Source organism: Phoca vitulina, unplaced genomic scaffold, assembly GCF_004348235.1.
Source record: "Phoca vitulina isolate PV1807 unplaced genomic scaffold, GSC_HSeal_1.0 scaffold8, whole genome shotgun sequence".
Classification (NCBI taxonomy): domain Eukaryota; kingdom Metazoa; phylum Chordata; class Mammalia; order Carnivora; family Phocidae; genus Phoca; species Phoca vitulina.
Window position 1 is genome coordinate 78,832,138 of NW_022589711.1, and position 144,179 is coordinate 78,976,316.

The 144,179-nt window shown below is 37.8% G+C and overlaps 1 protein-coding gene and 1 non-coding gene across 6 annotated transcripts; both read right to left on the minus strand.

Moving 5' to 3' along the window:
- Positions 1–14,289: 14,289 nt before the first annotated feature.
- NMD3 (NMD3 ribosome export adaptor) lies at positions 14,290–82,999 on the minus strand. 5 transcript variants are annotated; one of them, XM_032407294.1, is made up of 16 exons: positions 82,859–82,999; positions 47,685–47,741; positions 46,641–46,775; positions 44,347–44,443; positions 37,753–37,833; positions 36,857–36,985; positions 36,494–36,584; positions 27,850–27,928; positions 27,064–27,160; positions 24,864–24,981; positions 23,115–23,260; positions 20,391–20,503; positions 19,520–19,592; positions 17,306–17,412; positions 16,282–16,352; positions 14,290–15,845 (listed from the first exon to the last, which is right to left on the minus strand). In XM_032407294.1, the coding sequence occupies exons 2-16, from the start codon at positions 47,726–47,728 to the stop codon at positions 15,712–15,714; spliced, it is 1,515 nt and encodes a 504-aa protein (XP_032263185.1). In that variant the 5' UTR covers positions 47,729–47,741; positions 82,859–82,999; the 3' UTR covers positions 14,290–15,711. The 5 variants fall into 5 exon arrangements, with proteins under 5 accessions (XP_032263185.1, XP_032263182.1, XP_032263183.1 ...); XM_032407291.1 differs by lacking the exon at positions 82,859–82,999 and adding an exon at positions 48,359–48,408; XM_032407292.1 differs by lacking the exon at positions 82,859–82,999 and adding an exon at positions 48,121–48,254.
- A 27,585-nt stretch (positions 83,000–110,584) lies between these two features.
- On the minus strand, positions 110,585–110,690 carry LOC116634151. The gene has a single exon (XR_004299865.1). It is a non-coding gene; the product is annotated as a U6 spliceosomal RNA (small nuclear RNA).
- Positions 110,691–144,179: the final 33,489 nt, after the last annotated feature.

Here is a 144,179-nt window from a genome sequence, read left to right on the forward strand (position 1 = left end):
TTAACAAATAATAAAATGAGTGAAGGTATTTGTAATGTCTGAAACCAACAAGGGCTATTTACACAAGACATTTCTTCAAATCAACACAAGAAAGAGGAAAGAAATAAGCACTGACCAAAAAAAGAAATGAAATACAGTATACATAAAATAAATATAATTAAAATGAGGTATCACTTTACACCTATCAGGTTTGCAAAATATAAAGGATATTAGCAAGTGCTAGTGAAAATGTGAGGAAACAAGCTCTCAAGTATTTCTGTTGGAAAGAAATCTGGCAGTACTTAAGTATGCATATATTCTATAACCCTACAGTCTTGTGCCTGGATATATTAGTTACTTATTGCTGTGTAACAAATTACTCCAAGATTTAGAGGCTTAAAATGACAAACACTTATTATCTCAAAGCTTCTGTGGGTCAGGAATCCAGATGTTTGGCTAGGCACCTGTGAGTTTGAGTTTCTCAAAAGACTGCAGTCAAGGGTTACCTGCGTTACAATTACCTCGAGAGTAAGTGGGGAAGTAACTGCTTCCAAGTTTTCTCACATAGCTGTTGGCCGGAGATGTAAGTTCCCTACCACACAGACCTCTCCATAGGGCAGTTCACAACATAGCAGCTTGTTTCCCCCAGAGAAGAATGAGAAATGGCAAGCAAGACAGAAGTCACAGGTCTTTGGTAAACTATTCAGAAGTGACATCTCATCACACTTGCCCTATTTTATTCATTAGAAAAGAATCACTTGGTCCAGCCCGCATTAAAGGGTAGGAATTTAAACAAGGGCATGAATATCAGGAGGCAAGAACCACTGGGAACCATTTTAAAGGCTGCCTACCACACTGGGTATATATCCCAGAAACTCTCAACAGATGAATAATAAAACAGGGATAAAGCTGTTCATTGCAGTATTGTGTGAAAGATAGTTGCAGGCAACTTAAATGCCCATCAATGGGAAAATAGATGAGAAGAGAAAATGTGATATAAACATATGGAAAAATACTATGCGATGAGAAATGGTGAACCAAATTTATATGTAGCAACATGGATCTACTTTAAAAACATAAGGCTGAGTGTAATAGAGTAACGTACAACAGCCTTTATTTAAATTTAACCCATGAATAACATTACATATCTTTCAGGAATTTCAATGTATCTACATAAAAGTATGGAAGGTAGACATATGTGACAAGGGTGACAAAGGGAGAAAAAAAATGGGCATGATGATTTCCATGGACAACATGCCACAAAATGAGCATAAACAATTCAATTCTGTGGTTCTAAAGGCGTGAAAACCAAGGCCCAAGAGACAGGAGTATAACTAATGCATCCCTCTGTGGCGGTGCTCAGGCCTCCGAGTTCTTCCTAGAGAGAGCCAGTTACTGATGATAAAGTCACTTTACCCTTCTATGTGCTATTCTGAACATCTTGGGGCTGGGAGACGTCAAACTGTATTTCTACTCTCTTGCCAGGTGGCTTCCTGTTAGGCAGGGAAGGGAATGGAGGAAGCTGAAGAAAAAGAAAGGCTGGGGCTCCCCGTGTGTGGCAGCTGCTGGCAGGCACCTGTGCTGCTACGACAACGGGTGATTCCAGACGAGCGGCCGGGCAGCTCTGGTTAGCCAAACGCCCTTCGGTTAAGGGACATCTCTGCAGTAGATCAGAGCTGCCTCTGAGTACAGCCACAGTCACCACACAGGGCTTCAGCGTCTGCAGCTCCTCATCTTTTTATTACTCCAGGCCCACTTGCCGTCTTCCTTTTTTGCACTTCTGGCCCCTTTATGTCAGTACACACTACAAACCATCTGGAAAATACTGCTTTTCTGGGGTGCCTGGGTGGCTTAGTCGTTAAGCCTCTGCCTTCAGCTCAGGTCATGATCCCAGGGTCCTGGGATCGAGCCCCGCATCGGGCTCCCTGCTCCACTGGAAGCCTGCTTCTCCCTCTCCCACTCCCCTGCTTGTGTTCCCTCTCTCGCTGTGTCTCTCTCTGTCAAATAAATAAATAAAATCTTTAAGAAAAAAAAAAGAAAAAAATGGGCTCTTTTGTGAGACTCTTCTAAATAAATTCCATTAGATAGAACTGAATAAACACACATACACACTCTTTAGTCACTTTCACTTTTCTCTAAGGAACATCTCAGATTATCAAAGATGAATAAATTGCACAATAAAATGTCAATATTCACTCATTTCTTTCAAATAAATCACTTGATAACAGCAAAGAATTCTTTCTTTTCCTCTAATATTAGCTCTGATACATGGCACTGCTTTTGATCTTTAACTTTTAATTCTGAAATAATTATATACTCACAGGAAGTAGCCAAAAAAAAAAAAAAGTACAGGGAGATCCTGTGCACTTTTCATCCAGCTTCCTACCACGGTAATCTTATGTAATTATAGTATAGGATCAAAACTGGGAAACTGATACTGACACAAACCCACAGAACTTATTATTCAGATTTTATAAGTTTTATAAGCATTTGTAGGTGTGTGGGTGTGTGTATGTGTGCGCACGCATTCACATGTGTGCACAATTTTATCACCTGGATAGTTTCATGTGATCATCACCACAATCAAGAACTATTTCATCACTGGGGCATCTGGGTGGCTCAGTCGGTTAAGTGTCCAACTCTCGATTTCAGCTCAGGTCATGATTTCAGGATCAGGAGATCGAGCCCCAGGTCAGGCTCTGTGCTCAGCATGGTGTTTGCTTGAGAGCCCCCTCCCTCTCCTTTTGCCCCTCCCCTGGCTCATGCTCTCTCTCTCTCAAATAAATAAAATCTTTTTTTTTTTTTTTAAGATTTTATTTATTTGACAGAGAGAGACACAGCGAGAGAGAGCACACAAGCAGGGGGAGAGGCAGAGGGAGAGGGAGAAGCAGGCTCCCCACTGAGCAGGGAGCCCGATGCAGGGCTCGATCCCAGGACCCTGGGACCATGACCTGAGCCGAAGGCAGACGCTTAACGACTGAGCCACCCAGGCGCCCCTCAAATAAATAAAATCTTTAAAAAAAACAAAAACAAAAACCTGTTCCATCACCAAGAGGCTCTCTCATGCTACCCCATTAGAGCCACACACAACCTCCACATACACCCCCATCCCTAAACCCTGGCCGTCACTAAGCTGTTCTACATCTCTGTAAGTTTGTTGTTTCAAAAATATTACCTAAATAGAACCATACAGTATGTAACCTTTTGAGATTAGTTTTTTTCACTCAGCATAATTCCCCTGAGATCCATCCAGGTTGTTGTATCAATAGTTCATTCCTTTATATTGATGAATATTATTCCATGGTACAAATGTACAAGTGTGTTTATAGCAACAGTATTCAATTTCCTAAAAAAAAAAAATACTTTTCCTAACAAAATCTTACACGAAAATCAAATATCTACATAAAAATGAAGCTGCTCAGCCTGACAGAGAGTCAGGAAAAATTGGAGTTAGGTCATCTTAACCTTCCCCACTTGCCCAGGGCACCTTCCAGAGCACTAGCTAAACCATTAGAACCTATAATACAGAAAGGAGAATATATGGGAATGAAACCAAAATAATTTTTGTGCCTACTCAGAATAACAGCGAAAGTAGGAGTGAACGTCAGGCTGCTCTAAGGGAATCTATAGGAGTACATCGACTGTCACCTGAACTTTAACCCTAATTAAAATTGCAAGTAGGAAAAAGGAGGTTGCCTATTTCTATAATAAGAAAAAGTATTATCCATTAACTGCTTAATGAAACAAATTTTAAAGATGCAAAGACTATCAGTTATTGCCAATAATGCTGCATAAGAAACCACCCCAAAACTCAATAGCTTAACAATAATCACTTATTCTCACACTCACGGATTTATCAGCTGTTTAGGATGACACTACTTTAAATGTTCCATTCTGAGCCAAGCTGGGGAGGGCAGTGACTACTACCCAGCGATATTCTTCTTACAGTGATGACAGGACAAGAGCACCAAGTGCAAATAAGCAGAAGCATTTTAATCCTACCCTCTTACCATATCTGCTAACATCCCATTGCCAAAGCAAGTCACACAGCCAAATCCAAAGTTAAGGGGCGAAGAAATACATTCCACCACCATGAAGATGGGGCAAATATAAAGCTATAATATGTTACTACAGAGAAATTAAGAATTGTGACCAACAATTCAATCTATCAGACACAAAAGACTTGCTATTTCCCCAAATATTTCCTCCATCTGAATATGCCTTTGCTTAAGCCTTTGGTCCCTGACAAAAATGAAAATACTGTCAGGGGTAACATTTTACTCCATAACTTTATTTATCCCTTAGTATCAAAGTATTTCCTATGAAAAGAGAGAAAGGGCAAATGTGACTAGGGAAGGCAAAGAGTAAGAGACTGAGGGAACCACCCCAAACAAACTTTTTGCTATCTTACAAATTTACCTAGGATCAGAGACTATCTATTCTCACAAAATAAAAGACAAAATACCACAATGGAACCCTATAATCAAAATACAAATTTTTAAAAGATCCTCTTTGAAGACAGAATTCCACATCCCAGACCATTCAGAGTTATTACCACCCCAGAAATCTGTCTGGTAACATTCCACGGAGACTTGTACAGCACTTAACACTGTCACTCTTGAATCCAGATGAACACTGATTTATCTCAGCCTTTCTCAAGTAGTCAGCCCCTCGACATTATTCTGATCCAAATGTATAAATACAGGAAAACACAGAAAACGTATTTTGTACTTGTGGAATACCACCCAATAAATTCCTTTCTGATTAGAGAACAGCTTCTCTGTACAGGTCCTCTGTCCATGTGGTTATTTATAAATAGCATTTGTGCCGTTATATACAGTAAAGTACCCTGGAGGAAGACAACAATTTACTGTATTAAGCTGAACAGTGTGTGTTACACTACAACATCAAACCTCTGTGGTTAACTAATTAGCGCTACTCACATAAAATTTACCGAAGTTTAGAATTAGAGGCAGATTCTATTTCTATAAATAAAATGAAGTCTTGAACATCATGAACAACTCTCCCTATAAATCCCATTACCATCTCTCCAATGCCATTAAGATCTGCTTGGTTTCTTATTTTATGGATAGACTTGTAAGGAATTAGTTAAAGCCAAACTATACCCAACAAAAATTTCTACCCATTTTTCAAATTATTCACATAAATCAGATAGTACCATTAACTACTTATTTGAGGACCTGTGCATTGTGCTATATCTGCACTGCCCTAAAGAAATGTATAGTCTAGTTAGAGACAAAGACAAATACATATAAAAATAGTAATAATAACTCAGGAGCATATAAAAACTACCAAAGTAGGACAGATAGTAACTGCTATAGAAGTTAGATCAGTGTGGACTGGACCTCACCTGAGTTAAACTAGAAAACATTAAATGTAGAGAGAGAACATGTCAAACATCAAGAATAGTACAAAATAAAAGAGACACTCGCATAAACCGTACCACATGGTAGTTATCTATCTAGAAAGGATTTTGTAATGTCCTGAGATTCTTATATACTCTCTGACAGTTATTTCCTTCCTAAGAAAATAATGAGCAAAATGGCCAGATTTCTTACAGGGTGGGGGGTGGGGGGGGATGGAAACCAACCTGGAAATGCTCAACTTCAGAGACTAGCTAATAAGATACTGGTATATCAGTCTATCAATTGCCTAATGCCACAACAACGCTGTACAATGACCACAAACCCACAGTGGTATTCAAGTTTATTGCCCATATGTCTGCAGTCAGTTGGGGGATTGGCTCGAAGGTTCTGCTGATCTTAGCTAGGCTTACTCACACATCTGAGGGTTAGCTGGCTTCATCTAGAGCAACTGGGGCCATCTGGTCTGTGTGATCTGTATCTCTTCTTCCAACATGCAACCAGGCAAGTTCTCACAGCTATAATGAGGCCCAAGCCATCTGGAGACCTAAGCTCAGAATTTCTACCTCCTTCTAATCATCAAAGCCCAGAGTAAGAGTAAAAGGGCTCTACAAAGTTACATCAGGGGTCAGCAAACAACAGGCCTCAGGGAAAATCTGGCCCACTGCCTTTTTTTTTTTTTTAAGTTTTATTAGAATATAGCCTCTCCCTTTCATTTACATATGGGCTATGGCTCATTCATGCTACAATAGCAGAGTAGTTATGACAGAGACCATATGACCTGCCAAGTCTTAAATGTTTATTATTTGGTTGTAGGCTGTAGGATAAAGGGAATGAAACACAAGGAAAAGGGAAGAATTAGGGCTATTTCTGCAATCTACCAGTGGAGTGTTGGTTTATTAATTATATATATTTAGATTTTTATTTTTTATTTCTTTTTTGACAGAGAGAGAGATAGCGAGAGAGGGAACACAAGCAGGGGGAGTGGGAGAGGGAGAAGCAGGCTTCCCGAGGAGCAGGGAGCCCGATGTGGGGCTCGATCCCAGGACCCTGGGATCATGACCCGAGCCAAAGGCAGATGCCTAACGACTGAGCCCCCCAGGTGCCCCTATTTAAGACTTTTAATGGCTTAGAAAAGACTTATAAAATAATGCTAAGAAGTAAAAGAAGGTAAAAAAAAAATTATATAGGCAGTACGATCTCAACTCTACATAATCATGTAGAAGTACGTGTATTACATATAAATAATTCATATACATATATTATTTTCATATATATTTTTAAAGGCAAGCCACAGACTAGGAGAAAATATTTGCAAGATACATATCTGATAAAAAGGACTTGTTTCCAAAATATACAAAGTACTCTTAAAACTCAACAATAAGAAAACAAACAACCCAGTTTAAAAATGGCCCAAAGGTCTGAATAGATACTTCATCAAAGAAGATATACAGATGGCAAATAAGCATATAAAAAGATGCTCATGACATTGGTCATCAGGGAACTATAAGTTAAAATAACAATGAGATACCACTACCCACCTATTAGAATAGCTGAAATCCAAAAAACTGACAATGCCAAATGCTGATATGGATGCAGAGAAACAAGAACTCTTATACACTGTTGGTGTGAATGCAGAATAGACAGCCACTATGGAAGACATTTGGCAGCCTCTTCCAAAACCGAACATACTGTTACCACAAGATCAGCAATCATGCTCCTAGGTATTATCCAACTGATTTGAAAACCTATGTTCACACAAAAACCTGCACAAGGAAGTTTCCTGCAGCTTTATTCATGATCACCAAAAGCTGGAAGTAACCAAGATGAATGAATAGGTGGATAAACAAAGCATGGGATATTATTCAGCAGTAAAAAGAAACAAGCTAGCAAGCCACAAAAAGACAGAAGAACATTAAAGGCATATTGCTAAGTGAAAGAAGCCAGTATGAAAGGCTACATATTATAGGATTCCAATTATATGACCCTCTGGAAAAGGAAAAACTAATGAGATGGTAAAATGATCAATGGTTGCCAAGGGTTTGGGGTTCAGGATGAATTGGTGAAGTACAGGGCATTTTTAGGACAGTGTTAAAACTATTCGATATGATTACCATAATGGTGGCTGCAAAACATCAATTTGTCAAAGCCCATAATACTTCATTGTACAAATAATGAACCTTCATGTATGCAAATTAAAAAAAACACTTAGGTCAGGGGATTGAATTCAGACTGTGACAAGAGATTCTAACTGCATTATAAATATATAAAACAAGGTCACTGAAGGGGATCTGATCACCCTGAAGGTGCTGATCTAAGTAACTCTAGAAATGAGTGCAGTCTGTAAGACTAAGGCAAAAGGAACCGCACATAAGCATAAGTTGTTTTTCATGGGATACAGGTTAACAATTCTGTATACTAGAATTGAACAATTAAATAAATGGATGGTAGAAGATGAGAACAATGGCTAAAGTTAGAACAATTCAAACAAAATTAGGTAACATTAGATAATCACCAAAAATATAAAATAAATATTCATGAATCCATATTGCTATAAATAAATGAACAAATTAGTACATGGGAGAAAAGAAACAAATCTTCCATAAAGAAAAATTCCAAATAATTTATAGAGATATCCCACCCTCAAGGAGTGACAGTATGACTCACCACTTCTTAGGTACAGTCTGTGCATGACGACTTCCTTCTAAAGCGTACATTATGGAAAGAGGGGAAAGAAGAGTAACTTTACAGTGGAGAAACCAGACAAATACTACCTCAGTCAGGTGATCAAGCCCAACATCAACAGTGATAAATCATGTTGATAGTATGTGCCTTGATATAATGTCATGAAAATAGCACTTTGCCTGTGGTCTTTCTCCCAATAACCTATAACCTATAACCCCAGTTCCTTGAGAAAAACATCAAATTCCAGTAGTGGGGTATCCTACAAAATATTTGACAAGCACTCCTTAAAACTGTGAAGGCCATCGAGAACAAGGGAAGTCAGAAAAACTGCCACTGCCAAGGGGAGACTAAGGAAACATGACAACTAAATTTAACATGGTAACCTGAATGGGATCTTGGGGGGGGGGGACCTACATTAAATAAGAACTAAAGAAATCTAAATAAACTACTAAACTAAAAAAACTTGAGTTAATAATAATGTAACAACACTGACTCATTAAGTAACAAAAGGAGAAGCTGGGTGTGGCATATATGGAAAGTCTTTGTACCTTCCCAATTTTTCTGAAGATCTAAAACTATAAAAAATAAAGCCTATTAAAAAAAAATCCAAAACCTTAACAGTGATAATCTCCTTATATTGGAAATATGGGTAATTTATGCTTTTGTCCTTATAGTTCTCTGTACCACACAGATTTTCTAGGATAAGCTCTATGTTGCTCTAAAAAGTGTAAACTTGTAAACTAGTGTTCAACTTGTTTAAATAGTAAGCACTAGAACTGTGATTATAAATTTTAAAAGCAGACACTATTTATTGAATAATTACGATATGCTATGAATTGTAGGCTAAGAATTTTAGCAATACTCTGTGTAGTGAACAGTATTATTCCTTTTTAAAATGTGAGGAAATAGAACATTAGAAAGGTTAAGTCCTACAGCTAATAGGTGCAGGTAAACTGACCCCAACATATCTTTTTATTTCTATATAATACAGCTTCCCCAGAATTACTTGTTCAGCACTTCATAAACTAATGCTAGTACATATATTATCTTAAATTACTTCACAACAGTGCTATGAAGTGAATTATAAAAAGCCGTATTTATGTGAAACTGTGTCACAAGAAAAATGTGTGGCAGGCACCACTGCAGGGCTAACTCCACCAAAAAAGAAAACAAAATCTCCATCAGATAACAATACAAGCTGCACGGCTATAGGAGAAACACAGTGGCTGCCAAACCTACACCTAAGAAGTTTTAAGTATTACAGAGAACTTGTTTTACCAGAAGGTATTATGAATCATACCTTTTCCCTAAGTAATAAAGCAGTTCTTTCAAAATGTGTCAAGTCAAAGAACTAAAATTGAATGTTCTCCTCACACTACTTTGAAGTTCAAAGAGATATTGAGACTGACTTCTTACCTTCATCAAGGCTTACCACCCCACCACTGCTCAAGTTATTTCAACATGTGACAGAATTCATAAACAGAATGAATAGCCTCTATCTGTGTTTTTTATGATGCCATTTCATGATTCCTTAACTCACAGGGTGACTCGACTGAGGCTCCTCTATTTTTAGGTAAATTGGTCTGTATCATGAAAATAAGCCAAGAGCAGAGTGGGGCCTGAGCAAGGGAAACCCAAAACCTGCCCAAAGAGTTACGTTAAAACATCAGTATCCATGAACAAGATCAAATACATGGATAATAATGTGGAGAACAGAGACAAAAGAAAAAAAATAAATTCCCTTACAACTTACAGCATTGACAAGTCCTTGAGACAGGCAGAGTGACCTTCCTCTAAGAACTCAAATGCCTCAATGTTTATACTTTGCTAAGGGTGAAAGGCAATCTTAGCTTGACATTAACCTGGCCTCCATAGATCTCCTTTAACATATAATTGGAGGGGCGCCTGGGTGGCTCAGTCATTAAGCGTCTGCCTTTGGCTCAGGTCATGATCCCAGGGCCCTAGTATCACTCCCTGCTCTGCGGGAAGCCTGCTTCTCCCTCCCCCACTCCCCCTGCTTGTGTTCCCTCTCTCACTGTCTCTCTGTCAAATAAATAAATAAAATCTTTAAAAAAAAAAACATATAATTGTAAACTTCTTTTATCTCTACCCCCACCCCCAAACATCCTCCAAGCATATGGCCCATTGATATACATCTGAAGGATTTCATGACTAAGGTTTTACTAGACAGTAGTAAATTACACTTTTCCTAATAACAGCTAGCCCCTCAAGGTCCTGGAAGCCTTGCTTCCAAAATTCCTTAGAGACTTAGGCTATCCCTAACCACCTCCCAATTTGAAAGTATATATAATCATTCACTCCTCACAACCCTGGTACAGCTTTTTCTGCCCACAAGTCCTGTCCCCGTGCTTTAATAAAACCACCCTGTTTGCACTGAAGATGCCTCAAGAATTCTTTCTTGACCGGTCACTCCTGAACCCCAACATTTCCACATCAGATAAGAGCCTATCAAAATGACATAGAAGCCAGATTGATGGGGTACCCACTGGCTAATTCTGGGACAACAAGAGCATCAAAATAAAAAATTCAGGGGTGCCTGGGTGGCTCAGTCGGTTAAACCTCTGCCTTCAGCTCAGGTCACGATCCCGGAATACCAGGATCAAGCCCTGTATCAGGCTCCCTGCTCAGGGGGGAGCCTACTTCTCTTCTCCTTCTCCCTCTGCCCCTCCTCCTGCTTGTGCTCTCTCTCACTCTATCAAATAAATAATATCTTTTAAAAAAATTAAAAATTCGGGGCACCTGTTTGGCTCAGTCATTAAGCGTCTGCCTTCGGCTCAGGTCATGACCCCAGGGTCCTGGGATTGAGCCCCGCATCGGGCTCCCTGCTCAGCGGGAAGCCTGCTTCTCCCTCTCCCACACCCCCTGCTTGGTGTTCCCTCTCTCGCTGTGTCTCTCTCTGTCAAATAAATAAATAAATAAAATCTTTAAAAAAATAAAACAAAATAAAAATAAAAAAAATTTTAAAAATTTAAAAATTCAACCTATAAGGAAACAAACAACCCAATTTCCAAGTAAAGACAAAAGATGTGAACAGCCATTCTACCAATGAAGTTATATGAGTAACAAATAAGCACATGAAAAGATGCTCAACATAATTAACCATTAGGGAGATGCAAATTAAAACTACAAGAAGATTGCAACGACGTGGATGGACCTAGAAGGTGTTATGCTAAGCGCAATAAGTCAATCAGAGAAAGACAAGTATCATATGATCTCACTGATACGAGGAATTTAAGAAACAAGACAGAGGACCATAGGGGAAGGGAGGAAAAAATGAAACAAGATAAAACCAGAGAGGGAGACAAACCATAAGAGACTCTTAATCTCAGGAAACAAACTAAGGGTTGCTGGAGTGGTGGGGGATGGGAGGGATGGGGGACTGGGTGATGGACACTGGGGAGGGTATGTGCTATGGTGAGCGCTGTGAATTGTGTAAGACTGATGAATCACAGACCTGTACCTCTGAAATAATACATTATATGTTTAAAAAAAAAAAAAAGAAGAGAGTAGGAAAGGAAAAATGAAGTGGGGAAAATCAGAGGGGGAGACAAACCATGAGACTATGGACTCTGAGAAACAGAGGGTTCTAGAGGGAAGGGGTGGGGGGATGTGTTAGCCTGGTGATGGGTATTGAGGGCACGTTCTACATGGAGCACTGGGTGTTATACGCAAACAATGAATCATGGAACACTACATCAAAAACTAATGATGTAATGTATGGTGATTAACATAACATCATAATAAAAAAAACTAATGATGTAATGTATGGTGACTAATATAACATAATAAAAGAAAAAAAAACTACAAGAAGACATCACCAGCCACCTATTAGGATGGCTTTAAAAAAACCTGGCAACACCAAGTAGTGGTGAGGATGCAGAGTCACTGAAATGTTCACATACTGCCAGTGGAAAAGTAAAATGGCACAAACCATTTCAGAAAAACAGTCTGGCAAACTTTTATAAGTTAAATATACATTTACAATAGGATCCAACAATCCCATCCCTACTTTTTTACCTAAGTAGAATGAAAACTTGTACAGAAATATTCACAGCAGCTTTACTCCTAATCATCAAAACCTAGAAATTCAAATGTCAACAGGGGAATGGATAACTGGAACACCGTATTACTCAAAATAAAAAGAAACAAACTCTTGATATATACAACACCTTGGATGAATCTCAAGTGCACCATGTTGTGAAAACAAACAGACTCAAAGGCCACATACTGTATGATTTCATTCACATATTTTGGAAAAAACAAACCATGAGGTCAGAGAACATCTCAGAAGTTGCAGGGTGGGTGGTGTGTGGTTAAGGATGAGGAAAGGGCTTGAAAACAAAGAGGTAGCAAAGGGAATTTGTGGAGGGTTAGGGGAATGATAAAATTGTTCTATTTTGATTGTGGTGCTAACTGTGTGAATCTACATGTGTTGAAAGTTATGGAACTGTACATCACAAGACTGAATTTCACTGTAAGTTAAAAATAAATTTAAAAAGAAAAATCAAGCAAAAATAATGATTATAAAGGAATAAATCCTCTAATTCCTTAAAACAGAAAACCAACTAATAACCAAGGAAGCTTAAGGACATCTGGACTAATCAACAGCACGAATCTCCTGATACAAATGCACTGAGAATTTGGTATTACTTCTGGGAATTTGGTATCACTTTCAGTCCTGCTAAAAGGGTTTACCCTAAATCTAATCATGAGAAAATATCAAAGAAGCCCAAATTGATATCATTCTACAAAATAACTGGCTTGGACTCTTCAAAAATGCCAATTACATAAAATGTAAAAACTCAAGAACTGGGCCAGATGAAAGAAGTCTGAAGAAATATGAGAACCCAGTGCAATGCACAATCCTAGATTTATTTTTTCTATAATAGACTTTGTAGTTGGGACAAACTGACAAAATTCCAATATGGACCACTGATTAAATATCAGTACTGTGCCAATGTTAATTTTATGATTTTGATCATTGCACTATGGTTATATAAGAAAATTCCTTGTTCTTGGGTGGTGGGGGGAGACACTGAAATATTTGGGGGGTTACTTTAAATGGTTCAGGAAAAATTAATTACAAAGAAAGCAAAATGAAGTGAGCGTTTGCATTTGGCATATCTGAGTGAAGGGTATCCAGGAATTCTTTGTAATAAACTTAGTCTGAAATTATATCAAAATTAAATTATTATTTTTTAAGATTTTATTTATTTATTTCAGACAGAGAGAGAGAGAGAATGAGCAGGGGAGAAGGGCAGAGAGAGAAGCAGGCTTCCTGCTGAGCAAGGAGCCCGACGCGGGGCTCGATCCCAGGACCCTGGGATCATGACCTGAGCCGAAGGCAGACGCTTAACCGACTGAGCCACCCAGGCGCCCCTCAAAATTAAATTATTAAGAAAAAGTAATAACACCCTTGGGCTAAAAATAACAGATCAAGTAATCTAAAGGACAGAATCAATATGAACACATTTACTAAAATAGTCCAGGGAAAACTTGGCACTTACTCAGTATTGACTACAGGAGTAGTGTCTAGTCCTGGCACTCAGCCTGGAGTTCTAGATTCTACTGTGGCAGATTAGCTTGATGCTGTTAAATATCTGAATTATACAAGTAACTCTCTCCCTCAACTGTTTGCTTGCTCATAAAATGACTTTCGACTACAAAACAACACCTTCAAGTGAAGATCTGACTACAAAAGAAGCTAACTGATCATACTGGCTTAGAAATCACTCCTGTATTATAAATCAGCTTTTTGAGAATTTGATTAATACCAGCCTTCCCAAACTGTATCAACTCTGGGACAGCAACAAGAGTATTTGGGAAACCACAGCCTGGGAACTTTAGAGTAACTATACTCTAAAATGGTAGGTTTATCAAGGTGTGTAACTCTGAGAACTCGGCTTATTAGTTTTTCTATTACCTACATTCCTTCACCTTGTCACAGCCTTCTTTCAACCAACAGGTTTCATTACTCATAAAGACAACATCAAAAAGAGTAAGACTAGGGGCGCCTGGGAGGCTCAGTCATTAAGCGTCTGCCTTCGGCTCAGGTCACGGTCCCCGGGTCCTGGGATCGAGCCCCGCATCGGGCTCCGTGCTCCGCGGAAAGCCTGCTTCTCCTTCTCCCATTCCCCCTGCTTGTGTTCCCTCTTTCGCTGTGTCTCTCTCTGTCAAATAAATAAATAAAATCTTTAAAAAAAAAAAAAGACTAAGACTAAATAAGTTTAGTGGGAAATTACACTTCTCAGGGAGAAAATCATATGACAAGTACTTAAATAATTCCACCTAGGAATACTGCATAAGATACTCTTGTCATTTAAATACAACACTAATACAATCACTTCAAGGACACACAAAAAAAGGGGAGAATGTTTTTATTTTCATGCTTTTTCAAGTCTTGACATAGAAGAGGTAAACACAAACCACAAGTGAAAATTTTAACTAAATATGCAGACAGAACAGGAACGACTATATAAAGTTCAGGCGCTTACCCATAACTTCAGAATTGGGGAGTCTAATCTTAAAAAAAGGAAATGCTCCATTCATCACTTACTCAATTTCCTTATGTAGTGGTATAGCTAGAGTTTATGAATTAGCTTTTGGTTCTGGCATACTTATTAAGTCTAATCTTGCTTATAGAAATAGGATCTTAAAATTTCATTCTCAAAACACTTTAAAACTCAAGCCAATGCTTTTCATTCAAGGATGTAGAAGGCATTCCTTTTTCAAGTCTGACTCATGGTTTTATAAAGCATAAAGATCATTTTTATTATTTCATCATCTATGTGCTGGATCTTAATATTCTTTTTGATGGTGATATATTCAATGACAGAAACTTATATAAAGAAAATTCCTTCTCAATTTGTAAACCAAAATTTCAAAAGCAAAAATGCTTGAAGTGATAGGAAGACATTTTTATGACACAAGCAAGCTACTGGTCTAAGCTGCTGGCATGAGCAAAAATAACGAAAGTACAAACTGTTAGTTAACCCTTAAATAATCTCTGTTTGCTACAAATCCACAAATACTTTAAATATATTTTCTTCTGCAATAAAAATTAAGATAACCCCAATTTAAGCTTTTGAAGATGTTAATATTATGCATAAAATAGATTAACTTCCCCCTGAATGTCCAGTAATAAACTGAACCCCGACTTACCTATCCCAATGACATAAAAATGATCTAAAGTGGATCAAAGTGCATTAACAAGTTCATATAAAAATGATTCTTCATATGCTCTTTTACTAAAGCCATCAATGCAAAAAGAAATGTAAAAGCTTGTTTCATACTTGAAGATTTAGGTAACCTCCAAGGCATCACAACTTTTGAGATTTCAAATCTGGCACTACAGTATGCAAAAATACTAGGGTATCCTAAAAAGGCAAACTTAAAAAATTCCACACATGAATTGGCCTAAATATCATTAATAATTACATTCTTCATAATCTTTTATCCAAAAACTTCAAAGCTATCAATCTCGTTCAGTGCTTTGAATGAGCAATCAAAATAGTCCTATTTATTCAAGTTTAAAACTAAATTTCTCCTTTCTCAATATGGAAGCATAGGCGGAATAGACAATGAAAGTTATTTCATCCAACATCCTGAGTCTACAGACATGGAAATCATCTACAACACAATCTCACTGTGTCATCATCGATTCAGCTTCTTCACCAGTAGCATCTTGGGAAATGTGGAGGTCTTCAAGCATCTCAGCCAGACTAATTCGAGGGGCTCCTTCATCATCTGTGTCACTTTCCACAGGAATGGTTGAATCTAAAAAAAAAAAAAATACAAGGAGGATTTCAAATAAATACAAATATGGAAATATGCAAAATGCCTCCCCCCCCATCATTACTATTATTTAACCATATTATATCTGCAGTTCTTGTATCCTATCTAGAGCAGGCATTTATAGTCACTAAATGAATGAACTACATAAACGTATGAATAAATATCCATTAGTATAAGAATCAGGAACTTGAGGGATTATAGCAGGATACAAATAATATCAAATGTGGTAAAACAACATTTTAATAAGTCTTACTGTTCTGCAAGTATTTTTATTTTTTGTAAATGTTTAGTCAAGTTTTAAAAACAAACACAGAAGTCATTAATGGAATGAAAGTTTAAGATACCAAAATACTTATACTGGGGTAATATATCTATACAGAAGCAAAAGATACAACTTAAACACTCCTAAAACACTAACCTCTATAAATGTTTACATTTTTCCTAATTGCCTCATCTTCTTCAAGATCTTCAAGGAAATCTTGGTATTGCCTACAAAAAGAGAAAGAAACATTTAACTATTTGATCTTTACCAACAAAGTATGAAGTTATGCTTTCTTCATTTTCAGCACTATAAGATAAATGTGTTCCAAGTATTAAAATCTTTAAAAATAATATCTGAAGGTCAAATATGGATGTTAAATACTGTGACAAGTTAAAAAAAATCTTTTCTTTCAAAATTACATGATTAAAAAAATACATACTTGAATATAAGGTAATATTAAATATAAGACGAGAAAACGTCCTCCTACTTTACCATCCCCCCCCCAAAGTCTTATGGCCAAGTTAAAATACATACACTTTTAAGACTATAGTTGAAATAAATATGTATGTACACTATCTAATTAATTTAACATTATATATTTGTAAATACTTATTTTAAATTACCTTATGAGATTGTATTTTGGAAGTATTAACTATTTCCCACTCACATTTCATGACATAATTTTATTTAAACTCTTCATTTTTTTAGATATCAGTGTCTTCACCAACATTAAGGCCACTTCTGAATTGTCCAATATACTTTTCTAGAACACAACATCTTCATTTCTCCTTAAGTTGTTTGAAAAATAGCATATTTGATATCAACGGGCTCTTTTCTTTTTATCCTAAGTCATAAGTACTCACTTGCTATTTGTGATATCCACAAAGTACTTATTTTAGCTTTTCAAATGCACTGTTTACAAAAATGCTGCAATTCTCAGGCCAAAACCCAGGAAATAATAATATTAATATATATATATTATATATACATACATATATAATATTATATCCCCTTATACTGATTTAATTAACACAACAGCCTCTTACACTGATACAATTAACACAATAAGAATACAAAACTAATACTGAATGCAACAATCGTGTGATAACTATATATAAAACCTATACAGATTTATTATAAGGATTTCCTTTGAGACAATATATAAGGTTTAAAGTAGGACCTTTCATCATCTGTATCCATGTTTTCTTTATCTCTTGCAAGCTCTTTCAGTTTCCAGTTTCTACGACGCTGACGTTTGGTACGGTCATAATTCTTCTTGATTAATACCTAAAAGTAACAGCAATATTTGCAAAGTTACAGAAAAATGGGAATGAAGTAAAGAGGCCTCAAAGTCCAACAAAGTTAAAAAATGAAAGACTGAGAAAGCCAGAAAGTCAGCAGACTGATGACAGTGGTTACATCTTAGGAGACAAAAGCAGGGACCAAGGGGCAGTGTCAAGAGAACTTGCAATATTTTTCTACGTCCTTAGTATTTTACAAAAATGCATTCTGCCATTATTTTCGTAACTGTTAAAATTTAATAATTGAAATTTTCCAGTGATTCAAAATTAAATTGCTTTTTTATACCAAAAACTTCACATTTCTAGTGTCTTTTTTTTTTTAAGATTTTATTTATTTGAGCGAGCAAGAGAGAGAGAGGGAGAGGGAGAGAGAGTGCGAGCAAGTGAGCTCTAGTGGGGAGGAGTGGCAGAGGGGGAGGGAGTAACAGACTCCCCACTGAGTGCAGAGCCCGATGTGGGGCTCAATCCTAGGACCCCAAGATCATGACCTGAGCCAAAGGCAGCTGCTTAACCGACTGAGCCACCCAGGTGCCCCTCTGTTATCTCTTTCTTTAGACACAGCAGAGAGGGAACACAAGCAGGGGGAGTGGGAGAGGGAGAACCAGGCTTCCCGCGGAGCAGGGAGCCCGATGTGGGGCTCGATCCCAGGACCCTGGGATCATGACCTGAGCAGAAGGCAGACGCTTAACCAACTGAGCCACCCAGGCGCCCCTGGTGTCTTTCTTTATACCAAAGTTCAGTTCTCAGCTACCATTCACATAATCATCCTGAAATATTACCACAGGCAGACATTTTCCCTCCTTTTATTACTACTAATAAACAGTTATAGATAGAACTATATTTATCTTTTACAAATATATGTCCTAGGACAGTTTAAAAAATTGAGTAATAAAAATAATTTTACACAATACAAAATCTTGTATGACTGTCTTGATGGCCTCTTATGACTCTGTTAGGCTTTTATCTAAACTATGCTTCTATTTCCTAATTTACTGATTAATAAAAGCACAACTGGGGGCGCCTGGGTGGCTCAGTCGTTAAGCGTCTGCCTTCGGCTCAGGTCATGATCCCAGGGTCCTGGGATCAAGTCCCACATCGGGCTCCCTGCTCAGCGGGAAGCCTGCTTCTCCCTCTCCCACTCCCCTGCTTGTGCTCCTGCTCTCGCTATCTCTCTCTCTGTCAAATAAAAAAAAATAAATAAATAAATAAAATAAAATAAAAGCACAACTGGGTGGTGAGAGGGGGAGTCCTTCTTATACCATGACTTCATTTTTGCCCACATCTAAAGAGATTAGTGAAGATTAAGCAAGCAGGAATTAGGGTCTTTCACATTCACTCTTGCTTATGATTCTAATAAACTCATGTTAGAATTTAACAGGCTTACAGGCTTTTTTCAGAAGAAACATTCTTTCTCTAAAACTCAACATTGTAAAGATTATTTTCAATTGCAATTACATGCAAACCTGAAAAATCGGAATAATGGTTTTAATTCTAAACGCTTTAACTGAACAATATATGAAATAAGCTGAGCCAAGAAGAATGAACCTAAATTAAGTTCTAATGGTCATCATTTTTAGCTGCAAATTTATTTTTGCTCTACAGATGGTATCAAGCATTTTGACAGAGAATGAAAATTCAATTAGAAGAGCAATGAAAAACTCAATAAATCTTGGATTTTCCCCAAAGACACATGATTAAATATGAAGACTTTTGCCATTATACCTTAGCTGCAATTTTTTTTTTTACTTTTTTTTTTTTAAGATTTTATTTATTCATTTGAGACACAGAGATACAGAAAGAGAGAGCGAGCATGAGCAAGGGGAGAGGCAGAGGGAGAGGGAGAAGCAGGCTCCCTGCTGAGCCAGGAGCCCAATGTGGGCCTCGATCCCAGGACTCTGGGATCATGACCTGAGCAGAAGGCAGACGCTTAACCATCTGAGCCACCTAGGCGCCCCCTCTTAGCTGTAATTTCAAAAGAACCTCTAAATTGATTTGTTATTTTCATAAATGTGAACTCAACGCATCTTACCCATAAGTGTTATTATATCAATCCTCTTTAACACAGGAAAAAAGGAAAAAATCTAAAGCCTTACCACATCTGGGACTCTATCGGAGTTCATTTTGTTGACATACTCATCATTTAAGTTACAGTTGGCCAAATCAAACCTGAAATAAAAATAATTAAACACTTAACGACAAAACATTTATTCTTTCCACATTCCTTCTTATTTAATGGATGTTCACCTGAAAGTTCTAGAATTAACATTTAATATGCTTTCCCACATTAAAAGTTTTGCAGTTTACTATACAATGAACATGCCTCTACAGATCGGGGTAAAGATAACAACACATTCTGATCTCTAGGTTTCACATATTACCCATCACTGTCCATCTTACTATGTACTTGTAAAAGAGTCGGAACAGACATATATCAGTATAACATTAGAATTCAGTTAGATGGTTCCATTTAATTAAAAAAAAAAAAAACCCTCATTCTCTAGTAAAAAAAAAAAAACAAAAACCCACAAGAGCAAAAGTAATGCCTATGGCATGCTGGTAAGCTCTGTATTAGAATAGACTGTCCTATGCCTGTGAAGGATTCTTACATATATGGCTTCCATATTTTGAAAGTGAAATATTTGAGCAACAGCATATTCATAATAAAAAACTATCCACTCCCCAAAAAAGCTACAAATATGATCTAACCATACAACTTCAGGGTTCAATTACTCAAAATCTTGGATTAAATGATTCTTTAAGATGATGGCCAAAATGGAGTAACTATGGGCTTTTGTCCCATCTAGTTTAATTTAGTTATCAATAAAGTGAACTGTAAAGCTCCTGAGAACTCTTAAATTCTTTTTGGAAACACATCTTTGGTAGTATTTTAGATAGCTTTGCTGGCTCCCAAAGAAAATTTGCAATGCTAATTGCCAGTTTAAAATACTGTAAAATAATACAAACCCCAACACCAGGTCTCCAGGATTTAGAAGATGTCCCAAATGAGTACGACAAAAATACTGTTTATCTGTATTCATTTCAGAAGTTTTCTGTACCCAGACTTCCCCAAGGGTATGCTTGACAGGAAAGAAAATGCACACTTCAATAATCCAAGCATAACTCAAAATGCATCTCATAGAAACTAATACAATGTTGATTTTGGTTTTCTAATTTTCATTTTAAAGACAGCAATTGTTTTATTTTTCACATCTCTGAAACACTGTCAAAATTAACAAATTACTGTACTGAGTACAGAAAAAGACTCAATAAGGAATATATAAAATAAATATCTTTATTAAGATTTTGAGACTTTATAAAACATTAACAATATCACCTAAATACAGACATATATAGAATTTTCAAAACAAATGTTTTCACAGGGAGATACATAATACAGACTGAGCAAAAAGAATAACTGAAAAATCTTAACTCCAGAAAATATCCTAACAAGCCCCTGTTTTACACACAGTGTTCAAAAAACCAAGGTTCAGACAAAGCAATCTAGCAATCCCAGTGGCACTACTACTACTAGAGAACCCAAATCTTTATGAAATCAATATTTTGGATGTGGGCTATTTGAAGTATAATCCTTTTTGTCCTGTTGCAGAAACAACATCCCAACTTTGATTTTTTTTTTTTTTTTTTAAGTAGGCTCCATGCACAGCATGGAGCCCAACACAGGGCTTGAACTCATGACGCTGAGATCAAAACCTGAGTTGAGATCAAGAGTTGGACGCTTAACCAACTGAGCCACCCAGGTGCCCCCCAAGTTTGAAATTTTAAATTAGAAAACCATTAAAGTCCCTTTCCAACATAGGATTTTATAAGCAATTGTAACCGACATTTCAAATTTCCAGGCTGAATTAAATATAGCACTTGCCAATACTTTTTACTAACAAAAAGAGATGTAAGTAAATGGGATCAAGAGCAAAATACTAAGAGTTATAGACTGGGGAATTAAGGAATCGCAAAGAGATAGAGGGAGAAACTGAAATAAATGACAGTTTCCAGATTTAGGAAAGAACGGAAAAAAAAAAAAAAGTGAATTACCAGTTTCTTCAAAATTAAACATACCTCACCAAATGATACCACAAACATGCTCCTTGGTATTTACTTGCCAAAGGAGTTGAAAGCTTATGTCTCTACAAAAACTGCAAACACAAGGATGTTTATAGCAACTTTATTCATAATTGCCAAAACTTGGAAGCAACCAAGATGTCCTTCACTAGGTGAATGGGCAAACTGTGGTAAATCCACACAGTGAAATGTTATTTGGCACTTATAGATTATATGATTCTAACTATATAACATTCTGCAAAACTATAGACAGTAAAAAGATCAGTGATTGACAGGGGTTAGGAGACAGGAAGGAATGAATACGCAGAGCACAGAGGATTTTTAGAGCAGTGAAAATACCCTGTATGATACTATAATGAAAGACATGTCCTTATACATTTGACCAAACTCAAAGAATGTACAACACTAAGAGTGAAACATAATGTAAACTGTGGACTTTGGGTGATTATCAGGTATCCATGTAGATTCATCAATTTTAACAAATGTACCACTCTGATGGGTGGGTACTGATAATGGAGGAAGCTATGGCATGTGTGGAGGCAGGAGGTATATGGGAAATCTCTTACCTCCTCTTAATTTTGCTATTAACCAAAAACTGTTCTAAAAAAGTACAAGTTGTTAAAAAAAAAAAAATTTTTTTTAAGGCATGGGAGCTCCCACTGATTAAATCTGGGACAATATGAATGTCCCAAAGGAAAGAAGGAAGACAGGCAAGCTAATAACAAAGGGAAAAAAAATCATAATATTACAATGAAGAGATCTGGCTATCAGTGAAATAGCCAACCATTACTATCACTTGACATATCATAAAAAGCACAAAGTGACAATTCTGAAATGTTCTGGCCAAACATAACCAAAGTTTAAGCAAGTCTTTTAGATCCACTTTTCATTTAAAAAAAAAAATACAAGAAATTAAGTAGATAAATAACATCATGAGAAAACAATTAGAGATCTCTAAGATTAATGCCCTAATTGCCTTAGGAAGTTGGTATCATAAAGGAAAAAAAAAAGAGTGAAGGGGGCCATTATTAAGTAAAAGATTTAAGAGGTATAACATTCACATTCAACATATGGTCCCCAACTGGATACTAGTTTGAATAAACCATAAAAGGCATTTTGGGACAAACGAGGAAATCTGAATATAAACTAAGTTTATACGAATGATAATACTTTGATTATGTAGAAAAACGTTCCTACGTTTTAGAGATGCATACTGAAGTATTCAGTAATTAGTGATAATATAACATAAACTTAAATTCAAAATGTCTGAAAATTTTTAAAGTAAAAAAAGGTTTGTTTGTCATTTGGTCCTCCTATACAAAAGTAACGCTAAGAAATCTTTTTCACAATAAACATTTTTAAAAATGTTTCTAACATTAAAGAGAAAAATGAACTTACCAGGTAGTGTAAGTCTAATAAATTTCACCACAATGACCACGTGTTAAAAACAAATAACATACAAATATGGAATGCATTTGTAACCTAATGAGGTGTTAGCTTTATGTGGAATCACATTTTGGAATTACTAACAAACTAAAAAACATAAAAATACAAGAGAGGGACCAGAACAGTTAAGTTGGGGGGAAAAAAGATGGGGAGGATGGAACTTACCTTTTTTGATATCATTCCAGCACCTGCATTGCGTTTTGGATCTCGGACTATGCTGCATTCCATCACAATAAACTCCTCTAGCTGTTTGGGATGGCATAAACTATTGAAAGGGTGACTCCAGAAAGTGCTTCCATCAATATCTGCAACTAAGTATAAACATAGAATATCAAGAATGAAGTATTTCAAAAGCCACCAAATGTATTAGGAAGAAGTTGATATATATGAACTGGGAAGCATGAGGTCAAGAGACCACAGTGGCAACTCTCTAGAATCATCATTTATTCCTATAAATCAGCCCCAAACTTCTCATAGCACAAGAAAAATTTCAGGTGTCAATGTCTTAAGTAGTTACTATCATCAGGACCCCACATAGCTAAGTGCCTTTAGAATAAGATCAGGGCGCCTGGGTGGCTCAGTGGGTTAAGCGCCCGACTCTTGATCTCAGCTCAGGTCTTGATCTCAAGGTCATGAGTTCAAGTCCTGCGTTGGACTCCTTAAAAAAGCCTACTTAAAAAAAAAATAAAGTAAATAAGATCAGATCCACTCAGTTATATAGTTGTTTCATGTGCTGGCACTTTAGAAACCTTATCAGTCATCTTAGCTGCTTAATAAGAAATAAAGTTCTACCTGACAGATATTCATCCCAATACTGCAAAAAGACCTTTGACTTATGAATTCTAATTGACAAGAATAAGTGACTTTCTAAAAAATGTAAACTTGATTTTTTATAACAGAAAACTTACATTAATGAACCATGAGAGACTATGGACCTGAGAAACAAACAGGGTTTTAAAGGGGAGGGGGGGGGCGCCTGGGTGGCTCAGTTGGTTAAGCGACTGCCTTCGGCTCAGGTCATGATCCTGGAGTCCCGGGATCGAGTCCCGCATCGGGCTCCCTGTTCAGCAGGGAGTCTGCTTCTCCCTCTGACCCTCCCCCCTCTCATGCTCTCTCTATCTCATTCTCTCTCTCAAATAAATAAATAAAATCTTTAAAATAAATAAATAAATAAATAAATAAATAAATAAATAAATAAAGGGGAGGGGGGGAGGGGGGATTGGTTAGCCGGGTGATGGGTATTAAGGAGGGCATGTACTGCATGGAGTACTGGGTGTTATACGAAAACAATGGATCGTGGATCACTACATCAAAAACTAATGATGTATTCTTTGGTGACTAACATAACATAATAAAATTTAAAAATAAATAAATAAATAAAATAAAATAAAATCAAAAAAAAAAGAAAACTTACATTACAGGAAATACATAAAAAAGATCAAGAAGTAGATGCTCCTATCAATATGAGATCTTCTTTAAAAAATAGTTTTACAAAGGGAATGTTAAAAATTATGTGTAATATGATAAAATGAATTAAAATTCATATTTAAACTAAATGTTTTACTGCATTATAAGTGAAATGTTCTAAACTTTAGTTGCTATACACTAAACTTAGCAATGAACTTAATTATTCACAAAAATTAAATGAGGTAAATAAGTCAATTTCAGTAAAAATAAACGGACTAACCTAGTAAATTTTTTAAAATTCACAGACTTGTTTCTTCAAATAAAAAATTCAGGGGTAACTTATCAAAAGCTTTAAAAATTCCAGTGTTTTTTAAGAATTAAACAGCAGTAAAAATCTTAACTAGTTTTTCATAACAATATTACTGAGAATATTTGATGAAATTAGCAATATAAATTATTACAGCTTGCTGGACAAAACTGTCAAGGCAAATATTTCCTAAAACTTACCTTGTAGGGTATTTGGATCTATGAGATGAATGGCACTGGTCACTCGAATACACACACAAATCTGGTTCATATTTCCCAGGCTTTGTGCCAGTTTTGGAGACAGACAAACAACATTATCCTAGGCATAAGAACTAACATTTAGAGTGAAGCAAATCCTAAATAACTGTCTCCAATAAACACTCATCAATATAAACCTGATCCAAAGTATATGTGCCCAAACCAAAATGTTATTGTTAATTCTATTTATTAACAAAGGGCCTAAAGAAAAGAATCAAATCTTGGAGAAACAGAAAATAAGCTATTCCTTCTAACGATGGGAATATCTGTCTTAATAAAAATGTTTTAAAAGTATTTTTCCAGATCTTATTCACTAAAGTATTAAGTTTATTTCAATTTTATTGAAGTGTGAATGCTTATTGCTCTATGGTAATACAGTGTACATTCTAAACAAAGTATTGTAAGCATCTGAAGGAGAGTGATTTTCTATATCTACCTGTGACTTCTTTCAATTTCCATAAAAAATAAATTTCAGAGGAGCCACATGTTTCTCTTTCAGGGCTACATGCACCAATAGATAATCAAAAATTTAATGCCCAAAAGCACGTATGTCCATGTGTACATTAGAGGAGATATTACCAGCAATGTAGTTACCTGTTTTTAAACTGTATTAAAATACAAAAAAATCTGGCTTATATTTTAAGCTGTATCAATTCACAATCATAGACTCCTCCACTGAAGGGGCGTTCTGTGCATCTCTAATAGCACCTAGTCCAGTACTTTGTTTTTCACTTCGGAAGAGTCTCAACAGATTAAATGAAAATACTCTTACATTGTGCATTTATTCAGTTACTTTCATGAATCACTCAAAGCACTTAACCCATGGCCTAAAGATGACATCACACCTATATTCACCCTTCATACAGGCTTTGTACCAGGAAAATGTTCACTGTTTTAAACCAGGGGTCTGCAAAATATGACCCTCAGGCTAAATTTGGCCCACACTATTTATGTAAATAGTTTTGCTGGAACATAGCCTTGGCTATTCATTTACCTATTATCTATGGCTACTTATGTAAAATAAGAGCAGAGCTGAATAGTTACAAAATAGACTACTGGGCCTGAAAGCAAAAACATTCACTATCTGGCCCTTTACAGAAAAAGTTTGCTGACACTGCTTTTTTTTAAAGTAGGCTCCATGCCCAACGTGGGGCTTGAACTCATGACCCTGAGATCAGGAGTCACATGTTCTACCAATTGAGCCAGTCAGGTGTCGCTGCTGACCCTGTTTTATGCTATCATTTCATCCCTGTTACTATACACTGCACCATAAATTAGTATAGTATTTTTAAAGCTTTAGAGTCACAGTCCTAGGCACGAATCCTAGCTTCATTTTGTAGTTATGTAACTCTGGGCAAGTCATCTAACCTCCCCAAGCTTCAGTTTCCTCACGTTCAAAATGATGAAATGATTTACCCCAGGTATAATGAGACATGAAGAAGTGAAATATACTCAAATACCTAGATACTAACTTTATATGGAATGCTCACAATAAATTATGGCACTTATCGTTATTAGTAGATATTGACATTTAAGTTCCTATATGGTAGAGACCTCTAAATAATAATCCTTAATACACTGCCTTCTCTGTAGTAGATCCTCAGGAACTATGTGTTGCATTTTAATTCATTTATATTTTTGAAGCAGGGTTTTACCTTAATACAATGAAATGAAATGATAATCTACATTTTAGGTTTTATTCAGACTGTTTTTAAATCACAAAAATGATTCTACAATTTCATTTCCACAATACTGTTTAATTTTATCCTGCCAAAATCCATTTTATACATATTCTACAAAGTGGTTCACTGATATTTATTTTAATGTCATTTCCTGTATTCAAACTTTTTATGTGTCCACCAGGATCACAAATTTTAAGGAATATGAACATTAAAAAACTGCAACCAGGCCTTTAATTAGTATACCAAAGTGAAAGGTATGCCAATTTATAATTTTAAGCATGATTATTTTTTAACATCTTTTTAATATGGCTGAATATGTCAGACAGGAATCCTTTAAGAAGGAAGTTATTCTAAATTTTTAACCAATCCCAGAAGGAAATCAGGAGCTAATAATTACATATAAACCAATTAATTACCTGTAGCCTTTTATAGACATGGATTAATTAAATGAGAAAAAGTACCTTGCATATTGGAACAATTTCCACAGAAAAAGTGCTTTTGTAATTGTATGTGTTACTATGGATATCCTGAGAGATCAATCTCTGTGAGGCTTTGTGTCTGTTAAGAAAAAAAGTTTATAGTAATAAAAAGACATAAAGGTTCCTACTTATTGTAGTCTAGGGAATATCAATTTTTATCAAATCAAAGAATTACTGTCCAAGGTCTGACACAGCATTCTGATGCCTGCTATGGCAAAGCCTAATTTCATCCACTTACATTTCAAAACCTTCACCAACCCAACTGCACGCTACCTCTTTTCAATTTTATCTACTCAAAACCTCTAAAACATGCACTTGGCTCAGACCAATGTAGTCTATATATAGCATCCATTAAAAGCCACACATTGTCCACCACAAGTCTTTGTTCACACTAATCTCTCCTTTCACTATAAACTCTACCTTTGAAAATTTCCCATTTTAGGAAATTTCTTCTTCTTCCATGAAGCTTGTCCCCAAAGCCCTCTACCCCCATCTTTCTTTTGTATTACTTAAATACGTTCAAAGGTTTAGCACTATAGTACTTATCACAGTGTGAGGTCTAGCTCCCTGAAGAGATTCTTACATACTCTTTGGCTAATAATTCCTGTAAAGTGGCTAATCCAATAGATGCTTACTAATCATGTAAATATTCCTATTACAATTTTAAACTTTTTAACATAAGAGATGTAGTCTAAGCCTGAAGAAAGGGTAAGATTTACATTCATTCCCAGCTCTTTGGGTTTAATCATATTTAGGTTCAGAACATACCTACAGGGAACTGTACACTGAAGAAATTCTACCATTTTCTGAGCATGCTGTTTTGAGGAATAATAGAAATCCAGACCATCTTTAAAAAGAATAAGAAAAGCCACATGAAAATAATTCTGCAAAATAAGACTTTCCTCTAACATGACTATATCACAAATTAAATGTGTAGTAAACAAATTATTAGAAAACATAAAAAATGTATCAAGACTTAACAAAAAGATAAGACAAATCAGACAAATAATAACAAAAGAAAACAAGATTCACAATTTTAATTTCAGACAAAATAAAATTCAAGATCAAAGGGGGAGAGAAATGGGGCGCCTGGGTGGCTCAGTCGGTTAAACATCTGACTCTTGATCTCAGCTCAGGTCTTGATTTTGGGTTGTGGGGGGGGGGAGCTACACAGAAGAAGTGCATTTTATATAATAATCTCCCAAGAAGATAATAGGAATGCATCTAATAACATAGCACTGAGATGCAGAAAACAAAAACTATTAAAAAGAAAAAAGAAATTAATAAATGTTAACACATGCGAATCACTGTGGGAGGCTAGTCTGAGACTATCAAAAATAAAATGACCAAGAGGGTATTATGCTAAGCAAAATAAGTCAATTAGAGAAAGACAATTACATGATTTCAATCATATGTGGAATTTAAGAAACAAAACAGGATCATAGGGGAAGGAAGGGAAAAATAAAATAAGACGAAATCAGAGAGGAAGACAAACCGTAAGAGACTCTTAACTGTAGGAAACAAAATGAGGGCTGCTGGAGGGGAGGTCAGTGGGGGGATGGGGAAACGGTGATGGGCATTAAGGAGGGCACTTGAAGTAATGAGCACTGGGTGTTATATGCAACTGATGAATCACTGAACTCTACCACTGAAACTAATGATACACTATATGTTAATTAAATTTAAATAAAATAAAATAACAAAGAAAACAAAAACAAAATGACCAAACTGACTAAAAATTGGAAGGATACATAGAACTTGAATAACTCTCAAGGTTGATTTAACTGAGATTATAGAACACGGTCCCAAGAACACATATTATTTTTAAAAACTCATAGAATATTCATAAAACAATCATGTACAAAGATTTTTTAATTTCAATAAATTCTAAACAGTATGAATTATTAGACAGTATTATCTGATCACAATGCAGTACCATTAAAAATCAGCAACAAATGGATAATTAAAAACACACCTACCTGCTAGGAAATGCTTATAGAAATACTCTTCCAAACAACTCAGCTAACTAGGAAACTAAATAACTCAGAACAGCCGAAAGAATTCCGAAGATGAACAAAGTGGTTGGGAACTTAAACTTCCCAATTTCAAAACCTGATAACTTTAGTCAAGACAGTATGGTACTAGCATAGGATAGATACACGGATCTATGGAACAAACTTGAGAATCCAGAACTAAACTCTGACATTTAGTGTCAACAGATCTTTGACAGAGGATTCAAAGAATTCATTGAGGAAAGGATAGCCTTTTCATTGGGCAAACAGGATATCCACATGGAAAAAGATGAATTTAGACTCTTACCTCACACCATGCACAAAAAACAACACAAAAAGGGTTAGACCCAAATTTAAGAGCTAAAACTATAAAACACAGAAGAAAATCTTTATAACACTGATTAAACAAGAGTTCTTAAACATGACAACAAAAGCATAATGGACAAAAGAAAAAAATTTACATACTGGACTTCAAAATTTTAAACTTTTGCAACTCAAATGACATCACACTTCCTGACTTCAAAATATAAAGCTACTGTAAACAAAACAGTTTGGTAATGACATAAAGACAGTCCTAATAACCAGTGGAACAGAACAGAGAACCCAGAAACCAATCCACATATCTAGGGTCAACTGATGTCCAAATGCTAAGAATTACACCCTTGGAAAAAGATAGTCTCTTCAACAAATGGTATTGAGAAAACTGAATATCCACATACAAAAGAATGAAGCTGGACCTGTTTTACACCATTCACAGAAATCAACTCAAAATGGATTAAAGAATCAAATGAAAGACCTGAAACTATAAAACCTCCAGAAGAAAACAGAGGGAGAAAAGCTTCGTGACACTGGTCTTGGCAATGATTTCATGAATATGACACCAAAAGCACAGGCAACAAAAACAAACTGGTACTACATCAAACTAAAAAGCTTCTGCACAGCAAAAGAAACATCAACGCAGTGAAAAGAAAACCTACAAAAAGGGAGAAAACGTTTGCGAACCATATATATCTGACAAGGAGTTAATCTCCAAAATATATTAGGAACTCCTACAACTCAACAAGAAAAAAACTAAACCTGATTAGTTAAAATGTTTAAATTTTAAAAATGGGCAGAGGAACTATATAGACATTTCTCCAAATAAGACATATAAATGGCCAACAAGTACATGAAAAATGCTCAAGGTCAAAATTATCAGGCAAATGCAAATCAAAACTACGAGATATCACTTCATACTCATCAGGATGGCCATTATTAAAACAACAACAACAACAGAAAACAAGTATTGATGAGGACACAGGAAAACTGGAACTCTTGCACACCAGTGGAAATGTGAAACAGTGCAGCCACTATGAAAAATAGCATGGAGGTTCTTCAAAAAATTAAAAATAGAACTACCATATGTTCCATTAATCCCACTTCTAAGTATTTATCCAGAAGAACTGAAATCAGAACCTCAAAGATATATCAGCACTCTCATGTTTATTGCAGCACTGCTCACAGTAGCCGAGATGATGGGCACTTGGGTTGTTTCCACAACAGAGGAATAGATAAAATGTGGTGTGTACATACAATGGAATTCTATTCAGCCTTAAAAAGGGAGGAAATTCTGCATTATGCAACAGCATGGGTGAACCTTGAGGACATTATACTAAGTGAAATAAGCCAGTCACAGAAAGACCAATACTAGATGACTCCACTTATATGAGGCCTCTAAAATACTCAAATTCAGAGAATCAAAGAGTGGAATGATGGCTGCCAGGGGCTGAGAGGAGGGGGAAATATGGAGTTACCAATTAATGAGCATAAAGTTTCAGTTAAGCAAGATGAACAGGCTCTAGAGATCTGCTGTACATTGTACTTATAGTCAACAATAATGTATAATACACTTAAAATTTTGTTAAGAGGGAAGATCTCATGTTAAGTGTTCATATCACAATAAAAAAAAGACAACATTAAGACAATGAAAAGACAGGCTATGGGCTATGAGAAAATACCTGCAAATCATATATATGATGAGGAACTAGTATCCAGAATATATTTTAAAAAACTTAAAATTTAGTAAGACAAACAATCCAATTAAAAAATGGGCAAAAGATCTGAATAGTCATGTACCCCAAAAAGATACAGGAATGGCTAATAACCTCACGATAAGATGATCAACATCATTAGTCATTAGGAAATGCAAAGTAAAACCAGAAAATGAGATATCACTTCACACCACCCTCTAGAATGGCTATGAACAAAACGAGACAATAACGTTGGTGAGGAGATGTAGAAATTGGAACCCTCAAACATTGCTGATGGGAACATAAAATGGTACGGCCACTCTGAAAACAGTCTGCCAGTTTCTTAAAAAGATAAACATAAAAAAAGATGAAAAACATAAATTTACCATATGACTCAGCAAGTCTACACATAGGTATATACCCAAGAGAACAAAATAGCTGAGATGCTGAAAATAAAAGAAATATGCAATGTATAGTGGAAAAAGGTAGCTATAAATACCAGCTACAAAACCAACATGTACTCATGAAAATTTATAAACTTCAGTACATTTATTAGAAACTAAAAATAAAGTAAGCTTTCAATTAATTCAAACAAAATAAAACTTTAAAAAGTAGAAGGAAAAAAATTTTGTAATATATACGGTGATGGATGTTAATTTTAAAGCAAAAATTAAGAAAAAAGAAAAGACTTGATTAAAGCTAGTTCTCTGAAAAAAACTAACAGACAAAACTGGCAAATCTGATAGATGTAAAGAAGTGAGGGGAGATGAGAAAAGACAAACAACATTAGGAAGAATAAAGAAGACACAACCATAGTTTATGGATGAGATCTAACGTTATAATATATATTCTAAGTTCGATTTTATGCCAAGAATGTGAAAAGCTAGATGAAATTATTTCCTTGGAAAATGCTATTAAAATTAATTCAAGAAGCAATAGAATACCTTACAAAGACTAATACCCTAACAAAAGAAACTGAAAAGCCTTTACCCCCTCCCCCATATCAAACTGAATGTCTCAATGGGCAGGGTTTTTCTTAAGATTTTATTTATTTATTTGAAAGAGAGAGAGCGCGCATGTGCACACGAGCAGGGGGGGAGGGATAGAAGGAGAGGAATAAGCAGACTCCCCGCTAAACAAGGAGCCCAATGCAGGACTCGATCCCAGGACCCTGGGATCATGACCTGAGCCAAAGTCAGATGCTTAACTGACTGAGGCACGCAGGCTCAATGGGCAGGTTCTTACAAAACTTCAAGAGGTTGATAAACACTAGGTAGAAAGAGGGCAAACTTTCCAATTCTTCCAATGTCACTAACATAACTGATGACAAGACTGGATTGAACAGCTTATATATGTATATAACTATGAATGCATATGTATCAAATAGAAATCTCAACATATTAATATTACACTTAGGGATGAAATACAGAAAGATAATGCCTGACATATGACCATGTTACCATACCATGTAACTCTCCATTCCTAGCCAAAGGGAAAAAGAAAGGAAAAAGAAGAGGAAAAATACTGCAAAAGATGAAATAAAAATACCATTACAGATAATGGTTTACCTAGAAAATCAAGAGTATCAGCTATAAACTATCAGTGATATTAAGAAATTTCAAGAAGATCAATATATAAAATCAATAGCTTTCCAATATATTAGCAATAATCAATTTAAAAATGCATGGGGTGCCTGCGTGGCTTAGTCGGTTGGGTGTCTGCCTTCAGTTCAGGTCCTGATCTCAGGGTCTGGGGATCAGGCCCTGCATCAGGCTCCCTGCTCAGTGGGGAGTCTGCTTTTCCCTTTCCCTCTGAACCTCCTCCTCCACCCCACTCATGCTCTTTCTCAAATAAATAAAATTTAAAAAAATAAAAATGTAATGAAATTGCCATCCACAATGACAAATAGTGTAAAAGAGCCAAAAAAAATAACAAGAAACATTTAAAAATCTTTATAAGGAAACTACAAAATGTTTCACTGAAGTACAGAAAAGAACTAAACAAACATGATTATGCACCAGGCAGGGTTCTAAGTGTTCTGCACAGATTATTTAATCTTAAAATAATCCTACGAGGTAAATGCTATAACCATCCTTTCTGTTTTATTGATGGGAGAACTGAGGCTCAGAGAAGTTAAATAACTTGCCTAAGATCACACAGCAAAAAAAAACTGGAGGGACAGAGTTCAAACCCACAAAATCAGTTTCGGAATCCATGTTCTTATTTACTATCAATCAAATCTTGCAAAAAAATTAATAAGGGCATACATATTATAAAGTATAATTCACATACTGTGGTAGAAGCAGTGAGACAAAACAAACCAGAAGTGAGTCATGCATATAAAGGAATTTAGTGTATGTAAGAAAGGCGATCTTTCAAATCAGTGGGAAAGGATAGAGTAACCTAGGAAAAACTCCAACGGTTAAGATTAAAAATCTAAACGTAATTTACTTTTAATAAAAATATAATGATGGGAGTATAGAAAGCTTTCCTATGTAAGACACAAAAGTTATAAGCCATAGCCATATAACTAAAGAATAAAAAATTTAAATGATAAAAGGCATGTGACAATGCAAGAAGTTATCTGCTCCCTTAGGCTCACACTCAAATGCATGCTAGCTCTCTAAACATACATACATAATACACACACACACACACACACACACGTAATGAGACTGATGTCCAGAATAAGACAAAATAAATGAGGAAGAAACAGACATATGAAAAACAGACAATTCACATCAGACATAAACATAAATGGCTAATAATATATAAAAATGTTAACCCTCGGGCGCCTGGGTGGCTCAGTTGGTTAAGCGACTGCCTTCGGCTCAGGTCATGATCCTGGAGTCCCAGGATGGAGTCCCGCATCAGGCTCCCTGCTCGGCAGGGAGTCTGCTTCTCCCTCTGACCCTAACCCCTCTCATGTGCTCTCTCTCATTCTCTCTCTCTCAAATAAATAAATAAAATCTTTAAAAAAAAAAATGTTAACCCTCATTAGTAATCAAGGAAATGCAAATTAAAACAAGATACCATTATTTTCTCTAATAGAACAGCAAAAATCATAAACAGTGTTGGCAAGTGTTTGGGAAAAAATGAAAATTCTTACAAGTGTTGGGACAGTACACTGGCACTATTTTGAAAGACAATCTAACAGTACATATAAAAATTTAACAATTGCATACTCCGGTCTAGTCATTGCAATTCTTAAACTCAATCCCAAAGAAAAACCACCAAATATACATAAACATAAGGATAAGTTAATATAGTGCCATTTGTAGCAGCAAAAAATGGAATATCTTATAAGCCAGTCAACAGGCTACAACTAAATAATTAAATATACATTGATTAATGAATACATACACACACACACACACACACGGTGGTTAAAAATAATGGAATAGGACCACATTAAATGACATGACAAGGTTTCCAAATACAGTAAGATGGCAGGTCACAGAATATTACAGAATGATCAAACATACGAGGGGAAACCAATGCCATCACAATTTACATACAGAGTATATATTATAGGGGCACCTGAGTGGCTCAGTCAGTTAGGCGTCCGACTCTTGATTTTGGCTCAGGTCATGATCTCAGGGTTGTGAGACTGAGCCCCACATCGGGCTCCACACTGGACATGGAGCCTGCTTAAGCTTCTCTCTCTCCCTCTCTCCTCACCCCCCCTCAAAAAGAGTACATATTATACTATCTTGTTTTAAGGGGCTACCTCTGGAGATAATAAATGGATAAAAGGGATGTAGAGGTCTTTAATTCACATATACATCTATGTGTGAATTTTTACTACTACTACGATTTTATAAAAAACAAAGTTAGGAATAAACCACAAACAAAAAATTCATTTAAATCAAACCAAGATCTAGCATGCGGAAAAAAAACAGATTAACTCCTCTGGATGAAAAAAGGGCCTTTAAACTTGCAATATTTTTGGTTTTGAATATGATTGCAAAAGGATGTCCCAGGATGTATCCAAGTCTTTCGCTACAAAAAAATTCTTTGAGTATATTCCTGCCATGGTGATAATAATAGCGGTTTGCTTTCTTAGCTATAATATTTGGATCTACCTATCCCCAAAAGAGTTACTTAAAAGAGAGTTACTCAGAACAAAGGTGTATTTTTGCCTGGTGGCTGGCCACAAGTAGCCAGGCACCATGTTAAATAGACACCTTACCCACAGTAAATATTAAATTGTGTTTCACCGACTTAGGAGCGCCTGGTCAGTTGAGCGTCTGCCTTTGGTTCAGGTCATGTTCTCAGGGTCCTGGGATGGAGCACCATCAGGCTCCCCGCTCAGCGGGGAATCTGCTTCTCCCACTCCCTCTGTTCCTCCCTGCCCCCACCCCCACCCCCAGCTCGTGCTTGCTTGCTCTCTCTCAAATAAATTTAAAAAAAAAATTTTTTTTAATAAATAAAATAAATTGTGTTTCATGGATTTAGACTATTAACCTTCTGTCTACCGGTAAGGCATTCAGGTCAGATACAAAGCTTAAAAGATTTTCTCCTGGTGACATCACTACATACATCTCCCCCCATTTAAGGACCCAAGACCACACTTCTCTAAGTACTTTCCCAAGACATACAAGATATGAGTAACAGATCAATTAGTAACAGCGGAACTCCCAGTTTTAAAATGAGGAGTATGATGTAAGAATTTGGTCATTCCTTCAAGAACAGATATCTCTAAACCTATACTTTAGAGACTAGGAAAACAATGTGTATAGATGTTCACCAGTATCAGGCACCATCTAAAAATATTAACCTTTAAGTCTGCTTAAAAACATTTATATTTTCTACTATCAATTAGAGAAATATCCATCCGCCATCTAGTACGTATACTATACCAACAGTAAGTGCTAAGACAGAACACACTCTAAGGAACCATTATGAAATCATGCAAAAAATTTTGAATTCTACCTTTTAAGAAATCTAACTATATCATTTGTATATCAAAACCAAAAATATTACAAAAGAACTTACAGATCTCAAAAATAATTTTCTTCCAATCAGAAACTGATCTCTGCATGAAACAAGTTTTCAATGAGTTTTCCATCACAGCACTTTACACTGTATTAATGCAGTTACTGGTTTACTCATCTGGTAGGTACTTAGTGTAAATTTAAATTAAAACAAAAAAAAATTAAGAATTCAGCTCCTCAGTTGCACTAGACACATTTCAAGTATTCAATAGCCATATACGGCTAGTGGCTACCACATTGGACAGTGCAGATAAAAAACCAAGATTTTTTTCGTCCTAACAGAAGAAACTGTTCTTTTGGACAGTATTATTCTAGATATTATCAATAAGGATAAGACTTATGTTAGTTGAAATAATTCTGACATCAATTCAAATGCTTTTAAATTTTAACTCACCATGAATCTCTTTGATACGAAGTGTATTCTGATGCATTCCATATTTTAAAATCAACTGTTCCAGATAGTAGAAAGTTTTTTTGTGCAAAGTCTAAGTATAAATGCATTATTTGATTAGTAGAGGAAATGAAAAAAAAGCCACCTATAGGTATAGCACCCTGATTTTTAAAACAAAAATAATCTTTAAAGATTATCTAAAACGTGATAGTGACCTATTTTTAAAAGTGAATGTTTCAGAAACCTAGACTATCGCTGGTGCCTAAAGGATTTGAAAAGGGAAAGGAGGAGGTTTTACTAACTGCTTGTAACTGACAAAAATGAAACACAAGATGAAGGATTCACTCATCATCTTTCTCTCAATACCTTTTGCCTCACTTGAACCACAGCCTTCCAGAAATCCTTAGCTTCTACTCTGTGGCAATCTCCACACATCTGAGGCTGAACAACATAATCCACCACAAACACTTGCTGAAGGATAGCACCATTCATCACCTGATTGGGGGGGAGAAAAAAAAAAAATCACACTCCTTCCTTCTTTCCTTTCTGTTTAATAACAAATGTTTTTCTTAAAAGAAAATAATATTTAGTAACTTTAATACTTAAAGTTAATAACTTAAAGTCTTTTTCCATGAATGCTTTGAGGACATCCACAATAAATCAATTAAATTAAAAGTCATAAAAATAAGTAATCCTATTTCAAGAAAAAGACAGGTTTAATTTGTAGGATTAAATTAACATTTCATATTTACCTTTAGTTAAAGTGGTTGTGAAGACAGTCTCTGAAGAATTTATATACCTATATATGTGTGTGTATATGTATAAAAAAATAAGACAAAGAAAACTCCCAAAAAAGAAGACATCCCTTAATTTAATTGTTCCCAAACATAGCCAATCATCAGAAATAACCTGGGCAGCTTTTAAACACAGATTCCTGAGTGTCACATCCAGATGGATCCAGTTTGATTCACTTACTGTGAATTATAATGATGATCAGCCAAGTTTGAGAAACACTGTCTTAGCTCATGCTTTTACCTCAATCTTTTTTTCTAATAAAAATAACTTTGAAAAGATGAGCTATGGCTGCTCTTACTAATGACCTGATCATCTGGCAGATGACCCCAAGAAAAAAAACCCAGAAAGGTTAAAATTAAGAGTGTAATCTTTTCCTTTTAAGCTATTCAAATTAGGTAACTTACCAATATCCCTTCATTTTCACTACCTACACTCCAGACATGTTGAGAAAACTATATACAGCTTACCTCTTTCTGAATAGTCAGTTTAACTTTAAGTCTCTTAGAATGGGGCTCAGTCCAAACAAAACCTGCATCTACAAGCCGTACCTTCAAAATAACACAAACAAAAAGAAACGTAAGTTCCCACCCGAGAAAAAAGATGAAAGAACAAGTCATTAACAAATAGATTTCATAAGTTTAAGGAATCTATGATTAGCATGACTACTCAACATCACCAGTAAAAAAAAAATTATCATCAGAGGTCTGGCAACAAAAAGTGCAATGAAAGGACCATCTAAGGACTACATTAATGCAACTGGTGTAATTCAAACAAAAATTAAAGTATTTGCATAGAAAAAAATTATTTTCCCTTAAAAAGTATACTTTATTTTTTTTTTTAAGTTTTTTTTTTTTTTTTTCTGAAAGAGAGACACAGCGAGAAAGAGAACACAAGCAGGGGAGTGGGAGAGGAAGAAGCAGGCTTTCCGTGGAGCAGGGAGCCCAATGCAGGGATCGATCCAGGACCCTGGGATCATGACCTGAGCCAAAGGCAGACGCTTAATGACTGAGCCACCCAGGTGCCCCAGTATACTTTTTTAAAAATGGAAATTATACTTTTTAGAAGAAAGCAAAGATCTGTTGATTCATCATCTACTAGAAATCTCATAAACAAAAATTTCTACTTGGATTATTCTATCTACATTAAGTATGTGGCTTTAAAAAAAAAAAAAGTTCAGGGGCGCCTGGGTGGTTCAGTGGGAAAGTGGCTGCCTTCGGCTCAGGTCATGATCCCAGGGTTCTGGGATCGAGCCCCGCATCGGGCTCCCTGCTCAGTGGGGAGTCTGCTTCTCCCTCTCCCTCTGCCTGCTGCTCTGCCTACTTGTTCTCTCTCTGTGTCAAATAAATAAATAAAATCTTTAAAAAAATAAATAAATAAAAAAGTTCATTAGAGGGCATCTCATGCTGAATACTGAATCCACAATGGTAACTCACTGCTATATCAGCAGAGGCCAAAAAAGTTTGCTACATGTGAGGAACTCAACGTAGCTCAATATAGCTAAAATGGGTGTTTTGAGAAAGAGAGAAGAACAAAAAAGGGAGGTTGTTTCAATAATCTGGGCAGGAGTTGTAGGTGATCTGAACTGAGAGGTGCTGGAAATAAAAGAAGCAGAAAGACATAAGAGTTATTTAGGAAATAAGATCTACAGAACTGAGTGACAACTGGATATGGCAAGGAGGAAAAGAACAGAATCTAGGATGAGGTTCAAGTATCCAGCTTGGGCATCTAGGAAATAACTATTTTTCTGAAATAAATAAAGGACAGATTTGATGGAGAGAAGATGCTGCATTTGGTTTCAGACATTTGAGTTTAAGAGGATTTATCTATGATATACCTATATGAAGTTGTTAAGTGGATGTTAAGATACACATTTGGTTTGGAGTTCTATGGAGAAATCAGAGCTGTAGGTAACAGATTTGGAAGACATCAGTGGGCAGATGATAATTTTATCAACTCCTGTCTGGTGAAAACTAGACTAGTTGTAGATGCAGGACTCCAGGGTAAAACCCTCCTCATATAACTGGTTCCACTAAAGCAAAACCTACTAGTCAATAAGCCACACCAGGTACAGAGGGTAACAGGCAGCTTCTTATTCCCTCAGCCACCATCCATCCGCAAGGGTCAAGAAGACCCAAGGGCTCTAGGACTGCCCTTCTCTCAGTTTCCAACCTCATCTACAGGTATGGAGAGAAGACCCTTGACATCTACTTCAACATTCACCAACACAGCCTCACCACACTATCTGTCCTCAGACAATCAGAACTGATCGACTTTACTGGACCCTGTATCCTTCTTTACAACAGTCCCAGACACTTCAGTCACCCCTCATCCCCCACACTCTAATCTCTATATGGTTGGTTCCACATAGTCCCTATTCTGTCCCATCTAACACTCCTCCCAAAATTCTGAAACGCTTTCATTGTTCCCTCTGGAACGCAACATTCACTTAACAACAAAACCTCCTAAACTCTCAATCTCTTTGCTGAACATTCCATTCATCTTCTAATCTCCTGATTATATATATTGCTCCCCTGCAGCTGATTAAAGTAATGACTAATTTTTTTCTCATTCTTATCACTGGACCAAGAGCCAGACAGGTGTCCTCCTTGCTCTTAATTGCTAATTCCAAACCACTCTCCTGCCTCCTCCTTAAATACATCCAGTTTTGAATCTTAAGGATATGCTACCCATTCTTTGTGATAGTCATCTGTTAACCTTTGCAAGGTCACCTTCTCAAAGACTTTAGCTCCTGGCTCACTGTTACTCTTTCCAACAATATTAATACTTGGTGATTTCAATATCCTCATATTTATCACAATACCCTAGCATTTCCATTTGAGTTCCTCTTTCCCCAAGAACTTGTCCTCCTCCTATCTCTGCTACTCATACCCTTTTACCAGTAATTGAAACCCCTCCAAAATCTCAACTCCAAATACCCCACTTCCTGACTCCCATCTCTTATCCTTCCAGCTCATTCATTCTAGTTCCTGAGCACCAAAAATCCTTCAACCTACTGCAACCTACAATTTATTCATCCTACCACCTTTTCACTATCCCTCATACCTCTTTATCTACTCACTTCCATCATATCCTAGCTTAATTTCAAGATCAATCATCAAAATCATTCCCATGCCAAAATCATTCCCATGCATACACTCAATTCCCTTGGTCCCTCTCTCACTTCACCTTGGTCATTTGGCTAAATCACAATCTTTTGTTAAATCCAGCGCCCTGCCAGTTCTATGCCTTACCTATGCAGCTGATAGGGCTAGAGAAATAAATACACAACATGCAAGTCTTTAAATTTGTAACAGTAACCTTTGCAACCATACAACATCATTCTAGTATATTCCCTCTCCCACTCTCTAGAGGACTATTTTATACCTTCCCCTCTCTCCTCAAACATCTTAATAATTTTTCCTTCATAACTACTCCCCAGGCTTTTGTTTTCTCAATTATAAAAAGTAATCAGAAGAGTTTCCAGAAGCTCCCACTTACCAGCACGTTCTCTCCTGTTACCACAGATGAACTGTCCTTGCCCCATCAAGACCAACCTTAAGAATGCCCCATTAGTGAGCAAAGATCTTTGTTTTGTTGCACAAAATATTCCAGGCTCCGAAATTAGTGCCTGGGAGAGAGTAAATGCCAAATACTTGTTGATATTCTTCCACTAATAGGCTATATTCTCTCTTTTCCACTCCTCAAGGTCATCCCCCAGTCAACTAGTCTGTCTCTGTGCAGTTTCACAAATTTTTCCCTCTGTTCCCACAACTCCCAGATAGCTTATAAATATAGAATAACATCTCACGTCTTGAGAAATGGGTCCCTTCCCCTTATTTCCCTCTACCCACTACCCCATTCGTTTCCCTTTACAGCAAAACTCAGAAAAATTATCTATACTTGCTATCTCCAATTCCTGTCCTCCTATTCTCTCATTTCAATTCCAATCAGGTCTTTATTTCCACCACTAAACAGAAACTGCTCATCAAAGTCACTAATGGTCTTCACATTACTAAATCTACAGAATTCATTACTTGACCCATCAGCTGCAATTACATAGCCAGTGACTTCCTTTGTAAAATACTTCCCTTGTGTTCCAAGACACTACACTCACCTAATTTTTCATCTACCTCACTAGCAACTCCTTTTCAGTCTCCTTTGATTTATCATCTTTCCAAGCTTTTATCAGTAAAAGACCCCAGGATTCAGTCCTCAAATTTCTTCCCTTCTCTAACTAAACTCCCTAGGAAATCTCATTCAATTTCACAGCTTTAAATACCATCTATATCCCAAATTCATTATCCCCAGTCTGGACCACTCCATTGCTTATTTATACAGCTGCCTACTACGTCTACTTCCATGTTTAATGGACACCTAAGTACCACTATGAGATGGCTCATCTCTCCCACCCTGACCTGCTCCTCTTGAAGCCTTCCCTACCTCACTAACAGCAACTCCCTCCTTCTGGTTAATCAAGTCAAGAATCATAGAAGTCAAATAATCCTTATACTCATCCGTCACATACACACATCCAGCTTCATCAGTAAATACTACTATCTTCAAAGTAGATCCAGCCTGTCCACTTCTCACCACCACCACTACTGATCCAAATACCACCATTACTCATGATTACTACAATCACTTCCTAAAGGTCCCCACTTCTATCCTCACCCCCATTTCCCTCATATGTATTCTAAACACAGCAGCGAGGGATCCTGATAAATCATAAATCATTCATCTTACTACCCTACCCTATACCCTCTACCCATTACACTGAGAGTAAAAACCTGACCTTCTGGGACTTTCCATGATTGTTGTTTTCATCCCCCACTAGTTTTCCCCTTCCCCCTACTTCATGCTAACCACACAGCTATGCCCTTGCCTCTAGCCTAACACTTGTTTTCTCTACCCATAATTCTTCTCCAGATTTCTGCACAGCTCCCTTCCCTACTGCCTTTAATGTTTACTCAAATGTCACCTTATCAGAGAGGCCTTACCCAACCACTCTATTTCAATTATTTATTTTGTTTGAGTATAGCTGACATATAATGCTAACCACTCTATTTTAAATTGCAACTCTTCCCTATGCAATTCTTATCCCCTTCCTGGTTTTTCCTTCCACAGAATTTAGACCCTTTTAACATACCGTATAATACACCTACTCCACACCCTCCCCTCCAACTAGAATAAAAGTTACCTAAGACAGACATTTTTGTTTCTGTCATTCACTGCTATATCCCCAACACCAAAAGCAGACTGACACAGAGTTGCTACTTAATCAACATTACTGAATGAACTAATGAATTATTAAGACTCACCAGGCATTTGACAAAAGCCTGAAAGCCAGAGTATGAAAGTGAAAGTTACACAAAAAACTGACTCCAGAGACAAATTAGGGAACAGAAGGAAATTTTTTAAAAACCTATTATCAAACCTTCAGAAAAATTCAAAAGAAAGCACTGCTGTTGGTAGGGATGTAAACTGGTACAGCCACTGTGGAAAACAGTATGGAGGTTCCTCAAAAAGTTAGAAATAGAAATACCGTATGATCTAAAAATGCCATTACTAGATATTTACCCACAGAAAACAAAAACACTAACTTGAAAAGATATATGCACTCATATGTTCACTGCAGCATGATTTACCATAGCCAAGATATGGAAACAACCTAAGTGTTAATCGATAGATGAATGGATAAAGAAGATGTGGTATATAGAGAGAATGGAATATTACACAGCCATAAAAAGGATGAGAGCTTGCCATTTGCAACAACATGGATGGACCTAGAGGACATTAAGCTAAATGAAATAAGTCAGACTGAGAAAGACAAATACCATATGATATCACTCATATGTGGAATCTAAAAAACAAATGAATAAACAAAAGGCAGAGTAAGACCTATAAATACAGAGAACAAACTAATGATTGCCAGAGGGAAGGGGGCTATGGAGACAGACAAAATGGGAAAGGGAGTGGGAAACGAGCTTCCGGTTATGGAATGAGTAAGTCACAAGGATAAAAGGTATAGCACAGGTAATATAGTCAATGATATTGTAATAGCGTTGTATGGTAAAATATGGTAGCTACACTTATATGCACAGCATAATGTATAAAGATGTCAAATCACTATGTTGTATGCCTGAAACTAATGTGATACTGTTTGTCAACTATACTCAAATAAAGAAAAAATTTTAAAGAAAAATTAAAAAAAAATTTTTTTTAAAAAGAACAGAATGCATCAAAACATTGAGACTATGGTAAAGACTCTGGAACATAAAAATATCACTGCTGGAACAAAAAATCAATACAGAAACCAGAACATAAAGTAATTCACCAAGAACACAGAAAAAAAGACAAAAAGATTAAAAACAGTAAGGGGAAAAAGACAAAGTTTTAAGCCAGTAGGGCCAACACAGACTAACAGAAATTCCAAGGAGAAAAAAAGAAAATAAAGGAAAAAATTTCAAAGAACTATTACATGAAATTTTATCAGAGCTTAAAAGAGAATCTGAAGACTTTCAAACCAAGAGTCCATTTCAGTTAAAAACATATCTGGTGGAAGTGAGTCAGTCATAAAGTTTAACACAAAGACAACTGAAAGTGTTATGCAGAGAGGTAAACTGGGCTAAAATTCTATTTGTTTTTTGGAGATATTAATGCAATGACTTTAAGTAACAGGCACAAATATTTTCTTTCTAGAGTAATACTGAAAATAAAAAGAGACTGAATACCATAGCCCTAATACTATAACCTTCTAAATTATGTTTAGCGATGGTTTTATATATTTTCAGAAAAAAATCTATTGCACATAAGAGGTTCTCAACAAATAGTGAAAAAAATGATTCTACATTAAATCTTTTAAAGCAAAAAGATTTTCATTTCCATAAAATATATATATGTATATATATAACTTTAAAAATGAACATAGTTTTGTAGTAGGATGCTTACCAACATTTAAGTTATTTTGGGGAAACCTAATCATATAGGATCTTCTGAAAATAAGAGATTAAAATATAAAAACAAAAACACCTACAAAAACTGATTTTAACTGACTGACCTACCTTACTCAAAGGAGCTTTGATTTTTTTCAAACACAAAGCAAGAAGCTCCCTGGATTCTAATGCACACTGTATCCAAGTTCCAGGTGGCTGGAAATATCTGAGGAAAAAAAAAAATACTGAAACCCAGCATCTCTCAGGAAAAACAAAAATTTCAATGTGAATCTGCAGATATAACACTGATTACTAATCAGACAATAATTCCCAAGGTGGATATGAAGCATTTAACCCAAATATATTTAATAGTTTCAGAAAACTTTTAATTAGATCAGTAGCTTTAGTTTAAAAAGTGAAATCCTAAGTATATTTGAGAAAGCCAATCTGATATAATCTATTAAAGAGGTCTTATTACTTCAAACACCAGCAAAGAATTCCAGTGAGGTCTGACAAAATGCCTAAGAGTTCCATGAAGCTATACTTTGAAAAACAGATAAGAAATCATCTTAAAATGGCATTAAAATGGTTAAAATAAACACCTAAAATGCTTAAAAACTGCAGATTTCTCACACACAAAAAAGGTAAATTAGTACCTCATACTATGTATCAACAGTAGTTCAGACTATTCATCTATTTCAAGTCCCTTCCCAACTTTTAAATTGTAAAACTTGTTTTTAAATTTTACATAAAACCTAATTAAATTAAAATTTCAAACCCTGGGCACATGCGGCTCAGTCGGTTAAGCATCTGCCTTCGGCTCAGGTCATGATCCCAGGACCATGCCCCACATTGGGCTCCCTGCTTAGCGGGCAACTTGCTTCTCCCTCTCCCTCTGCCACTCCCCCTGCTTGTGCTTTCTCTCTCTCTCTCTCTCAAATAAATAAAATCTTTATTTTTTTATATTTATTTATTTGACAGAGAGAGAGGGAGTGAGCACAAGTGGGGTGGGCACACACGTAGAGGGAGAAGCAGGCTCCCCACTGAGCAGGGAGCCAGACACGGGGCTCGATCCCAGAACCCTGGGATCATGATCTGAGCTGAAGGCAAACACTTAACCGACTGAGCCACCCAGGTGCCCCTAAATAAAATCCTAAAAAAAAAAAAAAAAAAAAAAAAAAAAATTAGGGAGTGGCAAACACATAGAAAGTGCTTAAAAAAAGTTTGTTAAATACATAACACTTCTAAATATGTTATATGAGTGCTTGTTTTTGCTATATTTGTTAAGTGAATGTTCTGATTTTCAGTTTTATTTATTTTTAAGATTTTAAGTAATATCTACACTCAGTGTGGGGCTTGAACCCACAACCCCAAGATCCAGAGTCACAAGCTCTACCTACTGAGCCAGCCAGGCACCTGATTTTCACTTTTAAAGGTTCATTCAAAAACCTTATACAGGTTCCTTTATTACAAGCATGCTTTTGGAGTCAGAAAGGGCTTCATCTATCACCTAATAAAGCCCTTTCATTCTGATGAGGAAATTAAGGCTTAGAGAGGTTAACTGGCAGAGTTTCAAAAAGCTAGTCTGTGAGAAATCCAAGACAAACCAGGTCTCCTGATTCTTTGTCCTGTGCTTTTTTCACTCCACCATCCTTTTAAGAATAGCAAATATCTGTAATTGATCAAGCCTCATACTTGCCAAACTTGCAAACTGTAAACTCCTTGAAACAGTACAGAAAACTTTCATGTGTTGCTCAATATGTACATTTTAAGCATTTTTCTGGAAAGATAGTTTTCAAATTCCCAAAGGGATTCATGAGCCAACCCTCTCACCCCCCCCAAAAAAGTTAAGAACCACTAGAGTCCTAACCCACTTAGGAAATCACAGGCAATTAACTTTATCTGGGCAGTGTCACTAGGCAGTTTTGTGTTACTCAAAGCTAACCATAATCATTTTGTTACACTGGCATTTTAATAGATTTTTAAAACATCTTGCTAATCACTTAAAACATTAAAACTTAAGAGGTTTTTTTTTATCATACATAGCTTCTCCTGACTAAAATGAAAAAAAAAACCCTCATGATAATAACAATATTATGTCCTTAGTTATCTGCTTTCACTTACCCTTACAAACACTAACTCATACCTATTAACTGTATACATCAAACCTATTAAACCCTTACAAGAGAAAAGGCAGATTCAAATACCTTTACACTAACTTACCAGCTTACGAGGGCAAACTAGAAAAGTACACTACAAAACTGCAAATCCTAAAATCTTTGGCGACACCAACATAAATAACAATTATATCTCAATTACTTGTGCTTTATTCTATGTACCTTGGTATCATCTCAGCATATCCCACTGGCTCTCCTATATATAAATCTCAACTTCAAGTAGAATAAAATAGTACTGCACCATACCTTTGACATTGCTTGCAGAAAGATACAGAGACCTGTTTCGGAATGCCTTGGCTGATGTCTACTTTACTTCGCAAACAGGCCACACAAATATTGGCAGGATTTGGACTAATTGGGACACCACACTCACAGCACAAGCTTAAATAAATAAAACATAAATTTTTCAAATTAGGTTTCACAAATGCACTGGTTATCAAACAAACAAACAGAAGCCTTCAAGGTTAGGCCATAATATCTCTGCTTTAAAACAACAACAACAACCTGGCAAAGACATCTTCAAAGATGCTGTAGATAAAGTGTCACCTTGGAATACTAAGGCAAGAAAAACAAGGATGGCTATAATTCCAAAAATCTTCAAAGTATGGTGTTGTCCAAAGAGTCTAGAGAGTCTAACAGATTTCTAAGAGTAATTAATCAGACAGCTTTATAGTCCAAAGACATTTTTTTAAGGTGCCAGTATAAGACTGCCAAAATGCAAACATTTAACCAGAGTAGAAAATTTTTCAAAGGATGAAAAGAATATCACATCTAGTGATTCAGTATAATGGACTGGTGTCATAACTCTATGTGCACTGGGGACAAGAAATTTTTAGCAATCACTGATGTTGTCCCAAAGAAATATTCTCTAATCTATGATGTTCAATAAGGTAGCCACCAGGCACATGTGGCTACTGAGGACCTGAAACGTGGCTAGTATGATTGAAGAACTTAGTATTTAGTTTTATTTCATTTTAATTTCTTTAAATTTAAATAGCCACATATGGCTAATGGCTATCACATGGACAATGCCAATCGAGAGGATATAGGGAATATTTTAACACTCTTAAAGCAAGTATTTACTACAACAAACTTTCCAACTAAAAATGAATTTGATGGTCTCAGGAAATAAAGCTTTCCACTTTTCCCACTTAAGAGAAAGAATTCCCCTCCAAAAAAAAAAAAAAAAAAAAAAAAAAAAAAAAGCTTTCCCCACAGGCAGTTAAGTTTCAAAGACTCACTTTAATATCTTTAAATTTAAAGGGAATGGGGGAAAGAGATACGACTCACATGTGTCCAGGGGTGCGGTCGGTGGATTCTGTCATATACTCCATTTTCCTGTATGTCCTGATTTAAGAGAGAGAATGAATTGTGGGATTTAAGTCATTTGTCTATTCAGCTCTATACAAATCTTCCTTCTCCTCTTAATAAGGCAGCCAAGCCTCGTAAAGCAGTAAATAACAACCAATTCCACGTGGCAACTCCAAGAAATAACTTCCTTTAATATCAGAACCCAGGGAATTCCGGAGTTTCCCATAAGTAAGACCCTCGGGCCCTTAAACTCGGCCGCTGACCGCTGGCATCACCTCGGCGCCAACCCCTACCGGCCCAAGTAGGGGTCTGAAAGGCTGGGGCCGCCACCCTCACCCTCACGCCGGCAGCGACCGGGCCTCGGACCCGCGCTGCAGGAATCGCCGGCGGTGTCACGGCGCTGCGGGCCACCTACCCCGACCCCACACCCAGTGGGTGGGACCTCACGCAGACTCCTGGACGGCGGAGCACACGCGGCACGCACGCGGCCTGAGGCCTGCCCCAACTGGGGGAATCCGCCCTACTCTCTTCAGGGACCCCGCGCGACAACAGGCCGGATCTCCGCCCCACAACCTACTTTGCTAGTCTGGAACAGACCCAGACTTGCGGGGAAACAGCACCAGAACAGCCCCTATTGCCCCCTCAGTGCCGACCTCAGCCTGCTACAATACAGCGAAGATCTCGCGAGAGAAGAGCTCGAAATCCCGCAGACGGGGAGAAGGGAGTTAAAGGGGCGGCTCGGGGGCGGAGGAGGGGAAGGCTTAGGCGAGCAGTGGGGGTGGGGATGGAGCTTAGAGGCGGGGCAAGTGGGGAGGCGTGGGGAGAGAAGGCGTGGCCTCCCTCGTGCAACGGTGCCCAGACTCGCACAGACTTTCCAACTCTTCTCTTGGGTTATCGTCCTTTCCGATTTTCCCTGGCCAGAATTCACTCCAGGCTAACCTCGCACATCAGATACCCTGATGGGGAGCTTGCTTGCTTCTTGTTAAGTGATTATATAAAAGTTATCTGTAAACAGTACCACACACAATACACAAACAAATTAAACTTCATCAAGGGCAGTGTCTTTGTCTCTTTTGTTCCCATCCTGTGCCTAATGCCTGTTACATCCTAACTACTCAAATGCATATTTGTTGAAGAGATGAAAGAAAGAAAGGTAAGACCCAATTATTTGTGAAGTCTGTTATTTTTAGTCCACTAATTGTTAGAATGTGCTTCCCTTAGTGCATTTAATATTTCCTTATGACTTTATACCTTCATCTTAGAACAGCACAGACCATGCCTAACCACTTCTTCTCATGACAGAATTTCAAATATTTAAAGAACACAATCATTTTTTCTGTCTTCTCACCCCAAATTTCAAGGAATAAGCAAAGTCATCTTATAGAAGGTGACCAAAGTAGGCCTCTCATTTCTTGCCTAGGGTACTTAAGTAATCTTCCATTCCTTCTCCTTACTTCCAGACTCCCATCTATCCTTCTAAGTGCAAATCTGATTTTGTCACATTCTCCTGCTTTTAATCCTTCAGTGGTCTCTGACAACTTTCAGATTCTTTCCAATTTCTCTGCATGGAAAGAAGACCCTTCAGGATCTAATCCTGACATACCCTGTCACATTCCCAAGCATGCAGCCATACAGACCAGTTGGCGGGTCCTACAGGAACTAGTCCACCTTTGCTTATGCCTGGGAAGTCTGCCTTAAAGATTAAGCTATAGTATCATATATTAGTTTCCTATTGCTGCTGCAATAGAATAACACAAATTTATTATCTTACACTTCTGGAGGTGGTAAGTCTAAAAAGATGTTCTTCCTTTGTGTGTGGTCCTACAACATCTTTATAGAATGGTGCCAACAACATTAAACTGGATCATAAATTTTCTACTCTGCATGTTCCACAGGTTCAGCTGCTGGAGAGAAGTCTGAGTCTCGTTCTTCTCCATCTTCCCTGCACCTAGCACAGTGCCTGGTGCAAAACAGACCCTCAATGTATTTTGGTGAATTAATTATTCATTTGATACAACAACTCTGAAGAAAGAGCTTATCTTCCCACTTTTTCCATTCATATTGTCATTTCCCTTAAGCCAAATACCACTAGGAACACAACTGTAGTTAAACAGATTGTGTTTATTATTCACTGAAGTGAATGCAAACATATTATGAGGAATCATGGAGTGTCTCATTAAGAGGGTGTTACAAAAAACCCATCATAGGAGCGCCTGGGTGGCTCAGTTGGTTAAGCATCTGACTCTGATTTTGGCTCAGGTCATGATCTCAGGGTCATGAGATCAAGCCCAGCGCTGGGCTCTGTGCTCAGCGGGAAGTCTGCTTGAGATTCTCTCCCTCTCCCTCTACCCCTCCCCCAACTCATGCTTGTGCGCACGTGCGAACGCGCTCTCTCCCCCCTCAATAAATAAATAGGGGCACCTGGGTGGCTCAGTTGGTTAAGCATGTACTTTCGGCTCAGGTCATGATCCTAGGGTCCTCCCATGGAGTACCCCCTATCCCCATCAGGCTCCCTGCTCAGCAGGGAGGTCTGTTTTTCCCTCTGCCCCCCCCACCCCCTTTCTACTTGTGCTCTCTCTTGCTCGCTCGCTCTCTCAAATAAATAAATAAAATCTTTAAAATAAAAAAGAAATAAAATCTTAAAAAAAAAAGAAAACGAGCATAGAATTTGGACTTTCTTGGGTAATTTGAGAGAGTCTCTAAGAAAGCAGGGGTCTGCTCTAGATTGGATGCTGTCAGAAAGTAGGGGTAATTCTATGAATGGATATCTCGACAAATCCTATGTATAGGAAGAGAGGCAAAAGATAAAACTGCAGTTGGTAAAGAAGTAGCCATTACTCATTTTGGCCAAGAGAGGGAGTATTTGGTATTTTGTGGGTGGCACAGTGACCTTGTATTTATCTATGGTTATACAAAATTATGCAGTGGCCTTGCTTTATCTCATTTTAGTATGGTGTCAGAGTAACCTTGTCAGAGGTGGATGTTCCGTGAAATTGTTTTTGTCTAACAGGAGAATAATGTGGGCTACCTGTGAGTACAGGGCAGCTTCTGAATGTCAGGGGCAGTTCTTTTCTTTCCCAGTATAGTCCCTTAATAGCCTATTTGATTTGACACCAAGTGCCACAGTGCCAGGCTTGTTAGGCACCGGATATACAACGGCAAACAACACAGACATCCCTTGTGGAGCTTACACTTTACAGACAAGGTGATATTCCAGAAGCTTAGGCAACTTGCTGAGAATTCTATAGCAACTTAAGCGGTAGAACTGGGACCTGAACTACAGTTAATCTAACTGTACCCATGCCCTCACCACCACACCAGGCTGCATGCCTTTCTGAGGCTCAGGACATCTATTATTCACAGACTTTTTTCTTTTCTTTCTTTTTTAAGAGACTGTTTATTTTCCATTAACCTTATTTCCTTTTCAGGAGAGATCCACTTTCTGTTTAAGAGTCTATGGAAGAGGGGTACCTGGGTGGCTCAGTTGGTTAAGCATCGGACTCTTGATTTTGGCTCATATCATGATCTCTGGGTCATGAGATCCAGCCCCACATTGGGCTCCGTCCTTAATGTGGAGTCTGCTTAAGACTTTCTCCCTCTCCCTGTGCCCCTCCCCCAACTTGCACACATGAACACACTCACTCTCACGCGCGTTCTCTCTCTCTCTCTCAAATAAATAAATAAATAAAATCTTAAAAAAAAAATAAAAGAGTCTGTGGAAGAGCAGCTTAGGATCAAGCAGGGGTTGTTCCTCCCCACCGAGTGGCCTGAGCAGTGGGAGCTGCAGAGCAGTCCTGAGCCGTGGCTGGGAGCTCCAGTCTTCCGTAGGGAACTGCAGGACACGTGCACACCATCTGAGACCTCAGGCTGAGTAGGAGTAAATTCGGGATCTGGGGCAGCCCATTCACCCGGAAATTCCTCCTTGGTCACGGTCTTTTCAGGAGAGATCAGGCCTGGCCTCCCCTGGGGGTTCACGGGAGACGGTGCCACACGTGTGCAGAACTTCCCAGGCCAGCATCCCCCGCCCCCGACCCACTGCGTGAGCTCCCGCGCTGTTGTGTGGGTGGCCGTGTCCACACAGCACAGAGGAGAGTCTGATAACACAGAGCGATAGCAGGCGGGTTAACAGAAGACATCTCTGTGAGAGGCTGGTGGTCAGCCCGGGGATCCGTGACCACCGGGAGACACAGCCCCCTGCAGGCCGCCAGCACCTGGTTAGCGAAGGTTCCGGGAGCGAAGCGGCCACAATCAGAGTGGCTCCTGCGGCAGCAGCTGACATGAGCACAGCCCCCGGGCCACTGTGCCTGGACGATGACACTGACATCAGCCGGGTTTTTGATGGCAACAACGGCACGAGCTGCCGGCAGAAACTTCTCATAAGATCTCTCCAGATTTGAAATATGCCATCGCTTTCCCTTTTGTATATGTGCTGTTTCATTTGGAAGTCAGGGTTGGTGCCACCTAAGTGGGCTCCTGCTGCAAGGAATTACAGGACATCCTCCTCCCATCGCAGGAGGATGCCAAGGGCTCTGAACATTGTGAAAGTTTCCCTTTAAGTTCCATGGGGACCCAGAACAATATGGACCCGCATATGGACCCCTCTCTTGTTAGTACAGAAAGGCCACAGGCTTTTGACAAATGAAATACTTATGTGGCAGAAAGTACCTATATCTCTCCTCACACTTCTCTCCCTCCAGATAAGATCTCCAGATGTCAGAAGTAAGTGTTTGGTCTCAAATGTCTCAGCCACAAGCCTAAGATGAGCTTGCTAAGATTGGCCTCGGAATGAAATAATACAGGCAAATTACACCAGAGAGAAATTTGTTTTGCACTTATTTAATTCTCAAATATCATCTTGGAAAAATGGGTCATGATTCCAGGGTCTGGGATCCTGGGATGGAGCCCCACATCAGGCTCCTTGCTCAATAGGGAGCCTGCTTCTCCCTCTACCTGCCGCTCCTCCTGCTTGTGCTCTCTCTCTCTCTCTCTCTCTCTCTGTCAAATAAATAAATAAAGTCTTTAAAAAAAAAAGAAATGTAATCACCGAATGACCTCTAGCTTCAAGATGTTAATGATGGAAGAGAACTACTACTACAGTAGTAGATGAAGAAATATTTTATAATGATATATTTTATAGGCTTCATAAAAGAGAAGATGAACAAAGAAAAAGCCAGAAATGAACAACTTTAGAAACACCAAAATAAATTTCAACAAAAAAACTTTGTATGTGCTGGGTCCAAAAGAACTAAGAATCTGGAGATATGAAACTGACATTTTTGCTGTAATCCTTCTTTTCAGTAATTGCTACCATGTCATTGCCCCATGATGAAATCCTCCTCACCTCTTTCTCTCAGGTGATCTCAAAGATTACTGGTGCTGTTTTCTCATTGCACTCCGATAGCAAGAATGGAGAAGACATCAAACTGTACTTGCAGTGGCCAGCCAGTCTGGAGATGATGGGGAAAATGTGCCTTTCTAAACTGTATAGAAATGAACTTACTTTTATTATGTGGGCATTCTATAGCATCTAAAGTTGAGTTTCAGGGCAGATCCCAAGGATGTACAGGGAGTGTAAGTAAGCAAATTTGGATTTCAAAAAAAGTACTTTCTAAAATGTCTTGGTGTGTAGCTGATTTGTTTTGGGACACTTTTCAGTTAGTTGACTGTGGTCTCCCAATTAATCTCACAAATTATTATAAAAATTATTATTGAAAAACTAATCCAAGAAATATTTTCCAAAATGTAAGGACATGAATTTACCAATTGAAAGAATCTATCATATTCTTATCAAAATGGATATAAATAGGTATATACCAGAGATCATTATCATGAGGTTTAGAACACTGGTGATGAAAGGAAGATTCTGGAAACTTCTGAGGGGGAAAAAACAAGTCACATACTGAGGATCGAGATCAGAATAGCTTCAAACTTTCAACAGCAATGCCAGAAACAAGAAAGCAATGGAGAAATACTTTGAAAATTCTGAAGTAAAATTATTTCCAAACTTGAATTGTATTCTCAGCCAAAATTATCAATAAAATGTGAGTGTATAATAAAGATCTTTTCAGTTTCACCCTTCTGAGTAAGTTACTGATAGATATAGACCAAGAAAAAGGAAGGCACAGAACTTAGGAAACAGGAAAGAAATTAAACAAAATCCCGGTGACAGCTTTATGCTACACAGAGGGTGCAATAAGATGGCTCCAGGAGCACCTGGGTGGCTCAATCAGTTGGGCAACCAACTCTTGATTTCTGCTTGAGTTATGATTTCAGGGTCGTGGAGTTGGGCACGCAGCATGGAGCCTGCTTGGGATTCTCCCTCCCCCTTTCCCTCTGTCCCTTCCCTGCTGATGCCCTCGCTCTAAAAATAAATAAATAAATAAATAAATAAATAAATAAATAAATAAATAAATAAGATGGCTCTACACTGGAGCAATAAGATGGCTTTGAGGGCGATTTCTACAAGAAACTAAAAATTGATGATACATACAATGTTTTTTAATATCTTGAAGATTTAGATAACTGGCAAAGCATCAGAGACTGATAAGGGAATACTATGAACAAATCTACACACAAAAATTTGAAAACTTAGATGAAATAGTCCAGTTTCTCAAAAAGTACAAACCACCACAACTTACCTGAAATTTAGTAGATGATTTAAATACCCAATAATTAGTAAGGAAATTGAATTTGTAATTAAAAAATCCCACCTCCCCCACAAAAAAACTTCCAGATATTTCACTAGAGAACTTTACCAGAAGTTTAAAGAAGAATTAGCATCAATTCTACAAAATCTCTTTCAGAAAATAAAAGAGAAGATGAGAATTTCCAATTCATTTTCTGAACCTTTTTTTGAAACGTTTATTACCTTGATACCAAAACCAGACAAAGACAGTACAAAAAAAGGAAGGAAGGAAGGAAGGAAAGAGAAAGAATACTAAAGCTACAGACCAATACCCTCATAAATATAGATGCAAAAATCTTTAACAAAATATTAGCAAATAGAATTCAACAATACATACAAGGAATTATACACTATGACTAAGCGGACTTTATTCCAGGGATGCAAGCCTGGTTCAATTATAGAAAATTAATGTAATTCACCATATTAACAGGCTAAAAAAGAAAATCACATGATCATATCAACTGATGCGGAAAAAACATTTAACAAAATTCAACAACGATTCATGATAAAAATTCTTAGTAAAATAGAAATAGAGCAGAACTTGTTCAACTTGATAAAGAGCATCAACAAAAACCCTACAGCTAACATTATATTTAATGGTAAAAGATTGAATGCTTTCCCCCCTAAGACTGGGAACAAGGCAAGTATGTTCATTCTCACCACTCCTGTACAGCATAGTGCTGAAAGTTCTGTTCAGTGCAATAAGGCCAGGAAAGGAAATAAGCAAACATATCAGAAAAGAAGAAATAAAACTCCCTGAACTACAAATGACATGATTGCCTAAATGGAAAAATTGCAAGGGATCTAGAAAAAACAAAACAAAACCAAAACAGAACAAAACCCTCCTAGAATTAAGAAGTAAGTTCATCAGGTCACAGATCCAAGATAAACATTAAAAATCAATTGTAGGGGTGCCTGGGTGGCTCAGATGGTTAAGCATCTGTCTTCGGCTCAGGTCATGATCTCAGGGTCCTGGGACTGAGCCCCACATCGGGCTCCCTGCTCAGTGGGGAGTCTGCTTCTCCCTCTCCCCTCCACTCATACTCTCTCTCTGTCTCTCAAATGAATAAATAAAATCTTTTAAAAATATATAAATAAATAAATACATAAATAAATAAAATAAAAATCAGTTGTACTGGGGGCATCTGGGTGGCTCAGTCAGTTAAGTGTCCTACTCTTGGTTTTGGCTCAGGTCATGAGCTCAGGGTCCACGCTCAGCAGGGAGTCTGCTTGAGGATTCTCTCTCCCTCTCCCCCTGCCCCTCCCCCCACTCACACTCTCAATCGCTCTCTCTCTCAAAAATAAATAAATAAATCTTTTAAAAAAGCAACTGTATTTATATATACTAACAATGAACATGTGACACTGAAATTAAAAATACAATCCTATTTACAATTGCTTAAAAAAAAGTGAAAAACGTAGGTAAATCTAACCAAATGTGCACAAAATTTGTATGCTGAAAACTACAAAATGCTGATGAAAGAAAACAAAGACCTAAATCAGTAGAGAGACATGCTCTTTTCATGGACTCAAAGACTCAACACAATAAAGATGTCAATCCTCCTCAAATTAATGTATAAATTTAATCCAACTCCTGGCAAAATTTCAATAAGATATTTTTTTGTAGATGTAGACGTTATTCTAAAATTATATGGAAAGGCAAAGGAAATGAAATAGCTAAAAAAATTTGGAAAAAAATCTTTCTACCAGATTTCAATATTTAATATGGAGCTATAATCAAGACTGTGTGGTATTGGTGGAGGGATAGACATATGGATCACTGGAACAAAATAAAGAAACCAGAAATAGACCCCCACAAATATGCCCGAATGATTTTTGAAAAAGTATAAAAGAAATTCAGTGGAAGAAAGATAGTCTTTTCAACAAATGGCGCTGGAACAAGTGCATATCCATCCAGAAACATAAACAAACAAACAAACAAACAAACAAACAAACAAACCTGGACTTAAGTTTCACACCACCCATAAAAATTAACTCAAAATGGATCACAAATTTAAGATGAAATGTAAAACTATGGAACTTTTATAAAAAATTTCAGAAAAAAAAAATCTTTGGGATCTAGGACTAGGCAAAGAATTCTTATACTTGACTCCAAAAGCATGATCCATAAAAGAAAAAATTGATAAGTTGGACATCATCAAAATCAAAAACTTGCTCTGTGAAAGACCCTGTTAAGAGGATAAAAAGCAAGCCACAGAGTGGGAGAAAATATGTTCAAACCATAATCCAACCAAAGACCAGGATCTTGAACATATAAAGAACTCTTGAGGCTCCTGACTGGCTCAGTTGGAAGAGAGTGAACTTCTCGATCTTGGAGTCATGGGTTTGAGACCCACATTGGATGTGGTTTTAAAAAAAATAAACTTTAAAAATAATAAATAAAATAAAGAACTCTCAAAATTTATAAGTGAAAAAACAATCCAATTAGAAAATGGGCAAAAAAACCATGAAGACACATTTCACTGAAGAAGATATCCTGTAGTCAAAAAAGCAGATATGAAGATGTTGAACATCATCAGCCTTTAGGAATATGCCAATTAAAAACACGAGATATTACTATCCATCTATCAGAATGGCTAAAATAAAAAAATAGTGATAGTACCATATGCTGGCAAGGATGCAAAGAACCTGGATTACTCACACACTGCTGGTGGGAATACAAAATGGTATAGTCACTCTAGGAAACAACTTAGCAGTTTCTTAAAAAGCCAAAAATGCAACTACCATACAATCTAGCTATTGTACTCCTAGGCAGTTATCCCAATGAAATTAAAACTTATGTTCACACAAAGACCTGTACACAAATGTATATAGCAGCTTTTTTTTTTTTTTTTTGGTTTTGTTTTGCAATAGCCTAAGTACCCAGATATCTTTCAAAGAGTGAATAAACTGTCTTAAATCTACATGATGAAATACCATTCAGCCATGAAGAAACAAACTATTGTACAAAGGACAACCTGGGTGAATCTCCAGCTTCTCCAGAGAATTATGCTGAGTGAAAAAGCCATTTCCAAAAAGGTTATATACCATATGATTCCATTTATGTAACATTCTCGAAATGACAAAATTAGAGAGCTGGAGAACAGATGAGTGGTTGCCAGAAATTAAGAATGAAGGAAAGGGCAGGAGGGAAGTAGGTGCAGCTCTAAAAGGACACCATGAAGGATCCTTGTGGTGATGGAAATGATCTGTGTTTTGATTATATCCAAGTCAATATCCTAGTTGTGATATTGTACTCACAGTTTTGCAAGATGTAACCCTTTGCGGGGACAGCTTAAAGGGTTCAGGCGGTCTTTCTGTGCTATTTCTTACAAGTGCATGTGCATCTACAATTATTACAAAGTTTTAAAATGTCTGATTTATTTAAAGAATAGGTAAAATTTTCTGTTTAAGGAAAACAACTCCTCGCTTCTAGCTCTCATAGTAATTTTTTTCACAAGGCTTCAGTACTTTTGTCTACACTGTTGGTTGGCTGACGAACCCCTTCTCCCCAGTGTCCTTAGGACTCGGAACAACCATGAGATACAATATTGGCCAGCAGGTTAGAAGGGGAAGTCTATTGGGCAATCTTCCAGGAGAACTTCAGCTTTCTTAATAAAGAGGCACAGGCTCAATGGATATGCCATTTTGCCCTCATTCTTTGCTCCTTTGCCTTTCTGTCTGCTTCCTCTCTGGAATGCAAATGTGGTGCCATATCTTGACCAGAAGGCAACAAGCAGTGAGGGCATATGCCATCACGCTAAGGATGCTGAGGCAGAGAGCTAGAAAGAAGCTGTGTCTTGACTGTGTTATTATGAGATGGCTCCAACCCTGGACTATTCACCTTTAGAGTTCTTTCTATTTAAGAAAAAAAAATTTTTTTTATTTATTTAAGCAGTTTAACAATGCTGGGCAGGTTATCTCTTATTTGTAACCAAACACATTTCTTTCTTTTTTTTTTTTTTAGATTTTATTTATTTTATTTGACAGAGAGAGACACAGTGAGAGAGGGAACACAAGCAGGGGGAGTGGGAGAGGGAGAAGCAGGCTTCCCGCGGAGAAGGGAGCCCGATGTGGGGCTCGATGTGGGGCTCGATGTGGGGCTCGACGTGGGGCTCGACGTGGGGCTCAATCCCAGGACCCTGGGATTATGACCCGAGCCGAAGGCAGACGCTTAACAACTGAGCCACGCAGGCGCCCCTATAACCAAACACATTTCTAACAAATTCCTTACTCTTGGGAGATTCTCAGCAGGGCTGATACACTCTGCCCACCTTAAAAGACTATTGTAAGGATGAAAAGCATGATAGCTACTTAATATTCTTTGTGTGTTTCAGAAACCAAATTGCTGACACTGCATTTTCCTTTCTTCCTTCTCTCCAGTATTTTGTTTCTTATTCTCCTCAGCTAGGCCTGCATTTGTATTATAATCAGACTCTTGCCAGTTGCTCTCCTAATTGAATTGGGCTTTTGTTGTCGCTGAGATGGCTCAGAATTTTTTAATGGTCTTCCAAAACCATCCCAGCCCAGGGCAGATGCTCCCTTCTTCGACATCACAGCACTTACTGTCTGCACTTCCCGATTGCCAATTCATCATGCACTGCCCCATGCCACTTCTCATACAGCTGTCACAGAATAATCGATGTTTCGAGCTGGAAGGGACATTAAAGATCATCTTCTCCAACCACCTCCATGCATGTGAGTTGTGGCTTAACTCTTGGATTTTTCTTTACCCCCTCCTGGGTGTACAGCATATAGTCCCAACTAGATCTTAAACTCTTAGAGGAGAGAAAGATACAGAACAGATATTTGTTAAATTACCATGTGACAAGCCAGACACCTTACACTCACTATTTAATTTAATTTTCACAACAACCCTAAGAAGTTGGTGGTGATCCCTATTTGACAGGTGAAGGAACTGAAGCTCACTTAGCAAAAGTATGATACCTAGAAAGAGGGGAAGCCCAGATTTTGACTCAGATTTTAAGATATTTAAGTGCTTTTAACCTCTTTCCAAGTTGCTAAACCACTTGATTGGATTTCACCTTTTGTGGTTCTTCAACCTTTAAACTTCAAATTCTGCGTTCTGTTTATAGGCTTTCTCTCTTAATAAAAGATTTAAATTATATCTGTGACAATGAGATGCATAATAAGAAATATATAATTGGTCTTCATCCCCAGTCCCTGACACAGGACTCCTAAAACCCTTGTAAATACCTAAATGATAAGAGCACTAGGAGCATTTTTTGTTCTATTGAGGCGACTCTGGGTGGGATCCTCTTTGGTTCCTGGATGGGGGCTGGTTATCAGAAAGACCAAGTCATTATTAGAAGCTTGAAATCTTTAGTTTCACCGACCCCCATCCTCCAGAGGGGGAGAAGGGCTGGAAATGGAGTTAATAATTTATCTGCTTATGTGAGGGAAGCCTCTATACAATCCCAACAGTAAGGGTTTCAGAGAGCTTGCAGGTAGGTAAGCATATCCATGTACTGGGAGAGTGATGCACCCTAATTCCATGGGGACAGAAGCTCCTGTGCTCAGGACCCTGCTACACTTAGCCCTATGTATCTTTTCATATGAATGTTTATCTGTATCCTCAATCATATCCTTTAATAAATTGATAACATAAGTTGTTTCCCTGAGTTCTGTGAGCTACTCAGTTCTGTGAATCTGGGAAGTGGGTGGTGGTAACCACTGATTTGTAGCCATGTCGGACAGAAATTGTGGGTAAGCTGAGGACCTACCGCTTGAGATTGACATCTGAAGTGGGGTGAGAGCGGTCTTGTGGGACTGAGCCCCCAACCTGTGGGATCTGACACTATCTTCTGGCATTGTCTCCAGGTTGATAGTGCCAGAATTGAGTTAAATTGTAGGACACCCAGCAGGTGTCCTGGAGAATTGCTGGATATGGGGAACCCTCCACACATTTGGTGACCAGAAGTATCAGAAGTTATGAGTGTGGCAGAATGTGAGAGTATAGGAGAAACCCAAAAGTAGGTTTTTCCAACTCAGTATCTCATAGCCAAATAAGATAATGGTTCTTTGTGTTTAACATTAACATTTTTTAAATGCAATGCTGATAGAACAAAAATATTATACCGTTTTGTCTTAGTGGAAAATTGTTAGATGTCTGCCATGATACAATTTTATAGCAAAAACATATATATTGTTAAGTCAATGCAGAACAGTTTTTGTTCCACAGCAAATAGAAGTGTTTTGTAGAGAAGAACTTTACAAACTATTTGAGATAACTTGCACCACTAAGAAAAACTAATAGAAAGAAATATTTAGAGAAATGAAATTTAGTAGTTCAAGATTCAAAGAAATGTCAACAACTTTTTATTCCATCCAATAAACTGTATCTTTCTTTTTCATCTGCAGCATTCCCGATTTTAATCTGAACCTAGCAGATTTTAATTTGGAGTTTGAAGCCTTTCAAAAGTTGCATTACCTTTTTGCAGAACTTTCTTCAATGCTAGATTGGCAATTAAAATGCGGGGGTAATTTTCCTTTTAATGTCATTGCTATTACAAAAAAATTAGGTAATTGGCTTTGAAGAGTACAATCCTGTAGCTGTCATCCATCTCTGATATAAGCCAAATTTGATTTTTGAAGTATATAATCTCTTCATTTAAAAAGAAAGTATAATTTTATATTTCTGCATTTTAAAAAGAGGTTAGTCATAATTTTATTTTATTTTTTGAGAGAGAGAGAGAACACGCATGTGTGCAAGCAGGGGCGGGGGAAGGAGCAGAGGGAGAAGGAGAGCCTCCCTCCCCATTCTGGGCTCAATCTCACAACCCTGAGGTCATGACCTGAGCTGAAATCAAGAATCAGAGACTTAACCAACTGAGCCACCCAGGCGCCCCATGAAGTTAATCATTATTTTAGATACATGCTTTTAGTTAATGTACTTATACATGTCACCTTTGGGAACATACATGTATAATCTGAATTTATTTATAACTTGCTGATTATATACTGCTTAACTCTGCAAACTCGAGATGCTGCAAATGAATATCAATTTTTTTTTCAAAAATCATAGGCTATGGAAATTGCTTGGACATGTCTAAAATGTTAGCCAAAAATAAATAACCCAGTAAGTAAATAAATATATTTAATAGGTTCCTGTGTATCACCAGGCCACACAGGTGTCATGGGAATGATGGGACTTATTAACCATAAGCCTTGGGGGACAAGGGCTGTACTTTGTGTACCTTTGTATCCATTGTATCTAATACAGTAGCATGTAATAAACATTTGAAAGATGAATGAATAAATGTTTCCTTCAAGGGTATTCAGGTAGCTCCTACTTCTTTGAGTTTTTCCAGATTGCTAGCACAATGTTTTGCTTAAAATAGACAACATTTATTATTGGCATGAGTGTTAAAGGAAAGAAAGGGAAAAGTCTCCTTTGTCTTTCTCACCAGGCTACACTATTTTTCCAGGCATTAGGAAATATGCATTCTCCAGCCAGCTTTCATGAACACCATAGTGTGCCAAGAGATCCAGCACACTAACTGTGTGTGCCCCATGCATCAGCTATTCCACCTCGACCCTTGCCTTTTCTTTGAACCTATGACAATCTGTTAAAGAATTATTAGATAAGTATTCCTCTATTAAAAACACCATCTTAAAAAATTAGGATGATGTATTACTTTGACAATGAGGAGAAAAAAATGAAGAAACCTAACTTGTATGGATTCTGTTCATATTTTCTGTTCTCCCACTTCGTTTATAAAGGAGTTTATAATTTATCGGGGGGGGGGTCTCAAATTGGCCACACCAAATCCAATCCATGGAAATTTTGATAGCCTAACATTGTTTTTTTAAAAATTGACTTAATTGCTCCATCACATAATATTCCTAGTTACAAGCAAGAAAAACTGATTCTGGCTTATTTAGCGGAAAGGAATTTGTGAACATGCTCTTGGTAGGCCCCAAAAGGCAAAGGAAGTTGGAGGACCAGACTTGGGCCATGCAGCCAGGAACACCACCCAACATCACACAGCAGAGCCAACTCACCCAGTCAAGCCCACAAAGACATCACTCTGTGGGATGCACCAGGGACACAGCTATTGCTGCTAGCATTGTGGTCCCTGCTCCCCTGGGAACTCGACTAGGTGACACCTGTAGAGCTTCCAGCAGTCCCTGCTTCTTTGCATCAATTAGCTCAGAAGTTCAGGGCTGGTGCCTGTAATTAGGTCAGCCTAGATCACGTGAGCGGACAGAGACTGGGCAGCAACTAGAGATGGAAAGTTGTTGAGCCATTGCTCGCTACTGTCCTGTCCCTTTCTTGCTAATTTTCAAAGAACTCCCCCTATTTCCCTATCTCTGCCCCTTCCAAGTTTAGAATCCTTAAACGAGCTTAATAATTTGCACATTCATTGCCAAAATTAACACAGTTGGAAGCACTAAGTTAAGAAGTCTAATAGTTGGCTAATCTTGGTAAATATTTATTAGACCATTTTTAGACAGTGGTAATGTGTTCAATTAATATTTATAAATGTAAAATAGAAAGCCCTAAATGGTCATGGCTGCACTCCTCCAGTATTCCTTTAAAATTCAGAATTAGCTCCTGAATAGAGTCTGCAAGTACCTTGAGAAACCAATTAAAATCTTAATCCCTATGTGGAGTGATTTTCCTTGCCTGCATTATTGTGCAGGCTCTGTTTCCTAGTCCATCAACCGCACTGTCAACTCTGCCCCTCTCCCATAACCTTTAATCCATCTAACAAAGTGAGCAAGCAAACAGCTCAGTGGAAATTTACTTGAGTTCAACAAACTCTTGGATATACTCATTAATTTTCTCAAGAAGCTTCCAAGAAAAAAAGTGGTGGCCCAGAATATGATATGTATTTGTGAGTTGCCTAGCATGTAGTCACAAGCCTTAGTTTCACATACAAGGAAATGCTTTTAGCTGCAAGCATTTTTATTTCTGTTCAGAACATAACAAACTCATCCTCTAAAATCCTAGCAATTAATTTATTGCTGAAATTTAAAGGTTTTCAGTAAAACCCATCCCTGGCAGTAAAAATTGCGGATGATAAAGAATTTTGGCATATGCTACATATTCCAAAAGACCAAACTGTCAGATTTAGACTCAATTTATATTTACTGAACATAGACTATGTGTCAAGCACAGTTCTAGTCAAGGTTTCAAACGTTATCTTAACTGTCATTACAAATCCATGAGGTAGAGTTAATCCCACCTTACTGATGAGGAAAGCAAAGTTCAAGGTCTATGGGACTGCGTTGGTGGTATAGTGGTGAGCATAGCTGCCTTCCAAGGTCTATGGGACCTAACAAAGATTACAAAGCTAGAAAGTGGTAAAGCCAGGGTTTGAACCTGGCTCCTGATTCTAATCAGCTCTCTGCCTTAGCAGAATGATCCAGGATGAATAAGAGTTTCAGCACAAAAAAATAGTTAAGGTAAGCTAAGCTTTAGGCAGAGATGTGTCACATCTAGCAATTCTTCCCGATTAAAACATTATGGATTAATCCAATGATGAACCCGAATTGCTGGGATTGCATGGAGACACTCCAACTTTGCATCCTATCATTTAAAATTGGGTTCAGGGACGCCTGGGTGGCTCAGTCGGCTCGGGTCATGATCCCAGGGTCCTGGGATCGAATCCTGCATCGGTCTCCTTGCTCATCAGGGAACCTACTTCTCCCTCTGCCTCCCACCCCCCCTGCTTGTGTGTGTGCTCTCTGTCTCTCTCTCTCTAACAAATAAATAAAAACTTAAAAAAAACAAAACTGGGTTGAAAGGAAGGACATATCCAAAGCAAATGGTTATTTCACCTGATGAAAGGATGACTAGATAGAATTCTCCTCATATCTCAATGAAGAGGTTTAGAAGGCAAAAACAAATGAATGAAGTAAAACAAAACCACATAGAAAATAATGATGTAGAAAAGTTGTCTTATAATGGCCAGTGACTACATAATGGATAGTCTATGGCTGGGGCAGATATTTGGCGGTCTTTTTTTTCCTTCTTCAGTCTTCTTTTTTTTTTTTAAGATTTTATTTATTTGACAGAGAGAGAGACACAGTGAGAGAGGGAACACAAGCAGGGGCAGAGGGAGAGGGAGAAGCAGGCTTCCCGCTGAGCAGGGAGCCCGATGCGGGGCTGGATCCCAGGACCCTGTGATCATGACCTGAGCCGAAGGCAGACGCTTAACGACTGAGCCACCGAGGCGCCCCTCCTTCTTCAGTCTTACGATTCCTTGTCAACCTAAGTAAATCTGGACTTGTATACTAGGCCCCTGGTGTTGGTCCAGTGGTGCATTAACATGACTCCCGGGCCATCAGGGTAACGGATTCTTGCTCTGCTCCCCAGCATGGAAATCAGGATGTTACCTGGCCCAAGCTGTTTTAGCTTTTAGAGGTTAGGGTAATGAATGCCAAGTTTATTTAAGAGTACAAGTACTACGTACTCTACACTTGCAAGCCTTATATGTGTCATACGACTCTGGGACAGATGAGATATCCCTGGCCATGGTGCAGCTGTCTCCAGCATGTCCCCAAGCAAGACCACGTCCTAGACTGCTTTGGCACCATGTGTTTAAGACTGGGTCTGGGGGCACCTGGGTGGCTCAGTCATTGGGCGTCTGCCTTCCGCTCGGGTCATGATCCCAGGGTCCTGGGATTGAGCCCCACGTTGGGCTCCCTGCTCGGCAGGGAGCCTGCTTCTCCCTCTCCCACTCCCCCTGCTTGTGTTCCTTCTCTCACTGTGTCTCTCTGTCAAATAAATAAATAAGATCTTAAAAAAAAAAAAAAAGACGGGGTCTGAAGTGGCAGCTGAGTTTTTAAAAATTTTTTATTGTTATGTTAATCACCATACATTACATCATTAGTTTTGATGTAGTGTTCCATGATTCATTGTTTGCATATAACACCCAGTGCTCCATGCAGAATGCACCCTCTTTAATACCCATCACCAGGCTAACCCATCCTCCCACCCCCTCCCCTCTAGAACCTTGTTTGTTTTTCAGAGTCCATCGTCTCTCATGGTTCATCTCCCCCTCTGATTTCCCCCCCTTCATTCTTACCCTCCTGCTATCTTCTTCTTCTTTTTTTTTTCTTAACATATATTGTATTATTTGTTTCAGAGGTACAGATCTGTGATTCAACAGTCTTGCAAAATTCACAGCGCTCACCATAGCACATACCCTCCCCAATGTCTATCACCCAGCCACCCCATCCCTCCCACCCCCCACTACTCCAGCAACCCTCAGTTTGTTTCCTGAGATTAAGAATTCCTCATATCAGTGAGGTCATATGATACATGTCTTTCTCTGATTGACTTATTTCGCTCAGCATAACACCCTCCAGTTCCATCCACGTCGTTGCAAATGGCAAAATCTCATTCCTTTTGATGGGGCAGCTGAGTTTTGAAAGGTAGGATATGAACTTCATTTGCTCAGATTGACCATCCCCAGTGGTATGTCTGCTGGTGTGGCCTTTTTGAGGGCTATTCAAGGGGAAGCACTTCTGTCTGTTCACAGGAAATGAGAACTGATCTCTCCACTTATACCCTACCCGCCCTGACTTCATGCTGCACTTCTAAATACATAAAACTTATTTGACTTAGCCAAGCGGTGTCTGCATCTGGTTGTTCAGTTGATCTGAGCCCCGTGTTCACATTTATTAACTTGGTTAGGTGTGCAGAGCCAAAGTGTCTAAAAGAATTCCAAGATCTTTGATTGTTGATTAAAATTCTGAGATCTTTTCAAAGGAGATGTGTAGGATTATTGCCAAACTGGTGCTCGGTGGTGGTGCTCCCCCTTGACCAAAACGTAAACCTCATAGGAATCTTCAAGACAGGATCTCTTTCCATCACATCCATCTAAAACGAATACTCTTTTAGACATATCACATATTCTTAAGCCAAGTTCTGCTAAGTAACTTACACAGAAAGGCAAGTCGAGGTCAAAGCGGAGATAAAAATTTATGAAATGTGAAATGTGCTGTAGCAGTAACTTCTAGGAGGGTCTTTGTGTAGCAATAGAATCAAATGTCTTTTTTTACATAATATTTTGATATACTATCTATGGGAGGAGAAAGCCTTCAAAATTAATTTGATACTAATTTGAAAATGTAGGTGTCTATAGGAATTAATAATCTTTGGAAAATATTTTTATCTGCAACATATGCTATTAACTTCCACTCAGCAGAAAGCTGCTTCTTGCTTTCCCCCGTGTTTACAGCTGATGGAACCTTCACTCCATTTCCAATATTCATTTAACCATTTACCCATATCTTTCACCAAGAAGCACTCCTTTGCTTTTTATTTTATTGGCCTCCAGCTGTTTTCCCCTCTGGATCCAGGCCAAAGGCAAAAATGAATAAGGTTATTATGTCTTTGAAAACTTTTTAAATGGCTACTTCACTCTTATCATTGAAACCATATTTTTAGGGAAAACATAGAATTTTTTTGGATATAGCACTCTCTAACATAATTTAGCTTCATAAAGCATTTAGATATTTTTAAGGTTAATACAGATATTTGATAAGCTTTTCCTTTCAATCATTTTCTGGTTCGTGTAATTCACCAATACTATTGTCTTGTAGTAGAAAGGATTGAGTCACAAAAGGTATAAAATTCCTTTCACATGGTCTCATGGTTAAATAATGGGATGCCATTAGCCTTCAGGTTTCTACTCCCCTACTCCTTCAGATATAATTAAATCAACCAATTTACTTTTACCTTGGAATTATCAGTTAGGTCAGTTTTATTTTTTTGAAGTTGAGAGAGTGCATTTAAAAATGTTTTAAAGTGGGCACACGGGTGGCTCAGTTGGTTAAGCGTCTGCCTTCAGCTCAGGTCATAATCCCAGGGTCCTGGGATCGAGTCCCGGCATCGGGCTCCCTGCTCAGCGGGAGTCTGCTTCTCCCTCTCCCTCTGCCTGCCGCTCCCCCTGCTTGTTCTCTCTCTCTCTCTGTTAAATAAGTAAAATCTTTTAAAAGATAAAATAAAAATGTTTTAAAGTAAATGCTTTATTGAAATGCAACAACCACGGAAAAGCACACAGGTATCAAGTTGTACAGTTTGATGAATGTTCACAAACTGGACACATCTGTATAAACAATTCTAGATAAGAAAAAGAACACGGAGTACTCGGCTGGCTCAGTTGATAGAGCATGTGCCTGTTGATCTTGCGGTTGTGAGTTCAAGCCCCACACTGGGCATAGAGATTACTTAAAAAAAAAAAAGATTAGGTTAAGAAAAAGAACATAACCAGGACACTAGATGACCCCCTTGAGCCCTAAACCCAAGAGGTATTTACTCTCCTGAACTCTATATTGTAGATTAATTTTGCCTGTTTCTGAACTTTATATAAATGTAAACATGCAGTATGTATGCCTTGGGTCTGGCTTCTTTCACTCAACATTACATTTATGAGATTCATCCATATTGGTATATGTAATATGTAATAATAGTTGATTTATTCTCACTGAATACACTGTGATTTATTTATCTATTCTATTATTCTATTATTGATGGACTTCGGGGTTGCTTTTAGCTTAGGGCTATTATGAATAGAATACATTCTTGTATATATCTTTGGTGAATATATGTGTGCATTTCTGTCATATATCTAGGAATTGAATTGTCAGGTCATAGGGCCTCACTTGGTATTGGCTCTTTTTTCTTCTGGTAGGTTGAAGAGTATGCTAGAGTTGGCTCATACCAGCTCTCAGGAGTCAACGGTTAAATTTTCAATAATTTTGAGAGGTAGGTGTTAAACACAATCATTATTAAAAATTAAATTATATATAAATTTAAGTAAGTTATATTAAAACAAAGGTAATAAGTATTCAAATTTCAATATCTCCTATTTTACTACAACTATCATCAGTGCTACTAAGGTTATTTACATCAGTTGTATTTGTATGGTGGAAATACTATATAATGCTGCACTGACATGCATCTCCTCAGCAATATCTTGTGGGTAATATGAAATTGACTACAGTGGAGAGTTTACACCATAGAAACTGAGAAATGTTACTTATCAGGGCTTGATTTATTGTACTGTTGATTTATATAGACTTAAGAAAGTGATGGGGAAATGTTAATAACGCTGGTTAAACTCAAAATTGTCATTTTTGTAGCTGATATTGTTGTGAATAGCTAAAAAATTTATCAAAGCATGGTTGAATTACAAACAGATATGGATACCAGAGTTCAGCAAAAGTCAATAAAAGCATTCAATAAAAATCAATTGGCTATATGGAATTTAGAATAAAGAATACATTTATATTTCATTTATTATTATTTGTCAATTTGTGATACACACACCATACTTTCTTTTCCCCCTCTAGAAAGCCCATTGTCCAACATTTACCAGTGCAGTTCTGGTTTGTTTTTTTTTTTAAGGTCTTATTTATTTATGCATGAGAGACAGAGAGAGAGAGAGGGAAGCAGAGTCAGAGGGAGAAGCAGGGTCCCCACGGAGCCCGACGTGGGGTTCGATCCCAGCACGCTGAAATCTGCCGGAGCCGAAGGCAGACGCTCACCCACCTGAGCCAAGCAGGTGCCCCAGCTCAAACCTCGTTATAGTGCTATTTATCACACTGTGGTTTAAGTTTACTTTCCCTGATGACTAAGGAAGTTGAACACATTTTCATAAGTTTATTGGTCACTAGAATTTTTTTGTAAGGTCCCTATTAAGTTGTCCATTTTTCTACTATGTTCTTTTTCTTATTGATTTATAAGAATTCCTTACATATTCCCTCCCGATGAGTCCTTTATTGAATACATGTAATTCAAATGTCTTCTCCCAGGGTGTGATTTGCTTTTTCACTCCCTTTAGTAGTGGTTTATATTTAAAGAAGTTCTTAATTTTCATTGAGTACAATTATCAACGTTTTCCTTTGTAGTTAGTGCTCTTTGTATACAGTTTGAGAAATATTTGTTATTCTGAAGATGACTGTTTTCTTCTTTATGTTTTACCTTTCACATTTAGATCTGCAATCCACTTGGAATCAATTTTTCTCTATGGTGTGAGGGGGGAGTTAAGATTCTTTTTCTTTGTCCAGATGGATATCCAATTGGCCCAGAATGGTTTTTTTTAAAGACCACAAAATTAACCCTACACACCCAAATCCTTTATCCTTTTATCTCTTTTTCAAACACATCAACACCTAAAGTCATATAATAAACATTTCTGTCAACATCTTCCTTTTCTAATATTTATCATTAGCTCTTTTGATAACTTTACAAACTATTTACTTTCACAATATTAAAACAATTTCTTTCATAAAATTAAAGCAAATTCTGATAACACACTCACATTATCTATTAAACATGTCAATATTTACTTGTATAAACTTATAAGAGTAGATATACTTGTCAATAAAGAGTGACCAATTTTTTTTCAAAAAAGAAACAGACTGTGACAATTTGTTTTTTCCTATTTATAGGATAATATACCATAGAAGTAATTAAGATAAATAAAATCCATCCAGGAAGAACATATGAATAGGAATATAATTTCTTATGTAAGAGAATTAATTTTTTAATTCTGTTATTGATTCTATTGTTCAGAAAGAAAGCAAAAACCCCACATCTCAATTGCATAAGTATTTTATAAAATGATAGCAGATTTTTTATGCTTTCAGTTTGACTGTAGAGAGGACCTAACCTTCCACTAGAGGGCATCTTTACCCCATTTGGTCTTTTATAAAAATAAATAACAGCAACTAATCTTTTGCTTCGTGTTGTCTTATTACCTTTTTAAAAACTTATTTTATTTAAATTCAATTAGTTAACATATATTGTATCATTAGTTTCAGATGTAGAGTTCAGTTATTCATCAGTTGCATATAACACCCAGTGCTCATTACATCAAGTGCCCTCCTTAATGCCCATCACCCAGTTACCCCATTCCCCCACCCACCTCCCTTCCAGCAACCCTGTTTGTGTCCTCAGTTAAGAGTCTCTTATGGTTTGTCTCCTTCTCTGACTTCATCTTATTTTATTTTTCCCTCCCTTCCCCTATGATCCTCTGGTTTGTTTCTTAAATTCCACATACCTTTTAACTACACCTGACCCTAAGGAGAAAGTTGTGAATGATCCTGGAGTTAAAAGAGTTCTTATAAACACACACACAATCTTTTTCACTAGCAGTTCCAGTATTAATAACTGTTACTATTATGAAATTATCTTTGGAACTAATCACCATAATTCCTTATCTCTTCTTTTCCGTGTGCACGCGAGCACACACACACACACACAAAGTCCCTTTCAATATAGGCAGCATGAATATACTCAACACTAAAGTATTGATTATGGAATTTATTATGTACTCCATAAAACAGACTTTCTAATTATTATATAATGGAAAAAATCACAAAGGAAAACATGGATATATTTGACTCAATACAAAAAAATATTTATTTATTTATTTTTTAGAGAAAGAGCCCACTTTTCTGGGCTGGGGGGGCAGAGGGAGAAGGAGAGAGAGAATCCCATGCCAGCTCCACACCCAGAGCAGAGTCAGATGCAGGGCTGGATCTCATGACCCTGAGATCATGACCTGAGCCAAAATCAAGAGTCAGATGCTTAATTGACTGAACCACCCAGGTGCCCCCAATATAAAAAATATTTAGATATAAGGTAAAAGTATAAACAAAATCAAAATGCAAATAACAAACTAGAAAAATAACTGTCACAAATATGAGAATAGGTTAACAGCATTAAAATATATATACCTCATGCAGATATATAAAACACAAAGCTCTTGATAAAAGTAGATATAATATGAATAGATAATTTAATGAACAAAATTAAAATTACCTTATTAATAACCTAGAAACACAAAAATTATGATGTACTTTCTAACCTACAAAGTGAGGCAAAAGATAGTAAATGTTAATGAGGGTGGAGAGAGAAGCACAATTTCATGCACTGCAGGCATAAGAAAGTGCTGACTTGTTAATATGAAAAGAGTGCTTGAATGGGAAAATCTTCATTTTTCAACCAAAACAGTAAAGATTGGTTCAGGTACAAATCATTAATAAATGCTAAATCTAGGGGGAAATTTTTTTTTAAGATGTATTTATTTATTTTAGAAAGAGGGAGAGACAGCATGAATAGGAGGGAGAGATGGTGAGGAAGAGAGAATCCCAAGCAGACCCCACACTGAACGCAGAGTCTGACTGAGTGTAGAGCCTAACGTGGGGCTTGAGCTCATAACCTGAGATCATAACCTGGCTGAAACCAAGAGTCGGCCACTTAACTGACTGCACTACCCAGGCAGCCCAAGAGGGAAATTTTTGATGAAAAGGAGAGTATTTGCAGGGTCTTATGGTATCTTACACTGTAGAGAGGGAAACAATTTTCCCTGTACCTTTCAGGTTTTTGTGGCTAAGAAGCCGCATAATAAAAGACAGATTAACACAAGAAAAATAAACAGAAGTATATTAACATGATACTTCATATATACATGGGAGATATCTTAAAAAAAATAGAGACTAAAAAGATGTGACAACTAAATATAATGCCTGATCCTAGACTGAATCCTGTGCTGAAGGGGAAAAAATTGCTATAAAATATATTATTGGGTCAATTGACAAAATTGGACTGTGCATGGTAGATTAGGAAATAAAATTATTATCAATATTAAATATGTTAAAGTTGATAACTGCACTGTGGTTATGTAACAGATCTACCTGTTCTTAGTAATGTTATATTAAGTAAACAAGGAGGCCATTAGACTGAGGTGGTTTTAATACCTTGGCATTCTACATAAGCAAACCAAAACCTAAGACTGTAAATACTTCAACATTAAGAAATCAAAACCAAAGGACAACCAATCACACCCAGCCAGCTAGGCTTTTCCAAATAAGGCAATTTTAAATTTAAGATTTAAACTTAAATAAACTTAAGTTATAACCAATCAAATAATTTCCTTACCTCACTTCCACACTTTCTCTATAAAGACCTCTTCCTGCTTCTGTCAGTGGAGCATCCCTGACCACTTCCAGTGTGGTGCTGCTTGATTCTAATCAATTTTTGCCCAAATAAACTTAAAAAAAGTATAAATATGCCTCATTATCTTTTAACAGTTCAAACAGACTGGAGTATTAGGGGTAAATATAGTAGGAAGAAATGGTTCACAAAAAGATACATATTCTCTGAGTTTAAATCTATGTTTCCATCTATCTGGATAGATAGATAGACAGACAAATTGTAGGGGAAGAAAATTTTACCTTCTACCTTTCTAGGTTCTTTGGCTGATCTAGCAATTAAATTGATATAAGATTAACAGAAGAAAACTAAACAAAAGGTTAAGAACATGTATACCTTCTGTATACATGAGAGAGACCCAGGAAAACTGAGTAACTCCCCCAAATGGCTAAAGGTATCATTTTAAACACCATCCTCAGCTAAAGGCAAAAGGAGATGTTGGGGGTGGAGAATCAGTTATGGGAGGTTACCAGGAAAAGCACAGTAAACAAGTGTAAGGTTGTAATGTAGATGTAAGTCCCTGCCTTCTGCACTGATAAGAGTTCTAGATTTAGATATCCTCCTCTTCCTGGTACAGAGAGGGAGACACCCTTACAAATGGAGATTTCCCTTATAAATGTAAATGTCTCTTACAAGAAGGTAACCTCCATGAGATTTTCAGAGCTTCTCTTGTGTTGGCAGTTCCTTAAAAATAACCAGCTTAAAATAATCAGTATGTCATAGAGGCAGGCATATTTGGGGTTGGTATATTTTGTCCCCCTTCAGTTTCATCTTTGAAACTAAAAAAGTTTCAAAATCCAGAAGCTAAGTTGATAGACTGCTTTATATCTCATTGAACCAGTCTCTGTCTTGAGAATATGTCAGTTCAGTTAAACATTTGTGTCTCATTTCAGGAGGTGATCTTGCAGGTGGACTCCCAAGTTCAGGCCTATATTGTATAAGCGATCAGGTAATTAATAAGAGGCATTTTTATAGAAATAAAAGAAAAACAAAGGTTAATGATTGGAGCAGATTATAAACTAGTTTTTGAGCCTAGGTGGGAGCCAGTCAAGATTTCTAGATGTCAGGATCAAAGCATCTTCAGAGAAAGTGAGGGCAGGCAGTGCCAATCTGAAAGATTTTCTTGGTTTGCAGTTTGAATGTCTCTGGTGATCTTTCTGAGAGGCCCACATGGCAACAGGATTGAACATTGTCTAAACATGAGCTATTTTAGCAATTTTCTGAAGTTTATATCAAGTTGTCTAGCTTCAGTTTGCAGGACTTCAGGAAAAAAAGCAGTTTCAGTTTTCAATGATTCTAAATCAAAAGGATGCAAGAGAATTGGAATCATTAATTTGGGGAGTCATAGCCAGATATTTGAGGAAACCAGAAGAATTTAGGATCCAGCCCACTTTGTAGGCAAACAACAAATCCTCAAAGACAATCAGAACTAAAATCTAATAACCACAAAGGTATGTTATTGAAACATACTTTTTCTCTCTAAAATTACCCTTATTTCCACCAAAGAGAGCCAAATTAAGACTAATTTTTTTGCAAAATAAATCTAGTTTCAATAAACTTGACCTGATTATTTACATAAACATGACAAGAATAGTGGTTGACCATGTAGGCTCTTTTTAATAAAGTCTCCTCTGATGGAAGCTCTCTTAAGGAGTTTCATATTGAACTTTTAAAAGTCTCTCCAGGCCAGGAAGCCAAGCCAAAGATTTGCCATCAGATTCACCTGCAATACCTATAGATTTGGGTAAACTCCTCTTCTCAAGGTTCCCAAAATATCCTGAGGTTCCTGCATCTGCCAGAAAGTAACCTCCTTACTCACCCGGTAAGGCTGCTGGAAACTCTGTAAACAAGGTACCAGGCTGTTTTTCCAAGGGGTTTTATTAGCTCCATAAAGTCAACCTTAGTTTCTTAAAGCTGTTTGTTCATATCTGAGTCTATGAATGTCTCTCTCAAATATGACATTCCAGTCAAAGCCTTGGTAATATAACCAATGTTTATAATTGTGTGTGTGTTCTGTTACAAGGACAATAGATTATTATTGAACTTATGCAAATAAATATATTATGAAAATATAAGAATGCTCACTGAGAGTTCCTGAATTCTGGAGGGATTGGGTAGGAAGAAAAATATAAATGTTTCAGTTTGTTCATAAAGGTATATTTTATCAGTTTGCTGTAAGTCATAATCAGCTTAAGAGAAAAAGTTTCCTTAAATCTGGAAAGAAAAAACATTTTTAAAAATCAGTAATATTTCTGGGGTGCCTGGATGACTCAGTTGGTTAAGCATCCAACACTTGATTTTGGCTCAGGTCATGATCTTGGATCATGAGATAGAGCCCCACACCAGGCTCCACGCTTGGCACGGAGCTTGCTTAATTTTCTCTCTTCCTCCCCCTCTCTCCTCCCCTACTCTCTCTCTCTTTCTCTCTCTCGAAAATAAATAAATAAATCTTTAGAAAATTCAAGAAAAGTCAGCAATGTTTCAAACAAAAAAATCATAAAAGTTACAATTAGACTCTTCAGTTCATTCAGTCCCATGTTATTAATTCTTTTTCGCTTGAATCCAGTTTCTCCCCTAGTTCCAGAAATTCTTACCCAATTCAGTTTTGTGAACTTCAGGTTATCAGAACCTGTATTTGTCAAAAGTCCTTTCCAGAATCTCTGAAGATAAAACACACTTGCAAGATTATCAGAGTAAAACAATAACTATCTATAAATGACAAAAGACTTAAAAATGTCCATGATTAAAGATCTGCTGAGAGTTCACTGTGATGCAATTGACAAGGAAATTCAGTTATTTCTGTGATACACAATGCTTCAAGATAATAACTAGAATTACAAGGAATTACAAGTGCTAACATCATACCAAGACAAACAAAATTTTTTAAAATTTCATACATTTTCTAGAACACTTATTTTAATAACATATATCTTCACAAATAAAATCTAAGAAGGTTTAGCATCACTTATTTGACAATGCTTCCTGTGTAATATACCAAATAAGCCTAATTAGTTTAACAAATCTTTTAAGATGTTCTTGGGACCTTCTTAAATATACCCAAATTTCTTCTGGGTCAAAAAATAACTTCATTAAGAATTTGATTTTAGGGGTGCCTGGGTGGCTCAGTCGTTAAGTGTCTGCCTTCAGCTCAGGTCATGATCCCAGGGTCCTGGGATCGAGCCCCGCATCGGGCTCCCTGCTCAGCAGGAAGCCTGCTTCTCCCTCTCCCACTCCCCCTGCTTGTGTTCCCTCTTTCACTGTCTCTCTCTCTCTCTGTCAAATAATAAATAAAAATCCTTAAAAAAAAAAAGAATTTGATTTTAAAGAAACAATAAGTCTTGGCAAGGATGTGGGGAAAAGGGAACACTAGTGCACCGTAGGTGGGAATGCAAACTGGTGCAGCCACTGTGGAAAAGAATATGGAGGTTCCTCAAACAATTTAAAATAGAACTACACCACTATCCAGTAATCACACTACTGGGTATTTACTCAAAGAATACAAAAACACTAATTTGAAAGGGTATATGCACCCCTATGTTTCTTACAGCATTATTTACAATAGCCAAATTATGAAAGCAGCCCAAGTGTCCATCAATAGATGAATGGATGAAGAAGAGGTCCTATATTATACACACACACACACACACACACACACACACATATATACACACAGGAATATTATTCAGCCATAAAAAATGAATATTACCATTTGCAACATGGATGGAGCTAGGGAGTATAATGCTAAGCAAAATCAGTCAAAGAAAGACAAATTCCATATGATTTCACTCATATGTGGAATTTAAGAAACAAAACAAACAAAGGAAAAAGAAAAGAGAGACAAAACAAGAAACAGACTCTTAACTAGAGATGGTTACCAGAAAGGAGGTGAGTGGGGGAAGAGTGAAATAGGTGAAGGTGATTGAGAGTACACTTAACGTGCACTGAGTAATGTATAGAATCGTTGAATCACTATATTGTACACCTAAAACTAATATAAAACTGTATGTTAACTAAACTGGAATTAAAATTAAAAACTTAATAACATTTTTTTAAAAGAATTTTATTTTGGAAACTTTATCAAAAATACCAAAATGTTTGGACAATTGACTAAATAGGATCATAGGTCACTGTGAAATACTTAGTTATCTACTTAACTAAGTGACACTTAAAGATTTCAAAGGCAAATATAAAAGGCTACATAGTTCTGAGCAAAACTTAGTTCTTTTAATATTGAGATGACTAGGTTTACTTTAGTATAATCAAAAACCTGATGAAAACAGCATGGAACACAGGAAATCACTTTGATTAAATACAAATTCTTTGTTCTAGGCCATACCCAAAAGGTGAGGAAAGACCCTTTACAATCTCTTATCAGGAGCAGACCAATAATCTAAGTTCCAGTTTCATATAAGTACATTATTGATATTAAAGCTTATTTTTAAAACCTTTGTATCAAATGAATTCAATCTTATCCAGCTTGATCGCATATAACATTCCTTTTCCAAGATTCCTTTTTTGTAAACCTACAACTTTCTACGAGTGTTTTAGTTTGTCCCTAGTTCTCTCCCATTCAGAGATAATCAGCTTTGCTTTAGGACAAAATTACTTTATTTTCCCTCAACAAAAATGTAACTCTATTCCTCATACTTTTTCTTACTAAAAGTATACATCTTTTTTTAAAAAAAATTTTTTTTATTAACGTATAATGTATTATTTGTTTCAAGGGTACAGGTCTGTTTCATCAGTCTTACACAATTCACAGTGCTCACCATAGCACATGCCCTCCCCAATATCCATCACCCAGCCACCCTATCCCTCCCACCCCCCCCCCCACTCCAGCAACCCTCAGTTTGTTTCCTGAGATTGAGAGTCTCTTATGGTTTGTTTCCCTCTCTGATTTCGTCTTGTTTCATTTTTCTCTCCCTTCCCCTATGAGCCTGTCTTGTTTCTCAAATTCCTTATATCAGTGAGATCATATGATACTTTTCTTTCTCTGATTGACTTATTTTGCTTAGCATAATACCCTCTAGTTCCATCCACATCATTGCAAATGGCAAGATTTCATTTTTTTGATGACTGCATAATATTCCATTGTGTGTGTGTGTGTGTGTGTGTGGGTGTATATATATATATATATATACACACCACATCTTTATCCATTCGTCTGTTGATGGACATCTAGGCTCATTCCATAGTTTAGCTATTGTGGACATTGCTGCCATAAACATTGGGGTGCACGTACCCCTTCAGATCCCTACATTTGTATCTTTGGGGTAAATACCCAGTAGTGCAATTGCTGGGTCATAGGGTAGCTCTATTTTCAACTTTTTGAGGAACCTCCATACTGTTTTCCAGAGTGGCTGCACCAGCTTGCATTCCCACCAACAGTGTAGGAGGGTTCCCCTTTCTCCGCAACCCCGCCAACATCTGTCATTTCCTGACTTGTTAATTTTAGCCATTCTGACTGGTGTGAGGCGGTATCTCATTGAGGTTTTGATTTGGATTTCCCCGATGCCGAGTGATGTTGAGCGCTTTTTCATGTGTCTGTTGGCCATTTGGATGTCTTCTTTGCAGAAATGTCTGTTCATGTCTTCTGCCCATTTCTTGATTGGATTAGTTCTTTGGGTGTTGAGTTTGATAAGTTCTTTATAGATTTTGGATACTAGCCCTTTATCTGATATGTCATTTGCAAATGTCTTCTCCTATTCTGTCGGTTGTCTTTTGGTTTTGTTGACTGTTTCCTTTGCTGTGCAAAAGCTTTTTAATCTTGAAGTCCCAATAGTTGATTTTTGCCCTTGCTTCCCTTGCCTTTGGCGATGTGTCTAGGAAGAAGTTGCTGTGGCTGAGGTTGAAGAGGTTGCTTCCTGTGTTCTCCTCAAGGATTTTGTTGGATTCCTGTCTCACATTGAGGTCTTTCATCCATTTTGAGTCTATTTTTGTGTGTGGTGTAAGGAAATGGTCCAGTTTCATTCTTCTGCATGTGGCTGTCCTATTTTCCCAACACCATTTGTTGAAGAGACTGTCTTTTTTCCATTGGACATTCTTTCCTGCTTTGTCGAAGATTAGTTGACCATAGAGTTGAGGGTCCATTTCTGGGCTCTCTATTCTGTTCCATTGATCTCTGGGTCTGTTTTTGTGCCAGTACCATACTGTCTTGATGATTACAGCTTTGTATTAGAGCTTGAAGTCTGGAATTGTGATGCCACCAACTTTGATTTTCTTTTTCAACATTCCTCTGGTTATTCGGGGTCTTTTCTGGTTCCATACAAATTTTAGGATTATCTGTTCTATTTCTTTGAAAAAAGTTGACGGTATTTTGATAGGGATTGCATTAAATGTGTAGAGTGCTCTGGGTAGCATAGACATTTTCACAATATTTGTTCTTCCAATCCATGAGCATGGGAGGTTTTTCCATTTCTTTGTGTCTTCCTCAATTTCTTTCATGAGTATTCTATAGTTTTCTGAGCATAGATCCTTTGCCTCTTTGGTTAGATTTATTCCTAGGTATCTTAAGGTTTTGGGTGCAATTGTAAATGGGATCGACTCCTTAATTTCTCTTTCTTCTGTCTTGGTGGTGTATAGAAATGCAAAAAGTACACATCTTGTTTTCTTTGCATTTGGAAATGTGTCCCTCATTATTTCTAGCAGTTTTAATTACATATATTAGAATTCTCAACGCGTAGAAACTTTAATTTCTAGTAAAAACTAAGAAATAAGAAATTGTAAACTGTCAGTTATACCAGCATTCTTTAGATGGGCAAATTTATGAATACATTTCATACTTCCTAGAAGTATGTACCCCCTTTTAATAGTACAATCTTTCATTGTGGCACAAGATATGTTTACTAACAAACTAACATCTTTAGTTTCTCTGTAATAAGAAGATAAAAGTAGATAAATTTATTTTCAGTAATTAATGTTTCAGTATTTATGTTAGTTGGAAATGATCTACATATTTTATGAATTTCCATCATCTAACTTAACTTAGTAAAACTCTAGGGTTTTAAAGTACCAAAAAGATTTGGGGAAACTATTTCGGTAGACAAAAATATTGCTGAAAAGTTCATTTATGAACTTCAGCCTTACATCTACTTAATTCACTTGTTCTTAATAATTATGTTCAGATTAGTTATGAAAACTTCATGTTTTGCTGACAAATTTTGTAACAGAGATAATATGAATTTGATCAGTAAACCCATGTAGTTGTCTATCTGCATCACACTTAATGTTGGTAACTCTGAAAACATGTCTTATTAATTAAACCAATACATTTCAAGTAGCTTTTATTTACCAAAGATTATCCTAAATCAGGTGAACTTGAAAAGCATTTGGGTTAGTTTCTGTTACTCAGTTATATTTTTTTCAGAATTTTTATGAATACTAAATATTTTTGTAAATATTTTTGTTTAAGCCAATTGTTTATTTTTTAAAAATATTTATTTATTTATTTTAGAGAGAGAGCACAAGCAGGAGGGACAGAGGGAGAGGGAGAGAAAATCTTAAGTGGACTCCAGATTAAGCGCAGAGCCCGTCTCGGGGCTCAATCTCACAACCCTGAGATCTGACCTGAGCCAAAAACCAAGAGTTGGACGCTTAACAGACTGGGCCACCCAGGCACCCCTGTCTAAGCCAATTAAATAGAGCTCTTTCACAAATTAATTTTGGCAATACAATCTGGAGGTAGAAAAATATCACACATCTACAACATACATTTATAGATACACATAAACATACAAACAGACACAAACATAGATTTTACAATTACCAATATTTGGGGAGAAGATTTTTCATTTGCCCAATTTCCAAATACTACCTCTTTTTTTTTTAACCCTACTAATGAGAAACCTCTCCCTAATGTTTGCATTTCAGAGTGGCTCTTAGGTCTTAGAGAAGGGTGTGGAAAATCTGCAGAACAAAGGCACAGAGAAAGTAGTCAAGTTTCCTCCAGAGGTGGAGTTTTGGGGGAATATTGGCCTATTATCGGAGGTCTAAGGTAATTTAAATAATTCCTTCTTTTTCTGAAGTGCAGGAAAATTCCATTTCCAACGTCCCAATATCTGCAAGCATTTTGAGATGAATACAAGAGGTCTGGGAATTGGTAAAGATAGATGGGCTCTGAACTGCTTCTAAGAGTCACATTTCTGGTTTTGTATAGAGCTGCAAGACGAAAACAGTGGTTTCCAATACTCCTAAAGAACTGGATTACAGCCTGAATATCAAGGGACTGACCCATCTTTCCAGGTAAACTTGCTTCTTTACATCAGGGAGATTTCCAACTAAGGTGGGAATCAAAATAATTATGCTTTTGTAAAAGTCTGTATAAAGTGTTTTAACAAAAACCTTTTTTCTGAGTGTACAGTTCAACCTTGGCTTTTATCAGCCCCTGAATGCTAGCCTTCAGCTGATCATTTTTAGGAGGGCCTAGGAGGAATTTTGGTCATCTGTTTCCATCAGTTTCCATCTTTGGGTTGTGAATGGACACTAATCTTTCTAACTCCTCTCTAAATTTGGAAAGATATTCTGAAAGTGGAGGTAGAAAGGCTTTATAATTTCAAAGATCTGTTGCTGTCCAGGGGACATGGGTTCTTTGTGTGTGGGGTCTAGGATAGCTCCACAAAGGAGGTTGCATTAGAAGGTCTGAAGCTGGCTGATTTCAGAGCCCTGGAAAGTAGGGGTGGTAGGAAATAGGCAAGTGAGCCCTACTGCCTGTCCTAGATGCTTCTGCTAAATTTACTTTCTGGCTTTCAGCATTTACATGAGTAATCTGTATAGTTTGGGCCTAGAGATTAGGCCAGAGTGTTCTTTATAAATCTTGTAAGGAAAGGGAAATTAAAACAGGCAGATGGGGTCAGGTTTTGGGGATGGGAATTTACGTTGGATGTGAACATTGATTTTTGTCTTAAGTCAAATTTCTGTTCCTTCATCTTGTGAAGAGAGCCTTTAAGGCTAGCTATTATACCTTTGTGTCCACTTTTTATTATTTATTTATTTATTTATTTTTTAAAGATTTTTATTTATTTATTGAGAGAGACAGTGATAGAGAGAGAGCATGAGAGGGGGAGAGTCAGAGGAAGAAGCAGACTCCCCGCTGAGCAGGGAGGCCCGATGCGGGACTCGATCCCGGGACTCCAGGATCATGACCTGAGCCGAAGGCAGTTGCTTAACCAGCTGAGCCACCCAGGCGCCCTGTGTCCACTTTTTAATTTGGTCTTTCCATAGGTACCAAAAAGACCATTGTTTAGAGGAGTGCTCTCTTTTTTAAAAAAATTCAAATACAGAAGTTTGTCCAATTCAAAGGATTCATCATCTGGCCATTGATAAGTAGGGTCTATTAATCTTAATAGCAAGTCAAAACAAGAAGCCTTTTATGGCTTGACCAAAGATGAAAAAGCCATCCCACAAGAGAGTGCAAAAAAAAAAAAAAAAATGCAGACCTCACAAGATCCCAGAAAGTTTGCTCCCAAAGACAGTCTAAGAAAGCAAAGGCCTTCATTGCTACAGGTGGTAAGAATGGTATGGTGAAAATAATGTTTCCCATTTCCCACAAGAACATGAGATAACTACAGGCGCAGACCCACTAATCTGTGACCGCAGGCAGAGGCTCCTGTAATGGGACTTTTTTCAGCACTAACAAAACAACAGAGGTTGAGATGACAAAAGCCCCTTACAGACCAGGACCTCCTATCACGAAATCCTCTGAGAGCTGGCACAGTTGGACAAAGAGAATGCTGCTTGTGACTTTGTGTCTCAGAATCCTTGTCTATTCAACTGGCCACCAAAATGCACCCCAGTAGGTGCATCTTTGGGTTGAGAGGCCAGACGGAATATTCTCAGTGGTCACAAAGCCACAATCTCAGGACATGGAACAAGATAACAAACGGCACAGCAGACAGAGACGAAGAAAAATAGTGCCTATCCCTGGGATGGAAAGGATCAATAAAAAACAAGAGTATTCATTACCAATGTAGAGGCCACTTTTAGAAAACAGGCTTGATAATAGAAGCCTGAGTAAGGTAAAAGGGCCCACGGTGACCACCGGGCTGAATGCAAACAGGCTCATTAATTAGGCAACCCACCTCAAAATATCTATAAGTCGTAGCTGACCAACAGGCTACTTACAACCAGACACAGTCACCAAATAAGGAAAAGGCCATACGTTCCCATACCTCCTCACTTTCCCCCTTAATTATTGCTCCCCATCACTGTCTCCTGGCAGACAGTCTCTCCTTTGCTGTCCTGCCCACAGCTCCCTTGCGTTGTAGTCAATAAACTTCCATCTCCTTTGTTTTGCCTTGGGTGAATTCTTTCACCGGTCACCCACAATCAATTCCTTAACAGAGTCACTATAGCAAAGGAACTAGTTTCACAAATATTTTCTTCTGCTAATCTACATTCAGAAAAGGAAAAGTCCTCCCCTCCCCGCCACTCTTGCTTTCATCAGACCCTGCAGGCAGAGAACTGGGAGACCGACATGGTAAGAATTCTTACCTTCTGCGGGCTCCTGTCAGAGATCCCAGGATCTCAGCTGCTGCAGCTCAGAGCAAGCAAAAAGTCAAGTCCGCGAAGTTTGTCCTTCATGGTTGCCATCTTCAGGGGTGGAAAAGTTTTCCCTTCTTCTCATCTAGGTTCTTTGGCTGGGCTAATAATTAAGTTGATGTAAGACAGATCAACAGGACAAAAACAAGTAAAAGTTCAATAACATGTATACCTTCTGCATACATGGGAGAGACCCAGGAAAACAGTAATTTCCCCAAATGGCCAAAGGCATCACTTTAAACACCATCCTCAGCTAAAGGCAAAAGAAGATGTTGGGGGTGGGGAGTCAGTTGTGGGAGGTTACCAGGAAAAGCACAGTAAATAAGAGTAAGGTTGTAATGCAGATGTAACTCCAGGCCTTCTCCATTGATAACAGTTTGTGGAGGTTAAGAAACCATACAGTTTTCTCCTCTTCCTGGTACAGTCCGGAAGACACCCTTACAAAAGGAGATTTTTCTTATAAATGTACATGTCTCTTACAAAAAGATTACTTCCACTGGGTTTCCAGAGTTTCTTGTGTCTGCGGTTTCTTAAAAATAACCAGCTTAGGGGTGCCTGGGTGGCTCAGTCGGTTAAGTGTCCAATTATTGATTTCATCTCAGGTCATGATCTCAGGGTCCTGGGATTGAGCCCCATGTGGATCTCTGAGCTCAGCAGAGAGTCTGCTTGAGATTCTCTCTCTTCCTCTCCCTCTGCCCCTCCCTCTGCTGGAGTGCACTCTTGCTCTTGCAAATAAATTAATAAAATCTTAAAAAAAAAATAACCAGCTTAAAATAATGAATATGCCAAAGAGACATATTTTAGGGTGGCATATTTTGCTTCTTTTCTCTAAATGTAAATATAAATATATACACACACATATATATGTGTATATACTGGACATACATATACATGGAGCGAGAGAGATGAAGATACTAAAAATCCACCAGAAAGGCATAAAGATTATTTTAAATAATCAACATTTGAGCTACAAAAGGTGCACAAACAAATCTTATCTGAAATTTCTTTATCTAACTAAAGCAGAGCACCCGGAATATACAGCTGCCATTAACCCCCCTTTGAGGAATTTTCCTGTTTGTGAGTAAACGTACTCTTAGCACCAGTAGTTGAGAATCCAGCTGCCATTAATTGCCCTCCAGGGGAGTTTCCTGCCAGGAAGGAGATGGCGCATTAACATCAGGAATCTTGCATACATTCCCACTGAAGCTCTTTACCCACACCCTTTTCCCCCTACTAAGCTGCTATATAAACTATTCTGAGTACTCCCACTGTATGTAAGTAAATCTTGTCTTTTATCCTGTGAATCTGGCTATTGTCAGTTAATTCACAGGTCCTCATAACCCCAATCTGATTTAAATTGGTAGAGAAAGTTTTTCCCCCAACAAAAAGCAAATGATAGAACAAATGAGACAAGATGTTAATAAGTGAGTTTAGGTAGAGAGTATATGGGTGTTCTTTCTACTATTCTTGGAAATTTCTGGAAGTTTGAAATTATATCCAAATAAAAATATAAGGAAAATACAAAGTGAACAAAAAACAGAGCTACTTGATGAAATATTATCTATGATAACAAAAAAGAGTAAATTTATTAAATAAATTTTTATGTATCCATTTAATGTTATCATACAGTCATCAAGCTGATGTTTTAAAAAATGTTCCATAACATGGAAGATGTTACACAAATGTTCCTTTTTTTTTTTCAAGATTTTATTTATTTATTTGACAGAGAGACACAGCGAGAGAGGGAACACAAGCAGGGGGAGTGGGAGAGGGAGAAGCAGGACTCCCGCCGAGCAGGGAGCCCGATGTGAGCCTCGATCCCAGGACCCTGGGATCATGACCTGAGCAGAAGGCAGATGCTTAACGACTGAGCCACCCAGGCGCCCCACAAATGTTCCTTTTTAAAAAAGATTAGAGGGGTGCCTGCTGGTTCCGTCAGTGGAGCAGGCACCTCTTGATCTTGGGGTCGTGAGTTTGAGCCCCACGTTGGGTGTAGAGCTTACTTAAAAAAAAAAAAGAGTAGAAATCAAAACAATCCATGCAGCATAATCCCAATTAGGTCAAACATTAGTGTATGTGTTTGTCCCAGATGTCAACTAAGGTAAGAAGATCCTGTGTCTGTGTTGGTGTGGGAGTGGGTGTGGAGGAGGAGGTACTATTTTTCTCCTTGTCTTCTTTGGCTCCAAACTTTTGCTTTTGATAAATTATTTGTGTATGGATGTCATATCTCCTCTTTAGAGCATGGTCCCCAATATAAGTGACATCTCCTTTTTCTTAATTTCCTTTTAAAGCATAAAATAAGACATTTGCATTTGTTAAGGAAATAAAAGTCCTATGAATAGAGATCCCTCCACATCGCTGCAGAAAAGAAAGAAAATTGATTTAGTACTTGTGATACTGTGATTTCTGAGAAATATATATTTGGTCATCCAAATGATTTGGTCATCTAAATGAACAGTCTTTGTCCACTGTTCCTGGCTCATACAGCTCCCCAAACCCTTGGAATTTCATAATTCTGAGAGTGGAGAGTGATACAGGTGTTTTTGTTTTCTTAATGAGGTGACTTTTGGAAAGTACATAAGGATGGGGGCTGGTGGCCAATGGAGCCAATGATGTGATTACAGATTTGGAACTTTCAGTCCTACCCCAACTACCTTTAGGGAGGAGAAAGGGGGTAGGGGCTGGAGGTTGAGTCAATCACCAGTGGCCAGTGATTGAATTAATCATGCCTGTCTAATAAAGCCTCCACTGAAACCTAAAAGGATGGGGTTTGGAGAGTTTCCAGGTTGGTGACCATGTGGAGACTGGAGAGAGTGGCATGCTTGGAGAAGGCATGGGAACTCCAACCCAGTTCCCCATACCTTACCTTAGCATTTCTTCCATCTCTAGGAAATTAAAGGGAGGTGAAGGGAATCTGATTTATAGCTAGTTGTTCAGAATCACAGGTAACAGTCTGGGGTTATGACCGGCTAGTGTCTTAAGGCGGGGGAGTGTTATCGGTAGAGAGCAGTTTTATGTAAGTCTTATCTTATATTCCTCAGTCCCTAGTCTGAGGAATCTGATACTGTCTCCAGGAAGATAGTGTCAGAATTGAGTTAAATTCTTAGACACCCTGCTGGTGTCTGAGAATTGCTTGGTGTTTGGGACATGGTCCCACTGCCAAACACACATATTGGAATTGAGTCCAAGAATCTAATTTACTACTCAGTAAGCCAACAGAGCAGTACATGTACATAGGTAGCCGGTGAGTAACTATGAAGTGAGAATAAAATTTCATATAATTAACTGAATAAAGCAGAAGAAAGAATAATTAAACCCCTCTTATCTACTTGAGAGACAAATAGTTACTCAAGATAGTCTGCTAGGTTAACTCCAGAGTTGTGTGTGGAACTTTCAAGGGAGTATGAAGCCCAGATTTTGGATACATCTTTGCACAGGGAACATGGGGCTTATCTAGCCCTGGAGAGATTTATCTACCTTCCCAAGTGTTAGAGTAGGGAATCAAGGACTGTTTTGTTTCTAAAGAGACCCTTTCAAGGAAGAAGGAACAGGGAACATTTTTCTTCCCCTTTACAAGCAGAGAAAAATCATTTTTATTTATGCTCACACATGTGCAGCAGCTTTTGAGACTTCTAGAATGATGTATCTGAAGCATGAGACTACAAGATCGTGGCACCTGGCAAACAACAGAAAGTGGAACTTTAGATGTCCTTGTTAAGTTCTGTGGGTCACACCAATGACTGGAATTTTGCCAGGAGCACCTCCATCTCCGAAGGCTCTGGTCTCCTGCCATGTTTTCATATTCCCTTTCCACACTTCCTGTTTCTCCCCTTTAGACAACTTCCTCCCCTAGATTTCCCCAGTAAACTCAATTTCCCTTATATTATTATGCAGAGCAATTTTGTTTCCCAACCACTAACTAGGCTCTGGCACATCAAAGACATTTCCACTCCCAAATGCTTTACCAATGGTGGGCATTGACTCCAAATCCCACTCTCTAATTGCAGAGAAAAATGGGCAGAGGCTTTGCAATTTCAGTCTTTTCCCTTTTTCCTTTCTCACCAGTGTCTGAAGGAAGAGAGAAGTAAAGATACATTGTTCAACTGCTAATAGGAATTATGCTATTGTAGGGGCCAAGGACAAGTTGCCCCAAGAGAAGTCACCTTGGATGTAGATTATTTTGAATTGAAACAATCAAGGCCCAAAAGGCTCAAGAAGAAACTCTGACTTCCCTTCCCACTGCCTGGAAAGAATAGATAGAGGACTTGCTCCAGGAAGAGAGCCATCACCACAGATAACTATACTATAACATGAATTAGGGATTGTAGAGAAGTTTAGCAAAGTGTGTTTGTTAAAATTCCTATGTCCCATTATTTCTGCATGGCCCAGTAAACATTTCTTTACCATTTACCCTGTTTCATCTTCCAGTGAATTGCTTTCTTTCCCTTTGAAGTCCCAGATTCCTACCCCCTTCTCCTTAGTTCAGAATGACATATATACCTCATTTCGCCTGTCTTTGGAATTTCATATCAGTGTGGATTCCCCTCATGTACAAAATGAAATTTGATTTCTCCTGTTAATCTGCCTCATGTTAATTTAATTCTTAGTCCAGTTAGAAGAATATTTTTTTAAAAAAATTTTATTTTTAAGTAATCTCCACACCGAATGTGGGGCTCAAACTCATAACCTCGAGATCAAGAGTCACATGCTCCACCAACAGAGTCAGGCAAGTGCCCCTGGTTCAAGAAGAATCTTGAACAGTGGAAAATTCCTTCCTCCCCAACATGATCCTTCACCTCCATACCAACCCCCCCCCCCCCCCCCCCCGCAGAAGGCAGAAATGTCTATACTTGGGTTTTGTTTTAAATTATTATTTTTCTTTGATTTTTCATATTTCTTTGTTCTCAGATATTTATTTTTAGTCATGTCTTATCTAAAAATTGAGCTATATCTTTTATTTGCCATCAAGTGATGAGATACTACTTTTATATGAAATTAGCAAAGATTTTTGGTTTTGTATGACCAGAGGGGTTAAAAAATATGTTGTCAATGCCTAGCTGAATAATAAATGGGACTGATAACTGTATTCAAGGCTCAATTTTAACCTAAGTTTGGACTCCAAATGCTCTTAAATTGTCTTCAAAAATCACGTATCCAAAGAGCACAGCAAAAGAACTGTAGAAAGTATAAATCATGTAAAGTAAGTAATAACCACTGAGGAATGACCACACATAGATAAAGCTGTCTTTCTTATTGTCACTAATACAAGTACAAAATAACTGCCTGTCACATGCCAGGAAGTGCTGTCAAAAGATTAGAGAAATTATCAGAGTTTTGGAATTGATCATAGAATTTTCAAGGATAGGGGAGGCTGGTGTGACTCATCCATGCTTCATCAAGGACTGACAGCAACATGTTGATCATCAATCTGTCAAAAAGCCTCATGCTGACTTTTAGGAGAGCTATTTATCTTCCTTCAAAATAGAATTCAGTTAAGAAAAGCAACAAAGCTTATGGGTTTAACCAAATAGGTAACATAGTCAAAACCTTGAAATTCAGGAGCACATGGTCCAGACATTACCATATCTCCATGATGATCTGCAGAGAATCTGCATATTGAAAATGTGGGAAACTCCTGGACTCAGATGTCGATTACAATACGGAAGAGAAAAGAGGTAATTATGCAGATGAGTAGTATTAGTTGCTCAGGCTGTCACAATAAACCTAGCATAAAAATACAAAGGCCTAACTATTTCTTTGGGTCTTTATTTCCTTATGAAGGCTTCCATGCCACATAAAACTTGCATTAAATAGATTTGTATGCTTTTCTCCTGTTAAAAAAAAAAAAAATTTCCGGTGCACCTGGGTGGCTCATTTGGTTAAGCAATCGACTCTTGATTTAGGCTCAGTTCATGATCTCAGAGTCAAGAGATTGAGCCCTGTGGGGCTCTGCACTCAGCAGGAAGTCTGCTTCCTGTCTCTGCCCCTCCCCCTGCTCATGCGTACTCTCTCTCTCTCTTTCTAAAATAAATAAATAAACCTTTAAAAATGAGATAAATAAAAATAAAGAAATAAGAAAAAAAAGTTTCCTAGTCCAATCCAACAGAACTGAATTGCTTCTGTTGCCCCAACTAGGCTCTATCAATTTCGTAAATGTATAGACACTCTAGGTTATCTACCTGCTTTCCAACCCTCTTCATCTTTTCTAGCAGGGTCTTTTCCGATGAAAAAGATTCAAAATGGCAAACTATCACTACCCTAACTCTGCTGCACTTAGGACAGGGTCAGGTGACCCCATTCTGGTCCCATTCCTCTGAAAAGTGCTGATTTTTGTTGTTATAGTGGGTGGAACCAATTTTCAAACTTTGTCTTCCCCGCAGTGGGTGTACATCTGAAATTATTATTCAGTTATTTTAGCCTTACCTGGGCTGCTTAGAGCCTTCCCCATGTATGTGTGGTTTAGGGCCCAACCAGAAATTTGAGCAGAGCTCATATGCAGAATTTGAGGTTCCCCTCTCAGGCTCTCTCCTTTCCAGGATGTTCCCCTTTATTCTCCAGCTGTTGTGGTCCCTCTGAATTCTGTGCTCTGGTTCTTCAAGCCAATAAAATTGTGGATCTCTGTGCACAGAGGTTTTAGCTACCCCTCCTAGGGCTTGTCCTCAAACTAAAAGTCTTTGAAAATGGAGAAACTCACCCAGTGCAATTTTCCTCTTCCAACTGTTGACCCAATTTCTACCTGATTTTAGTCTCCAATGCCTCTAGGTCACTGTTTATCTTTGCCCAGAGTTTACAGGTGTCGTATGCAGGAGGACTGGACTAGGAGAAGCTAGTTCACACTTAACTTCATAATTCTCTTTCAGAAGACAAAAGAAATATGACAATGGACTCACAATTTTCAGGTATTCGACCTTACTGAATACATAATATAAAGAGGCTCAAAATCTGTATAGAAATTGCTTAATTTTTTTTTTTTTAAGATTTTATTTATTTATCTGACAGAGAGAGACACAGCGAGAGAGGGAACACAAGCAGGGGGAGTGGGAGAGGGAGAAGCAGGCTTCCCGCTGAGTAGGGAGCCCGATGTGGGGCTCGATCCCAGGACCCTGGGATCATGACCTGAGCCAAAGGTAGACCCTTAACTACTGAGCCACCCAGGTGCCCCTAGAAATTGCTTAATCTTGTTTTTACAAAATATCCCCATTCTTTAAAGAATTGCTTATTTTAAATGTCTTCATTTTTACTGATAGGCTAATGAAAAATGCCCATTGTCTATTATATGTAAAGGAGATAAAACTATTGATTTTTCTTATATATGAAAGTAAATATTGTTAGTAATCAATTGTCTTCCACTTGGATTGACTTCACTAATTTAGGGTCTTGCTCAACATTTTATCATCAATAGCAGTCTGGGAAAGTATGACCACTTAATAAGTTTTTAAAATAAACTTTATACAATGAGTAATGTCTACCATTAATGGAACTATTCTCTTTGTGATTTAATTGGGAAAGTTTAGTTTCCAGATCAAAATTGAGGATGCAATAAATCTTACCCAACAGACCTATCAGAAAAACAAAGTATTCTATATTTTCTTTTCAATAGCCAGAAATCAATAGGTCCAAAATAGTAGCTATAAGAAGAACAATACATATGGTAGAAATAGCAGAATGTGAACCACCCTAGAAGAGGCTAAAGGTGTCATCTTCTCTCATTTTCCAACAATTCAAAAGGTAGCTCCTGCCTTGTAATTATGCATTAATAATACTCCTGAGATTATGACAATAGATTCACATTTACATGAGCTGTCATGCTGAATAAAGTAACAAACATTGTGAAAGTGAAAAGAGTAAAGGTCAAAAGCAGAGCACATTTATTTTGGACCCTGCAGGTTGCTGACATCCCTGAGGTGATGGTGATAGAACCCCAGCTTTCCTGGCCCTTATGATGATGAATCAGTGCTAACCAACTGACAGATGACCTTTTCTACACTGGCTTCCATTTATTGTTTTTGCAGCTGGTTAAACAGCAGTGTTGTAACATAGGCCACTGTGAATCCACAGGAAAGTGATTATAGGCATGGGGGAAATATCTTTCTTGGAAATTAAAGCTAGTTTGTCTGTATGAATGAGAGCGCTTGATGAGAAGACTTTAAACACTATATTTGTCTGATGATGCAGTGTCAGAGTTGGCCTCTTTATAGAAACCATGCCTTATTTATCCAACACCTGGAAATATGAAAAACACAAGCTTCTGAAACTTTCTTCTAGTACATACAGGTTTTGTCCACAAAATAATAACTTTGCAGTCTATACACTCAGCTTCTCTCTCATCTCTTGGTATCTGGGAAATGATTGTAGTTCACAGATATATTTTGTTCAATCTGCAAATGTTTAAAACAAATGAAATAATATTTTAAACTATGGAGAGTTTTCTCTGAAAAATTTTTTAAAGCACATAAATTTAAACCCAGATTTCCATCTTCTCTTGAAACTAGAAGAATCTGGCAACCCAGCATTCAAATTCCTGCATGAGAACACGGACGTGATCTGAGTATTTGCAGCTTCTGGAGGACCTGTGCTCCCCATTCATATTCCTGACCTGCTCAGCCCCTAGAGGAATTGAGTTTGATATCTAGGCCTTGAGCAATTAAAATACTATCTTGTAAACATTATTCACCAGTGGATGTAAAGATGAGGTTGTTATTGATAAGGCCCAGTAGTCTTTGAGAAACAGTCCCAAATATAGGAGATTATAGAGTAACCACTCTTTAATCAAACCCCTACAGAGAATATGTAGGCTTTGTCAAGGTGACTTTCCAGCATACCAGCCAGAAACTATTTTTTTAAAAATTCATTTATACAGGCTTTTAGAGAACAGCTGAATACTTTTTCAATGTAATTTATTTTTATTGTAAGATCTAGGAATTCACTATTTTTGCCAATCATATATTTCCAATATGAAGTGAAAGTAGAAATGTCTTTACCCTCTAATTTAAGAGTGGTGAGGGAATTTGGAGAAATTTAAAACAAGAACTGAAAGTTATCAGAACATCAAAAAAATTGAGCTTGTTAAGAGAATGGGTACAATCTATATGAAAGAAGTAAATTCCTGACCAAAGTTCTGATAGACCAACCTAATGATCATAATCTATATTATGCACTTGCTCTCATTTTGGTCATCAAGACAATCTTATGATATAGATTGTATTTGTTATCTATTACCACATAAAAAATTACCCCAAAACTTAGAAGCTTAGAACAACAAACATTTACTGTTTGGTTAACTCTAAATAAGACTTGGGAAAACCTATAATTACCAAACTAAAATATTGATATATACATTCCCTTCCATTTGTTCAGATGGTGGCTTGTACAAACATCCTCCTTAATACACACACCCATGAAAAAAAAAACATGTAAGAAAAGTTTTTGAAACGTAACATCATACCACAATGAGGAATATTCCCCCCCCCCCCCGCCACAAACCTGTTCTCCGAATGGATCCGCATCCTTTGCAGGCTGAGAGCTTCACTGTTGCTTTCCTTCTTTTCCTTGCTTTCCTTTTTTTTTTTTTTCTCTATTTCCCTCATTCCCTCTTCGAACAAAGCTAATTTTAAAACATTGCTTGAATTTTATGAACCCAATTTTGCTCTTAGGATATTCCACGTGAATTAAGAAAATAAAATATATCCTATTTTTATAGCCACATTTTGGAAGAAATTAAAACCACACTATAACAACACACACACACAAAACCGCTGATAAATTGCTATTATAGGCTCTTCTATAATGCAAATTAAATAGTTGACTGCAGTACACATAGAACATCTGCTAACCCAAATTAAAATGAACGAGGAACGAAATTACAATTGCTTTTTCCATCTATTCATAAAGAAGATGAAACGTATTATGAGCCAGATAGTTGCAATGTTTTAAGGTATTGCCTACGAGTAAGCTTAGCACAGTAAATTGAAGCAATAACTAAGCAGTATCCTGGGGACCTGAAAGAGTTAATGACCGTGGCTGCCTAAGTGCTTAATTAACAGCTGGGCAGAGTTACCAGGCAACTCTAATTCAGTAATAACAACAACAGGTACAGATTTGTTCTCAATCCCAGACCAATGTTGGCCATAGTCCTTTTTCTGGAGTTGAACTATTTTATGCTTTCTTGCTTTAATTACCTGTTATCAAATTTATTATCTCAATATGCATTTATTATACAGTAGACAATGCAAAACTGTAGAACACAGAAAATAATTTTTAGAGACATCTCATTCTCAAAAATTTGAAAAATGGTAATTTGAATGCCTGGCAGAAAGAGACAAAAGATAATGCCTATTTCTCTATGGAGAACAGCCCATTGCGTTTCTTTCTCCCCTTCTGTGGCTCGCCCCACTGGCTCATGTAATTATCATTGAAGATGACAAGATTTGCTTGATCTTGGTGACCTGACTTTCCTCTTAAACTTTTTTTCACCATCAAAGAAGAAACAGTATCCTGGTCTTTCAGTAGCACATACATTGAAATTGGAGCAAATCTCAAAAATGGGATTAGCATGACCCAACTCAAAATGACATGAAAACTATTAAAGTACTCCACATTTTTTACATTGCTAAAAAATTAAGTGAATGGTTTGTAATACTAGGCATTATTTTCACTGGTGTGTAACAGGAAACTTAAGAAATGTTTAAACAAGTCATGGTATAATTTTTTTTTTTTTTTTATTCTTCAAAGGAGCTATGAAAGATCCAGCCAGCTTTCTGCTCTAGCATCTCCAGGGTGTAGTTCTTATACCAAGAGCTCTTCTCCTTCCACCTTGCATCTATATTTTAGAAAAAAATAATGAGGAGGAAAAAGACAAAAGATATGCCCCAGCTTAGTCAGACTCCTTTCAGAGAGTTTTCCTAAATATCCCACATGGTAGATTTACACAGTATCTCCTTGGCCAGAACTGTGTCCTACGTCATCCATCCACCCCTTGCTTCAAGTATTTAAATCAAGTATTTAAGCTATATATGTTGCCATCAAAACTAAAATAGAGTTCTGTTAGTGAGGAAGAAGAGAGAAACTTCTATCAGGCAGGCAACTGCCATTGTCTGCTAGATGACATGATAGAAAGATGTGACGATATCACAATGAATGCAGAGGAGAAGGGCAAAGAAATTAAAACAATGTCAGAGAACAAAATAAAATGAAGAACAAACATGACCTGTCCAATAATTGACGTTCCTGTGGGGAGCTCGAAAGAGCAGTTAGTATATATTCAGTGCTTAGCACACTCTAGGTATTACTGTAGGTAATTACTACAGATGCTTTCCATATAGTAACTCATTTAATCTTCACAATAATCCTTTGGGATAAATATTCACCGTTTGCTTGTTTACTGAAACTGCTTATTTTCCATCAGCCTTATTTCCATTTTCTTTGCCTTTGTGGAAGAACAGCTTAAGACCACTCGGTGGTTGTTCCTACCCATTCAGGGGCCTGAGCAGTGGGAGGTGCAGACCAGTCTTCCGTGGCAGGCTGAACACTCCAGTCTTCATAGGGAACTGCTGAATAGGCACAGAGGACACCTTCATGCCTTTGGACAAGTCCACAACTTCAGGTTGAGTAGCAGTGAACTCAGGAGCGGGAACAGTCCATTCACCCGGAAATTCCTCGCTGGTCACGGCCTTTGCAGCAGCGGCCTACTCTTCCTTTTCAGTCTCTTCAGGCTCTCTGTAGGAGAGATCAGGGGTGGCCTCCCATGGGTGTTCACGGGAGACGGTGCCACACGGTGTGCAGAACTTCGAACATCCATCACCTCCGACCCACTGCGTGAGCTCCCGCGCTGTTGTGTGGGTGGCCGTGTCCACACAGCACAGAGGAGAGTCTGGTTACACAAAGCGATAGCAGGCGGGTTAACAGAGACATCTCTGTGAGAGGCTGGTGGTCAGCCCGGGGATCCGTAACCACCGGGAGACACAGCCCCCTGCAGGCCGCCAGCACCTGGTTAGCGAAGGTTCTGGGAGCGAAGCGGCCACAATCAGAGTGGCTCCTGCGGCAGCAGCTGACATGAGCACAGCCCCCGGGCCACTGTGCCTGGACGATATGACACTGACATCAGCCGGGTTTTTGATGGCAACAATGGCATGAGCAGCCGGTAGACACTTCTCTCAGGTTCTCTTCAGATTTATGATGTAGACGCCATCACTTTTCCCTTTGTAGATGTACTGTTCCATTTGGAAGTCAAGGTTGGTGCCACCTAAATGGGCTCCTCCTGCAAGGAATTTGAGGACATCCTCCTCCCTTTGCAGGATGTCGGGGCTCTGGACATTGTGAAAGTTTCTCTTTAGGTTACAATGGGAATGCAGAACTAAGCCCTATGATTCCCTCCCTGGGTAGCGGGAAAATGTGTTTTATCACCATTTTAGAGATGAGAATATAAAGGCACGAAAAGAAGCCACTTGCTCATGATAAATAGAAAATAAGCTGAAGAGCCAAATCTCAAATGTAGGTGTTAGAATCTATCGTCTTTGCACCTATGCCCCAATGCCTTCCATTAGGGTGACCAAGGTTATTGGATTTAGCACAGACAGTCCTGAGTTCCAATACACCCCTCAGTCCCAGGCACACTGGGATGGTTGGTTACCCCATCTCCCAGAGTTAATCCTGTTATCTTTCAGAGCAGGAACATTTTCTTTTCTTTTTCTTGTTTTTTAAACAACAATATATTTTATTGGTAATAATAGACTTGAACTAACCAGTAAAGCATAATCTATAAAGAATTTTTGTAAAAATGCATTTATTTTCTGATAATAAATACATCCAAATTCCAGTTTTAAAAAAAAAAAAAACCATGATGGTGGAAAAGAGCAAAATGGAAAGATAATAATCCTGGGCTCAAAACCAAATGATTAAATCAAAGAGAGAAATATTTTCAGATTCCTCTCAGGGAGTCATGTAATCAACACCATTTCTCTCAAGGTCTCTCGACATTTTCAATGCTAAAATCAACACATAGTTTTCAAGAACAATAAAAACATAATGACCACAAATCCTTAGTGGTTTTCATAATCTTTTTCTTAATCTTAGAAGATAGGAGACACAATATGTCTGAATGATGAAGAAACGTTTATCCAAAGTTGGTAATTCTTTAAGTTTCACTTCATTTATTTTTCCTTCTTACATAAATGTGAGTTTTCTTATGGTCACAGAAAAGACAATTTAGAAGTAATTTTGGTTTTAAAATTGAATAATCAATTTATTAATTTACAGATTCTAATTTCATTCTTCCTTAAGCATTTAACTTCGGCTTACAAATCTCATTATTCCATTATAAGTCAAGCAGATTTGAACTGTCACTTTTAATGGCCTTCAATTAATATTTGGTTACATTCTCAAATGTAGTTAAACTCTTTTAAATGTTTTAAACAGGGTTTATAAATTTAATATATTGACTTTAAGTCCTTCAATTGTCTAAATGACAAAACTTCCCAAGTAATTAAATCATTCTTATGAACTAAATTTTTTTTTAAAGATTTTATTTAATTATTTGACAGAGAGAGAGACAGCGAGAGAGGGAACACAAGCAGGGGGAGTGGGAGAGGGAGAAGCAGGCTTCCTGCTGAGCAGAGAGCTCGATGCAGGGCTCGATCCCAGGACCCTGGGATCATGACTTGAGCCGAAGGCAGATGCTTAACGACTGAGCCACCCAGACGCCCCCTTATGAACTAAAGTAGTTAAATTTAAAAATATGGTGAAACTTAAGGTCCACTAAATGTTCTAATACTATATATAAACAGTAAAATTTCTACTTAAATTCATAAATCTAAATCAGTTACTCAATTCTACATTTTATTTATTTATTTTTAAAGACTTTACTTATTCACTTGAGAGAGAGAGAGACAAAGAGCACAAGCAGGGGGAGAGGCAGAGGGAGTGGAAGAAGCAGACTCCCCACCGAGCTGGGAGCCCGACATGGGACTCAACATGGGGCTCGATGTGGGGCTCGATCCCAGAACCTAGAGATCATAACCTGAGCTGAAGGCAGATGCTTAACCCTCTGAACCACCCAGGTGCCCCTCAATTCTACATTTTTAATTGGAATCACATGTCTATGTTGTTAATCTAATAAGTATAATTCTTGTTAGTATTACAAACTATAATGCTAAATATGCACAGATTCTTTAGCAAAAGAAAATATTAATATGACATATTAATGACATATTAATATGGTCTCAACTATTTCTATTATTAATTCTATAACTCTTATGGGTATTAAAAATGATATCTGGTCTGAATTTTGGGTATTTCTCTCTGGTTTTCTATAACAATTGTAGTCATAACTTTTTTTTTTTTTAAGATTTTATTTATTTATTTGACAGAGAGAAGCACAGAGAGAGAGGGAACAGAAGCAGGGGGAGTGGGAGAGGGAGAAGCAGGCTTCCTGCAGAGCAGGGAGCCCGATGTGGGACTCGATCCCAGGACCCTGGGATCATGACCTGAGCTGAAGGCAGACGCTTAACGACTGAGCCACCCAGGCGTCCCTAGTCATAACTTTTAAAGGCATTCTACTAGTTCCTCTGTTTAATTCAACTAAAATTAAACACTTTTTTAAAAAAGATTTTTTATTATTCATTAGAGAGAGAGAGCTCGAGCAAGAGCATGACTAGGGGGAGTGTCAGAGGGAGAAGGAGCAACAGACTCCTCAATGAGCAGGGATCCCGATGTGGGGTTCGATCCTAGGACCTCAGGATCATGACCTGAGCTGAAGGCAGACACTTAACTGATTGAGCCACCCAGGTACCCCCAAATTAAACATTTTTTAATAGCTTCTGATTTGTAAGTTTCTCTTTCTCGTTCACTCTCCCATGTGAGTAGGTGTGTATATTTGCATATGTCTTTGTGATTGTGTGTTGTGTGTATTTGTGTGTGTTTGTGTGTGTATTTATGTGTATGTGTATTTGTATGTGTTTGTACGCATGTGTATGTGTGTGAGGTGGTAGTGGAATAGAATGACTCCCAGTATTTTCAGAGAGAGCTGATAAGAATACTCACCAATAATAATAATACCACTGATTTCAAAATAGTGGGATTTAGGGATATTTGCTGCTTTTTACCTAAATTTTTTTCTCTATTGCTTGAACAAGCAAGTGTCAACTTTAAAAGAAAAAAAGAAAAGCTCTCTATTTTATTTTTTTAAAGATTTTATTTCTTTTTTTTTAGAGAGCGAGCACGTGCATGCGAGCAGAGAAGGGGCAGATAGAAAGGGGGAGAGAGAATCTTAAGCAGGCTCCACGCTCAGCGCAGAGCCCTTTGTGGGGCTTGATCTCACAACCTTGAGATCGTGTCCTGAGCCAAAATCAAGTCAGACACTTAACCCACTGAGCCACCCAGGTACCCTAAGATTTTATTTTTAAATAAATTCTACACCCAATGTGAGGCTTGAACTCATAACCTCAAGATCAAGAGTTACATGTTCGACTGACTGAGCCAGCCAGGCACACTGTAAAGTATTTTTTAAAAGGATAACTTCTTTTGTACTGACATGGAAAGATCTCTAGATCATATTCTTAAGTCAAAAAAGGAGATTCAGAATAATACATATAGTATTATCCCATTTTTGGAAAAAAACTGGGATAAAAATTTAATGTATGTATATTGATGGGTCTCAAAAAATACACAGTATCTCTGGGGTGGGTCTGGAATTGGGGGCTGGAAGTATGTGATATGTAGCTGCCTAGAATAGGAACTTTAACCTAAACAAGAAGGAAGTTTACTTTGGGGTCACATAAATCTAGGCTCTAGGCTTTTCCAGGTTTGGTCCCACCATCTTTCAGCTGTGTCTCCCATATTCAGTCACAAGATTGTTGTTGTACCTCCAGGCATTACCTCCAAATTCCAGTCATGAAGAAGTTAAAGAGAAAAAAAATGTGTTCCAGATGAGTTTATGTATTTCTCAGGGGGAAAAAAAAACACAGCTCTCTCTGAAGTCATGCCCAGTTAGCATGTATCTCATGGGCTGACTGGGCCATATGACCACATGGCTGCAGGAAACTGAAAAACCTAGCTTGTCAGTGGGCACATTAATCCTTCAAACATAACAGAATTGCTTAACATTAAGGGAGAAAAGATAGTTTATATATATATATACTCCTATAGTATTTCCATTTTTATGATAAGAATGTACTTACGGAGTGTGTGTGTGGATTTTTAATTTATAAAGAATTTATGTAGACAATGAGTGGAGGAAGGGCATTCCAGATAGAGAAAATCGTCTGATTTAAAATATCTAAATATGTGGAAAATATTTCTAGTATAATTGTATGTGATTGTATATAGTTTTCGTTAAAAAGATGAATTGCTAAAATGATCTAAACTGTTATAATGAATTTTTTTTTTAAAGATTTTATTTATTTATTCATGAGAGACAGAGAGAGAGAGAGAGAGAAGCAGAGGGAGAAGCAGGCTCCCAAGGAGCAGGGAGCCCGATGCGGGACTTGATCCCAGAACCCTGGGATCATGACCTGAGCCGAAGGCAGACGCTTAACCATCTGAGCCACCCAGGCGCCCTATAATGAATTTCTTATGCAACATAATGCACTGTGTTCAAGATACAACATTTAGAATAAACTAAAAGCTGGAACACAGAAAATGCTTCATGTAGGTTAAGCACTGGTTTTGTTGTTATTATAGCATTCACTCACACCCAGGCAGTTGGGAAACTAGCTGGAGAGAATCATGCACCAGCCCAAGTGAAAAAAATCTATTATTTGCTCTTCATACTCAAAAAACTAAAAAAAAAAAAAAACAAACCACATTTATTTGTAAATCAAATAGTAACATGAGATTGAAGCTTGGAAACAACAAAAACTTACCCTCAATTACTCTACAACTATTTATTTTATTTTTTTAAAAGTGAACATTTTTTAAATTTTATTAATTTATTTTAAGTAATCTCTACATCGGACGTGGGGCTTGAACTCACGACCCAGAGATCAAGAGTCACACGCTCCTCCAACTGAGCCAGCCAGGCGCCCTATGACAATTTTTAAATTTAAAAGATTTTTGTCCATCCATTCTCTATCCTTCTGTGTACATGTTTCACCTATCTGTAATTTCAAACGACTTTCTACTTTGTAAACCGGAAACCAATTATTACGGAGAAGAATTAATGCAAACGTTTTTCTTATTTGCATAAACAAAGAGATAAAAGCAGTGAGGTCTAAAAGAGTAAATAGTGTGATATGTTCTCTTCTCTGCACTTTGTTTTCCAAAATTCTGTGTTTGAAAGTAGGTGACAGGGTGCTCAATCAGCAGCACATATACTAAAATTGGAGGGAGAGGAGGTAACAGGTTTTTTTGTATTTTAAAAAAACTACTGTCTTTTTGAGAAAGAGTGCGACCCACGCATTGGAAGGGGAGGTTTCAGAAGGTGAAGCTCTGGAAGTAGATTGTGTGCTCTGGATGGAGGAAGCAGCTGCCTGAGGAGGAACAGGAGCAGCTCGGGGTGAGCTTCAGAGCCCAGAGCTGACAGGACCAAGAGGCACTGAGGGTAGGAAGGATGAGTCAGAAGCCTGGGCTGGGGGAAATTCAGAGGATGTGGGGGCAAGGCAAGTTCCTCATCTCGACTATTGACTTCTGGAGGGAAGTAGTTCCCTCTGACCCTTGCGTGTTTGGGGAAAAGTCATGAATTCTAGAGAATGGCACAAACTAAGCAAGGAGATGGACTGAGAAAAAGTCCTATGATTGCAATAAAACTTTTACAGGTCTAGAAGTAAAAATTAAATTAAATTAAATTAAATTAATTAGGTGGCATTGCAAAGTCTCCTCAAAAATGTTCGTCCCTTCTGCCCCACTGGCTTTATAGGCCCCTTGGTGCCTGTACTGTGTTTTGTATTTGTTAAGTGTTCACTAAGAACATATTACATGACTGAGAATTGGACTGATGGCCCCAGACGGATCATCCTAGGAGATAACATTTGTACAAGATGTCTTTCAGATTTGTAATCCTGGCATCCCCTGGGTTGATTTCTCTGCCTTTACTATCTTCCAGAGAACAGGGACCTGTCTGTGTTACAGAGTTCTGTAACCTGTAGCCTATGGGATCTCCTTCCTCATCAGCATTTTAATCCAGGACTCAAGATTTGTCTGTCACTTGCTGGTGGTTGCACAGCACCTCTCTTCCTCACAGCAACGCTATCACTAACTGTGCTGCTCATTGTCCCCCACTAAGACACCAGCCATGGCACCTCATCACATCAGGCTCGGACCAAGCAGAGGACTCCATCCTAACCACTGGCCTGTGGGCCGGCAGTCCTCAGGTGCTGACAGAAAGCTTTCTATACAATGGGGAAAAGATGGTCTCTTCAACAAATGCTGCTGGTGAGACAGGGAAACTGAAGGGACCCCATGAGAAAAAAAGCTGGTTCTTTCTCCTTGGCTTCTTTTCCCGTTTCTATTCTTGCTAAGGTCTGCACCCCCACCCACTCTACACATGCCTTGTAATACAAATAGCATATGTCTTCCCTGCAAAGGACAAGGAGTTATTAATGATTGCTCTAGAATAGATAACATTTGAGGAAGGACCAGGTGAGAATGACTGGAAGAAGCTACCATGTGCGTATTCCAGACCACGGGCATTAGACATCTTGATGCCAAGGCTCCCTGGCTCCCAGGAATAACACCTGGGCCCTCATCTTTGTTCTAACTGGTTCCTGGATGCCTGAGAGGACATGTGCACCAGACCACCATCTTCAATAAAAAACCCCAGACCCCAAAGATGGGACTCATGTTTCTTTCCTTCCTGAGTCTCCCAGAGAGTCTATCTCTATCTGCTCTCTCTATATCTTCAATAAACTCTGCTTTCACTTTCTTCTGGCTCATGTTTGATTTCCATCCTTCGTGAAGCCAAGGACCCTCTTGGCTGGTCCCATGGGACTGCCCCCCTCCCCAAACATGGTCCTCAGACCCAGCCTGCCTGCATCACTGGAAAAATTGGATGGAGAAAAGAAAGAAAGAAAGAGAAAGAAAAAGAAAGAAAGAAAGAAAGAAAGAAAGAAAGAAAGAAAGAAAGAAAGAAAGAGAGGAAGGAAGAAAGAAAGAAAGAAAGGAAGAAAGAAAGAAAGAGAGAAAGAAAGAGAGGAAGAAAGAAAGAAAGAGAAAGAAAGAAAGAAAGAAAGAAAGAAAGAAAGAAAGAAAGAAAGAAAGGGGCGCCTGGGTGGCTCAGTCGTTGAGCATCTGCCTTCGGCTCAGGTCATGATCCCAGGGTCCTGGGATCGAGCCCCACATCGGGCTCCCTGCTCCGTGGGGAGCCTGCTTCTCCCTCTCCCACTCCCCCTGCTTGTGTTCCCTCTCTCGCTGTGTCTCTCTCTGTCAAATAAATAAATAAAATCTTAAAAAAAAAAAAAGAAAGAAAGAAAGAGAAAGAAAGAGAGAGAAAGAGAGAGAGAGAAAGAAAGAAAGAAAGAGAGAGAGAGAAAGAAAGAGAGAGGAAGGAAGAAAGAAACTGGACCACTTCCTTACACTATACACAAAAATAAACTCAAAATGGATTAAAGACCTAAATGTGAGACCTGAAACCATAAAATTCCTGGAAGAAAACATAGGCAGAAATGTCTCTGACATCAGCTGTAGAAATATTTTTCTAGGTATGTCTCCTCAGGCAAGGGAAACAAAAGCAAAAATAAACAGTTGGGATTACACCAAAATAAAAAGCTTTTGCACAGTGGAAAAACGCATCAACAAAATGAAAAGGCAACCTATTGAATGGGAGAAGATATTAGCAAATGATATATGTGATAAGGGGTTAATATTCAAAATATATAAAGAAATCAGAAAACTCAACACACACCAAAAACCCCACAAATAATCCGATTGAAAAATGGGCAGAAGACCTGAATAAACATTTTTCCAAAGACATACAGATGGCCAACAGATACATGAAAAGAAGCTTAACATCGTTAGTTATCAGGGAAATGCAAATCAAAACCATAGTGAGATATCACCTTACACCTGTCAGAGTGGCTACTATCAAAATGACAAGAAATAACAAGTATCGGCAGGATGTGGAGAAAAAGGAACCCTTGTGCGCTGTTGGTGGGAATGCAAACCGGTACAGCCACAGTGGAAAACAGTATGGAGGTTCCTCAAAAAATTAAAAATAGAAATACCATATGATCCAGTAATTCCACTACTGGGTATTTACCCAAAGAAAATGAAAACACTAATGCAAAAAGATATATGCATCCTTATGTTGCAGCATGATTACAACAGCCAAGGTATGCAAACTAAGTGTCCATCAGTAGATAAATAAAGAAGATGTGGTATATATACACAACAGAATACTACTCAGCCATACAAAAGAAAAGAAATCTTGCCATTTACAACAACATGGATGGAACTAGAGAGTATAATGCTAAGTGAAATAAGTTAGACAGAGAAAGACAAATACCATATGATTCACTCATATGTGGAATTTAAGAAACAAATGAACAACATAGAAGAAACCAAGAAACAGACTCTTAACTATAGAGAACTGATGGTTACCAGAGGGGAGGTGGATGGGGGGATGGGTGAAATAGGTGATGGGGATTAAGAGGTACAAACTTCCAGTTACAAAATAATCACAGAGATGAAAAGTACAGCATAGGAAATATAGTCAATTAGATTATAATAACATTGTTTGGTGACGGATGGTGACTACACTTACTGTCGTGAGTGCTGAGTAATGTACAGAATTGTTGAATCCTTGTGTTGTATGCCTGAAACTAATATAATACTGTATGTTAGCTCTACTTCAATAAAAAATAATAATGGAGGAAAAATTAACTATATAAAAATCATGCCAGATTTTACTAAGAATATTTAACATCTTGCCATCACTCCAAACTCCAGTTATTACTTATACATTCCACAGGAAAGTTACATCATCTTGTTAAATATAATGTTTATTCGTGAGCACTCTCTTCCATGGCTTTTCTCCTAATTCAGACCATTAATACACCTCATGCAGATCCATGGATCTGCCTAGCTCCTGGAGGACAGGAGTTCCAGGCCCTACATTACCTCCAATTTATCTACCTACCATGTACTAAGACATCTTCATGAAGCACAGATTTGATCATGAGACTCTCCCAATCAAAAATCTTTAATGATTTCCTGTTGCAGAAGATAAACACCAGCTGCCTCTCAAGTCATGCCCACCTCCATAACCCCACGTCGACTTGGGCCTCATTCCACACTCCTTTCAATCATTCAAGGTATTCCTGATATACTGAATGTTCACCAACTGTAGAAGTTTTCCTAGACCTTCCTCCATACTCCAGGAGCTTTCTGAACCTCTTTTAACAATCTGTCTTGTGCTAAACTGATCTATGTATTGGCCTCTTCCATAAAACTGAAACCCAGGGACCAGAATTAGTATTTCATTCATCCTCCTCACTCCCATGTCGTCTTGGATAATTTAGCTGTGTGGTATAAAAGTATAAAAGGGGCATCACTAACTACACACAACCTTTGAATTCTTCTTCCTGGGGCAATAGCAAATTGGAGCAAAATGGATACTTGACTTAGGCTATGCCAATCAGATTCTCTTCTTCTGAATTTGGAAACAGAACACACACAAAATCACACACAAACTCTAGTTGGCAGGTCACGTAGACATAGAGCCTGAAACTATGAGTTAGGGGTAGCTCCTATGGGTCATGTATAAGCTGGTCAGAGAGCAGACAGGAGGCCGACAGAAGGCAGAATGAAGCAGAAATATGGCAGGGGCAAAATGCCATGCAGTGGGGGGGAAAAAAAAGGAAACAAAAGACAGAAAGGAAAAGGGTGTGTAGGTCAGGGGAAGGAAAGGAAGATGTCTGGCAGCTTGCTAGTTCCAGTGAGGGCAGCCTGCCCTGTTAGCATAGGCGCTATGAGACTTCTCTGCACCCTTAGCCTTCACATAAACAAGCCTGAATTAGAACTGTCTTTCCTTACAACTAAGGGATACCTTATTAATACAACCTAGCATTTACTTTGCTCATTAAATGTTTTTAAATTGAAGTGTTAGACAACATTACATTAAGTAGAATTTCCTCAAGTTGAATTGGCACTGGGCAGCTTCAGGAATACAAGGCACAGGTGAACCAACGTTCTATGCATGATGGCTGCTAGTTGTTTTCACTGAGCAGATCCTCCAATGTGGAGGGAAGAAGGCAGAACTTTCTCCACTGTTCCAAACTGTCTCATAAATTTTGCATTAAAAAATCAAGAGTCATTTCTCCAGAGCAATACACATTTATAACCTATGCTATTAAAAATGAATGATTCAATATTTTATATTTTATTCTAGATTTTCAGTAATCTTGAGGTTAATTTGATATTGATTGATAGAATGAGCACTATTACTGGAAGCTACATATAAAATATTCATAAGCATAATCCTAGGGACTGAATTAGTCATAGGAGATATGATTAAAATGTATAGAATTCTCTTTGCTGACCTTAATAAGAGGCCCAAAGTACAGCTTCCACTGTAATTGGACCTTGCATACTAGATCAGAATTGACCTATGGTAAAGTTTGAAGAATTATTGACCTATGAAGAGAATTCTTTGAAGAAAATTGACCTATGGTAAAATTTGAAGAAAAAAAAGAAATATTAAACATTTCTTTTCTGAAACCCCTTCCTAAATTGGAATAAATAAATTATATACTAGTCAGTGCAAGAAATACTTTAAACATGAAATTTAGCTTGCATACAACACAGAGGCTATGTTGCTAAAACAAATTTTAAGAATAGATTTCACATGTTATTGTAGCTTATAACTATTACCTTTTGTGTGTGCAGTTAAATGTATGTATGTGACCAGAAGTATAAAACAATGCCTATACAAGCATGGGTGCTTTTTACCACAATGAGAAATATTTAGAGAATAGCTTGATTGCTTCACCAAAATAAAAGAAAGGCAGTGTTTTACATGTTCTTACTCTTACCTCATTTAATATTATTTTTTATATGTTCATTTGTGTAGCTATTTAGGCAGAGTGGAGCAAAATGCAAGATCCTGGTCATTTGGGCCAAAGAAATGGAAAATGTTGACTGTTTTTTCCACTTGGCTTCACCTCTGTCAGAGAAAAGGAGTCAGCCAAGAAATTTGATGCTAGTGCAGACTAAAAGAGATGCTGCTGAATAAGAAGTTAAGAAATGCTATTCTCATTAGAAATATATATAATTTGGGACTGTATATATACATATAATATATATATCATATATATATAATTTCCTTATGAAATTCATTTATGGAAAGCAATTTGGGTAGATTGCATGTACGTTAAAATGACAAAGAAAAAATAAAATGACACTGCTCCAGTGTCCTTGAGTCTTCTTAAACACTTCCCGTGAACTTGTTAGTCTGGAAGTTTATAGTAGAGAACTGGCCCGCTTCGCACAACCAAAGCAGAGTAGATACCCAGCCCACTCATTCATAAAGTGCCAAATCCAGGGTAGAACAATCCAGGGTGGTGTGAGCTGGGAACAGATACTGCCCACATTTACCAGCTAACTCTTGTCACCCCATTTGATCTGACTGCATCAAAACTGGTTGGAAGGACAAGTTCTGCATTGTCAATATATGTGACACTTTACTTTTAGAGCTTATTAAGTGCTTTGGACCAATATTTCAGTTTGATTCATTATAAACCAAGATATATTCAGGGAAAAGATCTGCATAGGATAAGAAGTAATGAATATTATTCTGTCTTTTTAATGTACTTTTTTTTTTTTTTTTTTTACTTTTTCCTCTTTTTTTTAAAGAATATGAGAGCCATTAAAAGATCAATTGAGGAGTGCCTGGGTGGCTCAGTGGTTAAGTGTTCGACTCTTGATTTCAGCTCAGGTCATGATCTCAGGGTAAATACTATTTTTCAGAGCTTCACTCCTTTTCCCAGATTCTCTCCAAGGCAGGCTCTGGGTCCACCAGTGAGGTGTGCAGCTACACAAGGTCATAGCCAGGAAATGGAGACAAGGTAGGTCCTGGGAAAAACACAGTGTCTTCTATATTCTCCATGGTCTAAGATCAAGTGGCTGGTCTCTACTGCTTCCGGGACTGACTCCCTGTCAGGCAGGTACCTTGCGGCATCCTGCAGCTGTCTACAACCAAAATCTATAGCTGGTGTCACTGTGATCTGTTCTCCTCAGTTCAGTGAGGGCAGTGCTCCCCTCAAAGACTCAGTCAGCTCTTAATGACATAGCCCAGAAGCCTGATCAAGCCTTACTTGAAGCTAGCCCTACTTCCAGATTTTTCAGTTACCATTCAGAAACCATCTACTTCTCTTTATTGTTTAACCTAATTTAGGTTTATGTGCATTGAAACATAAAGACTTGTAATTTATTTCAATTTCTATATTTTTATGTGCAACTTAGCACTGCTGTGACAGTTACCATGTTTAAAAATGTTTTGCAAACTATTATAAAAGAACAAAAAGGAAATGATTATGCAGGAAACCAATAACGCATCAAATAACAAGATCCTGCTTCCAAAGACTTTCTTCTCTCCTATTGAGCCAAACACTGGCTTTGATTGGTGTTGGCCTTCCACTTCTCCAGTGATTAATCTGTTTCAAAGGTGTTGTCCTAGAGATGCTCTGTTCTAGAATCTTTGTTGGTGTGTCTACAAGTAGTGGATATAAATAAATGGCAGTGACATGGAGGGTGTGAAGTAGCACCTTCCAGAGCCAGAGCACCAAATGGGGGGCTGTGGTCAGAAAGTAGGTAGCTGTGATATCTCAGGAGCAGATGATTTTCTTGATCAATGACAGTGACTGCTCCAGTGGAGTGGGGATGGGAAGGGCAGGGCAAGCCAGCACATTTTGGGATGACGCTCAATATCAATAGGATGTCATCAGGACCTGGACCTGGACCTGGACTGTCTCATGATGGTATCCCAATAATCTGGGTCCAGGTACATGTATGTAGATTAGTTATGTGTCTGAAGGTGTTATACTGAATGGAGAGGCACCAAAAGTATTCAAAGACCATGTGAAAAATTTTGAAGCAGGAGGATGTCCTGCTGTTGATTTTGTAGCAAAGCAAGAGTACTGGCTGCCAGTTCATCTGTAACCAGTCATCCTGGTAGAAACAGCATCCTTTCCCAGGGGTGCTTTTGGTGGCTTTCAAGCAAAGTTAAACAGAGCTGTTTATAGACATTTATTTCCTGCCTGTACTGAAAGGTCTCCATCAACTGTCTTCAAGAACATAGTGCTTAGGAAGGTACAGGTGAGAAAGGCTCCATAAAAGGGGGTGATAATGGCACAGAGTCTTTAACAATGTCCAGAAGCTCCCCAAGTTAACAGGGAAGAAAAAGGAGACCATGAATATGCAAAGGAATTGCAAAATAATGGCTTATCTGCAGAACTGCTAGTAGTTGGGTGTGGTAATATTGTGTACACATGGATAAGAGAGAAGATGAAACCAAGGCAAGCAGGCACTTATATGTGGAATCACCACTTACCTGTGGTGAAAGTCCTTGTCTGACAGGCCTAGGATTTTTCATTTTATGCCATGGGTGATGAGTTACCATGAGAGTATTTTAAACAAAGAAATGACATCATCAACTTCACATTTTTTGGAGAAACTCTGGAGAAGAAAGAAACCAAAAAGACCAACAAATAATAAGAGAGGAAATGGTAAGGGCCTGTACTGAGGCAGGTCTAGACATGTCTGCAAAGGAAGACAGGATCATCAGGAGGTGGGGTAAGCTAGAACTAGTGATGAATTACAAGTGGAGCTAAAGGGAAGAGTCTAGCTGAGTCCCAGAGTTCTCCACTTGACAATGGATGGATTGTAAATGAGAGCACAAGAGAAGGTGTGTGTTTGAGTGGTGGGTAGAAAGGAAGATATTTCATTTAGAGTTTATGAGACATCCAGGTGAACACGTCTAGTGGTCAGGCGAGTGGTCAGGTATAGAGAAAAAATGAGGATTGAGAGACAGATTTAAAAGACATAAACATATAGAAAGCAATTAAAGTCATTGGACCTTGCCTAGAGAGGTGCAGACTATGCCCTGAACCTAAGAATTTCCTCATAACAGGAGGAAATCAGGACTTTTATTGCAATATATGGGTAGCAATTTCTTTTCTTTTTCTTTTAAAGGTTTATTTTATTTATTTATTTTAGAGAGAGAATGTGTATGCACGAGCAGGGAGCGCGGGTGGTGGGGGTGACAGAGGGAGAGGATCTCAAGCAGACTCCATGCTTGAGCGTGGGCTTGATGCAGGGCTCGATCTCATGACGCTGAGATCACGACCTGGGCCTAAATGAAGAGACAGATACTCAACCGACTGAGCCACCCAGGCACTCCAGGTAGCAATTTCTTAATGAAACCTTCACAGACTTCCCTGAGCAAAATTAAGACTTCCCACGTGTATTATTTTGCAAGGGCTGCCATAACAAAATATGAAAGACAGGGTGGTTTAAACAACAGAGATTTATTTTCTTACAAGGCTGGAGACTAGAAACCCAAGATCAAGATGTTGCCTGTTTAATTCCAAGGTTTCTCTCCTTGGCTTGCAGATAGCTGTCTACTGGCTATGTCTTCACATGGTCATCTGTGTGTGTGTGTGTGTGTGTGTCTGTATCCTAATCTCCTCTCCTTCTTAAAAAGTTTGTTTGTTTAAACAAGTCATTTGGATGACCAGCTTTTTTGTTTTTAATTGAAGTATAATTGACATATAGTATTACAATTATATTACTTTCAGGTATACAATAAACTGATTTGATAATTATATACATTACAAAATGCTCACCATGAAAAGTGTAGTTACCATCTGTCACCATACAACATTATTACAATATTATTGACTATATAATGTTGTGCTTTCCATCCCCATGACTTCTTTATTTTATAACTGGAAGTTTGTATCTCTTAATCATCTTCAACTATTTTGCCCCTCCCCCCACCCCCTGCCCTCTGGCAACCATGAGTTTGTTGTCTGTATTTATGTGTCTGTTTCTGCTTTTTGTTTATTTTTTAGACTCCACATATGAGTGCAATCATATAGAATTTGTCTTTCTTCGTCTGACTTATTTCACTTAGTATAATATGCTCTAGGTCCATCCATGTTGTTGCAAATGGCAAGGTTTCATTTCTCTAATGACTGATAATATTCCATTGTGTATATATATCACTTCTTCTTTTTCCATACATCTATTGATGGACACTTAGGTTGCTTCCAAATCGTGGCTATGGTAAATCATGCTGTGGTAAATATAGGGATGCATATATCTTTTTGAATTAGTGTTTTTGTTTTCTTTGGTAAATACCCAGAAGTAGAATTACTGGGTTGTATGGTATTTCTCTTTTTAATTTTTTGAGGAAACTGCATAATATTTTCCACTGTGGCTGCACCAATTTATATTTCCACCAACAGAGCATGAGCGTTCCTTTTTCTCCACATTCTCACCAACACTTGTTATTTCTTGTTGGTTTTGATAATAGCCACTCTGACAGGTGTAAGGTGATATCTCATTATGGTTTTGTTTTCTTTGTTTTGTTTTGTTTTCTCATTATTGTTTTGATTTGCATTTCCCTGATGATTAGTGGTGTTGAACATCTTTTCATGTATCTGTTGGCTATCTGTATGTCTTTGGAAAAATGTCTATTTAGGTCCTCTGACCATTTTTTTTTTTGTAATATTTTTTATTGCCCATGTTTTAAAAAATATGGAATGCTTCATGAATTTGCGTGTCATCCTTGCACAGGGCCATGCTAATCTTCTCTGTATTGTTCCAATTTTAGTATATGTGCTGCCAAAGTGAGCACCCTCTGCCCATTTTCTAATTGTATTATTTGTGGGTGGTTTTTTTTTTTTTTAAATCTGTGTTGGGTTTTATGAGTTCTTTATATATTTTGGATATTAACCCCTTATCAGATATCTTCTCCCATTCAGTAGGTTGACTTTTCCTTTTTTTGATCGTTTCCTTCATTGTGCAAAAGTTCTTTAGTTTGATGTAATCCCAACTGTTTATTTTCGCTTTTGTTCCCCTTGCCTGAGGAGACATATCCAGAAAAATACTGTGAACACCAATGTCCAAGTTTTTACTGCCTATGTTCTCATTTAGGAGTTTTATGGTTTTAGGTCTCACAGTTAGGGCTTTAATCCATCTGAGTTTGGGTTTTTTTTTAGAGAGGTGGGGGAGGGGCAAAAGGAGAGGGAGAGAGAGAATCATAAGCAGACTCCACGCCCAGCATAGAGCCTGATGCAGGGCTCGATCTTATGACTCTGACATCATGACCTGACCTGAAATCAAAAGTTGAACACTTAACAGACTGAGCCACCCAGGCTCCCCCAACAATATTAATTCTACCAAGATGATATATCTTTCCATTTATTTGTGTCCTCCTCAATTTCTTTCATCAATATCTTAGTTTTCAGAGTACAGGTCTTTCACTTCCTTTCTTAAATTTAGGCATTTTATTCTTTTTGATGCAATTGTAAATGGGACTGGTTTCTTAATTTCTCTTTCTGCTACTTTGTAATTAGGGCATAGAAATGCAACAGATTTCTGTATATTGATTTTGTATCCTGCCACTTTACTGAATTCATTAACTAGTTCCAATAGTTTTTTGGTGGAATCTTTAGAGTTTTCATATCATCTGCTAATAGTGACAGTTTTACTTTTTCCTTACCAATGTGGATGATTTACTTCTTTTTCTTGTCTGATTGATGTGGCTAGGACTTACAGTACTAAGCTGAATAAAAGTGGTGAGAGTGGGCATCCTTGTCTTGTTCCTGATCTTAGAGGAAAGGCTTTCAGCTTTTTACAATGAGGTATGATGTTAGCTCTGAGTTTGTCATATATGACCTTTATTATGTTGAGATACATTTACCTACTTTGTGGAGAGCTTTTTATCATGAATGATATTGAATTTTATTAAATGCTTTTTCTGCATCTATTAAGATGATTATATGATTTTTATCCTTCATTTTATTCATGTGGTATATCATGTTGATTGATTTGTGGATATTGAACCATCCCTGCATCCCTGGAATAAATCCTACTTGATCGTGGTGAATGATCCTCTTAATGTATTGTTGAATTCAGTTTGCCAATATCTTGTTGAGGATTTTTTTTTTTTTTTTTAAGATTTTATTTATTTATTCATGAGAGACAGAGAGAGAGAGAGACAGAGGCAGAGGGAGAAGCAGGCTCCCCGCAGAGCAGGGAGCCCGATGCGGGACTCGATCCCAGGACCCTGGGATCACGACCTGAGCCGAAGGCAGACGCTTAACCGACTGAGCCACCCAGGCGTCCCTTGTTGAGGATTTTTGCATCTCTGCCCATCAGGGATATTGATCTATAATTTTTTTTTTTTGTAGTGTCTTTGTCTGGTTTTGGTATCAGGGTAATAGTGGGCTTGTAGAATGAACTAACATTCCTTCCTCTTCTATTTTTTTTAGAATAGTTTGAGAAGGATAGAAGTTAACTCTTCTTTAAAATGTTTAGTAGAAAAAAGAAAACCAAAGCTGGTAGCATCACAATCCTGGACTTCAAGTTCTATTACAAAGCTGTAATCATCAAGACAGTATGGTACAGTATGGTACTGGCACAAAAACAGACACATAGATCAATGGAACAGAATAGAGAATCTTGACTCTATGGTCAACTAATCTTCGACAAAGCAGGAAGAATATCCAATGGAAAAAGGACAGTCTCTTCAACAAATGGTGCTGGGAAAATTGGACAGCCTCATGCAGAAGAATAAAACTGGACCATTTCCTTACACCATCCACAAAGATAGACTCAAATGGATGAAAGACCTAAATGTGAGACAGGAATCCATCAAAATCCTAGAGGAGATCACAAGCAGCAACCTCTGTGACCTCAGCCACAGCAACTTCTTGCTAGACACATCTCCAAAGGCAAGGGAAACAAAGGCAGAAATGAACTATGGGACTTCATCAAGATAAAAACTTTTGCGCAGCAAAGGAAACAGTCGACAAAATCAAAAAACAACTGACAGAATGGGAGAAGATATTTGTAAATGTCTTATCAGATAAAGGGCTAGTATCCAAAATCTATAAAGAACTTATCAAACTCAACACCCAAAGAACAAAAAATCCAGTCAAGAAATGGGCAGAAGACATGAACAGACATTTCTCTAAAGAAGCCATACAAATGGCAAAAAACAGACACATGAAAAAATGCTCAACATGACTTGTCATCAGGGAAATACAAATCAAAACCACAATGAGATACCACCTCACACTGGTCAGAATGCTAAAATTAACCACAGGAAATGACAGATGTTGGCGAGGATACAGAGAAAGGGAAACCCTCCTTTGCTGTTGGTGGGAATGCAAGCTGGAAAGCAGTATGGAGGTTCCTCACAAAGTTGAAAGTAGAGTTACCCTACAACCTAGCAATTGAACTACTAGGGATTTACCACAAAGATACAAATGTAGTGATCTGAAGGGGCACGTGCACCCCAATGTTTATAGTAGCAACGTCCACAGTAGCCAAACTATGGAAAAAGCCCAGATGTCCATCAACAGGTGAATGGATAAAAAAGATGTGGTGTGTGTGTGTGTGTGTGTGTGTGTGTGTGTGTGTGTGTAATGGAATACTACTCAGCCATCAAAAAAACTGAAATCTTGCCATTTGCAATGATGTGGATGGAACTAGAGGGTATTATGCTAAGTGAAATAAGTCAATCAGAGAAAGACAATTATCATATGATCTCACTCATATGTGGAATTTAAGAAAGAAAACAGAGGATCATAGGGGAAGAGAGGAAAAAAATAAAAGACAAAATCAGAGAGCGAGACAGACCGTAAGAGACGGTCTTAATCATAGGAAACAAATTGAGGTTTGCTGGTGGGGAGGGGTGTGGGAGATGGAGTAACTAGGTGATGGAAATCAAGGAGGGCATGTGATGTAATGAGCACTGGCTATTATATAAGACCGATGGATCACTCACCTCCACCTCTGAAACCAATAATACATTATATGTTAATTAATTGAATTTAAATAAATAATTAAAATTAAAAAAAATTTTGGTAGAATTCACTTGTGGAGCCATTTGGTCTCGGATTATTTTGTTGGGAGGTTTTTTTTTTTAATTACTGATTCAATTTCATTACTAGTAATCAGTCAGTTCTATTACTTCCTGATTCAGTCTCAGAAGATTGTATGTTTCTAAGAGTTTATCAATTTCTTCTAGGTTGTCCAACTTGTTGGCATATAATTTTTTGTAGTAGTCTCATAATCCTTTGTATGTCTATGGTGTCAGTTATAACTTCTTCTCTTTCATTTATTTTTTTTATTTTTTTCAAGATTTTATTTATTTGTTTATTTATTTATTTTTTAATGATAACATGACACACTGATATTTTATTTTTTTTTCCAAGATTTTATTTATTCATTCGAGACACAGAGATACAGAGAGAGAGAGAGCACGAGCAGGGGGAGAGGCAGAGGAAGAGGGAGAAGGAGGCTCTGGGCTGAGCAGAGAGCCCAACGTGGGGCTTGATCCCAGAACCTGGGATCATGACCTGAGCCAAAGGCAGACGCTTAACCATCTGAGCTACCCAGGCACCCCATATTTATTTTAGAGAGAGAGATCACAAGCGAGGGGAGGATAGAGGGGGAGAGAGAGGGAGAGAATATCAAGCAGACTCTACTTTGAGCACAGAGCCCCATGCAGGGCTCGATATCACGACCCTGAGATCACGACCTGAGCTGAAACCAAGAGTCAGACGCTTAACCAACTGAGCCATCAAGGTGCCCTTCTCTTTTATTTTTTATTTTATTTATTTGAGCCCTTGCTTTTTTTTTTTTTCTTGATGAGTCTGGCTAAAGGATTATCAATTTTATTTTTTCAAAGAACCAGTTCTTAGTTTCATTTATCTTTTCTATTTTTTTTTTTTATTAGTCTCATTTTATAAATTTCTGTTCTGGTTTTTATTATTTCCTTCCTTCTACCAACTTTGGGCTTTGTTTGTCATTCCTTTTCCAGATCCTTTAAGTGTAAGGTTAGATTGCTTATTTGAAATTTTTCTTGTTTCTTGAGGTAGGTCTGTATTACTATAAACTTCCCTCTTAAAACTGTTTTTGCTGTGTCCCAAAGATATTGAACTGTTGTGTTTCCATTTTCATTTGTCTCCATGTATTTTTTTATGTCTTTGGTTTCTTTGTTGACCCATTGGTTGTTGAGTAGCATGCTGTTATAGATGAGTCACGTAGTTCTCCATGTGTTTGTATTTTTTCCAGTTTTTTTTTTCTTGTAATTGATTTCTGGTTTCATGATATTGTGGTTGGAAAAGATGCTTAATATGATTTCAACCTTCTTCAATTTATTGAGACTTATTTTGTAGCCTAATATGTGATCTATCCTGAAAATGTTCCATGTGCCTTGAAAAGAATGTGTAGTATGCTCTTTGAATGAAATGTTCACTATTATTTGTTGATTCCATCTGGTCTAATGTATTGTTCAAAGCCACTGTTTCCTTGTTGATTTTCTGTCTAGATGATCTATCCATTAATGCAAGTAGGTTGTTAAAGTCCCCTACTATTATTGTACTACTCTCATTTTCTCCCTTTATGTCTGTTAATATTTGCTTTATATATTTAAGTGATCCTATGACGGGTACATAGATATTTATAATTGTTATATACTCTTGCTAGATTATTCTCTTTATCGTTATGTAGTGCCGTTCTTTGTTTCTTGTTACAGTCTTAGTTTAGTCTATTTTGTCTAAGTATTGCTACCTCAGTTTTTGTTTTTGTTTTGTTTTGTTTTGTTTACATTTGCATGGAATATCTTTTTCCATCCCTTCACTTTCTTTTTTTTTTATTATTATGTTATGTTAATCACCATATGTTACATCATTAGTCTTTGATGTAGTGTTCCATGATTCATTATTTGCGTATAACACCCAGTGCTCCATGCAGAACGTGCCCTCTTTAATACCCATCACCAAGCTAATCCATCCTTCCACCTCCCTCCCCTCTAGAACCCTCAGTTTGTTTTTCAGAGTCCATCGTCTCTCATGGTTCATCTCCCCTCCGATTACCCCCCCTTCATTCTTCCCCTCCTGCTATCTTCTTCTTCTTCTTTCTTCTTTTCTTCTTCTTCTTTTTTTTAAACATATAATGTATTATTTGTTTCAGAGGTACAGATCTGTGATTCCATCCCTTCACTTTCAGTCTGTATGTGTCTTTAGGTCTAAAGTGAGTCTCTGGTAAGCAGCATATAGATGAGTCTTGTATTTTAATCCACTAAATTCACCCTATTTCTTTTGATTGGAGCATTTAGTCCATTTATATATAAGGTAATTTTGATAGGTATGTACTTATTGCCATTTTGTTAATTGTTTTCTGATTGCTTTTGTAGTTCTCTGTTCCTTCTTCTCTTACTCTCTTCCCTTGAGGTTTGATGACTTTCTTTAGTATTATGCTGGAATTCCTTTCTCTTTATTGCATGTGTGTGTGTGTGTTTATTATAGGTTTTTCCATTTTGGTTACCAGGAGGTTCATATATAACATTCTATGTATATAGCAGTCTACATTAAGTTGATAGTTGCTTAAGTTCCAGCACATTCTAAATGTACTATATTTTCCCTCCTCCACATTTTATGTATTTGTTGCCATATTTTACATCTTTGTTTTATGTATCTCTTCAGTAATTTTGGTAGATATAATGGATTTTACTATGTCTGTCTTCTAACCTTCATACTAGCATTATAAGTGATCGATCTACTGCCTTTACTACCTGGATGTCTATTTCCTTCCCCAGGTTAGAAAGTTTTCAGCTATTACTCTTCAAATAAATTTTCTGCCCCTTCTCTCTGTCTTCTCCTTCTGGAACCCCTATAATGCAAATGTTAGCATGCTTGGTGTTGTTCCATCCTAACCTATCCTCACTTTTTACTTTTTTTTTTTTTTCTGTTCGGATTGGTTGCTTTCAACTATCCTGTCTTCAGATTGCTGATCTGTTCTTCTGCATCCTCTAATCTATTATTCACTCTAATGTGTTTTTCAACTCATTTATTGTTTTCTTCAACTCTGACTGGTTCTTTTTTTATATTTTTTTATTTCTTTGTTGAAGTTCTCATTGAGTTAATTCACTCTTCCCTCAAGTCTGTTGAGTATCTTTATGACCATTATTTTGAACTCTTTATCTGGTAGATTGCATTATTTCATTGAGCTCTTTTTCTAGGGTTTTGTCTTGTTCTTTCATCTGAAACATATTCCTCCATCTCTTCATTTTGTCTCTTTGTTTGTTTCTATAGATTAGGTAGGTCAGCTACATCTCCTTGTCTTGAAAGTAGTGGCCTGTGTAGAAGTCCTGTGGTGCCCAATAGTGCAATCCCCCCTGGTCACCAGAATCTGGTGCTCCAGGAGTGTCCACTGTGTGGGCTGCATGAGCTCTCCTATTGTGGGTGGGCTACAACTGCTGTGGGCAAACTGGTGGGTGGGGCTGCCCCTAGCCTGGTTGTTAGCAGTAACTGGCTAGGACTGATTTGTGCACATTCCTGGCCAGGTATTAGCCCTACCCCTACACTGCTGGCTGAAAGGCCCGGCTATGGCTACTGCAGGAGTGCTGGTTGGTGAGGCTAGCTCCCCTCTCCCTGGGCAGGAGTCACTCTGGACAAGGTGAAAGTCTCCACTAGGACTGCCCACTGGGTGTGGCAGGTGGTAGTCACTCCGGGAGGACGTCACTCTCAGCTGAGGTTGCTTGCTAGGTGTGGCAACGTGGGAGCCACTTTGGACACCTGCCATAGCAGGCAGGTTGGGTGGGGCAGGTCTGAAGGAGAAAGCTGGGGTGGGGCAAGCAAGGTAAATGGAGAATGTCATAACTGCCTCCCACAGGTGTTTGATTAGAAAGGTGGAAGGAAGGCAAGAAAAATGGTACCCACTAGCCCTTCCATTCCCAGAGAAAGCTTCTGCAGATTCCTGCCTCTCTGGCATATGTCCCAAAATTATTCAATAAATCTTTCTCATATAACCCAGGTGCTTTTCAAATTGCTGCTTCTATGCTAGGTCTCTGACCAAGTGATACAGTGCACTGGCTCTCTAAGAGCAGAGTTATAGCCATCTAGTTCTTCCAGAGTTAAGCCTGCTGATTTCCAAAGCCAGACATTCTAGGAGCTCATCTTCCTATTGCAGGTTCCCAGGGCTGGGGGTGCCCAATGTGGGACTTGATCCCCTCACTCCTCTGTGCCTGTGATATTCCTCCCACTTGTGGGTTGCCACACCATGGGTTTGGTTGGCAACAGCCTCTCTGCCTCTCCCACCCTTCTTGATGTAGTCTTCTCTTTATGTCTTTAGCTGTGGATAGTCTGTTCTGCCAGTCTTCAGGTCATTTTTAGAGTTGCATTACACGTAGTTGTTGCCTTGATGTGTATGTGGGAGGATGTGAATTCAGGATCCTCCTACTCTGCCATTTTCCCTGGCTCTCTTCCTAATCTGTTCTGATAAGGACATCAGTTATATTGGATTACGGCCCACCCTAATGACTCGATTTCAACTTAATTAACTCCTCAAGGTCCCTATCTCCAAATAAAGTCACATTCTGAGGTACTGAGGGTTAGGACTTCAAAATATGACTTTGCGTGTTGGGGGGGAACAAAATTCAGCTCATAACACCATGGCAGGACTAATACTGCATCTCTGCCTGCTCCTCTCTGCATACACTTATGTTGTGATCTAAGCCTTTGGCTACATGCCCTTCCCCTGACAAGACTCAGAGCTCCATTTGGATAATAGCAATGTGTCACTCATCTCTGAGTCCCCAGACACGGAACCATTAACCACTGGTTTCCAGAAGTTATTCAAAAGCTTGAACACACTCTAAATTTGGGGGGAAACAGCTCATTAACAGAACACGTTTTTCCTAGAGAGAAACAGATGGTTAAGGACAAATTCCAGCCCACTGATATATTTTGTTTGGCCACATTGATGTTGTTTTATGAAATCAAGAGATTTTATTTTTAAAAAATGTGCAGTTTTCACTTCTTTGAAAAATGTAGAGATTTGGCAACTCAAGGCTTTGTTCCTGTATAGCAATAGTCAGCTTGGACATATTAGTAGCTGCCACCTTTATTTCTTTTTTTAATTTTTATTATGAATATCATTTACTGTGAATTCTCATGTACTTATTATATAACTAGCAATTATTAAAATGTTTCCAATCTCATTTCACCTATCCCTCTCCATTATTTTGCTTTTTGTTTAAATATTTTTAAAGCAAATCCCAGATATTTTAGTATGCCTTTGCCACTATGCCATTGTTATATCTTTAAAAATAAGCAATATTTTCTTAATAGCATCTAATATACAGTATATACTCATATTTTCTTATCTCAAAATTGTCTTTTTTATAATTAGTTGTTCCAATCAAGATTCAAAATTACTAATCACCTTTGAATGCTATGTCTCTTAAAACCCTTTTAAAATATCATTTAATTGATAAAAATGGATCAAGGATTTAGAATTTGGCTGGTTGTTTCCTCATGGCATCATTTAATTTGTTCTTCTAGCTTTCATACTTCCTATAAACTGTAGTTTGACCCAAGGCAACACTGTTCAATGTTACTTTCTACAGCGATGCAAATTTTTTGCCTATGCTGTCCAATAGAGTTGTCATGACTGCATGTGATGAGTAAGCCCTTGAAATAACGGAGGAACTGAATTTTCCAGCCTGCCTTGTAGTTATCTACAGCTATGAGCTGGGTTTTAGTGGATAGAAGAAGGGACTTCTGGATCTTGCCTCTAAAGGCAGATAGTTAGCTTTCACTCTCCCTTCTTCAGACTTCAGACTTCTGCCTGACATGTGAATGTAATGATGACTGTGAAACACCATAAGCATGCAAGCAATATTCTAGAGATGACAGAGCAATTAGAATGAATCTGGATCCTCAATACCATAGCAACCCCAGACTGTTGATGTTTAAACTATTATGGGAGACTTAAACTTCTATCTTACTTAAGCCACCATTAATTTGGATCTTACTACAAAGCAAACAGATCACTCACTAATACATATCCCATTTAACTCATCACGCAAGGCCATGGGGGTAGAAAAAGGCTCTTAATGACCATATACATAGGAGTACTGTTTCTGTGGATGTCAGTTATCCTTTTTCCTCAACCTGCTGGGTGCATCTTCAATTATCTAACAGACAAAAAGTACTTGTCTATTAGATAATTATCTAATACCAATAGTTTTTACAGGGACAGCATATGCATGGACTCAATAAAGGATCTTCCCTCACAGAGGCCAACCCTGCCACTGTTGACTACCTAATTTTCTAGCAGGGTAGCAAACCCTGACACCAGGATGGTACCATTCCTCTAGGGTCCTGACAGCTAGTTACCTGTTGTCAGGCTGATTTTATTTGACTCCTTTCATCATGTAGACTATAACAAGAATAAATGCTTAAATGTGCATTTGAATAGGCTTCCCCTATCCATCATTCCTCTGCCAGTACTAACATCTGTTCACTTATTGAACATCCCATACCAACATGCTTTCTTAGTCAATATCGCCTCTAAACAAAAATTTATTTAATGGCAAAAAAATGTCAAGCAGTAGTATAATGCTCCTGCTGTTCCTATCATGTACTCTGGCTATAAAGAATAAACAGTAGAATGGATAAAGGAGGGAAATCATTAACACCAAGCTAAAGCTGCCTGACCACTTATGCATGAGAACAAGGCCTGTACTGTATTTTCTTGGTTGGGCAACTGGCCATCAGAATAATTACATTGTCCAGCCTCCCTTCCAACTGTCTACGGCTATGAACTAAGGGTTAGTGGAAAGAAGGAAGTGATGAACTCGACTTCTGGTTCTTGCCTCTAAAGGGAAGGTAATAGTTTTCACTTCTTCTTCAGACTTCAGGCTTCTGCCTGGCATCTGAAAGTAGTGCCAGAAGATTAAATAATTGCCCCTTTCCCTTATTCTTTTTAAGAATTAGCATAATTTAAACAGAATCTTTAATCTCTTTCCTCTTTTCCCTGTTGCTGTTTATAGCAGTAGCCTCCAAACTTCTTTGCCGTAATTCTTCAAAAGAATATTTAAAAAACATTGTTGCATGATTTTAAGTAACCTAAATTTTTTTTTTTTTTAAGATTTTATTTATTTGAGAGAGAGAGAGCACGAGAGAGCGGGGTGAGGGGATGAGGGGTGGAAGGAGAAGCAGAATCCCCGCTGAGCAGGGAGCCTGATGTGGGGCTCGATCTGGGGACTCCAGGATCATGACCTGAGCCGAAGGCAGGCACTTAACTGACTGAGCCACTCAGGTGCCCCTAACCTAAAATTTTTCAGCATAAGTTTAAGTGGTTATAATTTGTGACATATTATGTATATTTACATTTAAAAAAATAAGATGCATTATTCTTTTAAATAAATTCAATAGAAACTTTACAGTACAGCAATTTGAAAGCTACTAGCATCCATTAAAAAATATATGAACAATTTCTCTTTTTAATTCCAGTGTAGTTAACATACAGTGTTATATTAGCTTCAAGTGTACAATATAGTGATTCAACAATTCCATACACTTTTCAGTGCTCATGATGATAACCATACTCTTAATCCCCTTCACCTATTTCACCCATCCCCTCTCCCCGCTTCCCCTCTGGTAACCAGCAGTTTTGAACAAGTTCTTTTTTTAAAGATTTTATTTATTTATTTATTTATTTGACAGAGAGAGAGAGAGAGAAAGCACAAGCAGGGGGAGTGGCAGGCAGAGGCAGAGGGAGAAGCAGGCTCCCCGCACAGTAGGGGGAGTCTGATGTGGGACTCGATCCCAGGACCCTGGGATCATGACCTGAGCCGAAGGCAGTTGCTTAACCAACTGAGCCACCCAGGCGCCCGAACAAGTTCTTTTTTAACAGTCAAAAGTTCTACGTCATGTGTTTTCTCCTTGAATTCATATTTGCATTCTACTCCCCTCACAAAATTTTATCCTCATGTATTATATTTTTATGCTTGAGTGTCTTATATTGACCGTTCTTTCCTACTCTGTGTCACAAAAATACGTATATACACTGAAATTAATGTTTTTAGATTCTCTGGAACACAAGACTCTAAGGTTAAAAAAATGTCTCCTACATTGAATCAACCTTACAATTATTATGTAAACACAAATGATCAAAACAACATACATACAAAAAAATTTTTGATGAAAAATAATCAATATAGGGGCACTTGGGTAGCTCAGTCGTTAAGCGTCTGCCTTCAGCTCAGGTCATGATTCTAGGGTCCTGGGATCAAGCCCCGCATCAGACTCCCTGCTCCATGGGAAGCCTGCTTCTCCCTCTCCCACTGCCCTGCTTGTGTTCCTGCTCTCTCTCTCTCTCTCTGTCAAATAAAGAAATAAAATCTTCAAAAAAAAAAAGAAAAAGGATCAATATAAAAATAAAAGATTTATTAGATATTCATCTCTTATTGAATTAGACAGAGCTTATAAACTATACAGCTATGGATTTATGGATGAAAAATACTCAGTAGAATGAGACAGGGTACAACACCAATTATATTCTAATTTTTAAATCTATAGATTTTATTTCTGAGAAGTGCTATTCCTATATATATATATAGAGAGAGAGAGAGAAATTTCATTTCCCCTTTTTTTCCCCAAGCAATCTCCACCCCCAACATGGGGCTCGAACTCCTGACCTTGAGATCAAGAGTTGCATGTTCCACCAACTGAGCAGGCCAGGCATCCCACATGCAATTGCATTTAATGTCTGAAAATGATAGTTGGTAATCGTGCATTTGACAGAATTAGAACAGCAAATCATCATTTGCAAAAAAGGAACTAATCTTAGTTGAATAAAATATTTAATTTGGGACATTACATCCTGCTCCATTTGGATAACACTCATGATAATTGCAGTTTCTAAGAGTACAGTTTAATCTATTTTGTGCAAATTAACAAAATAAAGGAAAAACGTTGGGTTACTAGTAAAGCAGATCTAAAGAAAGCATTTCAGTGAATTCATTAATTCAAAAATTAAAAACATATTCCTGTTAATATATATCTAATTAGTACCTTTTAGGAATAAATAAATGAGCAGAGAATTGGTTAATGAGTGACAGCCAGCAGTAGATTTCAAGTAAAATTAAATAAAGATTTAGAGTAAGCAATACTCTTTTTTTAAAAATATTTTATTTATTTACTTGAGAGAGAGAGAAAGAGCCTGGGCACACAAGAACGAGCGGGGGGGAGGGGCAGAGGAAGAGGGACAAGCAGACTCCCGACTGAGCACAGAGCCCAGAAGGGGGGAAGGGCATGATCCCAGGACCCTGAGATCATGACCTGAGCTGAAGTCAGAGACTTAATTAACTGAGCCACCCAGGCGCCCCTAGAGTAAGCAATACTCTTGTTAATGAAAATGATTCTTTTTAGCAATCTAAATAAGCATTTAACAAAAGATAAATTTTTCCAGCTAATTCATGGGCTGTAGAATATATAAGGATATTTTGACAGAACTAGAGGAATAAGCATGCTCTAGGAAATCCTTGGCTTACAGGATTGTTTGTATGTTTCCTATGGCATTTCCTCTAGATGAATGAAGAGAAACAAGTTTGTATCATCTTCTATTGGAAAGGGATGGCTGCAGTTGTGTGTGGGAGAATTGCAACATGCAGAGATAGGAAAACTTCAGATGTATGAAATGGGTTGGTGGGCGTAGTGGAGAAGACAGTTTTCAAAGTACTGCTCAGCTTGCAATACTTTATGTTTCTTTGGAAACTTCCCTTGATACACAAGGTTGACCATTCATCAGTCCTATCCATAACACATAAACTTGTCCCCCCAGAATAGATCATCAATTCTGGGATTGATACCCAGCCTAAGCTGAGCCGATCAAATCTTCCAAGGAATTTGAAATTTTGGACTAAGAGTCACCCAGAACATAATTTGTTAGACCTAAGTCACCTTAACGGCAGAATTTTATTTTTTATTCCATTGAGTAGTTTTATTTGTTTTTAAAGATTTTATTTACTTATTTGTCAGAGAGAGAGAGCACAAGCAGGGAGAGTGGCAGGCAGAGGGAGAAGCAGGCTCCTCACTGAGCAGGGAGCCCGACGTGGGGCTTGATCCCAGGACCCCAGGATCATGACCGGAGCTGAAGGCAGATGCTTAACTGACATACAATGCTCTATTAGTTTCAGGTGTACAACACAGTGATTAGAGAAGTCTATATATTATGCAATGCTCACCACATTAAGAGTAGTTAACCATTGTCACCACACAGTTATTTCAGTATTATTGACTATATTGCCTACGCTATACTTTTCATTCCTTATTTATTTTATAACTGGAAGTTTGTCCCTCTTAATACCCTTCACCCATTTTGTTCTCCCTCTCTCCCCTACAGCACTCACCAGTTTGTTCTCTGTATTTGAGTCTGTTTCTGTTTTGTTTTTTTGCTTGTTCATTTGTTTTTTAGATTTCACATATAAGTGAAATCATGTGGTATTTGTCTTTCTCTGTGTGATTTATTTCATTTACAGTAATATACTCTAAGTCCATCCATGTTGTTGCAAATGGAAGATTTCATTCTTTTTTATGGCTGAGTAATATTCCATTGTATACACATACCACATTTTTATCCACTGATCTATCAATGGACACTTATGTTGTTTCCAAGTCTTTTGGATCTGGCTATTGTAAATAATGTGTCAATAAACAAAGGAGTGCCTACATCCTTTTGAATTAGTGTTTTGTTTTCTTTCGGTAAATACCCAGCAGTGAAATTACTTGGCTATGTGGTAGTTCTTTTTAACTTTTTGAGGAAATTCCACAGTTTTCCACAGTGGCTGCACCAATTTATATTCCCACTAACAGTGCACAAGGGTTCCTTTTTCTCCACATCCTCGTCAACACTTGTTAGTCCTTGTCTTTTTTATATTAGCCATTCTGACTGGTGTGAGGTAATATCTCATTGTGGTTTGAATTGCATTTCCCTGATGATTAGTGATGAGCATTTTTTCATGTGTCTGTTCACCCTCTGTATGCCTTCTTTGGAAAAATGACTATTCAGGCCCTCTGCCCATTTTTTTAACCAGATTTTTTATGTTAATGATGTTGTATCTGTTCTTTATATAGTTTGGATATTAACCCCTTATTGGATATGTCATTTGCAAATATCCTCTCCCATTCAATAAGTTGCCTTTTCATTTTGTTTATTTCTTAATAATTTAATTCTTTTCTGAGTTCTATCACCTCAAATAAAATTTATTTGTTCTTTCATTTGTTATATTATTTTCTTTGTGTTGATTTGAGATATTAGATTATCATTTTTAATCTGCTTTATGAGAATGTCTTTTGGGCAAGTTTTCATCATCTATAGGTATATTCTCTCTTTCCTGAACTTTTTTTTTAAGATTTTATTTATTTATTTGACAGAGAGATAGACAAGATAGAGCACAAGGCAGAGGAAGAGGGAGAAGCAGGCTCTGCACTGAGCAGGGAGCCCGATACGGGACTTGATCCCAGGACCCCGGGATCATGACCTGAGCCGAAGGCAGACGCTTAACCATCTGAGCCACCCAGGCACCCTCTTTCCTGAACTTTGATGGAACTTAATCTCCATCTTTTCTGTTTCTCAATTTTTATGTTAGTTTTCTTAAGCTTTAAAAAATGATGTTGTTTTGGATAACTCTTTAGAGTGAAACTTTGGTAAGATAGGTGAAACCTTGATAAGTTTATATTAGAACATAATTCTAGAGTTCTCTTGTTTCAATGTTTTTCTTTTTTAAAAAAATTTATTTATTTATTTATGAGAAATAGAGAGCAAGCATGTGAGCAGAGGGGAGGAGTAGAGGGAGAGGGAGAAGCAGGCTGAACAGGGAGCCCGATGTGGGGCTCGATCCCAGGACCGGGATCATGACCTGAGTCAAAAGCAGACACCTAACTGACTGAGCCACCCAGGTGCCCCTCAATGTTTTTTCTAATGAAAAATTGGCAAGAAAATGGCAAGCTTACATTTTGAAATTTGTTCCTTCCTACCTCCATCCCACTATTAAGCTGGATGTTCTTTTCCTTTTGCCTTTGCTGTGTCCTGCTAAAATTGGATTCTATCCCCAGATGTTTCTCCTCTTTGAGGAGTTTTGTCCCTGAAGGGAGCTTTACTTAGAGAATGTATATGGACCATATCATTCCAGCCTTTTCAGATTTTCCTGCAACCCTTTGCATTCCCCCCACAGAGAGATACGTAGTATTGATTCTATCAAGGAAAGAAGAAAGATTAAACATGTAAATCTGAGATTTAAAAAAAGGACTGAGGAAAGTCCTTTTGTGGCTATTACAACAGCTGTCTAATAAAAATAATAAAGAAAATAAGAGAAATTCCCCAAAGTTTCATGTAGAAAGCACCATACTGGTTAACATTTCTCTTATAAGTAACAGGAACCATTACTAACCAGCTGAAATTTTAAAAAGATAATTTTTCATAAAAAGCAGAGCTGATTCAAATGGCCCAAGGGTAGAACGCAGCCAGGCCAGGAAGGCGCGCCACCCCCTCACCCCCCTTCATGGCTGCTTCAATCTCTGTATCTTCTTTTTTCCTCCTCTCTTACTACACACTGGTTCGGCCTACTTCCTGGTTCATAAGGTGGAAAGTATCCATTGATATCTGAGTTTCCATTTCTTCTGTTCCAAAAATGAGGCAAAATAAGCCTAGAATTTCTAGTCTACATTCCAAATGCCCTCAGAGGGACTGTGATTGGCCCAGCTTTGATTCAGGTGCTCTGAGTGCATGACGAGGGCCAAGAGAGTGGAGGCAAGTTGTGAGAACAGGAGTGTTCCCATTGTTCCCATTGTGATCGAATGCTGGCATGGATAGAGACTGAGGATGAGAAAGAAGAGGGGCAGGGCAAGTGGAAAGAAGAGTCAGTTCTTGGAAAATAGGGAGCCAAACAAACAAAGTGGGTATGAAATCCATACTTTTATTTTCATCAACATTAGACATGGGTATTTTACACATGCCATCTGCTTATGAAGAGTCAGGAGTAAGAAAAACTGGTTCAAAAACTAGAAGAATGAATAAGAACTAGGAGATCTTTTCTACCCCATCTTCAACATTATTTTCTGAAACAAAATCAAGATTGCGAGACATACAATTGCTGCCTGGGAGGTTAGAAGCAATAAAAACAACATAAAACAAAAACCCAAACTGAATTCTGAGTTTTAAAAAGGATATGTTTGCTGAGCACTGTTCTGTTACTTTTTTCAGAAGCAAATTTAGATTCTCCAGTAAACTGAAAATGTGATAGTAGTATGAGCTTCTGAAATATTTTGTTTAAATGGACATGGAGAGGTTAGCTACTGAACTTAATATAAGAAAAACAGACCAAGTAAAATACATATTTTGGAAGCAAATACTTTACAAACTAAGCTATAGGCTCCACTTGAGAAAGATCAGCTATTTGAAATAGCTTTGGTTAGTGAATAGTGAGAAAGTTTGAATCCCCAAAAGATTCATTTTCAGAAGAATACAAGTTGCAGATCCTAGAAAATATTTACTATCAGCTGTCACTGAGTTTTTTTATTCATTGTTTTACTAGTTTTTCATTTTTAAGACGAACAGAACAATAAATCCTCTCAGCCTTTGAAGAGCAAATATTTTTAAGATAAATATCTCAATTCTTCCATCATACTCTTGATAAAGTCTTCTTGGGAAAGATGCATATTACTCATAAATATTTATGGTACATAATTTTTTAAACAAATTTGAAGTTTAGAATATATGCATTAATTTACATTGTATAAAAATGCAGTTACACAGTTATACCTGAGGTGGGCTTCTGTCACAGGAGAAGCCCTCCAGAGAATGAATTGTGTTTTCTCATTTTTGGTGAGGAAAGTCAGCATTGCTTCAACCTTTTCAAACACAAAGAACCTTCCTGCAAATGTACCATGATGGTAAGGGATATTGGTAATGGGGAAGTCTGTGCACCTGTGGGGGCAGGGAGTCTATGGGAAGTCTCTGTACTTTCCTTTCAATTTTGCTGTGAATCTTTAGAAAATCTTTAGAAAAAAAATCTTCCTGATCTTTAGAATATCATTTGAGTTTCTCTCTTAGATATGTAGGTATCTAGGGTAACTGATTGGTTGACTAAATTGTGAAGAAGAGGCCAATGTCCAGTAGGCCCACCAAGAATAACATCCCAGTTTGCATCCGTACACATGAGCAATGACAATTAAGCCATGCCTGCTGCCTGGCTAATCACAGCCATAAGACACTAGCAATTGTTAAATGCATCTCAGGTTCAGAGATGTTAAAATGCTAAATTAAAAAAAAGTGCAGCTTAGAAGCAACATAATTATTTCAGATGCCTCTCTGATGAGAGAGGTCATCTGAATTGAAAGAACTGAGCCATGCAAAAATCTGGGAGAAAAACATTCTAGGCAGAGGGAACAGCAAGTGTGAATGTCCAGAGGTAGGATGAACTTGGTGTGTATGTGTGTGTGTGTGTGTGTGTGTTTATTTCAAGTTTTTATTTAAATTCTAGTTAGTTAACATATATGGTAAAATTGGTTTCAGGTGTAAAATTTAATGATTTGTCACTTACATAAAACACCCAATGCTCATCAAAAGTGCTCTCCGATATACCCATCACCCATTTAGCCCATCCCTCACCCATCTTCCTCCATCAATCTTCAGTTTGTCCTCTATAGTTAAGAGTCTTTTATGTTTTGCTTCTCTCTCTCTCTTTTTCCCCCTTTCCCTAGGTTCATCTGTTTTAATTCTTAAATTCCACATATGAGCGAAATCATATGGTATTTGTCTTTCTCTGACTGACTTACTTCGCTTGGCATAATACACTCTAGCTCCATCCACATCGTTGCAAATGGCAAGATTTCATTCTTTTTGATGGCCAAATAATATTCCTTTGTGTGTGTGTGTGTGTGTGTGTGTGTGTGTGTGTGTGTGTGTACAAATATTTTTTATCCATTCATCAGTTGATGGACATTTGGGCTCTTTCCATAATTTGGCTACTGTTGATAATGCTCCTATAAACACCGGGGTGCATGTATCATTTTTGCATCCTTCGGGGAATTTGATGTGTTTAATAGAAGAAAAGAAAGCCAGCATAACAGATAAAATGAGCCATTAATGGGGAGGGTAGAAGGCAGATGAAACAAAGTACTGAGTCCACTTTTGAGGCTGGTTTCAAACACGGCAAAATGAAATGCTGTCCAAGTGAAGACCACATATTGGTTATGTGTCTACATGCAATTATTATTTTATCTGTCCTACATCTAAATATTGCTGACACAGCTACTTAACCAATGACCTTAATTGAAGCTGAATATCGCTAGATTTTTTTAAGATTATTAAATAATTAGGCTCTACAATCAGGAAGGCCCAAGCAGCTTGAGACTGAGACCGCTTACTCTTTGGATTTTGCTAGATGAATACCATTTAGAATCATCATTGTGATAGAGCTTCATCCTGATCCCTTGCATGTATTTCTACTGAATGGAAGTCAGAATTGGAGACTCCCTTGAACTTGAGGCCCAGAACAAAGGGCCCTGACCACTGGGTCAACCACATGCAGTTTTGCAGATAGTTCACATGCAACTCAGGGAACATGCTAGGGCTACAATCCAGCCCAAGTTCCACTAACCCAGCTGTGAGCCTGGCACCACGTTGTATCCAACAAAGGGGGATCTTTTTCTAATTTGCACAAAGTCCCCATATGACTTAGCTTTGGCCCATCCCAACTCCCTCCTCACCTTTCTGGTTTTTGTAACTATTATAATTTGTTTGTATAACACTTTCTAATTTTCACAGGGCTTTAAACTTATCCTCTTGTCACACAAGGCAATCTTCTTACCCCAGTTTTATAGAGTAAACAAAGGATCAGTGAGACCATTGGTTGGTCCAAGGTTTTTCCCTGAGAGTGGCAGAATTGACCCTAAGTCACAGATCTTTAGCTGGGGTCTCACTCTATACCTCGCTGCCTCTAATGTAATTATAGCGGGAGAACCACAGTGCTGGCTGAACTGATGCTCCAGGGCCTGTCTTTCGTTTTGTTGTTGTTGTTGTTTGTTTGTTTTTTCAGATTTTATTTTTAAGTAAGCCCTATGCCCCACATGGGGCTCAAACTCACAACCCTGAGATCAAGAACAGCATGGTCTACTGACTGAGCCAGGCATCCAATCTCCAAGGCCTTTCTAACCACAGAAAGTGCTTTTCCATCCTCTTATTTTTCACATTCACTTTTTTGCTGGGCCAGCAATCCTCCCTCTTCTTGTCTTTGAAGATAGAACAGCTGCTATGACCACTAAAAGTGCTATTTTATTTCAAAAGACAATCACCAATTTTTTCACTTCACATGAACTTTATATTCTCACAATTTTTTCATGGTATAGAAGGGAAATGTGTTAAAGAAAGCAGCATAAAGATGACATAATAGATTCAGATGTTATTCTCTAAATAACTTGTTCTGGTATCTATCATTGTGGTATCACTGCAGAGCATACTGGGTCACAGCGTTTTCCCAATGGGTTTCAATCTCTTCAGGCAACCTCACACTCATCTTTCCATGCCAGGCCTCCTTTTGGTTGAGACCTCAAGAACCCAGGTTTGAATTCTCTCCAACTCATTCTAGAATCACTTCCTAGGTCAGAGTCTGAGGAAACATCCTTAACCATCTTTTCTTAGGTTGTGATCTCTCCCTTTGTCAGAAGGCAGGAACTCTCTCACTTTACTTATCTTCCAAATTCTTTGTTAATCTAGAAGTCAGAATAGTATTAATGCATATGGAGACCAAAACAGGTGAGTGAGAATGTATTCACCTGCTGACTACAAAGAGAGAATAAAGACCGTGCGGTGAATTCTGAATAAAACTGAATTTTATTCAATTCGACCATCCATTAAACTGAGGTTTTATGTTAAAATAGCCTGGGTTTTTATTTGTTTGTTTGTTTATTCATTTTTTAAGATTTATTTACTTATTTTAGAAGGGGGAGGAGGGGCAGAGGGAGAGAGAGTCTCAAGCACACTCCGTGCTTTGAGCATGGAACCCGACTCAGGGTTCAATCTCATGACCCTCAGATCATGACCTGAGCCAAAATCAAGAGCCAGATGCTCAACCTGCTGAGCCACCCAAGGGCCCCTATAATAGCCTGCTTTTGAAAATGATGATGGCAACAGAAAGTTCTTTGTTTTATTTTGTTTTGCTTTTTAAAAAATGTCCTGACTTGGCAAAATAAGGTCACAAAGCCATAAGAATGGGAGCTATTGTCCTAAGGTCTGTGATACAGGATGAACAAATCCTTACTGTGGAAGATACTTCCATATTCCTCTCATGTGTGTTTTACCCTATGGCCAGAACTGGCTCAGCAATTCTCAATCCATAATGGAAGCAACGTACTTTGCCAAAATATTGCTTGCAATTATTCTGAGAATAGAACCCAGAAAGAACTTATGTACCTATCAAAAAGGAAATGGCTAAATATACCATAGAACAAGGGATAGCATACAGCAGTTAAAAGAATGAGACTGATATAAATATATGACAGTTAAACTCTCTCTAACCGAGTATTTTATGAAAGAAGGAGTGTATTCATTATCTAGTGTATTAGTCTGGGATCTCCAGAGAAATAGAACCAATAAATGTATATCTTCTAAATCCACCTACCTACCTATCTATATACACATAATGATAGAGACATAGATTTATCATAAGGAATTGGCTCATGAATTATGGAGGCTGAGAAGTCCAAGATCTGCTGTTGGCAAACTTATGAAAAAATATTAATTTTTCAAAATCATTGGGATTTCTCTTAATGATAGGAGATTGTGAATTTATTATAAGGAAAAGACAGAACCAATGAATAATGGGTACACACTCCATCAACTAATTGATTTATACAGAAGTTATGCCCTTTGGAAAATATTTGTGTATTTTTGCTAACTTGGGACATCCTCATTATCACCCCTTTGCCCTACAGGGGAGAGGTAACATTTTGCCCTTTACCACTGAGCCCTGGCTGGGACAAGCCCTTCCCTGATCCCCCCACGAGAGCTGAGAAATGTTGGCAGGGAAGCTTAGCGCAGGCAGTCACCTCTTACTGTCCTTAAAAATGGCTTCTGTCAAAGATGCCACCCCCAGTGGGACCCTGCCTTGATTGCCTCCCTGTTTGGCCCCCGTCTATCTTGACGTCTCAAGGTCCACATCATACTCCCAGCAAGGACTCAAAAGAGAAAAAAGTTCTTCTTCTCTAGTTCCTGTACCTCCTCCATCCTTAAATTTTGCACCACAATAATTTACAATTACTAGTCAAGTGGATGATCGCCAGTAGAATTGTTTCCCTTCAAAAGAATCACCACCCAAACAAGGCTATGGTTATTCTAAGCTCCACCCCCTCACAGCCCCCAAGATAATTATGACATATGGCAGCCAACATCAGGACATTCTGGGTTATAGAATCTTAGTGGGCATATCCACAATCCACTCTGTGCTAAACTGGACTAAGTCCAAGCCACTTCTTCAAAGTCCCAGAGGTAGATCAGGTATGCCTATCTCTCCTGCAGCTTTAGAGGTTCTGCTCCTAATTCTCTGTGCATTACTCCACAAAGAAGAACACATATATGCACATCTCCAGCAATAAAAAACCAAATAGAGTAAAATCTAAATCCAAATATGGAAAATAATCCTTTCTCCTACGGAAGACACAAGTCTGCATTGTCTTGGCTTTGCTAAAATACCACTCTTTGGCAAGACACACCAGTTTTACATTACAAAATAAAATATTTGGTTTAGCTTCTCAGTCCATTCTGGTAGCCTCAGTTTCCCTCAGGAACAATACTTTTGTGTCTCTAGAAGTGAGGAACGTTCCAAAACAACACACACAAAGACAAAGGGAAGTCTCCTCCTCTTCCAGTGAAGATTACTGTTGATGATCTTATAAAAGAGCTTCCCCCATTTCTGGGCTACTGAAAGTTTATAAAGATTAGGGTACAATCTCAATACACTGTGGGTGTGTGAGTGTATATACTATATATTGCAATTTGCAGGGTGATACATGGTAATGTGTGACTATCCCATTGCCCAATAATCCTCAAAAATCTTCTGCCCAATAATTTTAGCATCCTTTGATGATCCTGATGATGATTATAATGGTGGCTGCAAATGGTGATTTTTCTAATTCTACAATTTTTTCCACATTTATTAGCTGGCAGCCTTTGAAAGAAGAAAGCTCACCTCCACCACCACCTTTAGTTTGAGTGTCACTATGGACTAATGGGTTCTTTTCTGACTCAAGATGATATAAACCATTATCATCGTTGTTCTTTTTGATGTTCAGTGTATCACAAATTTGGGCAGCAGGAAAAACTTTAAGCTAATTCCTGTATCTTTCTGACATGTCCCCATTAATTTTGAGTAGTTCCTCAGTTTTTTGCACAAGATGTTTCCAACTTACTGTGTATTTCCTGTATCCCAGACTTAAAATCAGCCATTTCCCCAAAGAAACTGGGTTCCTTTCAGTGGAGAATAGTATTTAGAAATCAGCATCTGTGTACGAGGTATGCCCAGTGTTACTGGAACGTTATTGTTTCTAGGCTTCTTCAGGAGACAGAGCTAGGAAATAAACATTTTTAAAGAAGCATGAGTTAATACTGATACCTCTAATTCAAATCAAATCTAATTTCAAGAGAACGTAATTCTTCCTATCCTCCTCCTATTCCAATCACAATCTCCCTTCTCCCATAGTGAGGAAAGATCTCCTGGTTTCCAACAATTTTCTCATCATACACAAAATAACTTCAGATTTCTTTACTGATAGCATTATAAAAAACAAACCTATGAAGAAAATGTCATTACTTATTCACAATTCTTTTTGTACTTAAAATACCTTCTGTTAAGGGAGTACTGTGCTCAAAAGTAAACTGAATTCTTTTTTCTGAGTGGTTATAGGATCAATGTGATAGTTTCATCAGTACGGTTAATTTGTATCTGTGTTCAATATTAGGGTTTGTTTTTTAAATTTTTATTGATTTAATATGCAAAACATTTACATGGTTCAAAAGTCAAAACTACATAAAGAAGTAAGCTCAGAGCAGTCGTACTATTTCAACATTTTCATTAGTTTATCCATATATATATATATATATATATATATTTTAAGTAATATGCACATATAGGGGCACCTGGGTGGCTCAGCTGGTTAAGTGTCTGATGTTGATTTCCGCTCAAGTCATGATCTCAGGGTCATGAGATTGAGCCCAGTGCTGGGCTCCACTGCTTGGGATTCTCCCTTTCCCTCTTCCACCACTGGTGTACACTTTCTTTAAAAAAATAATAATATGCAAATATATATGTTGTCTTATTCCCCCATTCCTACAAAAATATTTGTATTATATATACTCCTCCACAACTTTTTTTTTTTTTTTTTAAGAATTTATTTATTTGACAGAGAGTGAGATAGCGAGAGCAGGAACACAAGCAGGGGGAGTGGGAGAGGGAGAAGCAGGCTCCCAAGGAGCAGGGAGCCCGATGCGGGACTTGATCCCAGGACCCTGGGATCATGACCTGAGCCGAAGGCAGACGCTTAACGACTGAGCCACCCAGGCGCCCTTCCACAACTTTTTTTTTCATTTAACAATATTCCTTGAAAACACTCCAAGTCTGTTTATAGAGATCTCTGCTGCATAGGCTGTTCTCTATTCCTGCCATGAAAATTGATTTATTTAAACTTTTATCTCTACTAGGGACAATTTTAGAAATTTTAAGTTTCCTAGGAAATTATTTCTTTCAACTAGATTTTCAAGTGCATTTGCACGAAATTGTACAAAGTAGTCTCAAACTTTAAAAAACTTCTACCATTGCAAAGTTTAGATCTTCCTTGTCATTTCTCATTTTGTGCATTTTCCCCTTTGTTTCCTCTCTTGATTAGGTTAGCTGGTAGTGTGTCTATTTATTTTTTGCCTAAGAACTGTTTTATTTCCTTTTCCCGAAGATTTATTAGTTCTGTTATTTTTTCTTTTCCAATAATTAATTTCTGCTTTTTAATCTTTATTATTTTCTTCTTCCTGCTTTCTTTGGTTTCTTTTACTGTTTGCTTAAAGGTTTGGAATTGAAAGTTCAGTTCATTTAGTTCCATTTTCCTCTACTTTTACTGATAAAATTATTTTAAGCTATTGCTGTTTCTCCTGTCATTGCTCTAATTATCCCTCTATCCCCCATATTTCCTGTAAAATAAGTTAGAAGCCTAATTAGATTTTTTTATGCAAGAATACTCAACGGATGGTTGTGTACTTTCAATTACATCACACCACAAAGTACACATTATTGTCCTAGCTTTATTGTTGCTAAAATTGATCATTGGGCTCTGGTGGTGTAGCCAGCTTTCTCTATTGTAAAGTTCCCTATCAACATTTTACCCAATATTTTTAGTAACCTTAGGTGATGTTTCCCAGATAGCCTTTATATCATTAGAGGACGCAAAATGGTGATGGTCTATCCTATCATTGCTTCTTTATTCATAGCTGGCACTCATTTACAAAAAACTTTTCCTCAGGGCACCTGGCAGGTTCAGTCGGTAGAATGTGTGACTCTTGACCTCGGGGTGTGAGTTTGGGCCCCACATTGGGTGTAGAGATTACTTAAAAGTAAAATCTTAAAAAACAAAAACAAAAACCTTCCTCATCTATGAAGAACTATTCCTCACTAATTATTTATTTATACAGGAAAGGCAGGATACTTGATTAACCCCCCCATTCATCAATGTTTAAATTACATTACTTAGTAATCTGGCAAACTCCAATGGTAACCAATGTGTTCTTTAAAGCATCATCATGAACAGATTTATACATATTTGATGTTTCAATTCATTACAGTCATTACTGTTTTTGCTTAACTTTTAAAATTTTATACTTGTATCTCTTTTACAGTGAAAATCTCAAATTCTAATGGTATTAACACAATTATATCTGTCTTTTCCTATGTCATCACTATTTTTACTACAAATAAGACAACCAAATGCAGTATAAAATTTCTTCACAGTTCGTTTTTCTTTAGAATACTTCCTACCAGGGGTATACTGTATTTTAAAATGAAGTAATTGTTTTATCTACATAGCTATGATACCAAATTGATACATGGTTATGTTCATTTGTTTCCATTTGTTTTCAATTTTAGGGATTTATTTTTCCTGTTTTCTAATTATATAAACCGTTTATATGGTTCAGAAGCCAAAACTATATAACAAGATGCACCCACAGAACTTCTTCTTCTATCTTTGCCCTTTTATCCTGCACTCTCTCTCCCAATATAGGAAACCATTTTTATTAGTTTTTGATGTATTGTTTCATTGTTACTTTGTGAAAAATATAAATAAATGTTTTCCCACCATACCAATATTTTCTCACCATTTCTCATACAAAAGGTAGCGTACCATAACTTGCATTTTACTTTATTTCACTTAACAATATAGCCTGGCTATTGTTCCATACCAATATATCAAGATATTTCTCATTCCTTTCTACAGCTGCATAGTTCTCCACTGCTTAGATGCACTGTAGTTTATTAAACCAGTTCCCTGTCACTGGACATTTGAGTGGTTTACAGTTTCACAGGTTTGTGCCTGTAATTTCATATTTTTGAAAGTATATCTTTGGGAGACAATCCTAGAAGTGAGATTGTTGGGTCAAAGGTAATATTGCCAAATATCACCCCCATGGTGGTTATACATTTTGCCTTTCCACAAGCAAATGTGGTTTTCCTCTACATTTTCTTCTGAGTTTCATGGTTTTAGCTTCTATGTGTAAATATTTGATCCATTTTTAGTTAACTTTTATATATGATGTTAGGTCAGGGTCCAACTTCATTCTTTTGGACATGATATCCAGTTGAAAAGACTGGATTTTCACCATGAATGATATTGGCACCCTTGTTCAACAACACCCTTGTTGAAGTCATTTGAACATACAGATGACAGATTATTTCTGGGCTCTCTATTCTATTCCTTTGGTCTTATTGCCAAAACCACACTGTTTTGATTACTATAGTTTTGTAATAAGTTTTTAAATCAGGAAATGTGAGACCTACAACTTTGTTCTCTTCTTTTTCAAGATTACTTTGGTTATTTGGGGGCCCCTGAGATTCTGATGAATTTTAAAATGGATTTTTCTATTTCTGCAAAAAATGCTATTTGAATTCTCATAGGGATTGCATTGAATCTGTAGATCACTTCAGGTAATACTGATATTTCACCAATACTAAGTCTTTCAGTCCACGAATACAGAATACCTTTTTTTTTTTTAAGATTTTATTTATTTATGAGAGTCGGGGAGTGAGGGAGGGAGTGGAAGAGCAGAGGGAGAGGGACAAGCAGACCCAGTGCTGAGTGGGAGCCTAACGTGGGGCTTGATCTCAGGACCCTGACCTGAGCAAAAACCAAGATGGGACGCTTAACTGACTGAGCCACCTAGGCACCCTCAGAATATCTTTCCATTTATGTCTTCTTTCATTTCTTTGAGCAATGTTTTATAGTTTCCAGTGTATGAGTCTTTCTACGTATTTTATTTTATTTTTTTAAGATTTTATTTATTTGCGAGAGAGAGAATGAGAGACAGAGAGCATGAGAGGGAGGAGGGTCAGAGGGAGAAGCAGATTCCCTGCTGAGCAGGGAGCCTGATGTGGGACTCGATCCTGGGACTCCAGGATTATGACCTGAGCCAAAGGCAGTCGCTCAACCAACTGAGCCACCCAGGCGCCCACTTTCTAAGTATTTTATTATTTTTGCTGTTGTAAATGGAGTTGTTTTCTTAATTTCCTTTTCTGATTGTTCATTGTTAAATATTTCCCTTATTATAGAAAGATTGAGCATCTTTTCATATACTTAGAGGCTATTTGTATTTTTTGGTGGAACTGTCTGTTCATATCTTTTACTCATTTTCTTATTGTATTGTTAGTATTTGATTCTCAATTTTTAGGAGCTCGGTATATTACTAATATTAGCTCTCTGGATAGGGGTTTGAGTTACACAGGTGTATGCATGTCAAAAATCAGTGAATGTACACTTAAGTTTTGTGCATTATTGCGTTTAAATTTTATGTCTGGAGACATAAACAAATATTGAACTCTGATTAGTGATAAACATGTAGAAGTACTTAAAAAGCAGTATACTGATGTTTGCGGTTTACTTTGAATGCATCGAAAATAATATGAGTGGATATATGGGTGTTTCCTACATAATTTTTTTCAAATTTGCTATATGTTTGACAATGTTCATAATGAAATACTGAGAAAAAATAGTAGTCCTTTAATCATATACAATACAAATATTTTCTCCAAGTTGTCATTTTTTCTTTTATTTTTCTTAAGGTTTTTTTTCTCATGAAAAAATGTTTTTAAAATTATTTATAGATGTATTTGTGAATCTTTTATTGCTTAACTTTGAGTCACATTGTGCAGAGTTTTCCTTCTCTTAAAAAGCAATTCATCCATTACTTTTTTCTAGTACTTGCATTATTTCCTCTGTGTGTGTGTCTGTCTCAGCCAAAACATTATTTTTATTTATTTTTTTTTTTTAAAGATTTTATTTATTTATTTGACAGAGAGAGACACAGCGAGAGAGGGAACACAAGCAGGGGGAGTGGGAGAGAGAGAAGCAGGCTCCCCGCGGAGCAGGGAGCCCGATGTGGGACTCGATCCCAGGACCCTGGGATCATGACCTGAGCCGAAGGCAGTCGCTTAACCAACTGAGCCACCCAGGCACCCAGCCAAAACATTATTTTTAAAGAAATAAATCATTGTGGATCCAGTGAAGTGCCCTGGGCACCCTAGTCTCTGTCCCTTTATCCCATCCCCAGGAGTAATCACTAAGCTGATTTTGGCATTTATCACTTTTGTGCTTTGGTTATATATGTTTACCATACACGTATATTTACAAACAATATATAGCTATGGCTTTCACATCTGTAAAACATACTCACAAATAGCACCTTTCTGGAACTTGTTTTCTTTGATCAATGTCATATTTTTGAAATTCATCCAAGATAAGAAATATAGCTCTAATCCATTCATTTTAAATGTTAACATAAAATTCTTCCTAAGAAAATACTGCATTTATTTATCAGCCTCCCATGTATTTTTAGTTTGTTTCAAATTCCCCTCATTAAAAGACAGCTGTCATAAACATTCTTGCAGATATCTTCTTGTATGCATGTGCAAGGGTTTCTCCAGGGAAGACACCTAAGAGTGGAGTTGCTGGTTTATAGGACATGCACATCTTCAGTCTTGCTAGAGAGGTGGTACAACTTGCTAGAGAAGTGATACACAATACCTTCACCAGCAGTGACTATATACTGACAACCTGGTATTACTGGACTTTAAAATTTCTGGCAGATATGTAAGTATATCTCATTGTGGCTTTAATATGCATTTCCTTGATTCCTATGAAAATGTGCCTCTTTTCAAACATTTATTGACCATGCAGATTTCCTCTTCAGTGAATTACCTGTCCATATCTTTTGTTAGTTTTTCTCCTGGTCTATGCAGGGCAGCTTCATGGGCATGGGACTTATGCACTTAGAAGTGTGCTTTGTTTAATGCTCTGCTGTTGCTATCCTGAAATTCTTAATAATTTTTTAACAAGGGTCCCTGCACTTTCATTTTGCACTGGGCTCCACAAATTATGTGCCTGGTCCTGAGCTTGAGCCATGTTTGAAATGAATTTTGAAAGATGAAAAGGGATTCATATAGATCTGCTGTTCAACATGGTGGCCACTTAGCTACATGCGGCTACTTAAAATTAAGTAAAATTAAAAATTCAATTCTTCAGTCTCATGAGCTACATTTCATGTGCTCAGTAGGTACAAGTGGTTAGTCTCTACGGTATTAGAAAGCAGAGAGCATGTTTATCTTTACAGAAAGTTCTATTGGACATTGCAGCTCTAGACTCTTCTGCCTGAAGTATGGCCCACCGACTAGGAGTATCCCATCACCAATCAGTCTGTTAAAGTGCAGAATCTCATACTCCATCCAGGGACCTACTGAATCAGAATCTGCTTTCAACAAGACATCCCCTACCCCCCCAGTGATTCTCACGCACATTCAAGTTTGAGAAGCACAACTACAGAAGACATAGGCCTTCGGTGAGTTAGATAGGTGAGTTCCTAGGGTGGAGGGAATCAGAGAGTGAAACTACATTCTGAGGGTACAGTGGGTACAAAGACAAGTACATGAAAATGTACCCACAGTAGGAACCAGAACAGAAGGAACTGATAGGCTGAGGCAGATTGTGAAGGGCTTTATAGCCCTTTGGATTATGCCCTGCAGGGAACCACTGACCAATTTAAAACAAGAGTGCATGAAAAGATTTGGGTTTGAGGAAGACTGCTCAATGTGAAAGACCAGACAGGCAACCCAGATGTCAGGGGAGTGGACAGAAAGCTAGGACATAAACCCAGGTGTGAGATAAAGCTTTCTAGGGAGCACATGATGGATCAGAAGGGCAGGGGTCTCAGAGAGAGAGAGAGAGAGAGAAGCCACAGGATTTTGGTGACTGACTGGACCTGTGGAGTTAAGGGAGAAAAAGGAAGAACTGAAGGTCAAACTTGGGTGACTGATAAATGGGGCTGCTTTTAACCAAATCAGGTGTCCAGAGAATAAAAAGATTTTATGAGGTTGACTTGGACATGTTAAATCTGAGGTATTCTGGGACATCTGTTCACTGGTTTCCTCACCTGCCAAATGAAGACAGTGATAGCATCCATCCCCCAGCACTGATGCATTAACAATCAGCTGATACAGTGTATGTGAATACATACACTTTGTTAATGTTCAAGCCATAGACATGTCATCTAGCATCAGCCCTGCACGTACCCACAGTCTGATGGAAGGACACAGAGGAGAGCCTGAAATACTGCCTGCCTTTGCACCAAAGCAGCACCATCCATCTAGTTCAGTAAGATAGGAGATGCTAGAGGAAAATGCTGAAGAGAATGAAAAATGTGGACAGTCAAGTAAGAAAAATAAGATAACAAATCATCAATTAGAAATACACCCCAGCTGCTTCTAAACATAATAAATTGTCAAAGCTTTCCATCAAGTAGAAGAAGACAGAGTTACAATGAGATTTCGGAGAAAACACATATTAAAAAATTCAACTGAGCAATTAGTAGCAGCATTTACTGTAGATTAGAAACCCTCTCCAGAATCACTTCTGCTTTGGAAGATACTCAGCATATATTACAAACTGTTATTATGTTTCGATTTTCATCTGCAGACAAATTTAAAGTTAAAATGTAGTAAGTCTTTAAAGGTAATTGCTAGTTCAAACTTACCATTAAGCAGACTGCTTCCTAACTCTTGATTATGTATTTGGAAAATGTCTAGGAAGTTTAATCATCTGATAGGTTAGACAGTATCGGGGTATGAAATATAATTCTTTGATGCATGCTGTTCTTCTAGAATTTATAGTTAGTGCTGGGATTCTTAAATTTGTTCTGCTTTTGTGAAGTAAGCAAACGATCTGACTTGAAACTTCATAAAACTATTCAGTTAAATTCAATGCATATTTGTTGAAGATATATCAGCCAGGCAGGGTGGGAGGGCATGATCACTTCTCTCAGTAAGTGGATAATCTCAAGGCAGGGGCACTTTTTTTTTTTTTTTTTTTTAGATTTTATTTATTTATTTGACAGAGAGAGAGCACAAGTAGGCAGAGCGGCAGGCAGAGGGAGAGGGAGAAGCAGGCTTCCCGTGGAGCAGGGAGCCCGATGCGGGGCTCGATCCCAGGACCCTGGGATCATGACCTGAGCTGAAGGCAGAGGCTTAACGACTGAGCCACCCAGGCAGGGGCACTTCTAAACAAGTACTGAGGAAAGTGAGTCAGTGCTCACAGAATCAGAAACAGGATGGTAAGTATAAAGGCATCATAAAGCGCGAGGGATTCTTTCCATCTAATCAAACCTCTCAACCTTCCTGCTAGCTTACAGGAAATGCAGGAGCTAGAGAAATGCAGTATGGATATAGGAGAGAGTAAGACAATAAGCTGCCATCGGAGATCATAAATTCAAAGTTTTATGACTCAATTTGAAATGATCTGAATAAGGCTCTGAGAGCCAGTCTAATGTCAAGGTCATCATCAGCCCTTGATCTCCCTTGGTGGGGCACACAGCAGAAATCTGCCATTTAGGTCAGCTAGCTGTGGCCACAGTATCTGCAGCAACTCCCATAGAGAGTGAGAGACTATTACTATTTGCCCAGCCCTTGAATTCAAATTGGCCTCTGGGTTTCCTCTGATCCACGAAATGTGGCATATGTGACCTTGTTGACTCCCCAGGTTATGCTTTAATAAGTCTGACAGCTTCCACCTGCATAGATGCTGCCCACACATGGACAATGTAGCCTGTGAAGGTTGAGGGGCCACATCCTCCTGTCAATGAGAGAATCCTCCCGGAAGATCCTCCAGGAGAAGAATCGTGGCCCTCAGCGGATAGCATCACCAACTGCCAGACATGTGAGACTACCTTGGACCTTCAGCTCAACTGACTCTTCAATTCAGGGTTTGGAAAACTACAGCTTAAGGGCCAAATCTGGCCCTCAGACTGTTTTGATGTTGGGCCCTTGAGCTAAGAATAGCTTTTGCTTTTCAAAGGTTTGCAAAAAAAAAAAAGAAATAAATAAGAATAATATGCAACAGAGACAAAGCCTAAAATACGCATTATTGGGCCCTTTATAGAAAATTTTGCTGATCCCTGCTACAGCTGAACATAACTGTGTAAGCCCAAACAAAACCACAAAGGAACCAACCAACCAACTCTCAGAATTGTGAGAAATATCAAACATATATTTTTAATACATGCGAGAGTTTGTTCTACCGCAATGGGTAACTGAATCATAAGCTGCCAAATGCTACACAATGAACAAAGAGACTGCCTCAAAGGAAATAATCTCTAAAAGGTTTTGGACCTTTTCTTCTCACTCGTTTAATTTAGGTGGATTTCTTATCCCAATCTGGCTGTCCATGGCTCTGTTTTTCATTCTAGGGAGATTTTGGCAGCTACAAGCACACACACATACTAGTTATTCATGGGATGTTCAAAACATTTTTAGAGCAAGTATTGTGGGACACCTGGCTGGCTCAGTCAGCAGAGCATGTGACTCTTGATCTCGGGGTTGTGAGTTCGAGCCCCACATTGGGTGTAGAGATTACTTAAAAATAAAAAATCCTTAAAAAAAAACAAGTATTGGGGCACCTGGGTGGCTCAGTCGGTTAAGCAACTGCCTTCGGCTCAGGTCATGATCTCGGGGTCCTGGGATCAAGCCCCGCATTGGGCTCCCTGATCGGCGGGAAGCCTGCTTCTCCCTTTTCCACTCCCCCTGCTTGTGTTCCCTCTCTCGCTTTCTCTCTGTCAAATAAATAAATAAAATCTTTAAAAAAAACAAAAACAAAAAAAAACCAAGTATTGAACTGTAACTTTTCTAAAATAAAAAATACAGAATTTATAAGATAAAATATCAATGTCCTAAAGCATCCTTCCAAATACAGAGGTCTTTCCACCCCCTTGATTAACTATTTGCAATGGAGCTTGCCTAGTTTTGTTATCAATGGACTTCCTTTCCTTAGGTAAACTGTCAGCCAAGGTGGGGTGAAGAATGGCTGTGATAAAGGCATTAGGTAGCAATAATCACTTTACCCTTTGCAAAGGGCACAGCCACCTGCCAGGGCTGGAACCAGGAAAAGAATCACAACAGTGATTTAGACCTGAATATTCACTTAGCCTGAACTTCCACTACTACTATCTAAATATAGTTTTGTTGTATACCCATTTTAACTCCTATATTCACCTATATTATTTTTATTTTTCAGAGAACCTTCAAATTATCACAAATGATTTTTAAATACATATTTCACTCCTCTATTCTTTCCCTTTTGCGGACAAACGAAAGCAGCAGTCTGACAAGGAAGCAGCAGCAGGTGAACCAAGGAATCTGTAAACCAGAAGAAACAGTAGGCCATATTTACAGCTGAAGCAAATGTGTGGGTTACATCTGGGGATGGCCAGTTATGGCTAGGCTCAAAGTTCAATAGATGAGATGACACAGACCCACCAGATTTTGAGCAAAGGACTAATACGATCAATACCACACATCTGGATTTGCATTTGGCCTAGAGCAGTGTGGTAGCTCCTTTTCAAATATTTCCCTCCTCTCCCACAGTGGGCCTCATCTCCTGGTGATCATGCCCTTGTCTGATCTCCTCCACTTGAAACTTGAATAGTCCTTCACTTGCTTTTAACCAATAGAATGTGACAAAAATGACACTAC

Coding starts and splice junctions, on each gene's coding strand:
- NMD3 (XM_032407294.1), bottom strand. CDS start 47,728: ATGGAGTATATGACAGAATCCACCGACCGCACCCCTGGACACAT. Junction 36,986..37,752: donor AACTGACTATTCAGAAAGAG/GTAAGCTGTATA, acceptor CCCCCCAATCAG/GTGATGAATGGTGCTATCCT. Junction 24,982..27,063: donor AAATTGTTCCAATATGCAAG/GTACTTTTTCTC, acceptor TCTTATGCCTAG/GATAATGTTGTTTGTCTGTC.